This window comes from Hyperoodon ampullatus, assembly GCF_949752795.1.
Source record: "Hyperoodon ampullatus genome assembly, chromosome: 7".
In the NCBI taxonomy this organism is placed as follows: Eukaryota; Metazoa; Chordata; class Mammalia; order Artiodactyla; family Ziphiidae; genus Hyperoodon; species Hyperoodon ampullatus.
In genome coordinates this window covers 97,180,583-97,324,761 of record NC_136920.1, presented here as the reverse complement: position 1 = coordinate 97,324,761, position 144,179 = coordinate 97,180,583, and the positions used below count along the sequence as shown (strand labels likewise).

Here is a 144,179-nt window from a genome sequence, read left to right as displayed (position 1 = left end):
TCCACCCTCCTCTAGGAGCCCAGAGCCCTCTCTGTTTTACAGCAAATGGAAGAAGAGAGCAAGGATTACACAAGGGAGGTTCTAAGGGTCCATGTCTCAAAGTGCCCACATCATCCCTGATCATATACCATTGGCCAGGACTCAGTCACATGGCCACATCTAATCACAAGGGAGGCTGGGAAATGTAGTCCAGCCATGTGCAGCCCAGAAAGGAGTGGCCACGGACTCTGGTGAGCAATAGCAGCTTCTGCCTCTCCTCTGTCCCCACTTTCTAAGTGACCCTCTTGGGGGCATCCCAGCAATGCAGTCTCACACTCCAATGCCAGGTGGAGTTTCTCAGAAGCAGCTCCTTCCACCAGCCTCTTCAATTCCCTGGGACCCAGACACATGTCCCGCTGGGAAGGAGAGACCAAGGATGCAGCATAACACTGAGAACACAGTGGGCTCTCCAAACCACCTGTTGAGAATTGAATAAAATGTCCCCCTCAGTCCCCCCCGACCCAAATACTTAGAAACTGTAGGTCTCCAAGGACCACAAAATTGCCAGAAACAATGACTTTGCTTTAGACTTTCTCTGAGCCTTTCCTCCTCTCTTGGCTACAAAACCTTGTGCTCCCCTGGTTTTCCTTCTGCTCCTCTGACTTCACCTCCTCTGTCTCCTGTCAGGGCTCCTTTGCTTACTCCTGAAATGACAGTGTTTCCCAGGCAGCAACTTCTACCCTCTCTCCCTTCTTTGTCCTCTTTCCGCTCTCCTTCCCTGGTGGACTCACCTGCACCCCACCTCAGGCACTGCCTTTCACCAAGCCCTCATTTCTGGCCTGGATCTCTCTCCTAAAACCTGGACCTGTAACTGCCTGCTGGTCACCTGCTCCTCTGTGTTCCAACAGTGACCTGCCCAAAGGTGGGCTCACTGTCATCTTCCTGAAGTCTCCTGTCCTTCTTCTCTTGCTTAAGGAGTCCACCATGGACCCTGGCATCTGGGGAGAATCCTGGGAGCCCCCCAGAGTCCAGCTCTGTCTGGCCCCAGAGCCAGGTGGCAATGAGCCTGCCACGTCTGGCTCCAGCTGCCTCTGGGCACTGTTTCCTTCGGTACCTCTATCTCCAATCTGACCCAGAACACCCAAGAGGCTCTTGTCTGGTCTCCTCCCCACCAGTCTTCCCCCTCCAACCCACCTTCCTCAAAGAAGCCAAAGCACAGATTTCACCATGCCACTCCCTCCAAACACGCAAGACATGGGGACCTCCGGGAAAGGCCAAACTCTAGTTTGGTAGGAAACACGGTCACCATCTGGACGCCCTCCCCGCTTCGCACTCCACCCACCTCTGTCGGCTCCTCCCCCTCCTCTAACTGCATCCTCCACCACACCCTCTCCCAGGCTCACCATACCAAGACCTTTTTAGTCCTGAGCCTCACACCTCTGGGGGTCTGCATGTAAAATTGTCTCCTTTCCACCTGGAAAAATTCTATACAACTTCCCTGAGCAAACTCCCCCTCCAACACCCTAATAAACAAGGGCAAGTACTCCCAGCCCTGTGGTCCCCCAATACTGTTTTTTTCCTTGCAGTCACTGTCATCACATCTTGTTACACTTGACCATTTCTGGTCTAATTCTACTACTCGACAGCGAGTCCCTGGGGGCCTAGCACAGGGGCTGGCGCTTGAAAGGGCACATGAGGCTTTCGAAGGAAATTAGGTGCCGTCCTGAGGCCAGGGCACTGCTAAGAGCCATACACATAGTGGAAGGCTTTGGGCAGCCTGGATTTCTGCCTGGACCCTGTTCCCCAGCGGGGCCTGGTGAGGCCTAGCTAACACCCCTCTCTACTTCTCTGCCAAAGCCACCTTGGCCATAACCTTGAAGGCACAAAGCCAGCAAGGACCCTCTCTGCAGCAGCAGGCCCTGCATGTTGATGAGGCAGCCAAGGGGCAGGAGAGGCAGGCGACCTACACACTCCCCTCCTCCTCCTGGGAGGAGACAGCACGAGGGGATGGCAACAAACAAAAGAAATCCTTCCCTTCATCTCCTGCCCTCTCTCGGAACTGCTCATCGACATCTTGCAAAGATCACTGAGCCACCAATTTCCGGGACTATCGCTCCCGTGTATAGTGTGGCAGCCTGCACTCAGAAGCCAGACCCACCACCCACTGTGGGGTTGCCAGGCTGCATTCCCAGCCCAGGGGGTCCAGGACCTGCACTCAGCTGGGGGATGGAGAAGTAGAGGTACCCCTTTCCCAACCTGGGGGCAGGGAGGCTTAGGGATCCACCAGGGTGAAGCCACAGAGCCGAATAGGTGCACAACATCACACACACACACACACACACACACACACACACACATACACACTCCTCGTCCCAGATATGGGCACATACTGCCTCATGTATAGGCAACATGTCAGAGGCAGATACACACCCAGGAGGAACTGCCATCTGCCCACTCATCTAGAACAAAAGCCTTTCTGATCCTCAGTTTCTTTACCTAAAAAGTGGGGGTAATCATACCTCCCTTGACTCAGTAATGAAAGATATTTAGGAAATGAAAGTTAAGAAACTTCCTCTTCTCAGTTCCCCACCTAACTCTGGTCGCTGGCAGGGGTAAGTTAGGAGAGAGGGCAGGAACCCAGCGCAGGCACCTTGCCAAACATAATGGGTCCCTAGTGAAACAAGGGAGAAAGGTTAAAAAGGCCTAAGGTCATTGTGGAGACGAATAATGGCCCCACAGAGATGTCCACATCCTAATCTCCAAATATGTGAATATGTTACCTTACATGGCAAAAGGAACTTTGCACATTTAAGTTAAAGACCTTTAGATGGGGAGATCATTCTGGATTATTCAAGTGGGCCCAGATAATTATAATAAAAAGGATTTTTAAAAATAGAATAGGCAAATATGAAAATGGTAATAATAAAAGATCTTTATAAATAGAATAGGCAAATAAAAACAGAATGGAGAGTCCTCAAAAAATTAAGAATAAAACTATCATATGGGGGCTTCCCTGGTGGCGCAGTGGTTGAGAGTCCGCCTGCCGATGCAGGGGATACGGGTTCGTGCCCCGGTCTGGGAAGATCCCACATGCCACGGAGCGGCTGGGCCTGTGAGCCATGGCCGCTGAGCCTGTGCATCTGGAGCCTGTGCTCCACAACGGGAGAGGCCACAACAGTGAGAGGCCTGCGTACCACAAAAAAAAAAAAAAAAACAACTATCATATGATCCAGCTATTCCACTTCTGGGTATTTATCTGCAGAATACAAAAACACTAATTTGAAAAGATATCTGAACTTCTATGTTCATCACAGCACTATTTACAATAGCCAAGATATGGAAACACCTAAGTGTCCATCGATGGATGAATGGACAATGGACATTGTCCATGTGGTACAATACAATGGAATATGACTAGGCCATAAAAGGATGAAATCCTCCCATTTTCAGCAACATGGACAGACCTTGAGGGCACTGTGTCAAGTGAAACAAATCAGACAGAGAAAGACAATCACCATACGAATTCACTCATTTGTGGAATACAAAAATCAACAAAAAATAAACAAAAAAATGAACAAACCAAACCATACGAAAACAAACACAGAGATACAGAGAACAGAGTAGTGGTTACCTAACGGGAAGTGGTGGGGAGGGTGAAATGGATAAAGGGGATCAACTGTGTGGTGATGGATGGAAACTAAACTTTGGTATTGAGCACACTGTAGTGTACACAGAAGGTGAAATATAATGTACATATAAAACTAATACATTGTTCTAAGCCAATGTTACCTCAATAAATTTTTTAAAATTTTAATTCAAGTGGTATAATAGTATATAAGATAAAAACTAAAAGTCCCACACAAGACAAAAATGGAATAGGCAAACAAACAGAAGAAAAGGTCAGAGTGATGCAGTGTGAGAAGAACTCAACTTTCCTTTGCTGGCTTTGAAGACAGAGGAAAGGGCCACAAGACAAGGAATATGGGTGGCCTCTGGAAGCTGGAAAATGCAAGGAAACAGATCCTATCCAGAGCCAACAGAAGGGAATGCAGCCCTGCCAACACCTTGATTTTATCCAAAGAGACTTGTCAGATTTCTGATGTACAGAACTGTAAGATAATAAATTTGTTATGTGGGCTGCTGAGTTTGTAGTAATTTGTTACAGCAGCCACAGAAAACTAATACAGTCACTCAGTATATGGGGGAAGCAGGATCCAAACCCAAGTTGGAATGAGTTAACAAGAACTGCTGATGTATAGGATGAGTGGTGTGAGAAAAAGAAAGGATGACTTCAAGGGTTTTTCCTGGGAGCTACATTTAAGCAAAGAAGAAGACTGTGGGATGAGAAGGTTTGGGGGAGAAAATCAGAAGTTGAGTTTTGGACATGTCACATTTGCAATGCCTATTAAGTAACTAAGTGGAGATGTTGAGTAGGCAAGTAGATACAGGAACATGGAGATCAAAGGAGAGGTTCAGCTTGGAAATATAACATGGGAGTCATTGGCATGAAGAAGGTATTTAAAACCAGGAAATTGAATGAAATCACCCAGGAAGAAAAAGAAGTCCAAGGACTGAGTCCTAGAATTTGGGGAGATGAGGAAGAATCAGCAAAGGAGATGAAGAGGGGCACCAGAAGTCCGGAAGAGGTTCACTGGGGCCTGAAATCCCTCTTGGCAGCTCAGACAACAATCTCAAAATTTTAGAAGCTGAAAGCTGAAGGACAAGATAAGTGATGACTAACTTAGTGGGCCCAAGAGTGCTGAATCCCCAGCTAGCAACTCGGAAGATGAGAATCAATGTAATTTACACTACAAAGCCTCAGGAACCAAAAGGACCAGACATCTCTGGAACCAGAAGGTGGGGTTTGGGGGGAATACCTAGTATAAGAAAGATTAGATGAACACTGTTCTGAGAAGCACCTAGCTGTGAAGCCATGAGCACATTCACTTAAACCTCTCTGACACTTTGCTTCCTCTACTCCAAATCTCTAAAATGGGGACGACTACCTATCTCACAGGGTTGTTTTGAGAAGGAATATAATCAAATGGAAACAACTGTCCACACTCAAGCTCACCATTTGCTCTCCTACCATTCTCTCTAGAACTCATTCCAACCAGGCTCTTGTCCCCACGAGTCCAGGAGACATCTCTCATCAAGGTCACCAATGACATCTGCACTGCCAGGTCCAGTGGTTAGTTCTCTGTGCTCATCTTACTCATCAGACTATTTGACAGAAGTGATCACTCCCTCTTCCCTAAACCTCTTCTTCACTTGCTTCAGGGATACCACTCTCTCCTGGCTGTCCTTCAACTTCACTGGTCACTCCTTCTCAGAAGTCTCCTTTTCTGATTCTTCCCTCCCCCCCCCCCATGCTGCTGTGCTGCTGCTCCTCCCTCACCTGTGGCCAAAGACTGAAGGTTTATTCTCTAGAAAGGGGGTAAAAATAGAAGATTTCTGGACTAGGGGTCAACCAGCACAATTGAGGGGATGAGTACCAGACCATAAACAATGAAAATCACTTATTGTGTAATACGAAATATAGGGTCCTGAGACTTCCAGTCCTGATCATCCATGTGGTTCCAGAATGCTGGCAACCAAACCTTCATCCTTCAGGTAGCAGTTTGGTAGAGACTGTCTGGGGACCAGCCAGAGGACAGACTAAGACGCTGAAATTGTTCTCCAACAAACAATCCAATGAAGTTGACAAGCGATCCCCTCAAGCTCAAAGCTTCCAATCAGCTCTTTGATTTGCTACTGGAGCCTGAGCAGACAGTAAAGGATTATCAGATACTTGAGAGAGGAAAAAGCCTCTAATATGAAAGACAGAAGCCAAAGTAAAGAAACAGGAAAAGGTAACTTGGAGGAAACTACGCAAAGGAGGAAAAAAAAATGTTAAGCATTAATATCCTCAGAGAAGAGATTATACTGCATCCACGAAAGAAGAATAGAATGCTATAAGAAAGAATATTGAAAGGGAAAAAAAAAAGAGCTTTTGGAAATTTCTGATAGCAAAAATGAAAAATTCAACAGAAATATGGAAGATAAGTTTGAGGAAATATCCCAGAAAGTAGAGCAAAAAGGATGGAAAATAGGAAAAAAAAATTTTTTAATTAGAACACCGATTCAGGAGATTCAACATCAAATAAGAGAACAAGGAAAAAGAGAGAGAGAGAGAGAGAAATTATCAATAAAGTACTTCATGAAAATTTCCCCCAAAGAGCATGAATTTTCAGGTTGAAAGGGTGCACCATATGCTGAGCACAATTGATGAAAATAAATTCACACTAAGACACATCACTGAAATTTCAGAATACTAAGGAGGTTGAAGAGAAAATCCAAAAAGGAAAGAAAGGGGGGAGGTCACAATAAATGTATCAGGAATTAGAATGGTTTTAGACTTCAACAGCAATACTAAACTCAAGAAGGCAAAGGAGCAATGTGTTTAACATTCTAAAAGCAAACAATTTATAACTTAGAATTCTGCATCAGTTGGGATGGGCTTGGTTATGCTGTTGTAATAGAAAACTCCAAAATCTCAGATGCTGCATGTCCATCTCAGTTCAGCAGAACCTAGGCTGTTGTAGTCTCCCTACTTCCGCGGCAGAAAAGAAAACACGACAAATGGGTCACAGCTCTTTAAAAAATTCTGTCAGGAAGTGGTCCACATCACACTGCTCACATTTCCTTGGCCACAGTTAGTTACATGGATTTGCCTAATTTCAAAAAGAGTCAGAGAAGTGCAACCCTACTAAGTACCCAGAGAGAGAACTAGATATACATAATTACCAGTCTACTCTCTGGTCACTAAATATTTGGCTCATTCTCCTCACCAAGGAACATACACTGACCTTCTCCCCAAAGGGCAACAACCCAAAAGTTCCAGGTAGTCATAGCAACAAACACAAAGGTCAAGATCCCTGCGTGTTGTGTCATGGAGCATATAAGATATATACAAGATCCTCTTCTCTTAATCTGTAGGCCCATGAGCTAAAAATAAGTTTTATGCTCCACATACCCAATATACAGTGGTGGAACAGGGATAGGATAGCCAGTCCCTTTCAGAAAGGGGAAGAATGGAAATAGCCAGAAGACACTGGTCCATAAGCAATTCTGAAATCCTGCTGGGCAGATATTTTGAGGGCCTCATTCCTGGGAGCAGGGATGTTGCTGGATTAGGCTCCCACTATGCTCCCTGGGAGTAACTCCTTTGTCCATTATACTCCATTGTTCCTGGCTCTTTCCTCTAGGAAATTCTTTCTTTTCCATTATTTTCCTTGGCCATAGCTGAAGTGAATGTGGAAGAATATGGTCTCTTTGAGAGCTAAGCCTCTTTCTCAGATCACTTCCTACTGATAGGGTTATTTTAGGTTCTTAAATAGTCTTTCTCAGAAAGAAAATACTATATATCACTTATATGTGGAATCTAAAATACAATACAAATCAACATATCTATGAAACAAAACAGACTCACAGATGTAGAGAACAGACTTGTGGTTGCCAAGGGGGTGGGGGGATAGGGTAGGGAAGGAATGGTATTTTGGGATTAGCAGGGGCAAACTATTATACATAGGATAGATGGACAACAAGGTCCTACTGTATAGCACAGGGAACTGTATTCAATATCCTGTGATGAACCATGATGGAAAAGAATATGAAAATATAGATAGATACATATATATATGTAAAACTGAGTCACTTTGCTGTACAGAAGAAATTGACACAGCACTGTAAATCAACTATGTGTCAATAAAATTTTTTTTAAAATAGTCTTTCTCAGGCCACACTGGTGATTCTTTTGGCACTACAATTCTTTCAATATCTTGTCTTTTTATCTATTTGATTCTGTCAGCAATAGAATGCAGGAATGGTGCCCACATTTCTTTTAGAGACATAGTTCCCAGAGCTATATGTCTTTGATTTCTCATCTCCATATCTTCTCTCTTTTCCTAAAGATGAGTGTGCCTTGAGCCTATCAGGATTACATGGGAGATCTAAGGCTTCACTTTACCCTCTTTTCCTTGAGACATTTGTCCTGTTAAAGTAATAACTGGGTGGCACATCCTTGAAGGAGTTTTATCTTAAACATCTTAACCTACTCACTTGCTAACAGTGGGAGTGAGGACCATGCCCTTATTTTGGCCCTTTCCAAAACAATCAATTTTAAGCAGACTTTCTTATTCAAAACTTTTATCAATTTTATCTCCTACTATTTGGAGTCCAAAGTTAAGTGGCTTTTCCAAATATTTCAAGGCTCTGAATTTTTGGAAACTCTCTATTCACTTTTATTTCTGCTTGTATATTGGCCAGTTCTTTTCTGAGTATACACTTTCACACAACTTTGCCAAACACAGTCAATAATAAACAAACATATGCTAACATACTGTTTTCCCATATCTTCATCTTGAGTTTAAATTTCCCTAAGAATGTGACCTGACTCCCAGACAATTTTATTAAATATTTCCCACTGCATAATGTAAAGTGTCATCTTTATACCCTCTAATAAAGTTTTCTTATAGCTCACTGCACAGCCCCTAGGCCAGGTTACCTACTACATAGAGGCTTTTTGTTTTATAAGTACTCCACTTCTAAGAATCTATCTTGATCTCAGTCAAGATGAGCTAGATTATGATGTGGCAACAAACAACCCCTAAATCTCAATGGCTTAAAACAATGAAAGCTTTATTTCTTGCCCCACTATATGGTGGGGAGATATATATCCCAAGTCTTTCTTACTCAAGGACCGAGGCTGACAGCGCCTCCAGCATCTCAAATGTATCAGTCACAGTAGCAGAGACGAAACATAGTGAAGTACATACCATCTCTTAAAGTCTTCTGTCCAAAGACTACCTTCTACTTCTATTCACATTTTGTTATCAAAAGCAAATCACATTACAATGCCTAACTTCAAGAAGATGAGGGTATGCAATCCTGTCATGAGCCCAGAAAAGGAAGATCTAGAAGTATTGGCAAATGACATTAAAGGCTATTATAAATTCTATACCCGGCTAAGCTGTCATCTGATATGAAATAGAATAATTAGAATGTTCAATTTTGTAAAGTCTCAAAAAGTTTCTCTCTCTGCTATACTTTTTCATAACGCTACAGAGCAAAACAATAGAGTAAGCCAAAAAAGGGGAAGGCATAGACAAAGCAAAGGGAATCTCCTGGGTGAAGACAAAAAAGAGATCCTAGAATAACAAGTATTCACTACACATAGAGGATAACCAGTCCAGATTGGATCAGTATGAATCAAGAGATAGGAATGTCCTCACCATACCTTTGCATTTGCACCATCAATGTGATGTAATTACTGGAGGATGTACTTTATCAAAACAAAGAAGAAAAGCAAGACCGAAAAGACATGAGATTTGGAAACAATGAATCCAACCCAGGAAAGAGGCAAGTAAAACCAAGAATGGCAGCAAAAGAAACACCCAGGATGACTGGAGTGCAGCAAGCCTTGAGAGTCGTCAAACCAAGAAGAAGGAAAATAAAGGTCTTCAGAAGGGATGTTTCTAATTTTTTTAAATGGAAGTAGTAGATTGCCTGATGAGACTGGCTTTGTGGTAACCATACTGAGAGGGTAGAAGAATTAGCAATGAGTAAACATAAAACTAAGCAAATTAAAAATCAAGGCAACTTCAGGAGAAATGAAAAGAAAGGAAACAAAGTATACCACAATATATATTCAGTTGTGAATAGCTGCATAGGTATAACAATGTAAATATTAAACGTTGGTATATTTAAAATTGCAATATAGTGATATTGGGGAGTTAAGTAGACCCTTATCTATCATAAATAAAAGTCAATGGATATCTATATACACACACCATACACACACACGCACACACACACACACACACACTAGGAGAAAGAGGGGAAAGAGTTAAAATGGAGGTTGCCTCTGGGGAGGAAGACTGGAGAGAGTAGAGAGGGATTGGACAGGAAACCACTATATTTTATTATAAACCTTCTGGTATTATTTGACTTTGTAAACTATAGGCATATATTGCCTTCAAGAAAATTAAAATTAAAGCGAAAAAAGAATCCCACACCTCTAGGTAATTCTGATGCACAGGCAAATTTAGGAACCACTAGAGCAGCCTATGGTCCCATCGATTATTGAAAACTATGCAACATTCCCTGCTAAGTATTATAGTTGTCCAACTCCGATTTGAGTATCTCCACAATAAAAAACTCACTATATAAAATTGTACCTGTACTGCTTCACAGACCTAATTTTTATAATATATCAGTTATGGATATTGTATGGTAAAAATACAGAGATCCTACAAGACTGTACTGGCCCAGTCCACTTCCAGGGGTTAAAGTAGTTAGAAAAGTAACCAGTGTCTCTCAATTCTCCAGCAGTGAGTGATTATTCAAGAGGATGGGGATTTTCATTGTGCTAGGGCTCATTGCCTTGGCAATCACTGTGTAAGAGATCTGTCTCTCAGAATGCAGAGAAGGGTCCAGGAGTTCTAGGAATTTTACATTTAGGTCTCTTTCTCTGACTTTGATTGACGGCACAGTTTATGCTATCCTGAAGAGTCCCAGAAGCTGAGGTGGTGAGATGCCTGAGAAAAGAGGAAGCCGCAGGAAAGACCCTTATAAATTGTACAAGGATTTTGGATCTAGAAAGTAGTTACTTATCTCAAGATGTGAGACTTATTTTTAAGGCATTGTTTCCCACATCATATCCCCTACTCCATCCCCTGGAGCTCTGTTTGAAGGGTTTCATGAGAGAGGAGATAGTACAGTTATTTAAAGCAGTGGTTTTCAATAGTGCAGATTAAATGAATTATACTTTGTAAAACTCAATCCAAAAGAAGATAGGAAGGTAGTTAGGAAGGTAGTAACAAATAACAGATATGAAAAACAAAACAAATAGCAAGGAGGTAGATTTAAACCCAGCTGTGTTGATAATAACATTAAACGTAAATCATCTAAACACCCAAATTAAAATACAGAGATCATCAAGCTGGATTAAAAAGTAAAACCCAACACTTGAAACACAAAGACACAGCTAGATTAAAGTTAAAAAATGGAAAAAGGTATAGCATGTATACACTATTCAAAAGAAAGCTCAAGTGGCTCTATTAATATCAGACAGAGTCGTCTGTAGAGCAAGGACTATTACCAGGATACAGGGACATTTCATAACGATAAAGAAGTCAATTACTCAAGAGAACACAGCAATCCTAAATGTGTGGGCCCCTAATAATAGGACATCAAAATATATGAAACAAAAACTAATAGAGATCTATCAGTATAATTCACCATATTAATAAACCAACAACAAAAACAATACAGACAGTCCCCAACATATGATAATTCAACTTAAGATATTTCAAGTTCAGGATGGTATGTAAGTGATATGCATTCAGGAGAAACCATGCTTCAAATTTTTCAGTCTGATCTTTTCCTGGACTGGTGATATACAGTATGATACTCTCTTGTGATGCTGGGCAACAGCAGCAAGCCTCAGCTCCCAGTCAGCCATGCAATCATGAGGTAAACAACCAATACACTTACAACCATTCTGTACCCATACAACTAGTCTGTTTCTCACTTTCGGTACAGAATTCAATAAATTACAAGAAATATTCAACACTTTATCATAAAATAGGCTTTGTGTTAGACAGTGCCATGTTAGATTGATTGTGAGAGAGATTGTGAGAGAGAGTCTCAACACATATCTTATACCTTAAACAAAAGTTAACTTGAAATGAATCATGGACCTAAATGTAGACCTAAAAATATAAAGTTCTAGAAGAATATATTTATTACCTTGGGTTAGGCAAAGAGTTCTTAGGATACAAAATCTAACTCCTAGAGCTCGAGGACACGTTTAAAATTAGATCAAGGCATGTTTTAGGCAAATAAAAGAACTTCTTTATACAGGTGAATCCGACTACTTTCAGTCCCTCCATGCTGTCTCCTGTAATACCCTCTTCCATAATCCAAACTTTAGCATAACCAACTCTTACTTATTGTCCTGTCTCAGCTTCAGTGCCATTTCCTCCAGGAAGTCTTCCCTGACACCCTAAACTGGGTCGAGTACTCCTCCTTTGATTACCGTCACTTCCTGGACTTAGCACTTACCCCTCTCTATTGTATTGACCTGTATCACCCTCTAGATTGGAAGCCCCAAAAGGAACTCAAATGGTGTTTGTCTTGCTTACTTTCATTCTCAGTAGCTGAAAGATAGTAGATGCTCACTATATTTTATTGGATGAATTGTGTGATCGTATCCTTTTTTTTCAATGTTTTATTGTGATAAAATACACATAACCTAAAACTTACCATCTTAACCATTTTAAGTGTATAATTTAGTGATATTAAATACATTCATAATGTTGTGCAACCATCAGCACCATCCATCTCCAATATATACATGTGTGCATATATATATATATATATACACGCACACATATATATATATCTCACATTTTTCTTATCCATTCACCCATTGATAAACACTTACATTGTTTCTATATCTTGGTATTTCCAATAATCCTGCAATGAACATGGGAGTGCAGTTATTTCTTCAAGACTCTGCTTTCAATTCTTCTGGGTATACGCCCAGAAGTGGAAATGCTAGATCATACGGTAATTCTATTTTTAATTTGTTGAGGAACTTCTCTACTGTTTTCTATAGTAGCTGTACCAATTTACATTTCCACCAACAGTGCACAAGGATTCCCTTTACTCCATATCTTCGCCAACACTTGTTATATCTGGTCTTTTTGATGATACCTATTCTAACAGGTGCAAGGTGTTATCTCATTGTGGTTTTGATTTGCATTCCCTGATGATTGTTGAGCATCTTTTCATGCACCTATTGGCCATTTGTATATCTTCTTTGGAAAAATGTTTGTCCAGTTCCTCCATCCATTTTTTTAATTGGATTGTTTGTGCTTTTGCTATTGAGTTGTATCAGTTCTTTATATATTTTGGATATTAACCCTCTTATCTGATATATGATTTGCAAATATTCTCTCTCATTCCATAGATTGCCTTTTCATTTTGTTGACTGTTTATTTTGCTATGCAGAAACTTTTTAGTTTGATGCAGTCCCACTTATTAATTTTTGCTATTATTACTTGTGCCTTTGGTGTCATATCCAAAAAAATCATTGTCAAGACTAACGTCAAGGAGCTTTTTTCATTTTCTTATAGGAGTTTTATGATTTCAGGTCTTATGTTTAAGTCTTTAATCCATTTAGAGTTAATTTTTGTGAATGATGTAAGATAGGAGTCCAACTTTATTCTTCTGCATGTGGTTATCTAGTTTTGGCCCATGTTTCTAGCCTCCAAAGTTTCTTATGAGAAATCTGCTGATAATATTATTAAAGATCCCTTGTATGAAACAATTTGCTTCTCTCTTGCTGCTTTCTAGATTCCCTGTCTTTGGCTTTTTAAAGCTTGGCTTTTGATTATAATATGTCTCAGTGTTGGTCTTATTTGGGGTTTGTTGAGCTTCTTGGATGTTTATATTTATGTATTTTATCAAATTTGGGGACTTTTCAGCCATCATTTCTTCATTCTCTCTGTCCCTTTCCTTCTCTTTTCTCTTTCTGGGACTCCCACAGTGCTTACATTGGTCCACCTAATGATGTCCCACAGTTCCCTTAGGCTCTGTTCACTTTTCTTTACTCTTTTTTCTTTCTGTTTCTCAAATTTGTTAATTTCTATTGATCTCTCTTCAAGTTCACTGATTCCTTCTTCTTCCTGCTCAAATCTGCCTTTGAATTCCTCTAGTGAATTTTTCATTTCAATTATTGTACTTTTCAAATCAAGAATTTACTTTTGGTTTCTTCTTAAGTTTTTTACCTCTTTATTGGTATTTCCATTTTGTTCATACATTTTTTTCTCGACTTTCTCCACGTCTTCCTTTAGTTCCTTGAACATCTTTCAGACAGTTGTCTTAAACTCTTTGTCTAGTATATCTGCCATCAGGTCTTTTTCAGGGAAGCTTATTCTAATTTATTTTTTTCCTTTGGATGGGCCATACTTTCTTGTTTCTTTGTATGTCTTGTGAATTTTTTTGTTGTTAAAACACTGGACATTTAGATCTAATAATGTTGTAACTCTGGAAATCAGATTCTCCCCTTACCCCAGGGTTTGCTGCTTTTGTTATTGTTTTGTTTGATTGTTGTAGTTTGTCTCTATGTCAAGGATCACCTAAGATATAAACTTAAAGACTTCTCAGGTCTTCTCTGAGCCTTTACATAGGCAGGCACTATCACTTTCTAATTTTCCCCACATATGGAGTTATTTTTGAATGTTCTAGTTTTTAATATCCAGCTCCCAAAAGGGGAAAAAGAGTAAAATTAAAGGGAAAAAAAAGGTGGCAGCCCCTTAAATACCCTGTAAGTCACTTCAGCCAGAAGACTTGCAACAATAGGAGAGGTGCAACAAATATGGCCACCTGTCTTTTTGTCTGCACCTCTGTGATCACAAGCAGCAATCATAGCACAGATCCTCAGTATTTGGAGGACAGGGTCCTTCTTGCCCACCCTGGCTCCTGCAAGCCGTATGCAGGCTGCCCCAGGAATGTGTGCACAGCTGCCTGTCGAGCGGCTGAGAGAGGTGAGGTGACTCATCCAAGGCCACAAAGGCTATCCTGACTCCTCATCAGGTTCTTTCTCCTTGGTACATTGCACTACCTCTTGACTGTGGCACCCCAAGCTGCCCCCCCCTCAAGGTATATAAGGGTGCTGGGATGGACACCCAGCCTCTGTCACTCACTCTCTCACTTCTCACTCTCCTTGTCTCACTCACTCTGGGCTCCCTCTTCTTAACCAGAATGCCTGGTAGTCTGATAGGTAAGAATAGACATACGGGGTTTGATTCACAGTCATTGGCTATGTGACCTTGGGCAAGATACTTAATTTCCCTGAGCTTCAGTTTCCTCAACTCTCAGATGGGGATCAAATAGTATTTACCTCAGAGGGTTATTGTAAGGACTTAGCACAGTGCCTAGCACATATCTGCTCTGGTTATCTGCTTTTTACTGTTTCCCTAACACGTGGTATCTTCATGTCTTTCTTCCTTGGTGCCGTTCTTTCTTTTCCTCCCTCTGTTGGTCTGTCTGCCTGTCTTCCTATCTCCCAAACAAGCTGCAGTCCCCTTAAACATGCTGGGCCCAACCTGAGGGATACAGATGGGCATGGGACTGAGACTTCCTGGATCAAGAAGGGAACCTGTTCCAGGAAAGGAACCATGGTGAAACCACATACATGAACACCTTCTTCACCTGTGCCAGGCAAGGTCTTGGAAGAAAGGCCTGGGGAGGCTGTGTGGGGTGGAAAGGCTGAGGGGCTGGGGACATCCCTGAGAAGACCTGAGGTGAGGTGAGCTGGGGGTCCCAGTCCTGGGTGAAAAGAAACCAGGTGGGATGAGAGTGGCCAGCACCCAGGCATCAAGGGCACCACCTTTAGGGAGCAGCAGAGGGTAAAGGTAAGCCCCCTGGCCATTGCCCAAGGGTCAGCTCACCCAACAGCAGGCACTAATCGAGGGACCTCTGTGCTAGGCTGATATCAGGGTGGACAGCACAGGGGCTCTAGGCCTCCTGTAGGCGGAGGGTCGTCAGACCTCTGGAGAGGCGTCACGGCCTCAGCACCTTAGGGAGTAGGAAGAACTAGGACTGGTCTCAGAAGACCTAGGTGTGGGTGAATGCATGGCCACTTAGTAGTCACATGACCTAGAAATCATACAGTCACTCTCAGCCTCAGTTTCCTCATCTGTAAAATGTAATAACAATATATGCCGCCCCTGGATTGCCATGGAAATTAAATTTAAAGATAACAGGTAAGAAAGCACTTGGTAAACTACAAAGGGCCCTGTGATGTTAGGTGTTATTACTGGGACAGGCTGGGAAGCAGAGCTCCCACTGCTACCCCTCTGGATGGCCAGTCCACCCCTCACCTCCCTGCCCCACTGTCACAGAGGACCCATTCTCAATGGTGACACCAGGAAGACAGACACACTCCAACACAATGTGGCAACATAGTCCAGCTGAGCCCCTGATCAACATGCTACGTGACCTTGGGCTATTCCACCTCTGGGCCTCAGTTCCTTCTTCATACCAAGGGGGTTGGGCGATAATGTTAAATTTTCAGATTTGTGAGCCCATTTTGACTTCATTTTGGTAGCATGAAATCAGCCACAGTGGGAGTCTTTACACCACAGAAATTGACAAACACTTCAAATCAGGGTACCACTGTTCAGGCTGACATTCCAGAATCCCCTCCTTCCAGTGGCTGGCCACAAACGGAGCAGCTGGCTCAGACACCTTGCCCAGTGGTGTGCTCAGCATCTGGCTGCTTCCCAGGGACTCACCCCTGATAAATACGGATGCATACCGGGCAGCAGCAGGCTCACTCCCCACAGACCACATCCCCCCGCCCCACCCTCTGCCTGGTGGATTCCTGGGTGCAGACAGGGAGGGGAGGGAGGAAGGGAGGCAGCCCTGTGTTTGTCATTTGCAAGCTCTGGGCCCCGCCTGGCCTGAGTATTACACGAGGCCCTTTCTCCCCGCTACTCCTGATCTCCCCATCTCCCCAGCCAGTGTCAAGGTAGGAGGGGAGCTGGCTAAGCCTGCAGCATCCTGCCTGCTCTGTAACTGAAAGGTACCACAAAACAGACCCCTGTCCCCACCACCGCCACCCCGCTCAGGACCTCCACACTGGGTAAGAGCTGTGCTCAGGAAGCAGCTCCTGCATGGACTGCAGTGTGCCTGGTGGCCCCAGTGCTGCACCACATACACTTTGTCCCCCTTATATGTTGTCCCACACACCCATAACCTGGAAGGCAAACCAGCCCCAGGTGAAGCGGCAAAGGGAGGGAGCTGTGCAGAGGGCTGCCTGGGGGTGGAGGCTGAGCCTGGTCTCTGCCCCCTCTCTGTCCCCGTCCAGGGTTTTCGGGGTGTTGTTCTTGCTGCTATTTTCTGAATCAAGCCCTCGGGTACTTGCTCACTCCCTGTTATGTGTTGAACTGTGTCCCCTAAAAACGCTACATCGAAGTTCCAGCCCCCAGTACCTCAGAAGGTGACAGTATTTGGAGATAAGAGGTAAGTTAAAATGAGGTCATTAGGATGGGCCGTAACCCAATAGCACAGGTATCCATATAAAAAGGGGACATGGGACAGAGAGACAGACACACAGATTGAAGACGTTGTGAAGACAGGATGAGAGGGCATCGAAGCCAGTAGGCCTGGAACAGGTCCCCCCTACTCACAGCCCTCAGAGGAGCCAACCCCGCTGACACCTTGATATTGGACTACCAGCCTCCAGAACTGTGAGACAGCACATTTCTGTTGTTTAAGCCACCCGGTCTGTGTTCCCGCAGCCCTAGGAAACCAATACAGTCCCTTTCTCTGAAAGTGAAGTGAGAGAAACTGCATCTTGGTTTCACTCCTTCCAAGCGTGCTCGCTCTCATGTCTGTATCTAATCCTCCCATCACATGACTCCTTAGGCCCAACGGGTGCTACTCAGCCCATTTGACAGATGAGGAATCTGAGGCCCGGAGGCAGGGGGCTTACCAAAAAGCCCGCACAGAGTTAACCACCAAGCCAGGACTAGAACCCAGGCCTCCTCACTAACATCCAAAGGACTTGCCTACATCAAGCCAAATGTCTCTTTCTAAATTTGTACAGAATTCTGTGAGGCCATAGGGTTGGGGGGCTAGAGGCACCTTCTTCACCTGGTCCCCCCACCTGCATTCTCTGTGGCATCACCCAGGTAGCCTTTAATCACCCTGATGCCTGGGCCCCGCTCCAGACCAAGTGAATGAGAACCTCGGGGGTGGGGCTCAGGCAGTGGTAGCTTTTATAGCAAACTAATGTGATTCCCATGTGTGACTGGGGTGGAGAAGCACCAGCTAGAGGGTTCCAAGGTGGGTCCTTGACCAGGGACCACTGGCTTACAGAGCCAGCAACCAATTATGTGGCAAGGGGGCTGGGGGCCCAAGTGTCCACACTCCATCCCAGAGGGGGCCTGGGGGTGCCCAGCAGGCAATCACACCTCAGGAAATGTGAGATATAAATTAAGGTGCGAATCAGCACTCACTCATTCTGCACAAAGCCTAGAAATTGTCAGGGCTGGGAGAGGTTCTTCCAACTCTTTTACTTTACTGGGTAGTGGGGAGTTCTTTAAATATCAACGGAAAGAAAAATAGTGTTTTTGCTTTAAATTTGGGGCCTTTACTCTTCCATCTAAATCAAATGTAATTGCTTGTTATGAAAATGAAAGAGTTGAGCTTGCTTGAACACTTACTATATAATGAGCATGCACTAAGTGACCTTTGCAGTGTTTGTCTTTCCAATAATCCTACGAGGTAGGCACTATAATCCCCATTTTACAGAAGGCGTAACTGAGGCTTGGAGATGCTATTTAACCTGCCCAAGTTCACTCGGCAATTCGGTGGTGGAGCTGGGAGTCCCACCAGGAAGGCTAGCATCAAGGACCGTGCCATTGACCACCAGCTGCATGGTATTCTACAGTCTTTTAATGTTCATAACCCATTTTTGTAAAAGGTACTAAAATAAGTATCATATTAAAATATTTAAACAAAAGACCTTTTTCCCATTTCTTCAAAATTTCCAGAGATTTTTTTGTTCCCTAACTCAGCACTGGGGAGCTCAGGCAGTAGTAGGCCCTAACCCAGAGAGGCAGCAGAACAGGCGCCCTCATTCCCAGCACGAGGAACGCCAGCCTGGACACAAGCACTGGCACCCCGCCACCCCCAATTCCCATCCCTACCTGGGCCCTTAGCTTTCTGGAAAGAGGGAAACATGGGCTGGGACTTCCCTCTAGTGGATCTGAGACTAACTGCAACCAACACATCCACACTTTCCCAGGCCAGGTGCAGAGCCTTGAGCCCCAGTCAAAAGGGGAACCTGCAGGGCCTCCCTGGTGGTGCAGTGGTTGAGAGTCCGCCTGCCGATGCAGGGGATACGGGTTCGTGCCCCAGTCCGGGAGGATCCCATGTGCCGTGGAGCGGCTGGGCCTGTGAGCCATGGCCGCTGAGCCTGCGCATCCGGAGCCTGTGCTCAGCAACGGGAAATGCCACAGCAGTGAGAGGCCCGCGTACCGCAAAAAAAAAAAAGGGGAACCTGCACACCCAGTGTGGCAGAACTAGACCCCTGAGACTCTACCAGGTACTGAAGCTTGGAGGCCTAGACGATGCGGCCCCAAGAGGCCAAACCACATCAGACTCCCACTCACCCTCTTCAACTCACCTGCCACCCATCCCTCCCCAGCTGATGGGGGCATTAGAAGTCAGGAGGGGAGGATTCTGGCCCCGGGGCAATGACAGGGACCCACAGCACTCTCCCAAACAAGGCCTGTGCCCTCTCTCCAGTGCTCTCACCCACTCCTCTCCTTGCTCACCTAAATCCCACCCGTCCCAGCACTCCCCACTCCGGGAAGCCTGCTCTGAGCCCTCCCTCCCCCTACCCTCCCCTCCCCTTAGCTGCCAGTTACCCCCAGAGGGGGTACAAGGTACCTCTCAGCATCAGGCCCAGAATACTTATCGGGAAATCAGTCTTCCCTTCCCCCAGCCCTCCTCCACTAGACTGGGAGCCCCTGAGGGCAGACTTGAGCCATGTATGTCTCTGGTACAGAGACCCCTGGGCCACAGCCTGGGCACAGGAGCCTGCTCAGTCGGCTGCACCAAGCCCACGGGAGGACACAGCCGTGGGCACCCGCACGGGAGGCTCCACTCCCACCCGCTCCATGACCCAGTGCGCACTGAGGGGCTGGGCAGTGGCCCCAAAGGAGGCGAGGGGAGGGTCCCAGGAGTGCGCAGCGTGAGCTGGAGAAGCAGAGGGCACAGCAGAGGGCACAGCAGACACCTTCCGAGAGGGCACAGCAGAGGGCACAGCAGAGGGCACAGCAGACACCTTCCGAGAGGGCACAGCAGAGGGCACAGCAGACACCTTCCGAGAGGGTGAAGGGGAAGGGCTGGCCCTCAGGTCTCTGCTCCCTGCTGAGCCGGTGGAGGGCTGGGCCTTACAGCTCCCGGCAGCTGAGGGGAGGGTGCGCTGGGAGTCCCAGAGTCACCCCCAGCCCAGCAGGGACCCGCCCACCTCAGAAGCAGGCGGACTCCCCAGGTGCCAGCCCCCACCAGCCAGCCCGAGGGTACCTCCCACCCCACCCCAAGGCCTGAGTGCACCAGCGGCAATTCCAAAGGCCCCATTTAGATTCCCACGTAAAGGACTTGTTAAGATGGAGCCTGCCTCTAGGGAAATGGGAATGCTTGGGGTGAAAGATGACAAATCAGGGGCCCTGCGGCCAGGCTAAGAGCATACATTCACTTACATCTCATTCATCAGGGCTGCCCCTCCAGGCCTCCAGCCACTGGGCCTCAGCCACCTGCAGGGTGAGTCGGCCCTGAGGGGCCCCTTTGGGCTCCAAGAAGCCTTGGGATGAGAGGAGGTGGCTCAGCAGTCAGTCCTGCCTGCAGCCAGGGGCAGGTCCAGAAGCAGAGGGAAACGGGGGTGGGGGACAGGGTGGAGACCCACCCCCCGCAGCCCGACCACGCAGACATGGATGAGGCCCAAACCAGAACATTCCTCGGGACAAAACCCCTGCTCCTGGCTCCTGTGAGAGAACCAAAGAATGCCACCAGGTCCGTCTTGGGCCCAGCCCCTGCCTGGGGAAGGATGTCCAGTCAACTGGGCCTAAAGGGGGCCAGGATGGCTCCTGCTCAGGTCCCGGCCTGGAGGACGGGTCGGAGCTCTCCACACACACTCGCAGACACACACTCGCGCACACAGGCACACACCACAACCCAGACGCCAGGCAGGGCGCACGGCCGGGCGCTGCCGAGTTAGCAAGCTTGGCGCCAGGGCCCAGGCGGGCGGGGTTGCGGTGTGAGTAATGGCGGGTGCAGGATGCACCCGAATCCTGATAAGGGAGAATAATAACTTGTCAAAGATATATATGATATGTGCTTGCTTTCCCTACGGAATATCTATGGGGCTAATTCATCAAGCCGGCGGACTGGCTGGAGACCCACGGAGGGAAGAGAAGAGAAGCACGTGACCAGCAGGCCCCAAAGTGCCCGGTGGTGGGGAGGGGAAGTGGCCTGCCCCAGCTGGACTCCCGCCAGGGCCCTAAGAAGCACTGAAACTGGCCCGTCCATGGGTCCCCCGGGTCCCTAACGCTAACGCCCAGGTGCATTTTGGATCTGGAATCCAGAGCAGATGTCCCCCTACTTGGGAAGCCCACTGTTTCTCATGTGCTCCTTCTCTCCTCCCCTCCTTTCTTTCTCCCTGCTGTGCAGTCTGCAGAAAGCCCCTGGTTCGAGAAGTTGGAAGATGATCAGAAAACGTCTCCGCTTTTGGAGAGGAGACGACAAACAGAAACAGCTCTTGGGGAGAGCAAAGCTGAGAGGGCAGGCCCTACCTGGCTCTCCTTGCTTTCCTCACCGCTCTCCTCCAGCCGCTCCCGGCCCGACACCCCCCCACACCCCCCAACCTCCCTAAGCTCCCACAGAAGGAAGGAAAGGAAGCGGGGCCTGTTCCCCTTAGCCAGATCATTTCAAGGACGCCGATGCCAGAGAACCCCCCTGGAAACACGGTGCGCACCCCCGAGAGGCAGCTACGTCCTCACCAGAGAGAAGTCTGTCATCCATCGACACCTTCACGGTCCCCTGGCAGGTGGGGGGGTGGTGTTAGAGCTTCCTCTCTAATCCCCTCTCTTCCTTCCTCCTCTGTCTTTGTCATAATAATTTAAAAAAATGAATTAGCTTGCATCATCCCAGGCCTCCCCCAGGGCCTCTGGAGGGCTGCCCAGCCCCTGCCCTCACCCCTCCTCTGTCCTGCAGGCCCTCGTGGGGCATCTTCCCCCGCTGCCCCTCAGACTGTCACGGGGCGCCTGACTCACCGTCACCCAGGGCTGCGTTCTGCCACTTCCCGCTGAGGTCAGCTCCCTCCCCTGTCAGAGATTAGAGGAAACAGACCAAGAGGCTGTGGAGCTCATCATGTGAAAGTACTGAAACACCTCACTACCGACACCCTGCTCTTTCCCCTCCCCCGCCTCCCCAAGACCCAGCAACCAAAGGGTTAACTTCTGGCACAGCTCAGGGGCCTCCAGGACCCTGCCCAGCACCTGGCCCCGCATCCATCCTGGTTAGTAAGGGCTGGTGCCACACCGTTGTTGGTGCAACATTGTGATTCCCACCCCGGATGGTGCATCTGTAGCTCATCCTGTGGGAATTACATGAGTTTCTCTGTGCGAGAATCACCACTGGCCTCCTTCCTCCTCTCCCCACTCCTTCATTCCTTTCCTCCTTCCTTCCTTCTATTCCTTCCTTCCTCCCTGTTTGAGGTCTAAGGTCTCCCTCCCAGCACGCCCTCCTGGCCCTCAGCTCCGACACAGATCTGAGAGGCCACCCACCCGTGCTTATAGCCCCCCTCTCACTCTCCCTCCCAGGGCCACCCTGGCAGTGGCTGGCATCTCCCAGATCCCAAGGGCCAGGAAATATGGGGACCAGGCTCCAAGACTGCCCGCCCCGCCCCGTCTCCATTTCTCCCTAATGGACAGTGATAGCCCAGCCCCTTCTCTGCTCCTCTGCCGCTCTCCCCAACCCGCCCCACTGCCCTGTCCACAGAGGGCAGGCCCAGGGCTGGAGACCACTGGGGCATGTGGAAGGGGAGAAGAGAAGGGGGCCATGCCCCTGCCAGTGCAGCCTGAAGCTACAGAGCAATTAACTTGGCATTTTCAAACAAGGGCAGAGGAAGCGGGAGCCACAGGACTGAGTCAGCACATAAGAGAGGCTGGCTCAGCTCGTTAGCAGGACAGGGCTGAGCCAACAAGAAACAAGGTCAGGGAGGAGGGAGTGGGAGCCCCCAAATGGAGATGGGGTGGGGGGCAAGTGAGGAAGAGGGCTGCCGGCCCCTCCCCATCCCCTGGATAGGTCCTGGCTGCCAAGGCCATGGGACCAGCCCTCAGCTCTTTTTCCTCCAGGCAGCTCCTGCCCACCCTCCACAAGTCAGCAAACATTCTCCATGTATTGTAAGTGCTCCATGACTGGGAGTAAAGGTGACAAGACACTCCCCTCCCTCCTGCCCTAAAACATACAATAGAGTTGGCCTCCCAGATGACATCACCAAGGGCCTGGGGCCTAGGAGCAGCACAGGGCTAAAGACGATGTTTGGGGGGTGGCCTGGGAGACTTCATGGAGGAGGTGGACTTTTTAATAGCTACATTTAAAATAAGGTCGGCACATCCAGTCTTTTTCCAAAAAGGAAACAAAGCTTCTGAATCCAATCATCTGCTGAGTGCTTTGCCAGGTGCCAGGGGCGCTACCCACATCACCTATGATCCTTACATCCTCCTGCAAGATTCCTCTCACCTAGGAAGAACCAGAGGCCAGGGCTTACGTGACTCACCCAAGCTCATACAGAAAAGGGCAGAGCTGAGATGTGTACATGGATTCATCCACTGCAGAGACTGTGTTCTTTCTGACACAGTGCTTAAGCAGGTAGGACTCTGCTAAACTGAGAACAGGGGAAGGTACTGGAGCAAAGGCCCAGATGGAAGAGTGAATAAAGTGAGTTCTAGCAACTAGGCTGTCGGCCAGGTTGGAAGAGGGGCTGAGCATGCGTGATGGTTAATTTCATACATCAACTTGATGGGGCTAAGGGATGCCCAGATGGCAAAACATTGTTTCTGGTGTGTCTACTAGGGTGTCTCCGGAAGAGATTAGTGTTTGAATCAGTAGACTAAGTAAAGAAGGTCGCCCCCACCAATGTGGGTGGGCTTCAACCAATCTGTTGAGGGCCTGAACAGAACAAAGAGGTAGAGGAAGGGTGAAATTGCTCTCCTCTTGAGCTGGGACATCCACCAGAGCTCTTGGTTCTAGGGCTTTCAGACTCAGACTGGGATTTACACCATCAGCTTCCTAGTTCTCTGACCTCCTGACTTGGACTGAATTACAGCACTGGCCCTCCTGGTTCTCCAGCTTGCTTACAGCAGATCATGGGACTTCTTGGCCTCTATAACTGCACGAGCCAATAAATATAATAAATAAGTGGACAAATCTCCATATCCTATTGGTCTGTTTCTCTGGAAAACCCTGACTAATACAGCATCTCCAGGACGGGGTGTTGCTCTCAGGGTTACTGACAATGCCCAGTGGATGTGCCACAACTTGGGGGGATCTCCTAAGCCACTCAGCAAAGCATCCTTGTAGACAGGAACCAAGAATTTACCAGAACACCACACTGGACCATATCATCATAACTGCCAATTCTACTCGCCTTGATTAATCTTGATCCTTGAGAGAGGGGCTATTTCCAAGGGGCTGTGTGTGGTTCTTTCTGGTCCTGATGCTACTGCTCTTTTCGGGGCAAGGTAAGTTTAGGGGGAAGGCTCAGGAGCCATAGGCTGGGGGGAAGGCCAGTGATGGTCAAGAACTGGGTAAAATCTGGAGTCAGCCAGGCACAGCCATGTCAGCCATGAGATGCAGGGTCCCAGACAGCTGGAGCAGGAACGGGGAGGAGAGGGATCTGCTGCGCAGCTGAATTCCTGGCCTGAATTTCCCATCAGCATCAAGCTAGGAAACCCCCTCCCTCCAGACCTTCCAGTGGGGCTGGGCCACCTGCGATACCACTCCCCCCTTAGTCTCATGATGTGACCTGTCCCCACACCCCCATCTCTTCTGATCTAACCATGGACAGATGTTTCCCTTTTCTTCATAGTCTGCCCAGGTGAAGTTAGAACATTCTGAAAAAGACTAACTAGAAAGCACAAGGCAGATAAACACAAAATCATGCAATGGACAAATGCCCCAAACACGTTTGTTGAATGATAAAAGTATTCCACGGGATTTCACCAGAGTAAGTCCCTACGCTACTGCTGTATCCCTGGTGCCTAGAATCGTGCTCGGAACAACGTGGATGATTAGATGATTAGCGCACCTTCGCTGAGTAAATGAGTGCATGAAGGGATGAGCGGGCCAAGTGAACATCCTGCCTGATGCTAAGCATGCCTCTCCCCTTCACCCAAGCTTGTTTTTCTCACTCTCAGCTCCACACAGCGCTGACATGATGACCCCCCAGCTGCCCTCCACCTGACCGACAAACAAGCGTCGCCGAGAACACACCTGCCTTCCTGCCAGACTCCCCCCTCCGCCACTTCCACTCCGCACTGCACCCCTCTCACCCCAATGACCACACCGCACATGCCACCATCTACTGTGGACAGAGCAGTAACTGGCATTTGCTGAGCCCTCTACATGACTCATCTCATCTGATCCTCATGTGCTGTGCACAGGTACTAAAGGCACCCAGTTTGGAGATGAAGAAACTGAGGATTACAGAAGCCCAAGGTCAAACAGCAAGTAAATATAAGAGCCAGGACTCAGACCCTTAACTGTTTCCAAAACCCATGCTCTCTGCCACTAAGAGTAGTGATGATGGACCCCTGACACCACCAGGCTACCTCCTCCTATCTTCACCAATCATCCAATTCAAGAATTTCAGTGACACTGAATTTGCCCCAAAGACATTCGTTCAATAAATACTGAGCACCTACCACGTGTGCAGTGGATACATAAATGACGGGCATCAGACTCCCTCCCTAGGAGTTGTCATGGTCCACGCGGTGGACACCACCTTGCCTGGGGTGAGTGGTCCCTGAATGGGGACCTCCCATCTCCAACGCTGGATTCTCAGCAGCAAACAGTCAGGAGAAAACCCTCTTATTTGGTTTTCCTGGCCCCCACCTCCGGCGGCCTGCAGTTCCCAGCTTGCTCACAAAGCTCATCTGCCTACCAGGTGCTGTGCACCCAGAACAATCAAACACAAGTCACCTTGCTTCTCCAGGGAGCACTCCAATAAGGCATCCCCCAGGGAGAATGTGTTCTGGAGCCCTGACGCTATACTCTTGCAACATCAAAAACACTTTACTCACTTCAACAATGAAAGATACCATCTCCACCAAGACAAAGCAGCATGGTTTCCTGAAAATGATGCCCAGCTAGTGAGGGTCGGAGATGAGCAAGTCATTCCCCCCTGGAAGGGGCAAACTGTCCTACGTGGAAAGTTCCTGTGTGATTACTGGTCCCCTCCTCACTTTGGAGACAAGGACACCTCAGACCCGTCAGAGAAGGCTGGAGACTTGTCCCTCCGCCGAAGAGATGGAGCCAGGATGTGGAGCCAGCTTCTCTGGTCCCTAATCCAGGCCTCCTTCCCTTATTACCATGCACTCAAAATTACAGGGGGGCTTCCCTGGTGGCGCAGTGGTTGAGAGTCTGCCTGCCAATGCAGGGGACATGGGTTCGTGCCCCGGTCCGGGAAGATCCCACATGCCGCAGAGCGGCTGGGCCCGTGGGCCATGGCCGCTGAGCCTGCGCGTCCGGAGCCTGTGCTCCGCAATGGGAGAGGCCACAACAGTGAGAGGCCCGCGTACCACACACAAAAAAAAATTACAGGGAACAGGCCAGTGTGGGTGCTGGGCAGGGCAGGGTGAGGCCAACCTGATGGCTGTCCAAGACATCCTGGCCAGTGCTGTCCTGTCCCTGGGAACTTTCCAAAGAGTGTTGCTGCCACACACACCCATCCAGGCAGCTGGCTTGCATGAGGCTTGTCTGGATGTGTATGGGGTGTGGAGGCCTCATGAGCCCAGGGGCCAAAGGCTTTCATCTGAGGGAGGGGTCTTTTCTCACAGCCTGGCCAATGCAGAGGCCCGGGGGTGAGGGTGCCCAGATTGTCTCCAGGGGCCCACAGTCTTGAGCATCAGGGTCCTGGGGACCAAGTGGTCACCTGCACCCAGGACAGGGGGACTGGCAACAGCACTTGACCTTCCCTCTCCCTCTCCCCTACCCCTTCCCCCAGGTGGGCCAGTTGTCTTCCTCTCCAGCCCAATCAGGGGAGTTTCTCATTGTAAATACCATGCCACAGCCATCCTCCAAGTTCTGGCACTCCAGCCGCACAGGTCTGCGCTTTTCTCCAAGTACCTCTCCCCCTTGATAGCACTGAGCCTCCCCTTCCTCATTTCCTCCTTCCCTGTCTCAGCCACTTGAAATCTGGCCCATCATTTAAGACCCAATTCAAAACTCACCTCCTCCACTGCCGTCTCTCTCCCAGCTCTGTCCCCCCAGAGCCTCTCCCATCACCATCATCATCATCATCGCGGCCCTTCCAGTGCGCTCACCTCACTCCATCATGTGCTCCCGTGACATCTGTACGTGACTTTGTTTCCTAGCACAGTGCCCCACACAGAGAAAGCTCAAAACTAATTTTTACTTGAATAAGTCCAATGCATTCATCATTATGTTACAGACAAGGAAACTGCAGCTGGGAGAAGTTGAGAGGCTTCCTCGAGGTCACATACCGGCTGGTCAGTGCTAGAGGCAGCTCCACAGCCCATCCATAAAAGCGTGATTCCTACCCTGTCCTCCTCCCCTGACCCCATACTGCCTCTTGCCACCTGCTCGAATCAAGCCAGGGCCACAAGCTCAGCATGGGTGATTTGTTATTGCAGGCATCGCACATACAGAAGAGTATAAGTATGTATGTGCTGTGAAAAGAGTAACAATCACCTGAGCCTCCACTACCTGGGTTAAGACATACAGTGTTATTAGTGCCTTAGAAGCCCCCATTTCCCCAGCCCCCTCTCCTGTGAGCCTCCCCATTAACCACTGGCGTTAACCACTGTCTAACTCTCCTATTAATCATCCCCTAGCTTTGCGTTATGGCTGTGCCACTTTTACGCGTCTCCCTAACAATGCATTGCCCTTTGCTTACACAGCTAGGTTTGTGCTTGCTACTCAGTTTTTCAAAACTAAACAGGATCTGTGATCTCTTCAGTGCTGAACACTGTTATGCTCAAGTTCTCCCAATGCAGTGAACTCTGAGCAGATGCCTATTATAAAGTCAGGCCACAAAAGCATGTACAGAGTTCTCCTATCAGATAGCACCAGCTCTCTCCTAAAAGCCACTTTATTTTAGGCACTGAATTAATGGTATACAAACGACATGCATAGTAATGTGGAATTTTTTTTTTTTCAGGAAGGGATTTTGTATGTGTGTGAAAAAGTCAACTGCTCGGGCCCTTGTCTTACAGGGCTGTTTTGATCCCAGTTGTCTGACAGCAGGGACCTGTCCTTGTGTTTGGAGGCAGAAAAGAGGCTCCAAGAGGAGGTGAAGAGAAGCTGGCTCAGAGGGTCCCCCAGACCCCTCCTCACTTCCTCCCAGCCAGCCCTCACCACGGTGGCTTTGGCCCACAGCTGCCCTAGCCCAGGGACCTGGTGGCAGACAGAAACAGATCTACTTTGGTTTCCATGGCAACTGCACGCATTGGGAGACCAACCCGAGTGAGCCACAGCCAACGAGGCAGCTGGTTTGAAGGGTGTTGATCTCTCTGTGGACCAGCAAGGCAGAACCACAAGGGACCGGAGGCAGCAACCAAGCCAGGAGGAGCCACAGGAGCTGGGCATATGGAGTCTGTAGGAACCTGTTTGCAGAGCTACACATGAGCAGTGCACATGTGTCCACTCACCCACGACCCTCTCTCACCCACCCACTCAGGCAGAGGCATGTGCTGAGAAATGCACATCCACACTCCATTGTGAACACAGAGACCCATGCTCCCAAACTCAGACACTTGTTCACACCAAATACACCCAAGGTTTTACACCTTGCCCCATTTTCACACTCAAAAACACAGACCCCTGCATACAAATGCACATTCATCCATAATATATGATCTGTACCCCTAAAAAGATTCACAGTCATCCCAATACACATTCTCTATATACACCCACATGCACAGATGGTGCACACACTCACCTTAGACACACAGACCCAAATTTACAGGGAGAAACGCATGTCCATACTCACCTGTGTGCTGGCAGGGACACTCCCAGCACGTACACATGGACGGAGATCAGAGCCTCTGGATGCTAAGACTCAGAAGCTGAGGAGCCCCAACTGAAACAACTCAGAAATGGGATGTGGTTCACGGCTGCAGCAGCATCACAAAATCCCGGAAACAACTCTCCTGGCTTGCTGCCTCATAAACGGTGCCCCCCATAGAGGAAGGCCTTTAATCTTCTCTGTTTGTTTACTCAGCGTAATTCTTTTCTGCGTCCTCCAGAAACACCAAAAGGACAGAAATCCAACAATCCTCACGTCATGCAGACTTGAAATAAAATTTTTGATGACAGACTCAGAGATGCATGTTCCTCTTTAAGACACCTGTGTGTGTCTGACTCTATGAAGAGGCATGTCCCATCCTGGTTCACTGCCTTCTGGTCCCAAAAGGCAAGGAAAAGAGGCCTGCTGGTTCCGCTCCTAGGAAAAAGGGACAAATTCACAGCACGTTGAGTATCTTGCTAGGCCAGGGGTTAGCTCCTGACCTAGCAGGGAAACCTGACAACCACAGGCTGCATCCACCGAGGCCCTTGAGAGCCAGGGGTCACAGAAGCACTTGGCGGGGGGACATTTTTGTTGAGAATTTCTTGAAGCACATTTGAATATTTGTGACATTTATTTCAATATTGTCCTAATGATCATTTAATTAATGTGGAGAAACAGAAAGATTATGTACATGTGTATATATTCCTATTGCAATAATAATAATAGCTAATACCCACAGACACAAAAAGGTCACTAAATGTTAAGCTATTGAAGGGCTTCCCTGGTGGCGCAGCAGTTAAGAATCCGCCTGCCAATGCAGGGTACACGGGTTCGAGCCCTGGTCTGGGAAGATCCCACATGCCACGAAGCAACTAAGCCCGTGCACCACAACTACTGAGCCTGTGCTCTAGAGCCCGCACGCCACAGCTACTGAAGCCCGCTCATCTAGAGCACGTGCTCTGCAACAAGAGAAGCCACTGCAATGAGAAGCCTGCGCGCCACATGGAAGAGTAGCCCCCACTCACCGCAACTAGAGAGAAAGCCCGCGCACAGCAACGAAGACCCAATGCAGATATAAATAAATAAATAAATAAATTTTTAAAATGTTAAGCTATTGTTATTACTGTGATTTTAAATTGATAATGAAAATCATCTATAACTTAAAAATTGGGGGTTGTTGAGATGAACCTCCTTATTTCATAGGCTTTTAAACACTTTTCAGTTTTAGCAGCAGCAGGATTAGCACTGTGTGGTACTTTACAAAACAGTTTCACATACACCATCTCCTTTGTGTCCCTGAGCATCTTCTGTTGTCCAGGCATCAAGCTGGGGTGGGGGGTGTCATAAATTAATAAGACCCAGGCCCAGGCCTTGAGGAGCCCACAATCCAGCAGGTAAGGGGTGGGGGAGCCACGCTGGAACTGTGTACCATGCAGCCTCGTGTCATCACAAAGGCCAGTGCAAAGGGCGGGAAGCATAGGGAAAGGAATCATTTGTAGATGGGGAAGAATCAGGAAGGGGTGGAGAATGAAAGAGAGCTGCAGGGAGGAGGTCACACTTGAGCTGGGCCTGAACTCACCAGTAGGTTTTGACAAGCCAAGTTCCTGGCTGGAAAGGAGCATTGAGGTCCCAAGCACAGCTGTAGAACAGTGGGTGGTCCACCTGGGCAGCTAGACCCAGGGGTCCAGGAGGGTACAGGGAAGAATGGAGCCACAAAGGTAGACTGAGGCCAGATTCAGAAAGGCCTTGCACGGCAAACCAAGGAGTCTGGCCCAGCAAATCATCAGGTGTGAACCGGCCAGAACTGTGGTCCAGAAAAACACCTCAGGTACCTGGGTGTCTGACACTGGGTTGTGGGGTATGACTGGGAACCTCGGGGCCAAACCGGAGGGTTAAAATTGCACCCTCCATTAACAGAGCCAGAGCGCAGGTCAGCACCCCCGGCAGCCAGCTCACCCAGCTCGGCGCCTGACTCACACAAAGCTCTCCATAAATGTTTGCTGAACTGCACGGCGCAGCGGGTCACGCGAGGAAAATGGAATTAAGAGTCGAGTGACCTGGAGGGCTGGTTCAGGCCCACTACTGACTGGCTCCGGGACTCTGGACCGGCGATTTAACCTCTGGTTCTCGGTTTCCACGCTGGTACAGCGAATCCGATAATGCCCTGACCTCCCTGGCTTAGCTGCTCTGAGGCTCACACGCGGGAACCGGCTGAAGGCGCTGGAGGGCACAGAGCGCCGGCCCCGGCGGGGGACCAGGCGGACCGCTGCCGCCTCCCCGGGACCATATGCGGGGAGGGCTGGCTCAGCCGTCAACAATCACCTATCCCCCAAACTCACACCTGCGTTGCATTTCCGCTTAGGCAGATGGTGCGATTTGGCCGCGCGCCAGCGCGTAGGCCCCGCCCCGGACGCTCGCGCACGCGCCCTGCAACCCGCGGGACGCCGATGGGAGGTGGCTTTGCGGGCCTGGAGGGCACCGGGAAAGGAGCTGGCTCAGCGAGAGGGCGGGGTGCGTACGGAGCCCCTTCCCTTGCTGGAACAGCGCCCCTTTCCCAAGGCCAAGGCAGCAGCAAGGCCAGCTTCTCCCCAGTTCTCACACGGCCTCTGAAAGGTGAACAGGGAAGGAAGCTTTCAGAGTTTCCCATGTGGAGAAACTGAGGCTCAGAGAGATTAGGAGACTTTCAGCTGGACACACAGACATTAAAAGATGGAGCCAGATGGAAACCCAAGTCTGCCGAACTCCAAGCACACCGTTCTTTCGTTGGTTGGCACTACCCCGGCTCCTCAGACCACTTTGGCCAATATCTAGTGGGGGCAGGAATTCTTCCTTCACCCAAAGCTGGCTTTGCCTCCGTCCAGCGCAGCAGCCTTACGATTCCCGTACCACCCGGCCCACTCCTGAACCACCGTGCCACCTCGCATACCTGAAGATTAGTGGGGATCTGAGCCAAGCGTAAATCAGTAGAATTATATGATGAAATACACACAAAGAACTGTTTAAAATATATATATATACACCGCTTGGAAAGAACATTTAAAGAAATCTGGTCTAAATGCCAAGCCGGGGGCAGGCATATCTATTGGTACAGCATCACCACCAAGGGCTCGTCGCCTTAACCGGCACACCTCCCAGAATCCTGAGCTCATCGTTTCCTCTTTGCCCAACGCTGGTGTTAGAAAGTTCTTGCTTCTCTTTAGCTGAAATCCGTGAGTCTCCTTAAGGATCCAGTTGTCCCTCTTGGGGCCACATGGAACAAATCAAATCTCCCTTTCTTTTCACAATCCAGCCTACATTAGGAGGCCGCCTTCTCTCTTCCTGACTCAGTGGCCCCCAGTTCCTTCAACCATTCCTTAGAAGTCATGCTTTTGAGTTCCTTTCTCAGCCTCCAGACACACTCCTGACTGGTCCTATCCTTCAGAGCTCAGCACAAACATGTGTTCTCACCATGTGTCAGACACCGTGCTATAAGTGCCTTCCCTGAGTCATCTCATTTACTCCTGACGACAACCCCAGGAGGTGAATGCCATCATTATCCCCGTTTTGCAGATGAGGAAACGGGGAAGTGAAGGAACTTGCCAACAGTTACAGAGCAATTGACGGAGCAGTCTCTGCTGCCCTCTGCTGTCATTGCAGCTCCAGCAGAACAAGAGCACTGGGCTTGGGGTTGGGTGAGCTTTGCTTCCCACTTTCCCACTTATTATTGTGTGACCCGGGTAAGCCACACATCTGGTTCTCATGGTCTGTAAAATGGGGGTCGTTATAATGTCCACCTGCTAGGCTTTTTGGAGATTAAAACACATTTTGAGATGTGACCATAGGCCTGATACTCCCCACTAGCTTCCCCTCCCCCTCCAGGAGTCCTGTGCGAGGACTCACAGGGACTACAGCAAGTGACCAGATTCATGTCACATCCTATAGTGCTGGGGCCCTCTCCAGGAGGGAGCCAGGTTCAAATCTCCAGGTCTCCCACCCTTCCTGAAGTCACTCTCTAAAATGATTTGTCAAGTGACAAGCAAAAATATATTACCAATTTAAGAGTGTGATTTGCCTGGAACTTTTTAATCCTTGGGCTGTTGTTGAATAGATTAAAGTGTCTGCTTTGATCCATGCATTTAGATGGAAACATAAATATAGCCATCACTTATTCTCTCAGCCGCCAGGATGGGTGTCACGTTGCATCACTCCGGCTTCCCACCCAGCCAGGGTAATGCATGAGAATGACCTTTTTGCCATTCAAATCCCTCTTGACTTTTCTGCTCTGGCCGGAGCCCGACCTGCCGCTGCTGCCTAATGTGACCACAGCTCACGCTGGGAAACAGTCACTCGGGGGAAAGGGTGGAGCAGGGGACGCCCTATGCCGACAACTTCCCCCAGCTCGGCAGAGCCCAGCAAGAATAAATCTCCGGAGAAACAGATTTTGAAGAGGAATTTGGTACATAGATCTTCTGTCAGCGGAGCAGACTCCGGCTCAGCCGTTTTTCAGGCTCGCTGCTTATCCAGAAATACATCTATTTTTACATGGATATCTGGCGAGATTCCCTCTTCCCTCGTGGGGTGGGAAGCTGCGCTGGGATCCGGGCACGGGGTGGGGGGCGGATGGGGTGGGGGATGGGGGGCGGATGGGGTGGGGGGTGGATGGGGTGGGGGGTGGGGGGCGGGGCCTCGGGTCAGGGCAGGCCCAAGGTCTGGCTCCAGGACGCTGCGGCTTGGGAAGAGGGAAGCGGTGCCGAGCCCTGGGCCTTCCGAGCCTTCCTCCAGCCATCCGCCCGCATCCTGCCCCGGCCCTTCTCGGGACACGGCCCGGCCTCCCAGAGTCTCCATCACGGCCCCTGCCCCCCTGCGCCCTCTCCATCCAGCCAAAGCCCCGGCCACCTCCATGACCCCCTCAACCCTGAAGTCCGCTGAGGACTGAGTTGTGGACACCCCCAAGGCCCACAAGTCTGCACAGACGCGAGCGGACAGGCACACAACGAGGACCCCCATCGGGCGCCCACTAAGATGGGCTGCGCCCGCCCTTCGCTGCCAGTTTATTCCGGGCCTGCCTGTTGACACCCGGCCACCGCGAACAGTGGGAGCCGGTTCTGGGCAGCCCCGCGGACCAGCGGGTGGAATGGCTGACGGGGGCTCTGAGCAGTGTGCTGTGGCAGGCAGTTAGGCCTCAAACAATGGCCCGTGAAACGTCAGAAGTAGCGGGGAGGCTGGGATTGGCAGGGGCCTTGGGCATGTGGAGGGCCCTGGGGTTGACCACGCGCTGATGGAGCCAAGAGCCAGGGGGACAGTGCTCTCCTGATCCCATAGGACACTTTGGCAGGAGAGACACCATATGCCTCCTTTCCCCAAACCCCCTTGAATAAGTTAACTCGTTTCACCCCAGGAGCTTTTGTGCTGTGGAGAACCAGGCCCCCCAGGATAAGAAGATAGTTCCAAAAATAGGAATGACCCCACTGTGGCTATATCTGCTGCCCTACTTGGCCCTGGCCTCTGCCGCCTCCCCACAGTCCAGGCCTCTGCTCCCACATTCTGTTCTAAGAAGCCCACAGTCCATGCCCAGCCTGTCCTACCCAAAGGTCCTGCCTCTCCCCTCTCCAGGTCCTGGCTCTGGACTTCAGCCCCTGCTGCTTTGGGGACCTTGTTCGTGAATCATACCCCTCCCTCTCCTTCCAGCAGTGCCAGTCTCTTCCTCTGCTCTGTTTTCAGTCGGCCCTGGCCTTGCCCCATCCCTGCCCACATGCTGACACACAGTGCCTGTGGACCCTACTGAGCCTGGTGTGTGTCCCCACTCTCTCCCTCCACACCACCTCGTCTCTCCTCCTAGTCTCGCTCAGAAATGCCTGTCCCCCACAGAGAACAGACTTGTGGTTGCAAAGGCGGGGGGAGGGATGAATTGGGAGTTTGGGATTAGCAGATGCAAACTAGTATATATAGAATGGATAAACAACAGGGTCCTACTGTACAGCACAGAGAACTATATTCAGTGTCCTGTGATAAACCAGAATGGCAAAGAATGTATTCAATATATATGTACAACTGAATTACTTTGCTGTACAGTAGAAATTAACACAACATTGGAAATAAACTATACTTTGATAAAATAAATTTAAAAAAAGAAAAGAAGAAGACCTGTCCCCATCACCCACAGCCATCCCATCACCGACTCCTGGCCTTTGTCCCACTCTCCGGCCAGACCTCTGCCTTCCTAACCCTGAGCACCAGCGCTGCCTGGCCTCACAGATGGGACCTCTCCTAGCTTGCCTCCTTCCCTTCCAGCTGCCCAGCTGTGCCTGCTCTTTCACTCTCTCTAGCTCTTCTTCCTCCTCCTCCCACCTCTTCTTTGGTGGTCCCCCAGTGTTCTAGCCCAATTTCCTTTCTACCCTGTCTCCCTCCCTTGGACACGACGACGATCTACCCCCGCACCCCCCAAGCCTTCAATCATTGCTTTCATGTGAATAGGTCACAAATGAGTATCGCCTGGTCTGACATTTCTGATGAGTGTTCCCACCTGCTCATAGGACAGTTCCAGGTTGGCAGATGCTGTCACCCCTAAGTCACCCTGCCTGAAACAAATGCATCATCTGCCCTCCATAACCAGGACCTCCACCTAGAGTGACTGATGAGTTACCATCTTTCTCCTGTTTCCTAAGCTGGATCCAAGGATAACTTCTCCTTTCCCCTGCACTCCCTCCCGCCCACCCACACGCATGCAGCCAGTCATGGAGCAGCCTCTAGTGTCGCCCGCCCAGCCTTTCCATTCTCATTACACCCAGGTTCTAGCCCTCATTTCCATTCACCAGGACGATGTCAGGAATCACCTAATCTGTCTTGCCCCATGGGGTAGGTAGAATAATGCCTCTCCCAAAAAATGTCCATGCCCTGGTCCCTGGAACCTGGGAATATGTTACATTACATGACAAAAGGGACTTTGCAGATGCTTAAAATTAGCGTTTTGGACCTTAAAATAGAGATTATCCTGGATTATCTGGGTGAGCCTCATCTAGTCATATGATCCCTTAAAAGCAGTGAACTTTACCCAGCTGAGGTCAGAGAGATGCAACAAAAGAGAAAGTAGGAAAGTGGTGGAAGAGCTGCAGCAGAAGGGGAAGTCTGAGAGCTTCCAAGAACAGAAGGATTTGATACACTGTTGCTGACTCTGAAATACAGGGGCCCATGTGCAAGAACTGGGAGGGCTTCTAGGAGATAATGGTGGCCCCAACTTACAGACAGCAAGGGAATGGGGGCCTTCAGTCCTACAACCACAAAGAACAGGATTCTGCCCACCACCTGAATGATGCTAGAAATGGATTCTTCCCAGAGCCTCCCCACAGGAGCCCAGCCAGCCAACATCTTGATTTCTTGTACAACCCAGAGCAGAGAAACCATTCAAGCCAACCTGGACTTCTGGCCCGAAGAACTGTGAGATAATAAGTTTGTGTTATTTTAAGCTGCTAATTTTGTGGTATTTACTTTGTTACAGCAGCAATGTAAAACTAATACAACCCACCATTATCCATTTAGCAAACCACTGCTATAAGCTCACCCTCGCACTGCATTACCTTTCAGGACTCCCAACCAGATATCACACATGTCCCAAATCCTCAGCCTGATGTTCGACAGTCAGCCTCCAATTTTTATTTGTAGTTCATCTCCCCCACTAACTCCCACTAAAAATACACTAGCCACATTCACACCCTCCAAAGTTGCCTCAAGCATCCCTACCTCTGGGTCTCTGCTCACGGTATGCCCTCATCAGGAGTTCCCCCTCCTGTCCCCTCCCCTCTGTCATCCAAATCTGAGCCTCCCTCCTCTATGAAGTCTCCCGAACCTCCAGCCTGAGAAGCCTCACTACCCTGCTCTCTCTGCCTCACCCACTGGGCACTCAGTACACACTGCCTTGTGTTAGTGTCTGTCCCTCCTCGACACCCTTCCCAACCCGATGGCAAGACCCACACCTGTCTTTTCTCTAAGGGCCCCACTGTGCCTAGCACAGTTCTGGGTATAGAGTAGGGATCAACAGAAACCCATTGAGTTACAAATAAAATGGAAATATTTCCAGCTACTGCCCTATTGAGCACTAGATCCCAGACGTGAGGATCTGAGGGACTATCCAGCCTGGACCTAGCTGCCAGGGGCCAGGAGAGAGGGAAAGAAGCCCTCAGGCCAGGAGGCCACTCTGCTTGTGGTAAGGTGGTAAGGGGACAAAAACAATCGCAAACCACACAGAGCCAGGCCAGAAACGATCCTGTGTCAGGAGCAGATGAGCCAAGAAGAGGTCCCCAGGTCAGACCGGGGAGGTCCAGAGGGAAGCAGGAGGAAACATCCAATCTGAGCTCAGGGATCAGGAAAGATCAGCCAGGACCTGCAAGTTAGCCATTACCTACCTACCTGCCTGGCAGTGCAAGGGGACAGCATGGGCTGTCACCAAATGCCCGTCAGACACCCATGAAGACCAGCAAAAGGCTGAGGGAGGGAAAAGAGAAAAAAAGAGATTAAGAAGTCAGGGAGAGGGAGGGCTGGAGAGGGGAGTGGGAGAGAAGACAGAGAAAGGATGCAAGGAGGAGAAAGAGGGGAAGTGGGAGGAGAGACAAGGACTTCTCCCTCCATGGCCACTGTGGAAATACCACGGTCCCTAGAATACCCCGAGCCCACGGGGTTAAGATGAGGTGAGGAAATGGCAATACCCCACCCTCCTTGGTCACCACAACTAAGAAATTACGTAGAGTAATTAATCAAAAGCTAATGAGAAATGTGTTTTCTCTCCCAGCCTAGCCCCACATCATATTCTTATTAGCTGAGGTTATTACAATAGTAATCATGCATGCTCCAGGCACAAATTGGGTTTTTTGCTCCACTGCCACCAATTTAGAAAACCATTAGTGGCAAGATAAAGCCCGCATGGCTCACACCAGGCCGAGCCCGAGGAACCGGCTGCTGGTTCCTGCTCCCACTGCCACATACCCACTGTCCAGAGAGGGCACCCCCCTGCCAAGAGCAGCCATAGGAATCAGGAAGTCTGACCACAAGAAGGAGTCAAATACTGGTGGGGTGGGGCGGTGCTGTGCCTGGAGCGGGGGGACCTTGGACTTTCCACACATACACACACACACACACACACCCTCCAGTGCAATTGCTAGGGCAGGGACAGCCCTCACGAAACGAAACATAAAGGCGAGTTTGCCTCTGGGGTCCAAGTCATCCCAGTTCTCTCTTGAGCCCTTCGCCATTCAGAGCCTGTTCTCTAGAAAGGGTTGGCTACGTCAGTGGTTCTGAAACACAGGTATGCTGTCAGGTGCTGACTCTTGATGAGGTTTCCACTAGTAAAAAGAAGGGTAATGTTTTCATAAAGCTGAATGGACTCAATTTGAAAGATGTTCTTAATTCTGAAACTGTCCTTCCTATTTTCTTTGTGGTTTTACATACATACGTGTATGTGTGCCTGTGCCTGTGCGTGTGTGTGTGTGTAAAAGTTACATATATAACCTTACTTGGTAAATACGTTCAGTAGCAAGGGACGGATTTAAACTGATAGTGCACAAGTGGAGATGTACTGGCTGATGTAACTAGGAAGAACAGGGGTAAAACCAGACGTCAGATGGTATTGTTGGTCCCTCTCCCTTGCTCCATCTCTCTTTCATTGCTCTTGTGCTCTCTCACTAAATTTGAGCTTCTTCCCCAAGCTGAGATCGTGGGAGGGACGACTCCTGGGTTGGCATGGCCAAAGGCTGCTCTGGGCTTATGTTATCCATGCTTAGGGTCTCAGAGGAAAGAGACCTTGGTTCTCCCTCAGCACCGCCATGTGAAATCCAAGGCAGGACTCTTACTGTCCCGCCTTGGGCCCTCTATATGTATTCTTAGACCAATCACTATGGCCAGGGACACCAGGCCTGAGCTATGGGATTACTCCTGAGGCCCAGGTGACTGCAGCCTGCTGCCCCACTAGAAACAGGGCAAGAGTTGATGCCCTAAGGGAATATGGATAAGGTAACAGAAAAAGAAGGAAGAAGGGGTCCACACAGACAAAGACAATGGACACCACTATACCCGGCAAAATAAAGATAAGATGTCAGCCCTCCACCCCTATTGCAAAAGCTTCTTTATGAAAGTCTTGGGAACTGCTATGTCAGAATGAGTCACCAAAAAATGCCAAAGACCATTCTGCCATGTAAATCTCCCAAGATTTACACAGAAGAAAGTTACAGCAATGAGGTGTTAATGTAGACTCAGCAGCCTCACTGGTAAAGTAAACTGTTTAAGAATATCAGAGGGCCTGTATGTAACATCAGAACAGATGGTGGACTCCTCCAACCATTCCAGATATTCTGCACTGTAAGCCTAAAAGGTCCTCAGAGCCACATTGCTATGACGGTAAAGTCAGCAAGCAGAAATTTTTCTACAGAGGAAATTCCCCAGGGGCCCAAAGACCTCATGGAAACCCACTGAAGTCAGCCTGGACTCATTTCCAGAATGTCAGGCCCCTGAGCAAAATGGCTCTCCCTTAGCCCCCCAGTATCAGCACACCTATGGCTTGTCCAAGTAATGGATCAGAAGTATGGTCAAGACATTCTCCCGTAACTGGTGCTGGTTTGGCTATTTTTTATCATTTATTATTTAAATGTTTGAACCTGTTGTCTGCAGAAGTCCCCCAAAATAATAAACAGCCCTAAAACAGACCTGACTTTGAAGTCTATCTCTACTTCTCACTGGCTGTTTGGCTTTGAACAAAACTCTTTGACCTCTCTGATCCCCAGTTTCTTCATCTGTAACATGCACCTTCAAAGATATTCTTGCATCTTTTGGTGAACTTTGTCAAGCACTTACTAAGTGTCAGGAACTGTTGTGATGTGCTGTGGATGAAGGGGGTTTTCCTAAGAATGCTGGGGATAGAAGACACACACCCAACATGTGTTATCCAAAGGAGAATGGGACATGTGTCATAAGAGAAGTATGAACCAAGTACAGTGGGCATTGAGAGGAAGAAGGTACTACTTCCAACTAGGGTGAAGAGCAGATGTGGTGGAGGAGAAGATATCTGCTCTGGTTTGGAAGGACAGTTGGAACGTAGTGATGAAAAGGTAGGGCATTTCCTGCAGGGAGGATGGCCCAAGCAGAGGTCTGGACACAAGAATACTAAGAGTGAAAATAACACAATAGACCAGCTGGACTTAGCTGACAACTACAGGACATTACATCCCCCAACAACAGAATACACATTCTTTTCAAGTGCACATGGAATGTTCTCCAGGATAGATCACATACTAGGTCACAAAACAAGCCACAACAAATTTAAGAAGATAGAAAGAAATTATATCAAGCATTTTTTCCAACCACAACACTATGAAACTAGAATCAACTACAGAAAGAAAAATGGGAAAAGAACAAACACATGGAGACTAAACAATATGCTACTAAAAAACCAATGGGTCCCTGATGAAGTCAAAGAGGAAATCAGAAAATACCTTGAGAGAAATGAAAATGGAAATACAACTTTCCAAAATCTATAGGATGCAACAAAAGCAGTTCTAAGAGGGAAGTTCATAGCGATACAGGCCTTCCTCAAGAAATAAACAAACAAAAATCTCAAAAAACCTGACCTACCACCTAAAAGAATTAGAAAAAGAAGAAAAAATAAAACCCAAAGCCAGCAGAAGGAAGTAAATAAATAAGATCTGGGAGGAAATAAATAAAATAGAGATCAAAAAATAGGAAAGATCAGTGAAACAAAGAGGTGGTTTTTTGAAAAGATAAACAAAATTGATAAACCTTTAGCCAGGCTCACTGAGAAGAAAAGAGAGAGGACTCAAATAAACAAAATAAGAAATCAAAGAGCAATAACAAATGATACCACAGAGATACAAAAAATCATAAGAGAGTACTAAGAACAGTTATATGCCAACAAACTGGACAACCTAGAAGAAATGGACAAACTTCTAGAAACATACAGGCTGTCAAGACTAAGTCAAGAAGAAACAGACAATTTGAACAGACTGATCACTAAAAATGAAATTGAATTTGTAACAAAAAATCTCCCAGCAAACAAAAGTCCCAGGATTGGATAGCTTCACAAGGGAATTCCACCAAACATATAAAGAAGAACTAATACCTATCCTTCTCAGACTATTCCAAAAAATTGAAGAGGAGGGAACACACCCAAATTCACTCTATAAGTCCACCATTATCCTGATACCAAAACCAGACAAAGACACTACAAAAAAACAAAATTACAAGCCAGTATCTTTGATGAATATAGATGCAGAAATCCTGAACAAAATATTAGCAAACTGAATCCAACAATACATAAAAAGAATCATACACCATGTTCAAGCTAGATTTATTCCAGGGTTACAAGGATGGTTCAACATTCACAAATCAATCAATGTGATACACCACATTAACAAAAGGAAAGACAAAAATCAATGATTATCTCAATAGGTGCAGAAAAAGCATTTAACAAAATTCAACATCCATTCATGTTAAAAAAAAAAACTCTCATCAAAGTGAGTATAGAAGGAACATATCTCAACATAATAAGGGCCATTTATGACAAACCCACAGCCAACATAATACTCAATGGTGAAAAGCTGAAAGCCTTCCCGCTAAATTCAGGAACAAGAATGCCCACTCTCACCACTTCTATTTAACATAGTGTTGGAAGTCTTAGCCACAGAAATCAGACAAGAAAAAGAAATAAAATGTATCCAAGTTGGAAGGAAAGAGGTAAAACTGTCACTATTTGCAGATGACATGATAGTCTATATAGAGAACCTAAAAGTCTTCACACAAGAATTATTAGAACTAATCAATGAATTCATCAAGGTAGCAAGATACAAGATTAATATACAGAAATCTGTTGTGTTTCTTTACACTATTAAAGAAATATTAAAGAAAGAGAAAGTTAAAAAATCACATTTTGAATCACATCAAAAAGAATAAAATACCTAAGAATAAACTTCATCAAGGAGGTGAAAGACCTATATGCTGAAAACTATAAAACACTGACAAAGGAAACTGAAGATGATTCAAAGAAATGGAAAGATATTCTGTGCTCCTAGATTGGAAGAATTAATATTGTTTAAGTGGCCATATTACTCAAAGCAATCTACAGATTTAATGCAATCCCTATCAAAATACCCATGACATTTTTCATAGAACTAGAACAAGTAATCCTAAAATTTATATGGAACCACAAAAGACCCAGAATTGCAAAAGCAATCTGAGAAAATGAGAACAAAGCTGGAGGTATAACCCTCCCAGACTTCCGAATATGATACAAAGCTACAGTAATCAAAATAACATGGTATTGGCACAAAAACAGACACATAGATCAATGGAATAGAATAGACAGCCCAGAAATAAACCCATGCACCTATGGTCAATTAATCTATGACAAAGGAGGCAAGAATATGTAATGGAGAAAAGACAGTCTTGTCAACAAGTGGTGCTGAGAAAACTGGACAACCACATGTATAAAACAACGAAATTAGAACATTCCCTCACATCATATACAAAAATAAACTCAAATGGTTTAAAAACTTAAATGTAAACCCTAAAACCACAAAACTCCTAGACAAGAACATAGGCAAAACATTCTTTGACATAAATCACAGTAATATTTTCTTGCCTCAGTCTCCTTAGGCAAAAGAAATGAAAGCAAAAATAAACAAATGGGACCTAATTACACTTAAAAGCTTTTGCACAGCAAAGGAAACCATCAACAAAACAAAAAGACAACCTACAGAATGGGAGAAAATATTTGCAAATGATGAGACCAGCAAGGGGTTAATATCCAAACTATACAAACAGCTCATACAACTCAATTTCAAAAAAAAAAAAAAAAAACCCAATCAAAAACTGGGCAGAAGAACCGAATAGACATTTTTCCAAAGAAGACATACAGATGGCTAAAAGGCACATGAGAAGATGCTCAACATCCCTTATTATTAGAGAAATACAAATCAAAACCACAATGACGTATCACCTCACACCTGTCAGAATGGCTATCATCAAAAAGTTTACCAATAACAAATGTTGGAGAGGATGTGGAAAAAGGGAACCCTCCTACACTGCTGGTGGGAATGTAAATTGGTGCAGCCAGTGTGGAAAACAGTATGGAGCTTCCTTTAAAAACTAAAAATAGAGCTACCATATGATCCAGCAATTCCACTCCTGGGTATATATCCAGAAAAAAATAAAAACACTAATTCAAAAAGATACATGCACCCCAATGTTCACAGCAGCACTATTTCTATAGCCAAGACATGGAAGCAACCAAAGTACCCATCAACAGACAATTGGATTAAGAATATGTGGTATATATATATATATATATATATATATATATATACACACAACAGAGTATTACTCAGCCATAAAAAAGAACAAAATGCTGCCATTTGCAGCAACATGGATAGACCTATAGAATAGTATGCTTAGTGAAATAAGTCAGAGAAAGACAAATACTGTATGCTATCACTTTTATGTGGGATCTAAAAAGTAATACAAATGAATATATATGCAAAATAGAAATAGACTCACAGATATGGAAAACAAACTTGTGGTTACTGAAAGGAAGGGGGAAAAGGAAAGGGACAAATTAGGGGTATGGGATTAACACATACAAACTACTATATATAAAATAGATAAGCAACAAGGATATACTGTATAGCACAGGGAATTATACCCATTATTTTGTAATAACCTCTAATGGAGTATAATCTGCAAAATTACTGAATCACTATGCTGTACAAGTAAAACTAACACAATATTGTAAATCAACTGTAATTCAATTCTAAAAAATCCTAAAAGTGAGTAGTAGGCTTCCTGCCCTGAATCTGGAGAAGGTCACTGTTGGAAGGGTCTTCCCTTCTGGACCATCCTCTTTCTCTTCTACCATAGCTCTGCTCTCTCCACTGTGCATTCACAGGTGACATTGGCTGGACAGCCAAGGGTGGCATGGGAGAGGAGTTACCTCAGGACCAGTCCCTAAAGAATCTATGACACCCTCAGCAGAACCACCCGAGAACAGTCCCCACACACACGCATACCTCCCTTTATCTGCCTCTCCATCTTTGCCAAGGTTCAATGCTGCTAATTAGCATCAGTCAGCTCAGCTTTCCCCCAACTCCTGCCAGGGCTGGGGCACAGCTGATCACCAAGGCTTCCTTTCCCTCCTGCAGGGACAACACAGCTGAAGGCAGAGGCAGGGGGCAAAAGGGAGGGAGGAGTGGCTCCAGGGGTTGGGTGAGGTGGATAATAGGGAGGGATTGGAGGCATTTGGGACTAAACTTTGAATCATAGGCTCAATGAGCTGAAGGCCTCTCTAGCTCCTGCTTGGACTGAGCCTCTGTGATAATAAGAACTTCTACCAAGAAAGTGCTTCATAATACAAAGCCCTTTCCCACAGAGCCTCATTAGTTTAGTCTCCAAACAACCCTGGGAGACAGATATTTTTTTAATATCTTCCTTCTTTGGTCCACTCTAAGATCCACAAGGGAAGGGACCATGTCAGCCTTGTCATTGCTATGTATCCTCACTGCTACATACAGCACCCATTTTAGGGCTGGCATTCAATAAATGTTGCTGCCTGGATGGATGGATGGATGGATGGATGGATGGATGGATGGGATAATGGATGGGATAATGGATGGGATAATGGATGGATAGGTGGGTGGATGGATGGATGGATGGATGGATAGAAGGGATAATGGATGGACAAGCAGATGCATGGATGAATGGATGGATGGATGGATGGATGGATGGATGGACGAATTATCCCATTTACAGTTTAAGAAACTGAGGCCTTAGAGAGAACAAGTAACTTACCCAAGACCAACCACACAGCTAGCAGCAAACCAGCACCAAGCCCCAGTTCACCAGCTCCCCATCTGGCACACTTCCCAATACTCAGAACTGTCTCTCTTCTTCGGTTTCTTGAACATGCTCAGCCAAGAAATGCCATCCTTCTGAAGCTCTGATTTTAATCCTTCCTCTGGCAGTTTTTCAGAAACCAAGCTACTGCCAACTGGCCTCCCATAAAAAGAGCAGGATCCCCAAAACCCAGTGACCATGGACTAGAGACAGGGAGGCCCTCTGACCATCGTTCTGAAAACACCTGACTGCTGACTGTGGAGGAAGGTAGCAGTGACATCCAGAGCATGAGCCCCCATGGAAGAACTGAGTACAGATGGTATAGGGTGAACAGAGCAGGGCTTGGAGTCACATAGACTCAGCTTAAAATCCCAGCTCCTTCCCCTCCACAAGCATCTCCTCTCCATCTCAATGAACCTGGCTCCTAACCTCTCCAAGTCTGTCTCCCTGTCCATACTTATCACACATGTTTTTCTGAAGCATAAATCAGTGATGAGATGAAGTCATGGCTTTGTCTCAATTCCCTGGTTCTCTCTAGATTCCCAGCCTCCTCACTCCTCCAAATCCTAAAGTCCAGGCGTCAACAGACACCTTTCCAGGCCTTCCATGCCCCACTCTGCAGGCCTTCTCACCACAGCCTCACTGCTCTGCTTCAGGCCTCGCCCACTATCCCAAGGGCCGGGCATTCTTCCTTCATCTTGATTCCATCTCCGCCTCTGCCCCCAAGGGCCATGTCAGGGCCTTTTCTCCTTCAGCTCCTATGTTTCTGCTGCAGCAGCCTGCCCTCTGCTCCCACAGTCACTCCTTAGTCGCCAGATAAAACTTCTCTCTCTCCACAGTGAGTTCTGTCTCTTCCCAGGAGGCCACCTCAGATTCCCCACAGAGACCCTAGGCAGGCCATCTGACTCCCGCTGTCCCTGTTGTCCCCTCTGGTTTTCTAAAACCCCCAGATTTTTTTTGCCTAGACCAGACAGGGGTCCTTCACCAGGTCCAGGAGCCCCAAGAAGGCCCTCAATATATTTTTGGATTTATAGGAACACATTCACATTTTGTAGGAAAAGAGTCCATAGCTGCAGAGTTCCCTGATCCCAGAAAGCCTGAGATTCACTGTCTGGAGGCTCCAGATCCCCTTCCATCCCACCCATGACAGACAGCTCAGATTCAGTCCTTTGTAATTCAGTGTGAATTTTGCCCTTTCAAAGCCCAGTTGACAAGATTCCTCCTGCCTGGCCCGACATCTACATGAATTTCAGGGACACTACAGACTTTTGGTCCCTTCTCCCTAGACTTGGCCTCAGCACAAGGCATGGCCTCATTGCTCCACCAGGGGTTTAGTGCACAAGCCACAAGCAGCCACTAGCCTTCCCACCATATCTCCTCCAAAACAGAGCCTTCTGGTGTGTGGGTGCAAGGCCCTGGAGGGTCTCCTTGGTGAGGACAGGATTCTATACACAATGGATGCTGCATCAATGCTGTGACCATTAGAAGTTAAAGGGTCTTTGATTACAGCAGGTGGAACTGGGAAATCTGGCAAAAGTGGGGATCCCATAGATCCCTGGAGTAACATCTTAAAAGATACCAACAGACCATCTGATCCAGCCAATTATTCAAAAACCCACTTCAGTAGCACCTTCACTGTACCCAACACTGGAGATAGACAGACATGTGAGATATGGCCCACTGGGATGGTGTTAGTGTGATTCCCATTTCACAGAAAAGGCAACTAACACCCAAGGGGTTGATGGCTTGTCTAAGGCCAAACAGTTGGTAAGTAAAGGAGAGGAGCTAGGCAAGACCCAAGCACCCTGTCTTCTTAGGTTCAAGAGTTCACAGCACATAACCCCATCCAGCGGCCCCAAATGTGACCCCGCAGGCTAGCCTCTGCTTCCTGCTCTAGATGTGGGAATGATGGGAGGACTGCCTGAGAGTGGGCAGACACTGGAGTTACCAGGTCTCTCTTTTGCCTGAGACTCACAGAGGGCTCCTGGCAGAGGAGGGTGGGAGAGAAGCTGGGAAGCCACAGCCTGTGCACGCAAATAAGGCAGCTGCATAATTAATCAACATCAAACAGTTTCATTAAGAGATGGGGCTTTGCGGCTGTTTGTCTTGGAAAAAAAAAAAAACTGAAACAACAGGAAGGGGACAGGAGAAGGGAGGCTCAGATTGTTAAGCCTCTATTCAGAGGCTAATGTTTCTGCCCACTGGGGGCCAAGGGGTCTACAGATGGTGACAAGATCTGTTGGGAGAGGAGGCTAATGGCCCCCAGGACAGCTTTAGCCCCCAAATATTAGGCTTGGGCTCCCAAGAGGTCATTTTATCCCTCCTGGACAGGGATGGTGTCCCTCAGCTGTCAGCCCACTAAGAACCACACCAGCCACCTGAACCCAGGCCCCTTACAAGAGTAAAGGTTTGGGGGAGGAAGGTGGGCATTGCCAGACGGAGCTCAGAGACCCATCCCGGAACAGCAGACCCTCTAGAAACAGAGAGTCCCAGCTTCTGAGCAGGGGGTTCCCTAGGGAGGGAGCAGATGCCTTCATACACCCTGGGACTTGGTGCTCAAATTCCCCAAAATGATCGCAAAGCACTGTGGGACAGAGAAGAGCAAATTGCAGAAACCAAACCAGGGGACCTATTTATCCCTAAATCTCCAGTTGTCCCCTCACCCCATGCCCAGCACCTCTTCTTTTACTCTAAAATGAAAAGAGGAAAGCAGGGGAATGAGAGCTCCTTGCCAGGCCTTCTGGGAGCTAACGCCACAAGGCTGGAGTCTCCCTAGGCACCCAGCTGTGGGGTGTGGCCCCCAGCTGCCCTGGCTAAGTTCCCATGGGCCAGGGAGATCACCTCTCAGAAGAAATCCTTCCAACTCTTCATGACCTGGCTCTGATTCTCTTTCCAGCCACTTTCTCATCCCTCTGTTCGCTCTGTGTTCCATCCATATCAAAGCTCCATTCCCCCAGCAGCCATGGCCTCTCACATTCCATGCTATTCCTTCTGCAGGAATGGCCTTCCTATTCTCTGTGTTTCCTACCTAGCAAACTCTTCCTTATCTGTCAAGTCACAGTTCAAATACCCCTTCCTCTGTAGAGCCTTCCCTGAGTTCCATACCCTACAAGGTCAGGTACCTTCCTCACTGTGCTCAACGTAATTTGTGTTGTAATTATTTGTTGACGTGACAGACTCCGGCCATGAAACCACAAGCTCCTTGAGGACAGGGACCATATCTTTCTTCATCTTGTATCACTAAGACTTGGGTTGCACTCTGTAAGTTTATCAAATGAATAAATCTTTCGAACTGAAAAAGATCACAGATCCCTCATCCAGATGCCTGACTCTTGACGAATGTTTAAACCATTCAGAATGAGAAGTTTATTCTCTTCCTGAATAGATCTCAAATCCCTGAGATTGAGAAGAGGCGGAGGTGGGAGAAGTGACCCTCACTTAGCAGGTTGGGTCTCCAGGACTGAGCCCCCTGAGCTCTCTTCCTGAGCTGAGTGCTGCTGGGTGACATGGAGTGTCATCTGGGAATGCTGTGGGGCGGAAGTTGTTCCAGTGCCTCTGGAATCCCATGGCCACAGGGCCTGTCAGAGAGGCCTCTACCCATCAGGAGCCTCTCCTGCAGACCTGGAGCTCCAGAAAGAACCAGGGGGGACCAAACAGCCGCAGCTCTACATGCCCACCCAGGTCCTCTCACCCTCTCTTCTGCCCGCCCCCGTCCCCTTTCCTCCAAAATTGCTGACTCCTTGTGACTTAAGTCTTCCAGAGATGGCCAGAAGGGAGAGGATCCATTTTAAATTAACAAGGTTATTAGCAGTTAAATACCTGAGGTATCACTGTAATTGAAAAGAAAAAGAGAGGAGAGAGGCTCATAAACATTCCCAGGCGCCCGTTCTCTTCACTATCACTGAGGGGAGGATGAAGAGGGGAGGGGTGAACAGGGCCCTCTCCCCGACACGGGCCCTGCTCAAACCACTGGCTTTTCTTTCTCTCAGTGTTTCTGCACGTGCTCCCACCCATTTTCCAGAGATGTGTGGGTGTAGGGGAACCAGACGCAGGAAGAGTACGCTGCCTGCCCCACAGACACTTCAGAGAAATGCTCAGCAGAAGCTATAAAGATGAAGGGAGATTTATTTCATATTAGGGGTGTGGAAAGGAGGCACATATCTGAGGCCTCCAGTGAATATTTTTAGTGATTTTTATCTCAGATTGTCCTTAGTTATTCTACAATTAAGCATGGCTGGCATACGTCGGAATTATTGAACTTTGGTGCTGAATTCACTGCCACCAGAGATACCACTTATGGTCAGGGATCATCCCCCTCCTCCCCGACTGCTCCTGCCCCTGCCAGGGCTAAAGACCGCAGGGAGGGGTAGGGCCTGGAGAGGACACAGAAGGAGGCGCCCCTCCCTCAGGCTGGCCACCTAACCCCAGCTCCTGCTAATGAGATCCTGAGACGAGGATGCCACACCCCACAGCTTCTTAGCAGAGAGGCTTCTCCTGCAGAAGCTCACCAGAGGCCATCCAGTCCCTGACACCTCACAGAAGGAGCTGAGACCCGCAGTCTCCATCAATGCCTGCCTGTGGGAGATGCAACCATCACAACTGTCTCCCGTTCCCACCAAACTGTGCCCTGTTTAGGGTAAACCAGCAGGAACAGCTAACCTGAGAGAACCAAAACCCCCCCTACCAGTCCAAAAACTCTCCCGCAGAGGCAAGTGGCAGGTGCAAATGCCCGCACTCCCGGGCAAGGGCCCTGACACAGGCACTGCTGGGTCTCCTTCCTGTGAGGAGAGCAGGGGGTGGGTGCCGGCAGGATGGACAGGGGAGCCCAAGCGGGCTGTCCAACCACTTCAAGCCTCTGCTGCCCTGAGACGCCTGCCACAGCCCCCGGCCACCCTCCCTGTCCTCCTTCCTTCCCTCGCTACCCCCCACCCCAGCAATACCCAGGGTCCCCTGCCCTAGGCTAAGCCCCTTCGCCTCTGTACCTGACTCTCCTGAGCAGCATTCAGCCCCCTGAGGAGCCAGAGTGGTCAGGAGTAGACCCCTCACCACCCCCACCCAACCTTCTAGAGGCAACAACAAAGTGCAAAGCGGGGAAGGGCAGAGCACGTGGAAAGCCCACACAACCACATACATGTGCAAGTATGAGTGTAGGAAGTATAACAAACGTGCAGAAAAATGCACAGAGCATTAGTTTTCTTTTAATTGAGCATTTACTATGTGACAGGTAAGTGACATTACTAGCTGCATTTTATGAATGGAGAAGTTAGGGTTCAGAGATTCTAATATGTCCAAGGTGATGGAGGGAGATATGAACCCAGGCAGTCTGTCTCTAAACTGCCTAAACCCTAAATCCTCCATTACACACTTGGTAGGGGTGGGGTAGGGGGTGGATGGTTAGGGAGGCAAGGTGTATTAAAACGTTCCTCTCCCCACTCCACATGGGGAGGTTACTGCTCAACCGAGGACCAGAGTCCTTCTTCCCCACCCCAGGCAGGAGCAGGGGGGTCAGAGTCCTTGGTCAGGGGGAAACCAACCCACCCGCACAGACTCCCCCAGTCATGCCCTCAACCTCTGGCTCCCTGCCCTCCCTGCCCTTCCATCCACGCTCCTAAGGGCAGAGGGACCCAGCTGGGTCAGGGAGGAAAAGGCCCAGTCTGGTTCCCATTTCCCCACCTGCAGGGCTGCTCCATACACCCCTACCTCCCCGCCCCGCACTGAGTTTGCACTGTTCAAAGTCACCTTGTGAGTGCCTCCTGTGCCAGGGAAGGCAGCCAGTGGGAGAGAAGCAGATGGGCCGCTGACAGGGGCAGCATGGAAGGAGCATCTACAGCTAGCACGGGCGAGGGCACGGGGAGGCTGCTGCACAACCTGGAGCCTGGACTCGGGGCTCCCAGGGCTCGGGGCAGGCCCAGGGGTGAGCCCAGAACCCTAGGCTGACCCTGGAACCCGGTTCACCTGGACTGGCCTCTGAGTCTGGTGGGCCACTGACTGTAACATCTGGAACCGGAATGGGCTTGTGAAACTGGAGGGGGTGGATCTGACACCTGAGAGCCACGAAGCTCCCAGGAACCAGAGCTTCACTCCAAAGAAACCTTAAGCCCTGTCCTTTCTTTCCTGGGAACAGAGGAAGCAAAGTAGGGAGGGAAGGAAGCAGCCCAGGGCCTACCACTCCACCCTGCCCCCCTGCCCCATGCACCTCTGCCCACTGGGATTCACCTTCTCCCTGATCCTCTGAGGCTCCGGACAGGCAGGGGTGTAGTGGGAGCCCACAGAGCTGCCTTCAGATCTCTCCCTGCAACTTACTGACTCTGGGAAAAATCACTTCACTTCTCTGAGTAACAGTTTCTATAACATGGGGAAACCACCCACCTTGTGGCTTACTGCACAGACAAAATGCCTAAGACACAGCTGGCACTCAGTTAATGTTATATTCCACCCCCCTCCCTCCCCACCCCTTCCCACTGGAGAAGCTCTCTCCCCGCTGGTGGGCAGGCCTGGGGAGTGGAGGGACAGCAGAGACTCCTCGGGGCACCATCCCAAGCTAGCACTGGCACTTCGGGAATTGGCATCTACCAGAAATCCTGCAGGGACAGTGGGATGTTGGGGCCACGTGCTGGCGCATTCTTCAGAACATGGTGGAACCTTTGGGGGGGAACACCATGCACTCCCGGGCACAGGCTGAGATATCACGGGAGGCCCACTGTGGGGTGTCTGGAGCAACCTGGGCACACTGGGACCTTCCTGACGGTTACTAGAGTGCTCCTGGGATTCCCCACCCTGAGGGCTGGGGGCCTTACAGGGTCTCCACTGGAGAGATACCAGAGCACAGTAAGAATACAATAGGAGCTGCTGGGGACATACTGGAAGGCTACTGGGAAACTCTCTGGGGTGCCACTGGGAGCAGAAGCACACACCTGGGCATTCCAAGAGTACTCTGGGACGCAATGCCCACTGGGGCCCTTTGGGGACCACCAGGGGCTCCCTGCAGGGCACTCACGGCTTCCGCTAAGTGCTCACTCTCAGCTGCTCTTCTCTTGATGAGGAGCATGGGTGGCTGGGAGGGTAGCCTGCCTGGGAGCCAGACACAGGGCCGCATTGCCCCAGAAGAGGGAGTCAGCATCTGGACCTGGGACTGGGCAGCAACCACCAGTCTGTGCTTCCATGGTGTGGCGGCAGGCTCGGGGAATGTGCAGCCTGGTCTGGAAAACCGACCCTGAAGAGGGGGGCAGCTCTGCCTGACTGCTGGGAGCCCTGCCTGGCGTCAGTGCCCCCAAACTCGGGCCCTAGGCCCTACATCCACCCCCAGGTGAGAGAATACCCAGGGCTCCGGGAGGCAGGACCACTGGCTGCAAGGACCCTCTCAGGGCTGAAGCAGGGAGACCCAGTGGGGCTGGCAGGGGCCTCATCAACAACAAAGCTTCCTCTGTGTTCCCGGAGCTCGAGCACAGGGATCTAGAATGTACTCAGCAGAGAACAGCCTTCCTCCCCACAGTCGTGGCACTGGAGGGAGGCAACAACAACCCAAGCCATGCTCCAGGGTCATGTGTGGGTAGCTGCGATCTCACAGGAGCCTGCGGTGGAGGCGACGGGAATGCAGACACCACGGAGTGGCAGAGGGCTAACCTCACAGGGTCCTGCTACAGGCAGGCAGACAGTGCAGACACCCACCAACCAAAAAGCCGAAAGGGGAAGGTCGAGGTCAGTTTCCAGGAAAGGGCCCGGCTCCTTTTGAAGATCTAGATATGGTCAGAGGAAGAAAAAAAAGGCAAGACAGACAAAGCCGCAAACTTGAGCATGTTCACTATCAACTAGCAGGTATTCAACACCTCCTACGTCCCAAGTGACTCCATCAAGCGCGGTCCTCACCCCCAAGGTGTCCCCAGGCAACATCGCCATCTCTCCTTCTTCCCCATATGCCTCTTCCCCTCGGAGAACAGCACCCCCCCGCGCCAAAAACCTGGACCGCACTCTGCCCCTCACGGCCACTCAGGGGCCAGATCCTGCCTTTTCTGCCTCAAGACGTATCTCTCTCCTCCTCCTTGGGCCCCACACCGTGGCAGCACCTCTCAGGCAGATAGCCAGTGGGTTGGGACCCTGCCTCTGGCCTTGCCCATCTCCACGCAGCTGCGAGATGTTCTTTGTAAAACACCATTCCAGTCATCCCTACCTCCTGCACCAAGTCCTCTCTTGCCACCTCAGAGCCCATAAAGTGGTATCAGAATTCCAAGGAATAAAATGCCCTTCAGTCCCCAACACAATCTATCCTCCAGTCACCCTAAGCTCCTTGTCAATCTCTAAACTTTTATTCCTCTCGCTCCTCTGGGCCTCTGCGTGTGCTCTTCCCTCGTCTGTCTCCCATGAATCCTTGAGACTGCCTGCAGTTTTGTATCCCCAGCACGTGGAACATGGAAGTGATTGAATGAATGGGTGGATGCCCATGGGAAAGGATATATTAAAAATCTCATGAAAGGATAAATTAATCTCTCATGAGGTTGTAGTATTTTCCACATCATAACAACGAGGAAACAGATTCAGAGAAGTGAAGCAACTTGCCCGAGGTCACAAAGAGTCAGTACCTCATCAGAAGAGCCCTGGAAGGCCCAACACAAAAGAAAGAACAGAGTAAGAACCGAGGATGGGGTCAGGAGCGGCACAGGAGGAGTCAGGAGAGGTCAGGGAGAGGAGACGGGGAGCGAGGTTTGTAGAAGGTCGGGGCCTGCTGGTCATACAGCTCACGGTGAAGGAAGGAGGTTTCAGGCAGATATCACTGGGGTCCCAGGAGGAAAACGGTATCCTCCTCCAGGAATCAGAATGGGGCTAGAGTGAAGACAGGACACCAGGGTGGGGGACATTAGCTAGTGCTGGCCATGGTGACAAGGCTGTGTGCAGGTTACTAAGCCTGGGCTAGTGGTGGGAGTCTTGACATAGAAGTAACTCTTCCCCATTCCCAAAGCCCCATGGGGCGGGGTGGGGATATGTAGCCCAGTCTCAGGAAGAGAAATCTGGGGGCACACAGGCTGGACCTCTGGCCTGTGCAAAAGAAACCTCAGCTCCTTGGCCCTGGGTGGTAATGGCTGCTAGGGAATCTGGGACCCTTGGGGAAAGATAAAGACTTGGATAACCCTATTGTCCCTATTCCCCAACTCCTATCCTCTTTTCTGTGCCCTCCCCACCCTAGCCCTTCTTAGAAACGTTCCCTGTTTCCAGCATGCATTGCCCCTTCAAATAACAAGAGCTCCTCACCAGGCCCCTGACCTCCCGGCTTGTTCTGTGGTCTTCTCCGGACATGGAAGATCATCTCCCTAAGGGCCACGGTGACTGGGGGAGAGCAGTGGGACGGAACCGCCACCTGCCCTAGGCCTGGCCCCAGCCCCATCCACACCTGCTCAGGGCTCAGGGCTCCAGGGCCTGGTGGGAGGCGGCTGTGCTCCAGCTAGCAGGCATGTTTTGTTAAAGAGAATACAGCTGCCGCTCTACTTCAGTGGATGGGACCCAAGATAGCTGCATGCCCTGGAAAGCACCAGTGGTGCTGCTGGGCCAGAGGAGCTTGGCCACCTCTGCCCCCAGCCTTGGACAACCAAGGCAGCCCACACCAAAGCAGCTCCTATGCACGCCTGTCTGGGGAAGTATGGACTTGGAGAAGAGTGAGTCACTCGGCTCAGGACACTGACTTAGTTCCTCTACGCCCTGCCGCCCCAGCATCAAGGAACCTTGGATCCAAGGTACCCACGAGGCCCCAAGCAACATCATGCACCTGTCCACCCCCACTTGAACTTCCAGGACTGCTCTGCACGTCCGTTCACTAGGCCTGAGGACCTGCGTGGCTGAACCAGGATATGCCCACAAGTCCACCACCCAGAGGCCTCCTCTCCATCATCCCTGGCCTGGTGTGAGCTAGCAGCTGGTGTAGGCCAGTGGAAAGCAGCAGAGAAGCTGTCAGCACCCACCCCTTCAGGGTGCCTGGGCTGCCTCCCCACCCCCAGCCCCTGCTCGGCCCATTCCAGCCTGGCCACCGGACAATGAGGAGAAACAGGAGAGGGGCTGAGATCAGCACAGCCAGCCCCGGGCCTGGCCACCCACTCCTCCACTCCTGGCAGCACTGAGCCCCATCATCAGGCACTAATTAAATCCCCCTAATGAGGAAATAAGGATGCAGGAGGCAGCTCCACCATGGCCTCCCCGGCCCACCGCCCTCGCCTCTCCATTGGACTTATCGCTCGTCACAGGATGTTTACAATAATTTTTAATTTGTGCAATTATTAATCACTTTTCTATCTGCCTAATTTGCATAATAATTAGTCATCTCACTGTTTGGCATGCCTGTGAATGACAGTGTTTTAAATTGAATTAAGATTTTAATATTCTATTTTCCTGCTTTCTTCCCCCTCCACCCGCTAATCAAAGTCAGATTTGGCAGCCAGAGGGAGGGCGGGGAGGAGGCTGGCAGGCACTGGACTTGGCCCACTCTGTGCTCCTGAGAGCTGTCTCTCGGAGGAGGGCCTGTCTGGAGAAGGCAACAGCAACCACCCCTCACCCCAAACGCGGCACTTGAAGGGTTAACCCAGGCTTGCCTAACCAGCAGAGGTAATGAGTGAGGAGTGGGCAAAGGCACCGCAGAGGGAGGGGTCATACTGCCCCAGAGGCGCCAGAGATCAAAAAAGCACTTTCACTTTCTTTTTTTTCCCCCCCCCAGACAGGCTGCTTTTTGCAAGGGGACGTCAGGAAGCACATCACAGGCCAGTAATTGATCCCCGGTTACTAGTCTAGGTTACCTTTGATGGCTCAGGGTCCCCCAGGTAGAAAAGCAGGCTGCAGCAGTCTAAAGCCCATTGCCATTCTTCAGATGGACGGAGAAAACACAGCTCTGCAGCTGAGCTTGGTCCCCCCACTCCCCGCTAGGGCCACCGCTGCTCCACAAGCCGGCAGACCCTCTGCCCAGGCTCAGCAGGGCACTTTGCAGACTGTGCCAGGGAGTGTTGGGTTTTGACTGACCAGAGGCAACAAGCAGGGGCACACTGTCCTCTGTCAGGAGGCTTTGGGGGGTTTCTTTCTCTCCTTCTTACCCTCTAGCCCCTCTGACCACCCCAGGAATTCAGCTCCAACCCCGCCTCCCCACCACTATCTGCTTGTTGCCATGGTAATCCCGAGGCTGCCCTGGATACCCACTGCTGCTCCAGAATTCTCTGCTTAGGCAGGCAGCGCACCCCGCAGCCTGCTAAGAACACCTCCCCTTTGCCATCGCTGCAGACAAAGGGTGAGGAGCCGGGCATGATCACCTACACATGGTCTGCAAAGTCAGACCCTGGCCTCTCCCTCCAGATGGGTAGGGAGAGAAGACGGGGTGGGGCGGGGGACAAACTTCACACAGCAACTGAGGCCTCCCCCAGGCCAGAATAGGAGGAAGGGCCCCGTCCTACCACGGAAATCCCTTCCTCCCACAAGGAGCAGGGCCTCCCAACTCTGCCCTTAGGGGCCAAGGGAGGGAAGTCCCCTGGGTGGGAAAGAGGGAAGTGGGGTCTTGCTGCCAGATTTAGAGCTGGGTGAGAGCAGGGAGGGCTACCAGTTTCCAGGGGAGCCCTTCTCCTTCACAGGACTCCACGGCTGGTCTGCATTCCCCACCTGCAGGTCAGTCAGCACGGTCCGGCAGAGAAGTTCCAGGCATCCCTGGGGCCCCCTCTGGCACAGGGTATCTGTGGGCCCTCCAGTCAAGTGCTAATCCACCTACGAAGGCACCAGCCTCCGGGGCTGGTAGTACCAGGAACCACTTGCCTAGTCTTTGCCTGAAGGGGCAGGATAAAAGTTGCCAGGATTCAGGGGAGGTGCAGTCCAACCCAGGAATTACAGGGAGAAACCGGGCCTCAGGGCTTTGGGCCGTGTCCTCAACCCCAGCTAGAGGGTGCACACAGCCCCCTTAGCATGTTGTAAAGCAGGCTCTGACGAGCCAGACTTGACACTCTGCTCCACTGTCACTCAGGGGACCCCAGCCCTTACCACACCCAGCTTTACCCACCACAGCCAGTTCTCTGCTTCCCCACAGCCCCTGAACGGCCAAGGGAGCCCCGAAGACAGTGAGGTCCGCACATATAGCCAGTGCCACAGCAGCCTCTGCTGGCCACCCTCGCCTCCCACACCCGACCTCGGGATGAAAAGAAGGCAGCAGCCCCTGAGATCCAGGCCCACTGTGCGTTCCAGTCATGGACCTGGGAGAGACCTGGTTTACCCCTGCTGTCTCGGCATAATTATCAAGAGCACACACACCATTCACTCAAAAAGTGTCCTGGTTTGGAGGATAAACTAATCACAACCAACTTCGAGGTCCCAGAGAGCCCGGGGAGAAGGTGGGAAAACTCCAGGCACGGAGACAAGCAATCTTCTCTCCACCCCCACCCAGAGTTACTCTCTTCTAGGCAACATAGGAGGAAGCTCAGAGCCCCTGCCCTGGGCCAGAGCAGACGTGTCTTGACAGTCCTGCCCGGGGAGAGAGGGAAAGTAGCTCCTTCCCACTGGAGGAAATACTAGACAGGAACCCAAAGGAACCCAAAGAAGACAGAAGAAAACTCAGCAAAATGGTAGGAAGCCCGAGGGAGTAAAGTGCTATCTCTACACGTGTCCAGCAGGTGGCAACACAGAGCAAGCAGTCTGCATCCACCCATCCCCGTGGCAGCAGGGCAGCCCTATCCAGCTGGTTGCCTTGTCTGGCTCTGGGGTGCGGCCTCTGCCCTTCTGCAAAGCCTCTCTCTCCCCTTCACTAGACTCTACACCCGCTTTTCCCCAGCTGACTCCGTAGCCTGAACCGCAAAAATCAACAAATTAACACACTACGCGTGCACACACACACACACCCCATCCTTAACCTAAGAGAGGAAGAAGAGAATTCAGAGCCCATACTAGGGGCTGCGGGACTCCTGGATCCCTTCGTCTCGTGCTGCTGCCTGGTTGATGCAAGGCTCTTAAGGGACCCCTTCTACCAAATGGGTAGAGATACCTGAAAACAGAGGTATAGAGACCACTGTGTTTCTTTGTGGGATGGGAATGGAGTCATAGAAATCGGGGAATTTCTATACGTTCTGTCATTTGGAGAAGTTAATGCAAATTGGCTGCAAAGTAATACATAAATGCACAGGATCTACATCAGGAACCAACAGTGGTGGCATTATGGGGGCTCAGACAGCAGTAACTACTCCACAGAGCCTTGTGAGACTAGTGGGAAGAGAAACCGACTGGTGCACAGGGGTTTTCCTGCACTGCCTTCCCACTCCTGGGCAACCCCCACCATCCCCCGCCATGAAGCACATGGCCAGACCCTGGTGGAGGCAGAGGAAGGTGTGTCCTGCACTGAAGTGGCTCATGGTCTGGTTGGTTGGCCCTTGGGCCTCAGTCCCACACCTCCACCATTTTGCCTCCAGCCTAAGACTCTCCCAGCATGTAGCTGAGGCCAAACTGGGATTTTTATCCCCCTTGTCCCCATGCAGGAGAGGATTATTGTGAAAAGAAAAAATAAGAATCACAAAATCCTTACAAAGGTTTCAAAAAATGCCCTACCTCCACTTGCACATCGCTTGCTGAGTTCTGGAAGTTCACATTTGCCTGGGTCTTACCTGCAGTGGAACCTCAACCTAGCATTTAGTTGAATTCAGCAAATATTTACTGTGTCTCCTATAGGCCAGGCTTCGTGTTGGATGCTGGAGACTGTGGTCTCCGCCTTTAGTAAGCTCTAAGTCAGGCCAGGGGAGCAAAACCACATTCACTGTAACATAAAGAGATTTATACTACAGTCAGGTATGAACAAGTACTATGGGAGCGAGCCCAAAGAGGAGGCCTTTCATTCTGCCAACCTGACCGCAGCGAGGAAGCCAGGGAAAACTCCACAAAGGAAATGACATCTGAGCTGGGCCCTGAAGGTTCTGCTCTGCTAGGGGAAGGAAGAAGAGGGCAGAAGCAGCAGCTTGGAAAAGCAGAGAGGCCTGAACCAGTGGCGTCTGACCAGGGGGAGTGAGAAGTCCAGAGAGTACAGGGAAGGGGCCCACAGGTCAGGTCGCAAGGGACCTTGACAGAACGCTGAGGATACTGGACACATCCTGCAGGCAAGGGTTTCATCCTGTCGGCCTCCCACGTGGCCCTGGAGGACGTTCCTGTCCTCGGTCTCCCCTGCCGACACTGGGATAATCATGCTTCCCACACCCTGTTCCCACAAAAGCCGCGGACTCTCTGTCGCTGGGCCTGGGTTGGCTGGCAGAACCACTCCGTGAATATCTGACAGGATGTCCATGTGCTAATTAGGCATTTACCTCATGCTGCAGACATGACAATCAGTTAGCCCAGCCCAGAGCACCCACTGTGGCCCATTCTTACCCAGAGCAACCCCTCAAGACTCATTCATTCATTCATTCATTCATTTGGACAGAGAGCACAGGCTTTGGTAGCTCTGTGGTCTTTAGCCTTAGTTTCCTCATCTGCAAAATGGAAATATTAGCATCAAATTTGTTGGGTTTTTATGAGATTAATGTATGGAAAGGCCTGGCCCATAGTAGCCTAAATAAATGAAAGCTATTAGTTCTGAGGTGTAACGCCTCGGCCTACAAGCTGGAGATTTGAAAGTGAGTAAGAGACCTGAATAAGAAAATAATAAATAATAATCAGAAAATGAGTAAGAGTCCTGGCCATAGGAGCTTACAACCCACAAAACAGCATGATGAATGCTGCGTACAAAGTGCCATGGAAACTCAGAGAAAGGCTGAATAGGCGAGCGGACTCTACCCTGGGAGAAGTAGAACGAGTCTGCATTCTGAGTTCCGAAGCAGAACTGGGAAGACAGGCCCTTCCAGCCCTTGCCCCATAACCTGGGGGTCCCCCAGCACCTCGGGTGGTTGCTTGAGTTTGCCTTTGTCAACACTTTCTCTTTAGTCCACATCAAAAGACTCCCCAAAAGACTCAGAAGTTAACTCCTCTCCAGCATGAGGCCATGTTGGCTGGGCTAGTCTGAGTGTCAGGACAAGTAATGGGCCCCAATAACCCTCATTCCAGCCTCCTTTCCTGCACCAAGCAAAACCAGGACAAGGACCACCATCCTACCACTTTGCATGCTGAGAAAGCGTAGCAGAACAAGAAAGTGGGATTTCTCTTGGAGACTGAAGGTAATCACATTGAGTGCAAACAGCAACGGCATACGTGGAGATGGGAGCAACATGGCCCCATCCCCTCTCTCATAATAGGCGTAAAGGAGCTGTGGGAACTTCCGACCGTAGTGAGCTCAGTGGTAATCAATGGTGGGATGTGGTCACCGTGAAAGCTAATTCGGTCTTAAACACACTGATTGCAATGTAACCCTGATGGCATTGATTATCAAATAACATTGATTACAGTATAACCCGATCTATATGGAGGGAAGTGACAGTCCTACTGTACTCTGATCAGAATATCCTGAGCCTCAGGACTCACACCAGCTGCTGTACTTTAAAACAGATGGCAACAAACTGGAGTGAGTTCAGAGAAGAAAATATGGGACTCAAAATCATCCATTATAAGGATGGTTGAAGGAACTGGAAAAGAGTCAGACAGGCTCAGCAGCTTTCTTCTAATGTCAACATAACTGTGACATTACTTCCTAATCACACAGGAGGTGCCACATTAAGGGGGAAAGAGTCTTACTGTCAGCCACTCCAGCACGATGAATCCCAGAGATTGTTCCCTGGGTCCCTGCCTCACACTCATGTGGTACAGCCCAACCCACACAGTGCCTGCAGGACGACAGCGCTCAGGAATAGTTCCTCTAACCCATTCGGTTTCCCCTGATCTTTATTTATGACTCTGGGACCCACCTTGAGACCACCCTTCAAGGTTAACTTGAACAGGCCTCCAGACCCCTTCAGCTGACCCCCTTGATCCTCTCCTACAGTCCTTCTTCCTTTTCCTCCCACCTCTTCCTCTCCTGTCAGCCTCTAGCTGGGTTGTCATGCTTGGTTCTGCTGCTGGATTGGGTGTGGAGGGGAGGGAAGAGGCCCTATGTGAAGTATCTATAAACTCTCTATGTGTGAAGATTAATTTCCTGCTACCTGACTACACACAGACCGTCTTGCTTCCTTTCTTATACAAGTTTCAATACATAGCTCTCCCCCTATTACCTTAACCTTATGGCTCCTGGGAGGGAAGCAGGTAGGGCGTGGGAAGAAAAATGTGTCCCAACACATCTGACGTGCTGTCAGGTAGAGAAGGGGTTATCAGTCTGTTTTTGTAAGCCCCAAGATGAATAACTCAAATGGTGAAGCCACAGGAAACACAACTGAAAGGAGCTGGAGTTGCCCAAGAATGGAATACATTCTGTTCCAGGAGGTGGTGACAGGACAGAAAGTGTTTAAACATGGGTGTGAGTGGCTCTTCCCAGAGATACGATTTGCCTTTGAACTCCAGCACTGGAGTGGGTGTGAGGATTAGATTTCTTTATGACACGTTCTAACTCTGATTCTAGGATTAAGATAATTAGCACTGCATCTCCATGGGACCAGAAGTTGGGACAGCAGTTGAGCTAATAAGTTGATGGAAAATACTTTTAAATTAATTGGTGTGGGGAAAGTGTAGTGTAGAGAAGTCCTTTAAGGTATCTTCCAACTCTGAGATTCCTATTTTGTGATTACAGGTTTTGAAAGAGTGTCAGCCACTGGCACATCTATACAGCTGACAAGATGCCAGTCAACCTTCTGTCTCAAGATGACAGCTGGTATGTGGGTGGGTGTGTGTGTGCACGTGCACACTGGGTGGAGATGGGGGCAGGAAAGGACAGGCATCTAAAGGGCCAGAGCTTCGGCTCACACAGCTCACACACACAGCGGAGATCCAGAGCTGGACTTGAGGCTGGCAGCAGACACAAGGCCTGAGAAGGCCCATGCCTACCTCCTCCCAAGCTGCAGCCGCAGCATCTGTTGTTAGGGACACAGCGGCCTCTGCCTCCTCTAAGTCACAGCACTCTAAGCCATCAGAGCTCAGAACCAACGCCAATATGCCAAAGGACAGGCACTCAGGAGCGGGGGACAGAGGAGAGGGCTGGGCAGGGAAGCTAGTGCCAACGTGGCCCGGAAAGCCAATGCGCTGAAGTGCCCAACTGCAGCCTCTCTGTGGGCTCTGTGACTGTGGTTGAGTATCCAGTCACCCCTCTCCCACGACTGCCACCCACTCCCCTACCTGTCCTCAAAGCTCCTGCTCTCTGCTCTGTCCTCCAATGCAGGGTTGACAAGAAGAGGACACAGGACACTTCCTGTCTTGGGTACTACCCTGGCTCAGGGCTCACCCGGACCTCGATGGTTCGCGGGCAGTCCTCCCACAGAGTTCTCATTACCTGCTCCCTACTGTAACTGCAGCCTCTCAGCATCAACCAGAGGTTAAACGGCCCTTTGGCAGCTCTTTCCTCCATCCTAAGGACACCACGTGCCATACCCTGCCTTGTCCACCTTACACTGGCCGGTCAAAAATGTTCATTAGTCACCAGTCAAAAAGGTGCTTCTAAAAGGGCAGCAGCATCCCCTCTCCCAATCTACCACCCTTGAAACTCAAATGCTGCGTCTGTGTGGCCAATGCAGAGACCACCTTCCTCCTTCTCTCTGAGGAACTGGAGGAGCTTCCACAGGTCCTGAGGGGTGTGGCTTCATAAGTAGGGAGGGAACAAAATCCCCGACTCTAATCCCCCTGCGCTACTAGACAACTCTTTCCTCGGCCCCTTAGGAAACACAGACACCACAGCAACTGCGCCAAGCCCTGGAGCAGGGCAGCCGCCTATCTGGAGCTCCGCCCACCTTTCAGTGAGTCCACCACTACCCATCCTCCTTGTAAGCCACCCCTCGGCCAGCCAGCACTACTCTCAAAGCCAAAAAATACCCAAAGAACAAAAACAAAAGAGAGCTGAAATACTCATTGAGAAGAACTGCTTTTGAAATGCCATATGGCCTTACCTACAGAGAAAGCCCCCCACCAGTTCTGACTGATCCAACCACAAATAAACTAAACCTGGGTCCTGTCTGGACATACCATCAGCAGCAGTGGCCCACTTCTCCCCTTAGTCAGGTAATGGGTGAGGGAAGGCTTCCTGGAGGTAGATGGGGAAGAATCACTGGACTAGGCCAATCACGACTCCTCCTCCTGCTCTAGACACCCCCTCTCCTGGGGACAGAAGACCCCACCCACTTCAATACTCTTCTTCAAATGGCACAGCCCTCAATCCCACCCAGCAAGAGATGCTGGCTCACCAAACCCAGCCAAGGAAAAGCCATCCTGCTGTTCAGGTAAAGTCAACAGTGCAGTAAGAGTGGAGTCAACAGGGGCACATGCCACTGATGCAGCAGGCACCTCTCGAAATATCTTAATAATACCATTTTAAGAGAACATACTAATATTTTATTAAGCACCTACTACATGCCAGGCATTATGCTAGATACTTTATTTCAAATCCTCTCAAATAAGGAAATTATGGCTCAGAGAATTTAAGTAACTTGCTAGATGGTAGCACCTGCTTAGTTTGTTGACCTCTCTAGGAGGCTGGTTCCCACCAACTTCCACTATTAATGAGGGGAAGATAAGAAGGACCCCTCTGAGCAAAGAGGTGGAAGTGAACTTCCCGTGATGGGCAAGCAGCAGCAGGGGATTGCCTTGCAGGAGTCAGAAGCCCAGGAGACAGTAAATACCGCCTGGAGCCCCTTCCCAAGTCTCCTCTCCAGATACAACATCTAGGCTACTTCAGCCAGCCCAGCAAGTCTCCATGGATTCACTTCAGTACAACCTATGAAGAATGTTACAAGTCCTGGACTTACCAAGGAGAGAAACCCTCCCATTCAGGTGAGACTTAGCCTGGAGGGGTGCAGGGTAATAGGGGATAGAGGAGTGCCACTCTGCATAAAGCAGAAACTGACCCCTCTGTTCCCAACCTACCCAATTCCCCCTACCCAAGGGCACTCCTGTCCCCCAGGTGGATCCCAGGCTAGGGAACCACCAACCCAGGAGAATACAATTAAGCAGCAAGTGCCCCAGCCCTCTCCCTTCAAGAGCCTTGCAAGCAATATTTGGCTCCATGGTTAGCCAGGACCCCTCTGGGAGGGCACCACACCCACTACCCCATCCCAGCCTATGCTCCTCCTTCCTGTTTGGGCTGGACAAGCAGTCCAGGCTTTCAAAGCTCAGGTGATCCAAAAGGGGCTGGGAGGATTCTGCACTAATGACTCTCTATTTCTGGTCTTGGGGAGACAACTCTGAAGGTCAGAGGTGTAGAGGAGGCAATGCGGATATATTTGGGACCTGCTATTCCCGTTATAAAAGGCTCAGTCGAGTTGAGCCGGCTGCGCAGGAGGTCCAGCCTGCTGGGGTCCAGATACCCACCTTTAATCTCTTGCCTCTCCCACACAGAGGATGCACACTTTCTCACTCCCCTTAGGTGACTACTACATGACCACCACTCACCAGATTTCCTTCCAGAACCCTCCTCTTGGTCAGTCGATGTTCCCAGTTCACATTCAGGGCAGAAAAATTGCACTAATAATGCATCCAGACTACATGGAATATATCAACCAGTATCAGAGTGACTACCAAGCCCCAGGATGGAATCAAGTCCTCAAACTTGACCCAGACAAGAGCAGCCAGGGGATCAAGAGAGTAACTATGGGCAACCTACTGTAAGTTTGCTGTGGGGGGAGGGGCCAGAGGAGGGCTCTATTTCCCAAGACAAAGGTAATAACTTCAGAACTGTCCTCTGTCCAACTGAGAGACAATGCTGGAGAAGGCAATAGAGCAAAGGACTGTTTGACAATCTTGGATCTCCATCTAGTTCAGACTAACTTAGTCCTCTCACCTCACGTAAGTTTTGAGCAAGGACAAACTGCATGCTGTTCATAACGGGGGGTCAGCTCTTGCCCTACGCAACCTGGGAGACGTGAACTCTAACTGCAAGCCAGGAGGTAGAGTAGCCAGGCTTACCCAGTACCCATGAAACTATAGAGAATCAGACATCCCACTTGCCCAACCTTGTCTTAGCTTCTCCCCTATTTAAGCCTGCTTCCCTTGGGGCTCAGAATGGCCCTCTACATACCTCTGACTCATCCGTGAACGTTAGACGGCCCAGCTCCAACCCAAAGTCGGTAATATGTGCACAATGTTACACAAGTGTTACAGAAACAGCCATCCTATTCCAAGGTGGTAGAAGAAAAGATAATCTTCACCTCGAAGTGACCAGGAACACTAACCTAGCAATAGAACAGTTCCCCTCCCTGTCCCTCGGCAAACACACGTCCAAGCTCCCGTTTCCCAAGACCACATTTTCTAAGCTGTAGCCTCAAGCTGCCTAACAGGGTGATTTAGAAAGCTCTCTCAGTGGCAGGTGTCACATCCTCTCTGCCAGGTCTTAGTGTGATAACCGGGGAGTGTGAAAAGAAACAGAGATAAAATAAATTAAATTTTTGTTTTCAGAGAAGAAATAAATTTTCATTTGAAATTACCTGAAAATACACTGTACGGTTTAGGCAGGCACACCAATGACAGGCAAAGAAAGCATGCAGAGGCCTGGTGCCCTTCTATTTGGCATCCCTGGACTGGTTCATAGATGTGGATTCTGACCTACAGAAATACTTTTACCCCACGCAGCAACTATATCCAGACCGTGTGGAAGGTCACCACTCCTGGCTGGCAGACCACTACGCATCAACATCAGAAGCCAAGCTGGCCGAAGCAGGAGATGCCATCCTGGGCGGGAAGAGTGCTGCCAAGTCTGATAGAGACACAGTGACCAGGGTGAAGTGCCTGAGCTCTCTGTCAAAGGGGGTCACATAAAGATCCTAGCTACCCCTCATCCCAAGAGGGGGCGCAGAGAACAAGAAAGAGTTTACCCGGCCAGGATACCCCAATGCCACTTTTCTTGGGAAAACCAGAAATTTGGCCCTCCCAAATCTGCAGCCACTTACAGGCTCTGATCTCTCCCTGACCACAGAGGTGAGGTATGTATGCAGTTAACACATGCTTGACACGTGGTAAGTACTTAACAAAAGATAGCCATTAAAATCATCATTATTTTATTATTATTATTATTATTTCCCCAGACATGCATTCCTCTCTTCCCAGATGTCTTATCTACTACCTCCCCAATCCCTGGAAGAAAGGGTCAAGGCTAAGTACACCTCTAGTACATTCAGGGTCTTCACAGCCAAGCTCCAAGCTGAAACTGCCAGCAAGCAATTCTTCCAGGACTGTGGAACTCAGCCCCGAGTAGGCCGTGGAGACCCTCATCACATAGGCTATGAGAAGGCCCTGGTAAGAACTCCTTCCTGTGGGTAGGGGACCCCCTGGACTCTCCCTTCGCCTCTTACCTGGCTATTAGGGTGAGGATGGATGGGGGGAGAACTGCAGAGAGAGGAGTCTGATGTTTAAATCCTGGCTCTTTTCTCTTGCACAGAGCGATTCTGAGCAAGTTACCCTCTCTTGCCAAAAGAAAAAGAAAACAGGCCCTGCTTACTAAGCACTAGACATTGTTTTACCTGTGACTCCTTGTAATTCCTTAGCTGACAGAGGGTGCTGAACGTAACATGCAGGAAGAGGAAGACTGATTCCTTTTTCAGCTGACTGCTCTCTGCCCCCTCCCAAGGGTAAGGGTTCACAGGCACCAACTGAGAATCAAACTACCACCAGGACCTCCTACATGCCCTTGTTTTCTGAAAGGGTGAACCTGTGTAAGCCCAAGGTCAACAGCATCAAATGTGAGGCAAACACACTTTCTCTACTGAGCAGAGGAAAATATTCAGGTACAAAGGAGAGACTGAGTCATTACCAGATACAGTAATGTTGTCTGCATATGGCAAAAAAGGCCAGCATCCTGGGGGAGACATGACTCGGCTCCAGCCTGGCCCTATAATCTCTCTACCTACTTTTACAGGCCAGTCCAGCTGCCTGAAAGCCGGTTCCAGAAGTATTTATGCCAAAAACAGGACTCAAAACTAAAAAAAAAAAAAAAAACGAAACCGGAAGAAAGAAACTGCCCAAATAACCTATGCAAAAATGCACAGTTCAGGACACACATTTCTTAACAAACTCAAACTTAAAACTCAGGCCTCAAGATAGCTACCTCATAGCCTAGACTCTGCCTTCTCACTGGGATTCCCAGGCACACCCTAACCCTAGTCCAGCTCTTTGACTAGGGTGAGTAACCTCTTTAGAAAGGAATGACGCTCTCTGTGTCCTAGGTCAGTGTGTTCCAAGAAACCTGAGGAAAAAAGAGATCAGAGTATTGCCCTCTTGCTAATGAACCAATGGCAAAGCATTAAGGTTTCTCAAATCAGTAAAATTAATTAATTACATTCTATTTGAGCTACAGTGTCTGCTCACTGCTGTTTTTTGCCCTTTATATTTTTTGAGATATAATTCACATACCATAAAGTGTTCTCTTTTAAAGTGTACAATTCAGTAGTTTTTAGTATTGCTCACTGCTCCTTAAGTCTAAACTTCAGGCTGAAGAAGGCATAGGAAAGGAAGGAGAACAAGAGGGTCTGAATATGATTTAAAAATTAAAAAAAAAAAAAAAAGTCTTCCATGTAGAGAAAGGTTTCCAAAGCCCAAGTAAGGGAGATTCTGGTCAAAACCTAAATACTAGGTTTCTCTCTTGAAAATCTTTACCATATTGAAAATAGGATTATGTTTCTGGATCTAAGGTAGGGATAAGAAGTGGAAGAATATGCAACTGAATTTAGCCACCTATATATTTGAAAGATTCTAGGTCTTATTATTTTGAAAAATGTGCATGGACCCAGAGCCCTGCTTCCCCAGTCCAGAAAAGATGTATCACACTGCCCTCTAGTAGCCAGCCTAGGAAATGACAGTCAGCTTCCAGCTGAACAGGCTTGGAGGTTTCTGCCCTAAAGGTGTGCTGTGCTCATACATGTAAAGGCAGAGAAATCAGACAGAGGAGGAATTTATAAATTTTCACCATTGCCCACTAAACACAAAGCTTGCCCGGAATAGAATCTATCTGCTTCCCCTCCACCTCAAGTCTCTGCTTGAATACAGGTGATACATTCTTCTGTTAAGAAAAAAAAAATTGGTGGTTTAAGATTTTCAAAGTATCTGAGCCTCTTAGTCCATTCAGGCTGCTATAACAAAAATACTATAGACAGGATGGCTTAAATAACAAATATTTATTTATTATAGTTCTAGAAGCTAGGAAGTCCAAGATCAAGGTACCAACAGACTTGGTGTCTGGTGAGGGCCAGCTTCCTGGTTCACAGAGAGCCAGCTTCTGGCTGTGCTCTCACATGACCAAAAAAGCAAGAGATCTCTCTGGGTCTCTTTTGTAAGGGCACTAATCCCATTCATGAGGGCTCCACCTTCATGACCTAATCCTCTCCCAAAGGCCCCACCTCCTAATACCATCAACTTGGGAGCTAGTATTTCAACCAATAAATTTTGAGGGGATATAACATTCAGTCCATAACAGCCTCTTAAGGCGAGTTCTTCCTAAGAAACAGTGTAGGGCCCCACAAAAATGAAGTTAAAACCTGAACCCATGTGGAAATAAAAGCCAGCTGTGTACAAGAGATGTGACAATAGGCTAAAAGTTTCACGTACTCACCGCCACTCACAGGAAAGGGACTGGCTTTAACATAACTTACGAAAGTATAAACTCAAAAGTAGTAACTTAGAGTAGGATCCAGTGTCCAGAGCCTATATTCCCTGGGGATTTTTTTAAAAATAAGCTTTTTGGAAAAATTTTAGACTTACAGAAAGTTGTAAAGACAATACAGAGTCTCATTACTCTTCACCCAAATTTCTTGACTGTTAACTTACCTAACTACGTTCATTTTTCAAAACTGAGAGATTAACAATGGCATAATTCTATGAACTAAATTCCAGACTTTATTTGGATTTTACCAGTTTCACCACAACGTTCTAACCTTGGGCCTTTTAAAAATATGTTTGGGACTTCCCTGATGACTCACTGGTTAAGACTCCACGCTCCCAATGCAGGGGGCCCAGGTGCGATCCCTAGTCAGGGAACTCGATCACACATGCCGCAACTAAGAGTTCGCATGCCACAACTAAGGAGCTGGCAAGCTGCAACTAAGACCCGGCGCAACCAAATAAATAAATAAAATATTTTTTTTTTAAATGTTTACAGCAAGGCACCAAAGGACCGTATAGGCACTATAGAGCCCAGGAGAACACTGGGTTCTAGTCCCAACTCTGCCACATGTTAACTATAGAACCTTCAAGTTTATTTTGAGCTGTTTCCTCTCTAAAACTACCTTCCTCTCACAAATGCTGATTCTAGACACAATTTAAGTTTACCCTTCATCTCTCTGCCCAAGCTCTCTTCTGACAGCCACTGACCAATTAGGAAAGAGATATTCCTAACTTGGTAGTGACTTCAGCTGAGACTCTCCAGGTAGAGAATGGAGTCCCTCTGGGATTTTCAGATCTCAAAATTATTTTAAAATCCACAAAAGTCTCAAATGGCGGGGGGGGCAGACAGCCTTTCTTCAGGATTGCAGCAGAGAGGATTGCTGTCCCTACAACATCCACTTTTCCCCTCTTCCTGGGTATGCATCACATTTCTCAAGCTCCTTTGCGTTAAGGGGCAGCCATGCAACTAAGTTCTAGCTAACAGGATGTGAATGGCTGTGTGCCACTTCTAGAGCTGGCCCACAATATCTATCAAGCAACCCTCCAAGCTCTGCTTGGCTCACCAGAATGGCAATGCCCAAAGCAACCCTGGAAGCCATGTTAATGTTGGCATCAGCCTGGTCTCTAAATGACTGCATGGAGTAGAGAATCCTCCTCCCTCTCACCCAATGTGAAACTACCCTGGACATGAGTGAGGGAGGAAAAAAACTTCTATTGTGGTAAGCCAGTCCATTTGGAGACTGTCATAGAAGTTTAGCCTACCCCAACTAATACAGGTACTAAATGTCAATTCCATTTGAGTAAGACCTTGCTTCTGGATGTGTGCTTAGAGCCCCAGGCGCGAAGAATTGAGTGGATCACATGCCTGAGGTCAGGACACACTATCTCACTCATCCATGCAAGGCCCCTCTTGTTTCCCTTTCCCTCCTTCATTCCGCATTCTAGTCCCATTCTGTTCCCTCCCTCAGACACTATTCTAGTAAGTTAAGGTGTAAATTCTCCTTAAAAAATGCTTTGTGTTTGTGTTCAATTTACTTAGCTAATTTTTGCTATAAATGTCATTATGCCTTATTTTCCTCACCTGGAGTCTATCATGTCCTAACAGCTTGCATCTGACTTTTTTATAATATTCCATCATATGCATATACCACATTTTACTTATCAATTCCTTTAGAAACAGGCTTCTAAGCTGTTTTCAGATTCTCGCTACCCAAGATACATACAGATAAACATCCATATACGTAACTCCTTGTGGATCTGTGCAAGTTTCTCTGAAGGATAAAGCCAGGAGTGGAACTGCTTTGAGGTAGGGTATGTACAAACTTAATATATCAGTTATCTATTGCTGCATAACAAATTACTTAAAAACTTAGCAGCTTAGGGCTTCCCTGGTGGCGCAGTGGTTGAGAGTCCGCCTGCCGATGCAGGGGACACGGGTTCGTGTCCCGGTCTGGGAAGATCCCACGTGCCGCAGAGCGGCTGGGCCCATGAGCCATGGCCGCTGAGCCTGCGCGTCCAGAGCCTGCGCTCCGCAATGGGAGAGGCCACAGCAGTGAGAGGCCCGTGTACCTCAAAAAAAAAAAAAACCTTAGCAGCTTAAAACAATAACACCCACAGAATGAAAGGAAATACTTGCAAATCATATATCTGATAAGAGACTTGTGATCAGAATATATAAAGAATTCTACATAACAGTGTGTATGTGTGTATATGTGTGTATGTGTATGACAAATAACCCAACTGAAAAATCAAAGGATTTGAATAAACATTTCTCCAAAGAAGATAAATAAAGATATTCAACAACATTAGGCATTAGAGAAATGCAAATCAAAACCACAATGACATACCACTTCACACCACTAGGACAGCCATAATCAAGAAGACAGATAATAACAAGTATTAGCGGGAGTTCCCTGGTGGTCCAGTGGTTAGGACTCAGCGCTTTCACTGCCGTGGCCCGGGTTCACTCCCTGGTCGAGGAACCAAGATCCCACAAGCCACGTGGCACGGCCAAAAACAACAAAAACAAGTATCGGCAAGGATGTGGAGAAACTGGAACTCTCATACACTGCTTTGGAAGTTTGGTAGTTCCTCAAAAAGCAAAACATGGAGTTAACCATATGAGTCAGCAATTCTACTCCAAGAAAAATGAAAACGTAAGTCCATACAAAAACTTGTACATGAATGTTCATAGCAGCATTAGTCACAATAGCCAAAAAGTGGAAACAACTCAAATATCAACAGATGCATGGATAGATAAAATGTGGTATATCCATACAAGGGAATATTATTCAGCCATTAAAGAGAATGTGGTACTGATACATACTACAACACAGATCAACGCTGAAAACACTACACTAAGTGAAAAGAGCTAGATACAAAAAGCCATGTATTATATGATAGTCCCATTCACATATTATATGAAATGTCTAGAACAGACAAATCTATAGCAACAGAAGGATTAGCGGTTGCCTAGGGCTAGGGGAGCTGGGGACAAGTGAAGAGTGGCTGCTGATGGATACAAAGCTCCCCGTATCCAAAATGTTTTTAAATGAATTGTGGTGAAGGTTATACAACTCTGTGATACGCTAAAAACTACTGAACTGTACACGTTAAATGGGTAAACAGTATAGTATGTGAATTATATCTCAAGCTGTTAAAAAATAATAAACACCTCCTCTTATCTCAATTTCTTTGTGTCAAGAATTTGGAGCTGGGTGATTCTGGCTCAGGATCTCTCATGAGGTTGCAGCCATGTTGTTGATCAGGGCTGCACACATCTAAAGGCTTGAATGGAGCTAAAAGGATCCACTTCCAAGGTAGCTCACTCACAGGGCTGATAAATTGGTGTGTCTACCGGTGAGAGGCCTCAGTCCCTCTCCGCATGGGCCTCTCCAGAGGACCACTTGAGTGTCCTCATGACATAGTAGCGGGCTTCTTTCACAGCAAGTGATTCAAGAGAATACAAGGAAGATGCTTCAATGTCTTTTATGACTCAGCCTCAGAAGTCACACATTTCCAGTACATCCTACCCGTTACACAGGTCAGCTCTATTCACTGTAGGAGGGGACTACACGAGGGCTTAAATACCAGGAGTCAGGGATCATTGGGGCCATATTGGAAGCTGGCTATCAACACTTGATGATTAGGAAGACAATGATAACAACAGCTAATAATTTTGTGACATGTACTATGTGCCTGGCACTGTTCTAGGCTCACAATAAACCTATGAGGTGGGTAATATTATCTCCATTTCAAAAATGAAGAAACTAAAACACAGAGAAGTTAAGTGGCTTATCAAGGTCACACAGTAAAAGACATACCTGAGATTCAAACTCAGACAATATTCTCTCAAAAATTCTGCAATACTGCATCCCAGATATTACTTATTTTCAATTAAGTTTTGCCCATTCGTCCTCCAGAATGGATGCAATAGTTGAAACTTCCCATGAGTTTTCATTCCCTATGAGAATTCAGTCTCTTCCTTATTTTTGCTAATAGATACAAAGTAGAAACTCATTAATGTTTTGATCTCTATTTCTCTAATTACTAGTAGTAATAAACTTATTAGCCATTCTGGTTTTCCTTTAGATTTTACATATTCATATTCTTTGCCTGTTTTTATTTTGTGTTTTGTATTTCTTTCCAATTTGCAGTAGTTCCTTCTATATTCAATCTCTTATAAATGTAATCCTTTGTCAGTTTTAGACATTGGAAATATTTTCTCCTAGTCTATACCCATTTTTAACTTTGACTATGGGGTGCTTTGTTGACTAGAAATCTTTAATTATGATGTAGGCAAAGCTATCAAACCTTACGGATTGTGATTTGGAGATCTAATTTAACAAATTTATCCTCACCCCAAGGTCACAAAGACAGTCCCCATTTTTTCTTATTGGCTGTAGCATTTTACCTTTCATTTAGGTAAAATCACTTTGGGATTTGTCTTTGCTTTATGTGGTTTAAGGCAGGGATCCAACTTTATTTCTGTCCATATAATAAGCCAATTTTCCGAGCACCATTATCTATCTCTTCCCCACTAATTTGTGACACTACCTTTACCAGACACCATGTCTCCAAACTGCCATGTCTATTCCTAAGTCTAGTTTAGCAATAATTCTTATTTTCTAAGAGGAAGGAGCTATCACTGTGAAAGTTTTTACTCATCCTGCTTCCTAGATGAATGAAAAATCCAACTATCGCCCTCCAAGATCCCTGGGGGTTCAATATTAGCTTGTATTCTTCCCCAAAACAGAATATCCATTTAAGAAAATTATTTAAAAAAAATAAATGTGTGTTTATTAAAAAGGGAAAACCCTAACCAAGAACAAACCCTGGGACACAGAGAAGTCAACGCTTCCTCTGAAAGCCAGCAACAGGCAGTGTCGGCACACCTGAGAAGTACAGGTTCTTCAGTCCAAACATTACGTCTCAAATATTCTTCTGTAGTCAAAACTGGCATCCGACAAGTCGCTGGTCTGTGTGGGCCCTGATTATGAGCACAGATGACTGCTGCAGCTGGACGTCTGTCCACCCTGTGTCCACCACCACAACACACAGCCACCCCCAATGCCTCAGAAAAGTTACATATCCTCAACACTCCACTTGTAGGCAAGTTCCTCCACCGCCTTCTTGCTGGCAAGCCTGGCAAAGCGCTTCTGTTCAAATCCATTGGATCTGTAATCAAGAAATACTAATCAGCCAGAATCCTGAACTGAACATTTATTTTTGAAAAAAGAGTTCACAATCTAATGAGCAAAAAGGAAAGTAAAGGCAATCATGTGAAAATATTTAAGACATAAGCAACAGAATCAGAAAGACAGAATACATAATCCACCCTCTTATTAGTCCTTGTTCAGTTCTTTCTCAAACTCTTTTCACAACTGTTTCAAACATTTACCACTCTCTAAAGGCCCAACTCACTCTCAACTGATGTCTACGTATTATACTTTATCCATTCATTACACAAACAATTAGTGAATTCTTATTATATACTAGGCACTGTGTCATGAAAATGAGTATAACATAGCACCTATCCTGATAAACTCACAGACTAGTAGAGGAGATTGACATTTAAACAAATAATTAAAACAAAAAGCATAGATTATGGTAGAAATATGCATTGGGTATCCTGGAAGCAGAGTGGGGATCTTACTCAGCTTGGGAGGGGGATAGACAAGAATGGTCAGCAAAGGCTTCGTGAAGGGGGCCCCTATGCTAAGTCTGAAAAGAAAGAGTTAACCAGAGGGCCAGAAGGGTCAGGAGGGCATTTCAGCACAGAGCATAGCACAAGCAACAACAGCAAAGGCACAAAAGTAAGAAATAGTATGGCACATGCAGGTAACCAAAGGCAAACTGGTATGGCTGGAGCCTCAAATATGAAAAGAGAGTAGCACGAGGCAAAGTTAGAAAGGTAGGTAGAGGGCAAATCATAATGAGCTCTGTAAGCCATAGTATAAAGCTCAGATTTCACCTAGTAAGGATAAATTTATTTTTTTTAATTTTTATTGGAGTACAGTTGATTTACAATGTTGTGTTAGTTTCAGGTGTACAGAAAAGTGAATCAGTTATACATATATATATATATTCACTTGTTTTTTTTACATTCTTTTCCCATGTAGGCCATTACAGAGTATTGAGTAGAGTTCCTTGTGAAGGATAAATTTAAAGTGGGAGCATAAACTGCATTTCAAAGAGATCACTCTGGAGGAGACTGAAGGCAGGAAAGTTACTGCAATGGTCCAGGCAACAGATGATGAAAGTGATGATAAAGAAGAGGGACAGAAAGAGAGAAAACATAGTAGAACTTAGTGATTGATTAGTTATATAAGAGCAAAAGAGGAAGAGGTAAGTTTGACTCATGGGTTAATAATTTTAATGACTAGATGAATGAGGCTGCCATTAACCAGGACAGAACACAAGAGTAGGAGCACGCTTAGAGTAAGGAAAGCTGATGAGTTCAGTTTTGAATATGTTTGCATTTAAGATGCCTCAAGTACATATCAACAGAGAAACCCAATGCACAGCCAGATACTCCAGACTGAGGTGCAAATACAGATTTGGGAATCATGTACATACAGCTGGTAAGTGAAGGTGTACTAGACTAGATTCAGCCAAGAGAGCACATGGAGTGAGAACAGCTAAGGGTTACAGATGGAGCCCTGAGAAACATTAAAGCAGGGGGCACAGAGGAACAGAAGTTCATAAAGATGGCCGAGATGAAATGATAAGAGAAAATAACCAGAAGTAGGGTGTCATGGAAGTCACTACAGGGGTGAATTTCAAGGAGTGGCCCCCAACTCCCTTCTAATACCATGTACTTCGTCTTCTTATATAAACTTCTTGAAAGAGCCTGTACTCACTGTCTACTTCCTTATTTTTCATTCACTCCTTGACACATTAGACCCTGGCTTTGGTTTCACTATGCTATGGAGTTAATACTCTCTCAAGTCATTAATGACCTTCCTTATTGCCAAACCCAGTGCTTTCTCCCTCTCACCTAATCAGTCACTAGGTCCTGCCATCTTGTCACTTAACCAATTTCCCACTTCCTCCTCTCTCCATTCGTTACTACCACTGTCATGGTTCAGACCTCCATCATCTTTAGCCTAATCTACTGCAACAACCTTGTATCTTGTCTCTCTACTTCCAAATGTGTGCCTTGCAAATGCTTCGTACAACTGCTACAATGCATCACCTATATAGAATGGAGAGCTACAGTTAATCCACCAGTGGCTCCCCTCTGCCTCTAAGGTGAACACCAAGCTCCTCAGAAATGTTTCCAAGTCCTTCAGTGACCAGGCCCCTGCTTACCTTTCCAGCCCATCTCACACAACTCCATTTCACACTTACTGCTATCCAACATCAAACTGCTTATAACAGGCCCCCACCCCACCAAACACTAGGATGTTCCATATCCTTATGACCTTGCAATACAGGATGCTCTTCCTTAAATATCCTTCCTTTCCTTCTTATCTTGGTTAATGACATCCCTTAAGACTTAGCTCATGTATCACCTCCTCTAGGAAGCATGCATTCCCTGACCACAGTCTCCCAAGGCTGAATCTAGCTACTCCTCCTTTGTCCTCCCAAGGCACCTTGAAAATCCTCTATAGTAATATTTAGCAAGTAGCACTGAAATTATTTACTTGTCTGTCTTCTCCTCTAGATGGTAAGTGAGTTGCTGTGCTCAAGGACCGTCTCTCACTAATTGTGAGACCCTAGCACCTAGTACATAGCTGCTTAAAATTATAATACATATATGCTAAGTGCTACTGAACTGATTGGGATGACAGGCTTCCCTCTTTCCTAAGGCCTTCCCTAAGGGATCAGTTGGGTGAGTAGTGAAAGGGTGAGGAAGAAGGGAAGCTTATTATGAATGGCAACATCTCCAACCTTAGAAGCATGCATGGTGTTCTAGAGCACAAGGAAACTACTGCTTCTTGTCTTGGGGAATAAGTACTTAAGAGAATCAACACTAATATGATCAAACAGACAAAAAGTCCTATGAATAACAAACCAAACCCTAAACAGAATCAAAAAAACAAACTGCAAGAGAACACACAGTGGAAAGAGCTTCAGACCAAAGAATCAGATGCCCAAGGTCTAATTCCAGCTTTATCAGGTGAGCTGAAAGACTACAAGCTGTTAAATTTATCGGGGCCTCCGTTTCTCTTTTAAATAATGTAAGTTAGTTTAACTGACCTTATGGGTTTTTCTAACTGTAACATACTACAGATCTGTTTTAGAAATATTCACTTGCCAAAAACAGACAAAAGCAGAAAAGGCAATGAAAGAATAAATAATCAGAAATAAATAAATAATGAGAAAGGGAACTAAAAGGAAAAATCTAGGAAAAAATAAGAATGAGAAGTGTAGGAAAACTACTGGGAGAGATGCAGACAAATTATACCAGTTAAAAACCAGGTCAGAAGAGTTCTGTTTTGGGTCCAGAAATTTGAAAAAAAATAGAAAAAAGAAAAAAAGAATGAACTCAGTGTAGTAGGAGTATCTTTAGGGTTGTGGCTATAAAAAGATCTACTTCTGGCTATACAGCAAATTAGTATTCTGAAAAATCCTCCTGTTACCAAAAAGCCGATATACAGTGCGCTGCAAACGAAAGCAGGAAAGGAGCCTGAAACCACATCCACCCTGAGGATACCTGCCAGTATCAGGAACTAGAGCTCTGGATTTAGATGGCAGCTTAAAGGACAGAAGATAATGCCTTAGGCCCATATAAAGCAGAGTGGTAGATTCCAGTCATGGCAGAGAACTCGTGCAAACTAACCTACACAGAAAACAATTATAAAATCTGGACAAAATATAAAGATACAAGTATCTGAAAGTATTTGAAGGCATGAGAGAGTGACCAAAAGCAGACAAAACTTGGGTGGGAGTCTAGGTGTCAGAAGAGATTTGTGAGGCTTTTTGCCAGAGGGCACTTCCCAAACTGCACAGCTCATGGAGGCAGAAAGCCACAGGCTTACTGGCTTGAGGTGTCAGTGCAGAGTGAGCAGAGCAGCTGGAAAATCAGGGAAGAAATACTGAAAGGGAGGGAGCTTCAAAAGGGATGAACCCCAAAATCTACATACAAACTGCACCCAAATCTTTGGCTAACTGCTAAACTGTGCTTGTGCAGCGGAAACCCCCTTGGGCCCCATGAAAAAGCAGCAGCTAGAAACTGAAAAAACTGAGCAGAAATTTTAGCTGCTGCCCACTGCAAAGAAGTTAGAGCTTGGAGTTAAAATACAGCCAAGTTAACTGTCTGCTGGAATAAAAATCAACACACTTCAAGGACTTCCCTGATGGTGCAGTGGTTAAGAATCCACCTGCCGATGCAGGGGACACAGGTTTCAAACCCTGGTCCGGGAAGATCCCACATGGCGTGGAGCAACTGAGCCCATGTGCCACAACTACTAAGCCTGCGCTCTAGAGCCCGCAAGCCACAAGTACTGACCCTGTGTGCCACTATTGAAGCCCGCGCACCTAGAGCCTGTGCTCCGCAACGAGAGAAGCCACCACAATGAGAAGCCCGCGCACCACAACGAAGAGTAGTCCCGCTCACCGCAACTAGAGAAAGCCCATGCGAGGCAACGAAGACCCAGCACAGCCCCAAATAAATTAAATAAATAATTAAAATTAATTAATTAATTAATAACATTAAAAATAAGATGGTTACACCATCTTATTAAAAAAAATCAACACACTTCAAAGGAATATAAGAGAATTCAAAGTCTCTGCAATGTACCATTCATAATGTCCAGTATAACATTTTTAAGTGACCAGACATGTAAAGAAACAGTAAAATGTGATGAAACTCAAGAAAAAACTATGAATAGAAACCAATCCTGAGATAACCCAAATGTTGCAATGAGCAGACAGGACTTCAAAGCACCAATTATAAATATTCTCAAGGAAAAAAAAATGACGCATAATGAATGAATAGGTAGGAAATCTCAACAGAGAAATATGTCAAATGGAAATTCTAGAGTTGAAAAATATAATAAACTAACTGAGGGACTTCCTTGGTGGCACAGTGGTTATATTATAAAAATATAATAAACTAGCTGAGGGACTTCACTGATGGCACAGTGGTGCCTGCCAATGCAGGGGACACGGGTTCGAGCCCTGATCCAGGAGGATCCCATGTGCCGCAGAGCAACCAAGCCCATGTGCCACAACTACTGAGCTTGCACTCTAGAACCTGTGAGCCACAACTACTGAGCCCACGTGCCACAACTACTGAAGCCCACGTGCCTAGAGCCTGTGTTCCGCTACAAGAGAAGCCACTGCAATGAGAAGCCCATGCACTGCAATAAAGAGTAGCCCCTGCTCACCACAACTAGAGAAAGCCCACGTGCAGCAACAAAGACCCAATGCAGCTAAAAATAATAAATAAATTTAAACTAGCTGAAACAAAAAATTCAGTGTATGAGTCTAATAGGCTAGAGATGGCAGAAGAGTCAATGAACTTGAAATCAGATCAAAAGAAATTATCCCACCTTAAGAACAGAGAGAAAAATAATGATAGAAAAATGAACAGGACTTCAGAGGTCTGTGGGATAATATCAAGTAGTGGAAATAGTGTAACTGGAGAAGGAAAAGTGGTTTAAAAAAAAGAAGAGGAATTGAACAAAAAACAGCCAAATACCTCCCAAATGTGAAAAACATGAACTCATAAATCCAAAAAGCTCAACAAACTCAAAAAAGGATAAATACAAAGAAAACCACACCTAGGTACATCATAGTCAAACTGCTGAAAACCAAAGACCAGAAGGAAATCTTGAAAGCTGCCAGAGAATATATTATAATGTGTATATGTTGGGGTTAGGGGGTGAGACAACGAAACAAATGAAATCTGAGGGTTGACTTCTAATTGGAAACAATGGAGGCCAGAAAGTGATGAAAAGTCTTTAAAGGGCTGACAGAGCTGTCATAGAAGTCTGGTACTGTCAATCCTGAGTTCTCTGTGTTGGTTTGAAACCTCAGGAGTTCCCTGGGTAAAATCTGAAATTGGCCCTCATACATGGAGGACAACGAGAGACCAAAGAAAGAGGCAGATCACTCCAGATTGGCAGGTGGCAGGTTTAATAAGCAAGGGAACTTACATACAAGGTTTGTCTTGGGCGCAGCACAAGTGGTTCTCCACACCTGCCTGCCAGAACCTTAAAAGTTTATACAGAGGCCTTATATATAAGGGTTCAGTCACATATTCAGTCCAGATGGTCTCAACAACACCCTACTCTCTCAAGGCTATGTCGTTGAAATGGCTGCCAGTATGGGAAGAGTAGGCAGGATGTACATTCCAAGGACAGGGGAGAGGTAAGGGCCTCCAGTTGCCTGGGTCCAGCTCATAGGTCAACCAGTGGTCACATCCCCTCGATAATCTCCCCCAACACTATGCCAGTGAAACAATCCTTCAGAAATGAAGGTGAGAAAAAATTCTCTAATTTAATTAATAGAACTGTGCCAATGCCAATTCCTGACTCTGATAATGTACTATGGTTATATAAGATATTATCATTGGGGGAAGCTGGGTGAATGGTACACTAATACACTGTACTATTTTTTCAAGTTCTTGTGAGCCTAACATTACTTCAAAATTAAAGCTGTTAAGAAACAAAGGTGAAATAAAGACATTTTCATATCAACAAAAACTGAATTTTTTGCCAACAGACCTGCACTGAAGGAATATTAAAATTTCCTAATTTCTTTAGGAAAGAAGGAAGAATACCAGAAATTGTAACTATCTGAGTAAGTATTAACAACTATATATTTTTTTCTTTTGTTTTCTTAGTTTCTTAAAAAATATATATAACTGCAAAGTACAAATTTTAACACTGTATTGTGGGGTCTATACCATTTTTTATGTAATATTTATGAAAACAATAGCACTAAAAACAGAGGTTAAGTAGAACTGTAGTGTTGCAAGGTTCTTATATTTTATGTGAAATAGTACAATTATAACTCTCAGTAGGCTGTAATAAATTAAAGATACGTACTGTGATCCTTATAACAAACACTGAAAAAAAAACTGCAGAGAGGTATAACTAAAAAGAAAACAGAGCAATTAAAATTCACTACTAAATTCACACACCTAAAATCCAAAACACTGACAATACCAAATGCTGGCGAGGATATGGAACAAGAGAAATCCTCACTCTCTGTGGTAATGTAAAATGATACAGCCTCTTTGGAAGACAATTGGCAGTTTCTTATAAAATTAAACATAATCTCAACAATACAATATAGCAATCATTGGGTATTTACCCAAGTAAACTGAAAACTATATCCACATAAAAACCCATACACAAATGTTTATTTCAGCTTTATTCACAACTGCTAAAAACTGGGAGCAACCAAGATGTCCTTCAACTGGGGAATAAACAGACTGTGGTATACCCATCCAATGCAATACTACTCAGTGATAAACAAGGAATACAGTACTGATTCATGCAAGAACATGGATGAATCTTAAAATGCATTTTGCTAAGTGCAAAAGGTCAGACTCAAAAGGTTACACATGATTCCATTCATGTAACACTCTGGAAAAGACAAAACTATAGGGACAGAAAACAGCAGCAGTAATTACAAGGGGTTGGTGGAGGAGGTAAAAATGACTAAAGGGAGACTTACACAGGAAATTTTAGAATGATGGAACTATTCCATACAGTACTAGGGTGGTGAATGAATGACTCTACTCATTTGTTAAATCCCATAGAACTATATACCATAATGAGTAAACACTAATATAAGTAAACTATAAAATTAAAAAATTACCCAGGATGTTTGGGTGGGGGGGCGGTACAGGGGCTGAGTCTTTAAGTTATGTTGAAAAATGGTATTTTGATTAGAAATTATAAGGGTAAGAACAAAATGAACTGCACATAAATGCTACACTCTAGATGGTAAATTAGTTTCTCATTTCTGAATTTCTCAATTTTGAAACTGTTTTACATGTGTCCTGGGAATGAGCAAAATGGATGGTGGATGGTGGGTGCCAGGTTTCTTTATGTTGGGGAGGTAAGCAAAAAGGAAAGGTAATACTTGGTTAGAGTCAGTTACATCAACATGAACTCATATTTATATATATATGTAAATATATGTGTATATATAACATACTTGCAGGTGGATAGACACAGAAACAATTATAGATATGTGTGTATACACAGACTACTATACACGCATTAACTAGCTCTGTCTGCTGAGAGGGTCTAGAAACAATGACACCTCAGTAACAACAAGCACTCTAGCAGTCGGATCTTGGTTTCTAAATATCTTTCTCCATTAAAAGCAGCCAGGATTTCTTAGAGAAATGGCTATATTAGGGCCGGGGCAGAGAAAATACAATATGAGCCTGAAGCACCTTACAGTAACAGAAAGTCAAAGAATGCTCAAAAAATAAAAGGATGGGCATATAAAAGGGACACCTGAGAGAACTCCCAATGGCCAAAGAACAGAACAATTTAAGCAACAAAATAAATAACATATTATTAGATTACTATACAAAGTATAAAATATACATGAGTCCGTACTGATATAAACAAATGATTGAGCAAATAAATGGGGAGATGAAACAGATCTTCCTTACAGAAAAAGTCTAAATAATATATGTAGATATCCTTCTGTAGGTCTCCTTTTGAGTGTAAGCTGAACTCAGTCGACTCACTTCCAGAGAAGAGAGTATGAAAGAAGAAAAACAGTAATTTTAAAGCAGAGAAACCCGGCAAACACTCACTACCTCAACCCAGTGATCCAGGTTAACATTACTAGTGATGTCATGTGGATATCATGTAACCCCTAAAATGATGTGATGAGAAGGACACTCCACCACTGTGGAATTCTTTCCAAAAACCCATAACCTCAAGCTAATCATGAGAAAAACATCAAACAAACTCAATTTGAGGAACATTCAACAAAAATACCTGACCATACCCCCCCCAAAAGTATTAAGGTTACAAAGAACAAAGAAAGACTGAGAAACTGACACAGATCAGAAGAGACTGAGGAGACATGACAACTAAGTACAATGTGGTATCCTGAATTGCATCCCTAAACAGAAAAAGAACATTAATAGAAAACTGGTGAAAACCAAATAAAATCTGATGCATTAATAACATACTAATGTTGGTTTCTTAGATTTGATTAATGTACCATGATAATATAACAAATGGTAACAAAACTGGATAAGGAGTTTACAAGAATTCTTTATACTATCTCTGTAAATTTTCTATAAATCTAAAATTATTCCAAAACAAAAAAGTTTGCTTAAAAAAAGAATACAAAAAAAATTTTTCAAAACACTACCCCAAGCAACTGCAAAATAAACATTATCTTCAAGTGCAAAGGGTTACTCACCAAGGTAAACCATATACTGGGCCATAAAACATGCTTAATAAATTTCAAAAGATCAAAATATTACATAGTGTATTCTCTGACCTCAATGGAATTAAATTGGAAATCAATAACAATGAGATATCTAGAAAAGTCTAAATGTTTGGAATTCTAAAATACACTCATAAGTAAATCATGGATCAAAGAATGAACCAAAAGGAAAATTAGAAAATATTTTGAACAAAATCCAACATACATTCCTGAAAAAAGACATTCCTTAGCAAACTAGGAATAGAAATTTCTCAACTCAATAAAGGAAATCTAAAAAAAAAATTCTACAGTTTACAAGATATTTCATGGTGAAAAGGCTGAATGTTTTCCTCCTAAGGTTAGCAACAAGGTAAAATATGTCTGCTCTTACTGCTTCTACTCATCATTTGCACTGGAAGTTGTAGCTAGTGCAATAAGGCAAGAAAAAGAAACAAAAGGCATCTGGATTAGAAAGGAAGAAGTAACACTGTTTATATTCACAGAGGACATGATCCTCTAGGTTCAAAATCTGATGGATCCTACAAAAAAAGTCACTATACGAAGTGACCTTTACTTCAAGGAAAGTGGCTGATAATATTTGTGGCCAATGATAAAATAGGAGCTTTCAAGCATAAATTAGAATTTTGAAAAACTTGTACCCACTGCCATGAACTCCTTTAGCTTCTAGTTATTTAAAGATTTTTGTGATGAGATCAAAGTTAATATTAATATGTATATATCATTATCTGATATTATATATGAAAGATGTCAACATTTGGAAGGTCTGAAAAACTCAGCAAACCAATGAACAGTACATGATGTTATAAAATCATGCATGAGTAAAAGATCCATCCAAAATAGGAAAAAGACCAATGGATTTTGATCTAACAGTATGAAAAGCTTTTTGATATGGCTTCTGATTCCATATTACAAATAACCTTTAAGAAACTACCACTTATTGAGTTTTTGTGTAGTATTAAAAAAAAATCTAGGGCTTCCCTGGTGGCACAGTGGTTGAGAGTCTGCCTGCCGATGCAGGGGACATGGGTTCGTGCCCCAGTCTGGGAAGATTCCACATGCCGCAGAGCAGCTGGGCCCGTGAGCCATGGCCACTGAGCCTGCGCGTCTGGAGCCTGTGCTCCACAATGGGAGAGGCCACAACGGTGAGAGGCCCGCGTACTGCAAAAAAAAAAAAAAAAAAAAAATCTAATACACCTTCCTTTTCTAACTACCTATGTATAAGGTTGAATTTTCTTCCTATATTTCAGCTAAACATACTGCAACAGACTAAATCCTGATGTGTTCTTGTACACACTGCTATATTTAAAATGGATAACCAACAAGGGCCTACTGTATAGCACAGGGAACCCTGATCAATATTCTGTAACAACCTAATTGGGAAAAGAATTGGAAAAAGAATAGATACATGTATATTTATAACTGAATCACTTTGTTGTACACCTGAAACTAATACAACATTGTTAACTATATACCAATATAAAATAAAAAGTTAAAAAATAAAATACAAAAAAAAAAAGAGTCCTGATGTTTTCTATCAGCCCAGACATTAATGAGATTTGCAAGAATGTAAATCAAAGCTATCCTGAATCTCACTTTTTTTTTGTTTGAAAAATATAGTTATTTCTCTTTAAAAACAGTGTAACCATGTTAACATAATGGCTTTTTTTAAAGAATTAATAAATACTTTTAAAACTTCTTAGTTTAATTTCTAATATGGTAAATATTAACAGCTATAACCCACATAAACAAAACTTTTTAGAGTCCTCAATAATTATTAAGAGTGTAAAGGGGTCTTGAGAGGACAAATTTTGAGAGTCACTGTGCTAGATGATAGAACAATGTCCTTTAGCAGGCAAGAGATGGGATCTAACATGAAGTAGAGGGACTGACTTTGGATAGGGGCATATATAGTTCATCCATGATAGCAGAAAGGAATTTAGTGCATGTGGGTACAGATATGGGTAGGTGAAAAGACAAGGTGGTAGGGGCAGTGCAACATTACAAGTAACACACTCCTAAGGCAGTGAAGAAAAGATTCAAGGGCTACATTTTAAAGATACAACGTACAAAAGACTTCAGACTAGCACCTATCATTCATCCCCTCCAAACCTTAGAAAATATCATTAGAAGTGATCAGTGTCAAAAACAAAAGGTATCCTAGCTGGACCACCTGAGTTATTTGCCCAGAGCTATGAAAAGGAAAAAAGGAAGGAGTATTCTAAGCATGGGAAATGAGATTAGAGAAATAGAAGCAACCAAACTGCATATTATTAACCTTGTGATTAGAGCAGAAAATGAGGTAGAGTGTAGAATGATTTGAGAACAGTCAGGGAAGGTTCGGGTTAGATGGAAGAGAAAACAAAACTGTAGAAAATATTCAGGTTTACCTGTCTACTCCATCCCAGCGATATCCAGGCCAGATATTGAACCGGTTGGGAGGAGGTGCTGGGCCACTGTAGCGAGGTCTCACTAATGACGGGAGAGGGAGAAAAGTTAGTTACCTACATAATTCAAATCAAAGCTGGATGGCAGTGGGAAAAAATTTTTTTGTACAGAAGTCTCTTGAGTTAAATCTAAATTCCCCAATACAAGAAATCTGAAATTGTATGGGAAAGCCTTCTTTGCACATAGCTATGTATCATCACCCTACTGATTTTCTCTCTTCACGTAAGTCACCTCATTCTCTGAAGATTCCCAGAAGGCTCACCTTTCTTATTCTTGTCCTCCTTGGCCTTATTCTTCTTGATAAAGTTGGCCATGGGGTCCCCCTCTCTTTCTTTTTCTCTCAGCATCCGATCTAGATCTTCATCATCAATATAGCGGGCCAGAGGCTTTTGCATTTCCTTCATTGCATCCTCCACATTTTGTTGCTGCTGCCGGCTCTGTGCAAGCCTGGACAAAAAGAACCAGGAGTGTCTGCTATCCTGTTTAACATTTCCACTCTTACACTGAGATGTACTGCTACACTTGGAGAACCTCCTCTTTCCAGCAGCCTAGGCCAAATACTGAAAAAGGTAAAATTCTTGAATACCAACTGGAAGTGTGGAATATATCAGTATCTTAGGAAGGAGACTGAGCACACTCAATTTCCCATTCCTGAAAACAGCTTTGAAGGCAGAAGAATAGAGAAATGACTTCCTCCGGTCACTGTAGTCTTGTTTTCCTTTCAGTGGTTCTCTTACCCTTTTCCCCACTGAGCATACAGCTCATCTCTCTCCGAGTCCTTCTGCGCTTTTCTCCTCTGCTCTAAACGTTCCAGTTTCAAATTCCTCTTACGACCAGACTTATCTCGAAATACGGTTTCAGCATGCTGGGATTCAGCTGCAAAGGAAAATTATACTTTTAAAGATAAACACCAGGTATCAAAATCAGAAATAATATTCTAACAGCTGAAATCAACCACTTGGGGTTCTGATGCTAGATAAGAACTTTCACAGCCAGACTACTAGTAGTCCCTACCAACATCTAAGTGCATATTGGTAATGATCCTGAAAATTAACATTTTTCAAGAAGGAAAAGAACCACTTGGACCCAATGAGAAGTTAAAATAATGCACAAAACCAGAGCTGAAATTTGACAGCAATTAAAACTTTTAAATATCAGGTATAGTAAGCTACATTAAAAAAAAAAAAAGCTACAAGGGCCTCAACTGGTCTCTGCACTTTCACATTTTTACCTTCAAATGCCATGGTCTCTTGGTCCCGTCTCTTGAGCTCCTGCAGCTCTCGCTGTATGTCAGTTAACACCAACCCAGTTTTAGCCCCAGAATACATGTGTGCAGCCTATGCAATGGAAAAGGGAGCATCCAACATTAATAAGATAATGCAGCAATAGACTCCATGGGTATACACAGTTAGGTGTATTTTTGTCTGATAATCAGCAATAACCAAACCAAAAACTCTAGCTTTATATTATTACCAGCCACAGGATTCACAAAATAGAAAAGAAGAAATAAAACTGAATGTCATGGAAACTTAACAGTAGTATCAAGTTTAAGAGTAAACAGAAACACAAACCAACGATATGCTAAAGGGAAGGCTAAGCATCTGTATTTCTGACTTTTCAGCATATAAAATGCACACATGAAGACTCTCATGTCACCTGATCAGAAACCTCTATCAAGCTCTAAGTCCTCTGGTAGAGATCAACACTGATAAAATATTTCATTTAAATCACAAAGTCAAGCAAACCTAAGATCCTGAAATCGTGGCTATATTTCAGGATAATGACAAGATATAACCAAATCAAAACTTCTTACTAAACTCCACTCTGTATCAAGATAACAAACCAACCCACAATCAATGTATATACTTATATCCCGATATCCTTAAACAATGTGCTAAATTAAATTTGATTAATAGTAAATTGCCCACGGACTAAGCAGATACATAAAAATGTCAAGGAGTCCAGCTGAAACACAGACCTCACTCTGTTCCCCAAAAGAGAAGAACCCTACTTCCTGGGCTAGGGACAGGCTGGTCTACCCTACCAGGACCACATGGGCTACAGAGAAACTTACCTGAAAAGTCTGTGTTAGAGGAAACGTGCACACCACAGGCTCTATCATTCTCTTTCTTAACCAACTCACTGGAATAACACTTTTTTTTTTAAATTTATTTTTGGCTGCATTGAGTCTTTGTTGCTGTGTGCAGGCTTTCTCTAATTGCGGCAAGTGGGGGCTACTCTTTGTTGCGGTGCCCGGGCTTCTCATTGCAGTGGCTTCTCTTGTTGCGGAGCATGGGCTCTAGGCACACGGCCTTCAGTAATTGTAGCACGTGGGCTCAGGAGTTGTGGCACACAGGCTTAGTTGCTCCGCAGCATGTGGGATCCTCCCAGACCAGGGCCTGAACCCGTGTCCCCTGCATTGGCAGGCGGATTCTTAACCACTGCGCCACCAGGGAAGCTCTGGAATAACACTTCTTTACTAGTACTGGTGTTCTTTACAACACAATTACTCAGGGTTCATGCGGATTTGTTTTGCTAATTCAGGCTTCATCACAGATTTAAAATAATACAAAACACTTACTTCCCAGGCGATATGATTTCTAAAAGTCGTTTTATATTTTAAGTGACTCTCTTTAAGCTCTGGAGACCTACAGTCCAATTTATAATAGTAAACTGCTTACACTAAATGCTTACTTTGTCCCAGGCACTGTGCTAAGAGCTTTACTTACTGACTCATTTCATTCCCACAAGAACCTTATGAAGTACGTACTACTATTATCCATATTTTAAAGATGAAGAAGCTGAGGCTTAGAGATATTATGTATCTTGCTCAAATCTCACAGATAGTACATATAAGTACGATCCCAATATGTGATCTGTTTGACACAAGGTTCATGCTCAACTCCACTCTGTAAACTACATTCTCAGTTTATTCGTGAGAAAATAGGAAGTTTCTGTGGACCTATTAAAATGAGATTCATGGAACTGAGAGGATATAAAGGCAGAAGCTATTTAGGGAATCTGCTATTTGCAAGTTCACCTGGGCTGGGTTAGGCAGTCCTGACTTCAGAGAGAAGAAAAGAGCCCTAGAGGTCCTGTGAGCTAGATTTACTATGCTACTAAGAGTTACCTCTTCCTGCTTTGGCTTGGATCTCTGGGACTTGTACAGAGCTAGAAGACAGGAGTTATCTCTCTCTAAGAGAAGATATGGCTCCTGAAAATTCTTACCTTCTTTCCCAGAGGCTGACTCCTTCGAGGTGGAGACAGGTCAGAATCAGATGATTTGGCCCTCTGTTTCCTCCTTGGTGGAGAGAGGTCAGAATCAGAGTTCCAGTGCCTAGGTCTATTCCATGGAGGTGACAGATCTGAATCAGAATCCCGGGGCCCTGAACTTTGTTTATGCCGTGGAGGAGAAAGATCTGAGTCAGAGGCTTTCCTACTGTCACTTGGGTAGGAAGAAGCGTCCAACATGTGACTCTGATGTCTCCTGGGTGAAGAGCTCGTATGATATTTCCTATGGCTGGGGGAAGAGCCTGGAAATTAAACAGTAAAGTCTTTAATCCCCTTGGCAGAATCTAAAAAAAACAATCTGTCAGGCTAATGTTCAATATTCATTTAGTCCTCTTGTGAGGAACTGTCACTAACCTAAACACAATTACGAATGACATGGGAGAAGAGCAAAGTGAAAGACAACTTTTAAAACCAACAGGCAGGATGTGGGGTTCTATTCCCAAGTTACTAGTAACTGACTAGCATGTTGAGATCTCAACATACTCATCTGTGCCATATATATATATTTTTTTTAGGTTATTAATCTGTTTTGAGTTTATTTTTGTTTATGGTGTGAGGGAGTGTTCTAATTTCTTTCTTTTACATGTAGCTGTCCAGTTTTCCCAGCACCACTTATTGAAGACTTTTTCTCCATTGTGTATCCTTGCCTCCTTTGTCATAGATTAGCTGACCACAGGTGCGTGGGTTTATCTCTGGGCTTTTTATCCTGTTCCATTGATCTATATTTGTTTTTGTGCCAGTACCATATTGTCTTGATTACTGTAGCTTTGCAGTATAGTCTGAAGTCAGGGAGTCTGATTCTTCCAGCTCCGTTTTTTTCCCTCAAGATTGCTTTGGCTATTCAGGGTCTTTTGTGTCTCCATACAAATCTTAAGATTTTTTGTTCTAGTTCTGTAAAAACTGCCATTGGTAATTTGATAGGGATTGCACTGAATCTGTAGATTGCTTTGGGTAGTATAGTCATTTTCAAAATATTGATTCTACCAATCCAAGAACATGGTATATCTCTCCATCTGTTTGTGTCACCTTTGATTTCTTTCATTAGTGTCTTACAGTTTTCTGAGTACAGGTCTTTGACCTACTTAGATAGGTTTATTCCTAGGTATTTTATTCTTTTTGTTGCAATGGTGAATGGGACTGTATACGTAATTTCTCTTCCTGATCTTTCATTGCTAGTGTATAGGAATGCAAGAGATTTCTGTGCATTAATTTTGTATCCTGCAACTTTACCAAGTTCATTGATTAGCTCTAGTAGCTTTCTGGTGGCATGTTTAGGATTCTCTCTGTATAGTATCAAGTCATCTGCAAACAGTGACAGTTTTACCTCTGCTTTTCCAATTTGTATTCCTTTTATTTCTTTTTCTTCTCTGATTGCCATGGCTAGGACTTCCAAAACTATGTTGAATAATAGCAGCAAGAGTGGACATCCTTGTCTTCTTCCTGATCTTAGAGGAAATGCTTTCAGTTTTTGACCATTGAGAATGATGTTTGCTGTAGGTCTGTCGTATATGGCCTTTATTATGTTGAGGTAGGTTCCCTCTATGCCCACTTTCTGGAGAGTTTTTATCATAAATGGGTGTGGAATTTTGTCAAAAGCTTTTCCTTCATCTATTGAGATGATCATACGGTTTTTCTCCTTCAATTTGTTAATATGGTGTATCACATTGATTTATTTGCGTAAATTGAAGAATCTTGCATCCCTGGGATAAATCCCACTTGATTGTGGTGTATCTTCCTTTTAATGTGCTGCTGGATTCTGTCTGCTAGTATTCTGTTGAGGATTTTTGCATCTATGTTCATCAGTGATATTGGCCTGTAGTTTTCTTTTTTTTGTGACATCTTTGTCTGGTTTTGCTATCAAGGTGATGGTGGCCTCATAGAATGAGTTTGGGAGTGTTCCTTCTCTGCAATTTTTTGGAAGAGTTTGAGAAGGATGGGTGTTAGCTCTCTCTAAATGTTTGATAGAATTCACCTGTGAAGCCATCTGGTGCTGGACTTCTGTTGGAAGATTTTTAATCACAGTTTCAATTTCATTACTTGTGACTGGTCTGTTCATATTTTCTAATTCTTCCTGGTTAGGTATTAGAACAAATTCTAAGAATTTGTCCACTTCTTCCAGGTTATCCATTTTATTGGCATCCATTTTATTGGCATAGATTTGCTTGTAGTAGTCTCTTATGATGCTCTGAATTTCTGCGGTGTCCACTGTAACTTCTTTTTCATTTCTAATTATATTGATTTGAGTCCTCTCCCTCTTTTTCTTGATGAGTGTGGCTAAAGGTTTATCAATTTTATCTTCTCAAAGAACCAGCTTTTAGTTTTATTGATTTTTGCTATTGTTTTCTTTGTTTCTATTTCATTTATTTTTGCTCTGATCTTTATGATTTCTTTCCCTCTACTAACTTTGGGTTTTGCTTGTTCTTCTTTCTCTAGTTCCTTTAGGTGTAAGGTTAGATTGTTTATTTGAGATTTTTCTTGTTTCCTGAGGTAGGATTGTATTGCTATAAACTTCCCTCTTAGAACTGCTTTTGCTGCATCCCATAGGTTTTGATCGTCGTGTTTTTGTTGTCACTTGTCTCTAGGTATTTTTTGATTTCCTCTTTGACTTCTTCAGTGATCTATTGGTTATTTAGTAATGTATTGTTTAGCCTCCATGTGTTTGTGTTTTTTACATTTTTCCCCTGGAATTTATTGCTAATCTCATAGCATCGTGGTCGGAAAAATGCTTGATATGATTTCAATTTTCTTACATTTACTGAGGTTTGATTTGTGACCCAAGATGTGATCTATCCTGGAGACTGTTCCGTGTGCACTTGAGAAGAGAGTGTAATCTGCTGTTTTCAGATGGAATGTCCTATAAATATCAATTAAATCTCTCCGGTCTGTTGTGTTATTTAAAGCTTGTTATTTCCTTATTAATTTTCTCTCTGGATGATCTGTCCATTGGTGTAAGTGAGGTGTTAAAGTCCCCCACTATTACTGTGTTACGGTCGATTTCCTCTTTTATAACTGTTAGCGTTTGCCTATGTATTGAGGTGCTCCTATGCTGGCTGCATACATATTTATAATTGTTATATCTTTTTCTTGGATTGATCCCTTGATCATTATGTACTGTCCTTCCTTGTCTCTTGTAACATTCTTTATTTTAAAGTCTATTTTATCTGATATGAGTACTGCTACTCCAGCTTTCTTTTGATTTCCATTTGCATGGAGTATCTTTTTCCATCCCCTCACTTTCAGTCTGTATGTGTCCCTAGGTCTGAAGTGGGTCTCTTGTAGATGGCATATATATGGGTCTTGTTTTTGTATCTATTCAGTGAGCCTGTGTATTTTGGTGCAAGCATTTAGTCCATTCACATTTAAGGTAATTATCGATATGTATGTTCCTATTACCATTTTCTTAATTGTTTTGGGTTAGTTTTTGTAGGTCCTTTTCTTCTCTTGTGTTTCCCACTTACTGAATGAGATCCTTGCCAGGTAGAGTAATCTTCGTTGTAGGTTCTTCCCTTTCATCACTTCAAATATACTGTGCCACTCCCTTCTGGCTTGTAGAGTTTCTGCTGAGAAATCAGCTGTTAACCTTATGGGAGTTCCCTTGTATGTTATTTGTCGTTTTTCCCTTGTTGCTTTCAATAATTTTTCTTTGCCTTCAATTTTTGTTAATTTGATTATTCTGTGTCTCGGCATGTTTCTCCTTGGGTTTACCTTGCCTGGGACTCTCTGCACGTCCTGGACTTGGGTGGCTATTTCCTTTCCCATGTTAGGGAATTTTTCGACTATAATCTCTTCAAATATTTTCTCGGGTCCTTTCTCTCTTCTCCTTCTGTGACCCATATAATGCAAATGTTGTTGCCTTGAATGTTGTTCCAGAGGTCTCACAGGCTGTCTTCATTTCTTTTCATTCTTTTTTCTTTATTCTGTTCTGCGGCAGTGAATTCCACCATTCTGTCTTCCAGGACACTTATCCATTCTTCTGCCTCAGTTATTCTGCTATTGATTCCTTCTAGTGTATTTTTCATTTCAGTTATTGTATTGTTCATCTCTGTCTGTGTGTTCTGTAATTCTTCTAGGTGTTTGTTCCTTAATTCTTCTAGGTCTTTGTTAAACATTTCTTCCATCTCCTTGATCTTTGCCGCCATTCTTTTTCCAAGGTCCTGGATCATCTTCACTATCATTATTCTGAATTCTTTTTCTGGAAGGTTGCCTATCTCCATTTCACTTAGTTGTTTTTCTGGTGTTTTATCTTGTTGCTTCATCTGGTACATAGTCCTCTGCCTTTTCATTTTGTCTGTCTTTCTGTGAACGTGCTTTTCATTCCACAGGCTGCAGAACTGTAGTTCTTCTTGCTTCTGCTGTCTGCCCTCTGGTGGATGAGGCTATCATCTGTGTCATATTTATCCATACATAAAGTGGGCAAAAAACAAACTGCACTCAGGTCTCAGTGGTGTGGTGAAACTTAAAACTACCTGGATCAGGGGCTTCCCTGGTGGCGCAGTGGTTGAGAGTCCACTTGCCGATGCAGGGGACACAGGTTTGTGCCCCAGTCCGGGAAGATCCCACATTCCGTGGAGCGGCTGGGCCAGTGAGCCATGGCCGCTGAGCCTGCGTGTCCAGAGCCTGTACTCCGCAACGGGAGAGGCCACAACAGTGAGAGGCCCACATACCAAAAAAAAAAACTACCCGTATTATATTCTCATGTCCTCAGACTAAAGTATAAAAATGTATTTGAATTTAAAAATTAAAATAGTACCTAGGGACAAAAGATGGTGTAAACAAATTTCACCACACAGCTGTGAATCGTAGACATAAGCATCACAAATCACCTTCCCCAAAAGCAATCTGCAATACATATCAACAGTCCTAAAAGCACAGAACCCTCTGACCCAATAAATCCATTTCTATTGTACTTAGTTTCCTAGGAAACATATCTAGAAGTACTTCAATGCCCCAGAAATCTATCTAGAAGTAGATAAGGAAATAATTCAGAACAGGGTAACAGTTTATGTATAAGGATGTTCATTATAGAATTATAGAAGAAAAGGTTTAGAAATAACCTAAAATATGCAATATTAGGGAAATGGTTAAACACCAACAAAAATTATATTAACAAAGAGATGTTTTACGACATGGAGAAGATAATGTTAAGTGTAAAACAACAGGCAAGATTACACATGCAATATGTATTTACTGCCTAGACAAGTCTCAACTACAACAGAAATCAATAGAAAAAAAAAAAGACTAAAAGGACATTGGTTACAACACTAGCAGGGGCTGCCTCTGAATGACAGAATTTTGTATGACCTTTTTCTACATTTCTATGCATTCTATACATGCAACAAACATGTATATAATATCTTTATATGAGGTGGGGAGAATAAACAAAAGGATATATAAAAATTTCCTCCCTGGGGCTTCCCTGATGGCGCAGCAGTTGAGAGTCCGCCTGCCGATGCAGGGGACATGGGTTCGTGCCCCGGTCCGGGAGGATCCCACATGCCGCAGAGCGGCTGGGCCCGTGAGCCATGGCTGCTGAGCCTGTGTTCCGCAACAGGAGAGACCACAACAGTGAGAGGCCCGCGTACCGCAAAAAAAAAAAAAAAAAAAAAAAATTTCCTCCCTGCTTCTGTAAATTTTTAACTCTCCTCAGCCCAACCTGTCACCACTTCCCTCCAGTTTTTAAAACTTCTCCAAAGCTCCATTCTCATTTCTGAAGATCACAAATACCTAATAAAGCAACGAAAATGTCCAAAAGAAAGTGCCTCGGGAACAAGTCTCTCTCATGGACAATCAAATGCTCACCTTTAGAATCATGCTGCTTACTTCCAAAATGGGATTTTGCTTGCTTTTTCCGTGGAGGAGAGAGTTCCGAGTCATATTCATACTTGCTGTTCTTTGGGAGTGATAGATGAGAAGGTCCGGGTCCCTTCTGATGTGGAGAAGTTTTGCTAGAACTTTCTGGGGCTTTACTGCTTTTGGTTCTGGGCAGCGAATGAGGGACATTAGAAGCCAAGTCAGGGGAATTATGATGGGCCCTCCTGAGCTGTGGTGTGTCCACAGAGTCAAGAGTCCTTCTAGGCTGAGCTGTGTCAGGGGAGCTGTTATGGGCCCTTCTGTGAGGAGAGATATCTGAGGAATTGTGGTGGGCTCTCCTAGGTGGAGATGGATCTGGTGTGTCATGACGGGCCCTCCTAGGAGATACACCTGAAGAATGACGATAAGGCTTCCTGATGGGAAGAGGATCCGGTGAATCATGACAGGCCCTCCTTGGGGGAGATGGGTCTGAGTCATGATGGGCCCTCCTGGGGGGAGATGGATCTGGGGAATCATGACAGACCCTCCTAGGAGGAGATGAATCCGGGGTATCATGACGGACCCTCCTAGGAGATGAATCCGGGGTATCATGACGGACCCTCCTAGGACGCAATGAATCCAGGGTGTCATGACAGACTGTCCTAGAAGGAGATGAATCCAGGGGGTCATGACGGACCCTCCTGGGAGGAGATGAATCCAGGGTGTCATAACAGACCCTTCTAGGAGGAGATGAATCCAGGGTGTCATGACGGACCCTCCTAGGAGGAAATGAATCCAGGGTATCGTGACGGACCTGCCTAGGAGGAGATGAATCCGGGGTATCATGACGGGAATGTCTATGTGAGGGTAGATCTTCATTGTGGCCTAAACACAAATAGCAAAGAGTCAGATTCCTACAAATGCTCTGTTCACCCCTGTAACCAAAGTTTCAAAAGATGCCCCAGCAGGATATATCTCAAAACTACTCAGAAAGCCCAAAAGAAGGAAATGCACAACTCTTACTTAGGAGTAGTAAACCAGCACTCATGTATATCCTAAGAATAATCTCTCATGTTTGCCTAACAAGTCATAAATCTGCCAAGCATTTTAAATGTATTTTTCATGTTACATCTTGTTAGGTAAGCAGGGCAGGTATCCTTGCTTTACAGACATGAAAACACAGACTCCAAGGAACTAAGTGATTTCTTACCTAGGGGTCATAGCTACTAAGATGAAGAGATAGGCTAGAACTCTGGCCTTCTAACCCCCAATCCAGTGTTCTTCCCAAAACCTTATTTGTACAGAGTTCCCCATCAGAAGCTCCTACTGATATTTAGCCTAGATAATTCATAGTTTGTATCCACTCTTCTTTCAAAAGGCAAATTGACTAAATCTGTGCCACATCAAAATGAAATGCTGTTAACTATTTAATCCATGCCATCGTGCTCTTTATTAGAGTTGGGGAGAGCACGAGAAAGAAAGGATCAGCATTTACTGATCACCTACTGCATGCCCATTATTTATATAGATTATCTCATTTAATTCTCATAACAAGCCTAGGAGATAAACACTGTTATCCCTATTTTATAGATGAAGAAGTTGGTACTCAGCAAGATTAAGTAGTTTGCCAAAGTCATCCTGCTAGTAAGTGGTGGAATGAATATCCAAATCCAGATTTGTTTGACTCCAGAGTCCATGTGCAATCTTTGAAAAGGAAAGCATTTGAGACTTTCAGTATTCAAAGGTATAACAGAATGAAATGTTTATAGCAAATCAGGACAGTTCCAAAATCCAGTTTCTCTTCCCCCTCTATTTCTCATCACTGAGCTCCCTAAACAAATAAAATACAAACACAAATAAAAGTTGGGTAGGACCCAATGAATACTTGTTAAATGGATGAATGAAACGAAGTCAACTCCTTTACTTTGGAGAATAGGATCCTCTGACTGGAATCTACCCCTCAGAGAAAAGTACTGATATCTGTGGGGTACCTGACAGTAAATCTAATCCACGAGGTTGATAAATTCCATGATATTTATAAAAAGGAAGTAAGGGTCAGAGATCAGTCAGGATATTTCCAGTAACAAATGGGCCAGTGAGGGTGAGGCAAATGAAAAACAACTATGCACGTTTATGATTGTGTGTGTGTGTGTCTCTGTGTGTCACTTCCTAGACCTACAGATATGGAAATCAGAAGATTCTCTCTGAAAAAAAGATTGTGAAGAAGACTGGAAACACAACCACAGGATAAGGCAGAAAATAATAGATATGAGTGAACAGGATTCTGATGAAATAATACTGATAATAAAGTTTTCATTCATAAAACATAATAATAAGGTACTAAAAATTGAGGCAAAGGTGGTCATTAACCAATAGCCAACTGTCACTTTTGTTATGCATTTTTTTCTAATCAGAATTTTAGGATAATTAACCGAAAGCCACAAAGTATAACACACAAAGAATAAATCCTGTTTAGGAGTTAATTCTTCTACCCTCCATATGTGAAAGGGAACAAGCATCAAGGGTAAACAGGAGTTAACTATCAAGAAGCAAGATCCTTCCTTATGTGAGAATGGAACAGAGAGGGTAAAAATCAGCACTCTTCCACTGGCCACCCAGAGCCCAAATGACTGCTGGGACCAGGGCTGTGACTCACTGGGACCAAGTATTTCTTAGTCTGTGTCCCTTAGTAAGCAGACCTACCACCAAGTTTTTGGAAAAGGGGAAATGACTGCTAAGCCCCAAGTGATGATTTACCAAAGAGCAGTAGGCTGTAAGAATCAAATACCTATTAGAAATTCAAGAAATATGTCTTAATGGCAACTCTTTGTGCTGGGCAGAGGGAATACTAGGGCACATAAGACTAGGTCTCATTTCTGCTCAGACATAACAAATGTCCTTTATCAAACTCTCAAGAACTCAAAAAATGTTTTAAATAGAAAGTTAAATTACTAGCCTAGGGAGAGGGTGTAGAGTGGCAAATGGAGGATAATGTGCTGCAAAATACCAATAATTAAGGGAAGAACAAAGAAAGATTTATTAATACAAAAAAGAAGATAGAAAACATTGATCCTTGGCCCATACATGTGTCACTTCAACCTAATAGAGGACAGAGGTTGCTTCAGTCTCCAAATTCTGTTCCTCAGATTCTCATAAACTCCTCCAAATATACACTAAGTGCTCTCCTATTCTGGGCCAGAAAGGGGTGGGTGCTGAAAGACACCCAAATGAGTCACTTCCTGACCTCAGTAACCCTAACACCAAATATAAGAAAAAGTGGAATACCTGGTCTCTCAGTTCTCATATCTTACTACCTCTGAATAAGTTCCGAATTCTTTTTCACTATATTTTTCAGGATCAGTGACACACTAAAATAAACTATGCATTCCTCTAAAAAGAAAAGTGTAGGACAGGAAAAAAAGGCTTCCCTCAAATCCAACAATACATAAAAAGGATCATACACCATGATCAAGCATGATCAAGTTGGATGCAATACAAGGTCACAAAGGATGGTTCAACATACACAAATCAAATCAATCAGTGTGATACACCACATTAACAAAAGGAAAGACAAAAACACATGATCATTTCAGTAGACAAAGAAAACGCATTTGACAAAATCCAACACCCATTCATGACAAAAACTCTCACCAAAGTGGGTAGAGAGGGGACACATCTCAACATAATAAAAGCCATTTATGACAAACCCACAGCCAATTGTCACTTTTGTTATGCATTTTTTCCTAATCAGAATTTTAGGATAATTAACCTAAAGGCACAAAGTATAACACTTTTTTTTCCTACTATATATCACAGGGAACTATATTCAATATGCTGTAATAAACCATAATGGAAAAGAATATAAAAAAGAATGTATATATAACTGAATCACTCTGCTGTACAGCAGAAATTAACACAGCACTGTAAATCAACTATACTTCAATTAAAAAAAAAAAAGACACTTCTGAGTAAGAGATAAGTAACCCTCAGGAAAAACAATTCACAAGTTTTACACAGAGATAATACTTTAAGTAAGAATTATAAAAGTGTCTACAAAGGGCCCCCAGGCTATGTAGTTCAAATGTCAAAAGATCTAAAGCCATCTCCATTCAGTGGGCCTGATGTGTATGAAAAAGCAAATGTGCCGTTTTTATGTAAAGAAATAAACATATTATGTCTTGATGTGAACCAAGTAGCAATGCTATTTTGCAGTTCACATTTTCTAGCTCAGCAAATCATTTACACACAGGATTATATTCATATTGAAAAAAATCTTTTGTCTAGGTGATGTGATTACCTTTGATAACTGGTGCTTACTTCATGGCCAATGGAGCTATAATACTCAACAGTGAAAAACTGAAAGCTTTCCCCCTAAATTCAGGAATAAGACAAGAATGCTCACTCTCACCACTTCTATTCAACATAGTATTAGAAGTCCTAGCCACAGCAATCAGACAAGAAAAAGAAATAAAACCTATCCAAACTGGAAAGAGGTAAAACTGTCACTATTTGCAGATGACATGATACTCTACATAGACAACCCTAAAGCCACCACACAAAAATGATTAGAACTAATAAATGAATTCAGCAAGATAGGAGGATATAAGATTAATATACAGATATCTGTTGCATTTCTTTACACTAACAATGAAACATCAGAAAGAGAAGGTAAAAAAAAAATCCTGTTTAAAATAGCGTTAAAAAAAAATTACCTGGGAATAAACTTAACCAAGGAGGTGAAAGACCTATATGCTGAAAACTATAAAACACTGACAAAGGAAACTGAAGATGATTCAAAGAAATGGAAAGATATTCTGTGCTCTTAGATTGGAAGAATTAATATTGTTAAAATGGCCATACTACCCAAAGCAATCTACAGATTTAATGCAATCCCTATCAAAGTACCCATGACATTTTTTGTAGAACTAGAACAAATAATCTTAAAATTTATATCAAACCACAAAAGACCCAGAATTGTGAAAGCAATACTGAGAAAAGAATAACCAAGCTGGAGGTATAACCCTCCCAGACTTCAGACTATGCTACAAAGCTACAGTAATCAAAACAGCATGGTACTGGCACAAAAACAGATACACAGATCAATGGAACAGAATAGAGAGCTAGAAATAAACCCACACACCTATGGTCCATTAATCTATGACAAAGGAGGCAAGAATATATAATGGAGAAAAGACAGTCTCTTCAACAAGTGGTGCTGGGAAAACAAGACAGCCAAATGTAAAACAATGAAATTAGAACATTCCCTCACACCATATACAAAGATAAACTCAAATGGTTTAAAGACCTAAATGCAAGACCTAAAACCACAAAACTCCTAGAAGAGAACATAAGTGAAACATTCTTTGACTAAATTGTAGCAATATTTTCTCAGCTCAGTCTCCTTAGGCAAAAGAAATAAAAGCAAAAATAAACAAATGGGACCTAATTACACTTAAAAGGTTTTGCACAAGAAAGGAAACCATTAACAAAACGAAAAGACAACCTACGGAATGGGAGAAAATATTTGCAAATGATGCGACCAATAAGGCATTAATATCCAAAATACACAAACAGCTCATACAACTCAATATCAAAAAAACAACCCAATCAAAAAATGGGAAGACCTGAATAGACATTTTTCCAAAGAAGACATACAGATGGCTAAAAGGTACATGAAAAGATGCTCAACATCACTAATTATTAGAGAAATACAAACCAAAACCACAATGACGTATCACCTCACACCTGTCAGAATGGCTATCATCAAAAAGTCTACCAATAACAAATGTTAGAGAGCATGTGGATAAAAGGGAACCCTCCTCGACTGTTGGTGGGAATGTAAATTGGTACAGCCACTGTGGAAAACAGTATGGAGGCTCCTTAAAAAACTAAAAATCGGGTTTCCCTGGTGGCGCAGTGGTTGAGAGTCTGCCTGCCGAAGCAGGGGACACGGGTTCATGCCCCGGTCTGGGAAGATCCCACATGCCGCGGAGCAGCTGGGTCCGTGAGCCATGGCCGCTGAGCCTGTGCATCTGGAGCCTGTGCTCCGCAACGGGAGAGGCCACAACAGTGAGAGGCCCGCGTACCGCAAAAAAAAAAAAAAAAAACTAAAAATAGGACTACCATATGATCCAGCAATTCCACTCCTGGGTATATATCTGGAAACAATAAAAACACTAATTCAAAAAGATACATGCATCCCAATGTTCACAGCAGCACTATTTCTATAGCCAAGACATGGAAACAACCCAAGTGTCCATCAAGAGACTACTGGTTTAAGAAGCTGCAGAACACACACACACACACACACACAACTAAATATTACTCAGGCATAAAAAAGAATGAAATACTGCCACTTGTAGCAACATGGATGGACCTAGAGAATATCATACTAAGTAAGTCAGAAAAAGACAAATATTATATGATATAATTTATATGTGGAATCTAAAAAATAATACAAATGAATCTATATACAAAACAGAAACAGACTCACAGACATAGAAAACAAACTTATGGTTACCAAAGGGGAAGGGGGGAAGGGATAACTTAGGAGTATGGAATTAACAGATACAAACAACTGTACTAAAATAGATAAGCAACAAGGATTTAGTGCACAGCACAGGGAACTATATTCAATATCTTGGAATAACCTATAATGGAAAATAATCTGAAAAAAGGTATATATATATATCTGAATCACCTTGCTGTACACCTAGAACTAACACAATCTTGTAAACTATACTTCAATTAAAAAAGAAAAAAAGAAAAAGCCTTCTCCTATAAATGGGAAATTCAGACTTACCTATTGTTGGAACTCCCAGAAGCTTCCATTTGGCACTGGAACGAAAGGCTTCCATCTGCTTTACCTCTTCTGGCCGCTCGTCCACAAACTCAGCCACCTGTGGGAGTGAGAACAATACGTTAAGGAAATCCACAGGATCCAGCCAAGTAACAATGTTGCTGTCTCAAGAACCTGAAGCTATGACTATTCCATTCCTAATAATACACGGCACACGAAGACCCAAAACGGCCATGAAGAAGCAGGTACTGGTCCTCAGTTACATTTGCTCCATAAACATGTGATTGTCACTGGATAGTTTAATTATAGATCTTTCTCTGACTAATCAATTTCCCTCCAGAGGTTAATTTCTTTCATTACAAACCTTCTTATTAAGGTGCCAGGTATACAACTGCCACTTGTAAGCTAAAAGCTAAACTCCTTTTACCCTTTTACTTTTACATTCAGAGTGAAAACACAGGCAGGTTTCCTGTCATCCCTATCATTCATTAAGGGCTTTGGACTCCTTATGAAAACTTTCCTATTGTAGGTAGTCACAATGACAGTTTTTCTAGTATCCAACCAAAAGAAGTCACTAAAATGTACACAGACTCATAGAATCTTTAAGGGATAAGACCATATTTCATATCATCCAAATTCCCAAACAAATCTGGAATCTTCTCTACAGTATACTTGATAAATGATCACTCACATAGTCCCTCCCTGACAGGGAACTAATTCACTGACATGGAACTCATGTTACAAGGCAGTCCACTGCATTTTGGGGCTAGAAAGTTCTTAGTTTCATCGGACCCATATCTACCTTCCTATAACTTCTTTCCATCCACCCTAGTCCTACCTCTGATGCAACTGATTCCCTTTCCACATGACAGACCTTCAAAGATAGCTGGCATAATAAATTCTAATTACACAGTAGCAACTATGAGCAAGGCACTGTGTTTTGTGCTTTACTTATATTATCTCACTTTATCCTCATAAGAGCCCTGGAAAGAAAGGCTCCACACTACTAAGAGCAAACTATGGCTCAGAGAAGTTAAGTAACTTTCTCAACCTAGCAAGTGGCAGAACTGAAACTCAAACCCAGGTTTGAATTCCCCTCTACTTCTTCTCTTCTCCCAAGATCCTACCATCATTCTTCATATAACCTAGTTTTGAGATCTCTCACTGAGCATTAAAAACACAGGCTTTCAAACAAAATGGGGCTTCCCTGGTGGCGCAGTGGTTAAGAATCCGCCGGCCAATGCAGGAGACATGGGTTCGAGCCCTGGTCCGGGAACATCCCACATGCTGCGGAGCAACTAAGCCCGTGCGCCACAACTACTGAGCCTGCGCTCTAGAGACCACAAGCCACAACTACTGAGCCTGCATGCCACAACTACTGAAGCCCGTGCGCCTAGAGCCCCTGCTCCACAACAAGAGAAGCCACCGCAATGAGAAACCCGTGCACCACAACAAAGAGTAGCCCCCGCTCGCCACAACTAGAGAAAAGCCCGCGTGCAGCAATAAAGACCCAATGCAGCCCAAAATAAATAAATAAATTTATTTAAAAAAACAAGATGAATTGAGATCTAAATTCCCAGCTTTGCCCCTTAATATTTGTATAACCTTTGGCAAATTATTCTCTCTAAGCCTTAATTTCCTAATTTGTAAAAGCAGGATCAAAGGATTGCTATGAGGATTCAACAGATAATTCATGAAAGCTTAGCAGTGCTTGGTACATGGTAAATTACACCTATTAATCTTGTGCTGCCACTATTGCTGTGGTTGTCCTAATTATTGGTTGTGATAATCTTGGAGTAACAAAAATGAATTCAATAATCAAGGTCTGTTGTAACAAGCACAGAGTCTAGCAGTGGGGCTAAAGCTTCCCTTACTTAGGTTTTGGGACAATCATAAGAGCAAAAGACAACATTATGAAGGAAAATTAACAGACCTGACTACAAAAAATCAAAATTTTTAAATGTCAAAAACTATTATAAATGAAGAGGCAAATGACAAAATATACTTATGGCGTGTAAAACAGATAATATATTCCTATTATACAAATATCAAATAAATCAATTAAAAAAATTAAAACTCCAATTTTCTAAAAAAATGGACAAGTACATGAAATTCATTAAATACAAAAGCCCAATAAATGTATGAAAAATCATTCATTTTACTATTTTTCAAAGAATCTGGATACCACTGTTCACCTGCCAAATTGACATAGGTTTGCAGTTGCTTTGTTGATGTGAATAATACTCCAATATTGATGAAGAAATGGGGAAACTGACATTCCCATACACCTCTAGTGGGAGTGTAAATTCATACTACCTTTTGGAAATCAATATGGGAAACACCTCAAAATGACCATACTCTCTAACCTATTGATTTCATTTCATAGGAATAAAGAAATAAATGGATTCTTACAATGATTTATGTCCAAAATGTTTATTAAATCATTATGATATTTTAAAACAGGAAACAACCCATACAGCCAGTAATAAGACAGATTAAATTAATATGTATATTGAACTACTATGCAACCATTAAAAGTCACATTCTCAAAGAATATTTTTAAAGTCTTACTAAAGTATCGACAACATACTATTAAGTGAAAGAGCAGGCTCCAAAACCATATGTATAGTATAATCCCAATTATATTTGAAAAAATAAATAAAATACAAGTATTACAATCTATGAATTAAAGCATCTAAACCTTAGCAGTTGTTATCTCTGGATGGTCACAGTAAAAGTGATTATATATTCTTTTTAAAACTTAAATGTTATTACAATTCCAAAATATTCTATAATAAACATGTATTGCTTTCACAAAATAAAAAAACAGGGCTTCCTGGTGGCACAGTGGTTGAGAGTCCGCCTGCCAATGCAAGGGACACGGGTTTGAGCCCTGGTCCGAGAGGATCCCACATGCCGCGGAGCAACTGAGCCTGTGCGCCACAACTACTGAGCCTGTGCTCTAGAGCCCGTGAGCCACAACTACTGAAGCCCGCGCGCCTAGAGCCCATGCTCTGCAACAAGAGAAGCCACCGCCATGAGAAGCCTGCACACCGCAATGAAGAGTAGCCCCCGCTCGCCTCAACTAGAGAAAGCCTGTGCGCAGCAACGAAAACCCAACAAGGCCAAAAAAAAAAAAGAATAAATAAAATAAATAAATTAATTAAAAATAAATAAATAAAAATTTAAAATAACAACAAATGTTATAAACATTAACTAGGTTTCAGTAATTCATTCTGACTGAAACTAAATTGGCTCCTTATGATCACTATTTCCCTTCTAATTATTAACAAACCTTCTTTTAAATAATCTATCAATATTATAGAATATGCTGGGGATTAACATTAAACACACTCATCTAGAATTCACCTTTACAACCTTTTAGTATAACACAGCCTATCAACAGCTCTCCTTTTCACCTTGTTTCTCAGCAATTCTGAGCAAGGTTCCATGACCATACCAATGCTAACTTATTTGCCTATGCTTTTACCCACCTGGCTCTTACTCATCCTTTAAAATTCAATTCAGATATTTCCATCCTTCATGGAATTTCCCAGTGGGATAAAAAGTATGCTATCTCCCTTGTGTTCTAATGGCACTTGGTACATATGTGAACTCTATCTCCAACATTCATATTGTCATTTGAAATTCAGTCTCCCATTGTAGAGTATGACCTGTAAAGTACAGACACTAAGTTCTCTTAATCTACATATCACCTGTACTTAGGCAAGAGCATATAATTTAAAGCTTAGTTGAATCAGGGAATAAAATGAGCAATTAAAAAGGTTCCTATGATTGAACCTGAACGTTATTTTTAAGGTAGGTTCCAACAAATTGAACCATGGCGAATTCTAATCATGGCTCTATCACTGACACTGAGGAACCCTGCCTCTGTGTGATCAGTTCCCGTTTCCAGGCAGACGGAGCCCTCCATATACAAAGACAGTGTATAGGCATCAGCAAAGAACACTACTTTAAAATAGCTCCTGGAAAGTGTCACCTCTTCTCTGCCCTCAACTTTCCCCCTTATTAATCTACCCTGCACTGGGAGTCGAGATTGAAAGGCTTGCATTTCAAAGTCCTCACAGCCTCAAAAGATACACACCACAGGCAAATCTCCATCATCTTCCTCTTCCTCCTTTTCTGTTTTAGTGGTTGACATAGATGTCCAGCTCACGTCATCATCCACAATCCGCATTCTAAATGTGAAAAATTAAAAGATCAAAAGAGAAGAAACATTTTTGGATAACAGCCTACAAACACTTATCTTTGGTTTTAGGCTAAAACTCAAAACCCTACAAGATCTATGGTCCATTCTTTGCCAATACGGCGAACTTCATCTTGTACCACTGTCTCTTCAGTTCACTACTCACTAGTCATCTTCTGGTGCCTAGAATGAGCCAAATTCCTTTCCATATCAGTTTCACGTCTCGGTTCCTTCCCTCTACCTGACCTACTCTTCTCATTCTTTACTGGGAAACTCTTACGTATTCTTAAAATCCTAGCATATATATAACTTCCTTCACAGACCTTCCAATACTATTTCACTTACCTCCCCCAACTAAGAACCCCCGTTACTCATTCTTGGAATACTTTATCACAAAGGAAGTAAATCAACCAGTTGTGTAATTAGTTGTTTAAAGGCTGTATCCCCATTAAACTATAAGCTCCATCAGAGTAGGGACTATGCCTCTCTCACTCACAGTGATATCCTCAACACCCTGCAGAAATTGGCATAGGAAGTACTCAATAAATGTTTGTTACATGGATAAACTATGGATGAGTCCAAATAATAACAATGCCATTATATAAACAGTTATTATTAAGTTATTATTTGAAAAGGCAAGATCACTTATCACAACAACCATTTAATATAAGTGATATTCAGTATTACTCTCATTTTTAAAGATGAAAAAACTGAGGCTTAGACAGATGAAATATCTTGCCCAAGGCCACACAGCCCATAAAGTGGCACAGCTAGGACTCAAAGCCTAATCAGTGTTACTCCAAAGCTCAAGTTAATTTCACTACATGGCACTGCCTCCGAGGAATCCACACAAGTCAAAGGCGACAGAAAGCAAGAATAACACAACAACCAAACCAGGAGAGGAAATGGATTAGTTCTTCGGAACTACTTGACCTTATTGGGTATATTAGTTTCCTAGGGCTGCCTAACAAAGTACCACAAACTGGGTGGCTTAAAACTAACAGAAATGTATTCTCTCACAGTTCTGGAGGCTTCAAGTCTGGAATCAGGTGTCTGCAAGGCAATGCCCGCCAGTAAGGCTCTAGGGAAAGATCTTTCCTTGACTCTTCGCACTTCTGGTAGCCCCTACTGTCAGCATAAATCCAGTCCAGTCTCAGCCTCCATCTTCACGTGGCAGTTTTCCCTCTAAGTCTGTTTCTGTATCCAAATTCCCCTTTTCTTAAAAGGACACCAGTCATGTTGGATTTAGCGTCCATCCTAACCCACTATGACTTCATCTTAACTAATTACAACAGCAAAGACCCTATTTCTAAACAATGTCACATTCTGAGGTTCTGGGTGGACATGCCTTGGAGGGAAGGGGCACTACTCAACCCAGTACCCTGGGCCACATAAGTTTTCTCGTTTGAAAAGTGGGGGTAACAAAAATATCTACTTCATGGTACTGTTATGAAGCTTAAATAAATTCGTTTAGGTCTAAAGTACTTAGAACGGTGCCTGGCACATGACAAGAACAGTATAAGCGTTAGTTGTTATTGTTAGTAGTAGTAGGAAGAGTAACAGGAAGTGAGCATAGGTCTCCGACTCAGGACCGGAGTCCTTGGCATTGGAGAATCCCCACCGACATGTTCCGGGCCCTTAATATCCACGCACAGAACCTCTGAATTTGCTTCACCACTTTAGTCTCAGGACACAATATTCATTCTCTGCGGACGGAATTCTACAAAGGCGGGAAAAGAGTAATGAAAGTTACAGCCGGGCCTGAATACGTCGAAGATACTGCCCAGGGGCGCGAGGAGCGGTCTGAGAGGACTCTGCGCTCAGGCAGCGCCGGGCGAGCAGTCAAGGGCGCTGGGCCCCTCGGTGCCGCCGGCGAGGAGCCCAGGAAGACCCGGGCCGAGGGCGGAGCTGGGAAGGTGAGAGGCGGCAAGCCGCGCGGACCCCGCCCCGCCAGGGCCAACTCACCCCTTGCCGCCAGCCCCGCCAGTCTTCGGCCGCTTTTTGCGACGCTTGCGGCCGGACTCAGGGCCTCCGTCGACGCCGGCATCTGCCCCAGACAAGTAACGCTTCAGGTATTCAGCCTTGGAGAGCGGCGGAGCTGCCGCCATGGCAGCGGCGAAGGCGGGGAGACGGATCGACGCTGCGGACAAAATTCTTGAACGCGAAACGGACAGCGCGGATTCTGGGAGGCGGGGCCAGGACCGGACGTGACGGAGGGTGTTTGGAATCGCCAGGGTGTTTCTTGTGAGCTTTTGTGGGCTTACGAGTGACACGCGCACCCTCTGACGGGGCAATTGTGTTTCTTATCTTTGTCCATTCTGTCATTCAACAGACCGTGCAGCAAGCGCTGTTGTAGCCGCGAGGCTACAGCCACGACCCCAACAAGATCTCTGCCCCCAGCAGCTTCAGAAGCACCGGAGAGCAGAAGTTAGGAACGTGGGCTCTGGAGCTGCAGTGCATCTAAGTTTGAGTTCTGCTTCCATAACTTCCTAACTGTACGACCTTGGGCAACGTACTTAACAAAATGGGGATAATAATGACACCGAACCCAATGGTTGCAAGGACTAGGATAATACTACTGTGTAAAGTGCTTTGAACAGCATCTGGCATAGTGTGTCAGTTATTTTTATTAGTATGTTTAGGTGGAGAAAAATCTGCTTTAATAGGCTTTCAAGAACTATGCAACAGAGGAAGTCAGGAATTCCAAACCCAATATAATTACTATGAAAAATATGGAGTTTTCTAACCTATGTATCTTACCCACATTTTATATTGGCTGCCCCTAGCTATCTCTTGCGTATATTTCCAATGAAAATGACCTGGATCTATTTTCAGCATGGCAAGAGAGAAGCTAGAGAGATTGAATTTTTTTTTTATTTTTGTCATTCAGTCTTTTATTTTTTAAAACTCAGGTAATTTATTTTTTGGCCAGGTGGCATGCGGGATTTAGTTCACTGACCAGAGATGGAACCCGTGCCCCTGCAGTGGAAGCGGAGTCTTAACCACTGGACCGCCAGGGAAGTCCCTAGAGAGACTGAATTCTAATACTCAAGTTTAGGGAGAAGACTTTTCTTCTTGTGGGCATTAAGAGCTTTACTTGAATTATCTCATTTAACCCTCACATTTCTCAGATGCTTTTATTATCCTTACCTTACAGATGAGAAAACTAAAGCTTGGAGAGGTTAAGTTGCCCAACTTCACACAGCCAGAACATATGACCCTTGGGAGCAGAGGCTAACAAAGTGGGGTGCAAGAGGTAATCCAAATTTCTTGAAAAAGAATTAGATTGCGTATTTTACTTATCTCACCATGTTAAATTTTTGTCACGTTTTAAGGTTTATTAGTCAATAAAGTATTTATACTTTATAAATAAATATGCATATCTTGGAACACATGTTCAGAAAATATATATAACTGAACAGGTTTGGAGGTCACTGCCCTGAAGCGTGAACTTTTAACCACTGGGCTACACTGAGTGGTCACAGCACAGGCCCAGGAAGAAGAGCAGGCTGGGTCTCTCAGGGCCTATGAGAAGGGAGCACTGGACTGATAGGGCTTCACTAGCTGCAGGGCCCCACAGGTCTCCCATCCACAACCCTGCCTTGGCTTCTAGTCCACTTTAGTGTATCTCAAGCTGAACTCCAAAGCCCTGCCTCCACCCTGGTGTCAGCAGACATCGGGAAAGTCTCATATTTCCACTCCAGTGAACATTACCAGTATAGTCCTCTCCACCCCATCACCTCCTGCCCATTTCTGTCTTCAGTTCCACCTCTACCCATTCTACTCAGTACCAAACCTTAGCCTGACAAGACTAAGCTCAGGTCTTAACCCTGCCTCACAGGGCAGTTAAGCAGGATCAGATGCATTCACGACCAGTGGCATGGTCTACGTTTTGCCCTGTCTCTGCAGTTCCATCTAATAAAGCTAATGCCCCCACCTTCCCAGGCACTACCCAGACCCCTTCCCTGCTTGACATTCCTCCATAACATGGTGACTAATCTGACACTGTTCTACTTGTTGGTTTCTTGTCAACCCCCCACCCGCTCTGTTTGCCAATTTTCCCCGCTACACTTGAAGCTCCATGAAAGCAGAGCTTTATTTTGTTCAGTTCTATGATGTGCCGGGCACAAAGCAAGCACTCAAACATCTATTGAAGGAATGATTGAAATGCCAGCTCCAGCCCCCAAATTACAGTAGCCACACTGGAGAAAATGTTCTTCAGGAGGTTGAATTCTACCAGCATAACAAACAAGGACAGAGTGCAAAAAATAAAAATAAAAATAAAATAATAATAAATAATAATAATAATTTAAAAAAAACAAGGACAGAGTGATTTCAGAGGCCAGTGCTGTTTGAAAGCCACCATTTTAATGAGAACTTCTTCACCTGTCCTAGACTCCCTCCCCTCAGAAGACTCTCTTCCTGTTGAAAGTCAGTATTTTATATACCCAAACCAACTTCCAAACTCCAGACGTAGCTGTCTTCCACCTTCTCCAGCTCTTCAGAGTTCCAACTCGACATGAGAGAGCATTGTGTGGAGGGAGGGTAAAGACTTGATAGGAAAAAAGTGACAATGACATGCCCAATGGTTCATTTCTGGGTTTCTTCCCAGGCCAATTCAAATCCTCCAAAACAAGGTCAAGTAACCCAAGAGGCTTGCACTTCCGTCACAAACTGTTCAGAAAGTGTGCTCAGATCTCCGACTCAGACCAGGTGTCCTCCCCACATGGGCAAGGCCTGGTGGGGAGGCCACTCCAGCCTTTTCCAATAGCAATAAATAACCCCGCGGTCTGAGCAGCGCTGGAGGCTGGCCGGGAACCGCCCACTGCTACCGCTCAGAAGCCAGACCTGTCTCATAGCCCTCCGTCTTCATGTCATTGAGCCCCAGTTCCTCGTTTTGGTCAAATGTGCGCTTATAGTGCTCCACCTTCATCTCAGGATCGTCTTCAGGTGCATACACGTTCTGCAAGGCCAAGGACAGACCATCAGTGCCTGTGCCATCCTGCCACACCCCCTCCCCCAGACAGCTTCCAATTCCCACTTTCCCAAGACCTTAATGAGGTGTTTATTCCTTTTTGTTTTGTTTTGTTTTGGGCCACACGCCATGCGGGATCTTAATTCCCTGACCGGGGATTGAACGTGCACCCCCTGCAGTGGAAGCACAGAGTCCTGACCACTGGACCACCAGGGAAGTCCCTTTATTCTCTTTTTAAGGGCCTCCAACACCCCACAGCTAGGCTCAACTCGTGGGCAGCAACAGAACCCACATGGGCTAGAAGTGCGACTGCAGGGAGAAAAACTTTCTATCTGCACCTTCTTACGAAGAGAGTAGCATAGTCTTAACAGTGGAGAGACCTTAGAACAGTTTTGCCTGACCCATAATAACTGCTCAATAAATGTTAAAGTTACTGTTAATCACCAGAGTATCTCCCTAGTCAGCTTAAAGCCTTTTCCCATCTTGGCCTCTGAACAAGGCACCGTTTCTCCTCAATCCACGGTCAGATTTGCAAAATGAAAACGCCATTGCTGGACTTAGAGCTGGGACTCGAGCTAGACTAGAGGAAGAAGGAACCTGGGAGTCTCCTTTTTCCCCCTCTTGACACACACTTACAGTCCCATACACCTTCCCCCTTCCTCTCTTATGTTCCAATTTCTGCTAAAAGGTTCCTTGATAAAAAGAAGTTCATTTAGAATTAAGTCTCTCAGTTTCTGGAGAAATGATACATATTTAAGGAAGGTCAGAAAAGATATCTCTGTGAAATACCAGGGAAGGTCTACAGTACCTGCAAGTAGCTGTTTCCTGCTGGATCATCCATAACAAAGTGGGCCTTCATGTTACCCTCAAGGATCTAAAGGAGACAGAATACAGCATGAGCATGTAAATCTTACATAGCTGCTGGCAGGAAGGGACTATGTCTGCCACACAGAAACCAACCCGATTTACACTGCAGAATCCCCCAAAGTTTTAAGAATTGGTGAAATGAAGGTACCTCTAGAGGTGGAGTGGAGAGAATCTAAAATAAAGACTGCTGGACAGCTATTTAAGAAGCAATCTGGCATCCCTAATCTCCTCTCCCATTCCAAACAGACCAACGATTGCCCTTCCCCCCACCCCAATAAAAGAGAATTCTGTGGAGAAGTTACCACAGCACACTATGGACAGGGGGACACTCGCCCAGTTGAGGGTAGAGGGAAAGAAATCAAGAACAGAAGTGAATGTACCCTTATTGGAAACAGACATACACACACCCCAGCCCTCTTCCCACACTCAGCTCTCAGAACACTGCCGGCCAAGCCTTCACCCTCAAGACAGGAAACAGAACACCCACTGATGGGAATCTGACCAGCCCAAGAGGAAATACCTAACAACTCTGGCACTGGGAGTTACCTCAACAAAATGGCTAAGCTAAATCCCCCTCCAACGAGCCCAACGTCAACAAGACTCACCCCACTCAGGTGTTTTAGTCCTCTACTTTTAAATAGACAACCAATGATTACCAGACATCTGAGCAAAGCCCCTAACATTGAAAGACAGAAATCAAATGGGAAAAAAAAACTTAAGAGGAAATGGAAACTATGCGAGGAAAATAAAACGTCAAAAAAAAAACCCAACATTAATATTCTCAAAGAGAAGAAAATACTACATCCTTGAAACAACAGGATGCTATTTTTTTTAAAGGAGGAGAAGGTATTGAAAGACCAAAAACCACTTGGAAAATAAAAATGTCGGTGGAAATGAAAAACTCAATTGAAGGGTTGGAAAATTAAGATCATCTCCAAGAGTAGAGCAAACACAAAGAAACTGAAAACAGGACAAAAAAATAAGTAAATTACAGAAGACCAGACAAGTCAGTCTAACATCCAAAACATAGGGACTTCAGAAAGAGAGAACAGAGGGGAAGCAATAGAATACTTTTTAAAAGCTTCCTAGAACTGAGCCACATGAGTTTCCAGATTCAAAGAACCCACCAAGTGCTTAGCAACAATGGCTGAAAATTGACCCACATACACCAAGTCACATCCTGAAATTTTACATCACAGCGGACACAGAAGTATCACAAGAATAGGTCACAAACAAAAGACAGGGAATCAGAATGCCTTCAAACTTCTCAACAGCCAAACTGGGAAACTGAAAGACATTAGTGGGAAACTGGAAGACCTTAGAAATTCTGATAAAAAATTATTTCCATCCTAGAATTCTATTCCCAGCCATTAATCTAATATAAGAGTAGAATAAGGACTTCCCTGGTGGTGCACTGGATAAGAATCCGCCTGCCAATGCAAGGGACACAGGTTCGAGCCCTGGTCCGGGAAGATCCCACATGCCGCGGAGCAACTAAGCCCGTGTGCCACAACTACTGAGTCTGCACTCTAGAGCCCGTGAACCACAACTACTGAGCCCACGTGCCACAACTACTGAAGCCCGTGCGCCTGGACCCCATGTTCCACAAGAGAAGCCACCACAATGAGAAGCCCGCGCACCACAAGGAAGAGTAGCCCCCGCTCGCCGCAGCTAGAGAAAGCCCGTGTGCGGCAACGAAGCCTCAGTGCAGCCAAAATTAAAATATTAATTAATTAATTAATTTTTTTAAGTGGAATAAAAAAATTTTCAGACATGCAAAGTCCCAGAAATTTTACTTCCCATGCATTTTCTTAAGAAGCTACTGGAGAATATGCTCCAACAAAAAAAAGGGAGAAAACCAAGAAAGGAGGTGGCATGGGATATCAGAAACCAAGAGAATCCCCAACATGTCGGTTAGATGTTTACATGTGGCAAGAAAGGGTATGCAGCTTCTTGTTCACTGGAGCCCCAGGACCACAAGCACTGACCGGCCAGAGTCCTCTCACCTGGTCCAACTTCTGGCTAAACTCCTGCAGTTTCTCTGTCTGGCCAGGACTGGAACTGTCGCCCAGTGTGAAAGGGTTCTTGGTCACCTGCAATAAATGGCATCCAAATTGCTAGAATACTGGCTCCATGTTTGATAGGCTTAACCATAAACCTGGTGCGGGGTGACAGGGGTGCCTGTCAGGGAAGCTTGGTCTCCATTTATGGCGCACCGCCTTTCTGACCTAGGCGGCCACCCCTAAAACCGTGTGAATTAATCTGCCAAGATGATAACGGGCAACGTGAAACAAAAACTATAGAAATGTTCTTAAATATGATCTCTAGTCCTCATTGGAAGAAGTGCAAAATAAAGTATAATTTACAAAGACAAAATGCCCGACGACTGATTATCAGTTAAGCAAAATGATTCATTAAGAGGATAAACATATGGGTTAAGTCAATACACACATATATATGTATGTATGTTCGGGACTTTTTTAGGTGCTGGAAGGACCCTCATGACCCCATTTTACAGTGAAATAAATGACTTATCCAAAACCGCAAAATATCTACATCAGCCCAGAATTAGGCCTGAGAATTTCCATTCTGAATTTCCAACAAACTTATCATCACAATCCAAAATAATATTTAAGCCTCTCAAATCAGCTTTAAAGCAAAGAAACCTCAGTTATCAGCTCCAAAAACTGGGACCTTTGCAGCCTTCTAGCCCTCTCCCCACAGCTGCACTGCGGAAGATGCCATGCGCTATACTCAGGGGACTCACCAGTTCCCGGATGTCTTTCAGTATCCCCTCCAGTGTGGTGAACTTGCCCCCGAGGATAGCCATTCCCAGTTCAAATTCCAGCTCTGGGATTTCCATACTACATGTCTCGGACTGTGAGATGAAAGATCAAATTAGGCTTTAAATCAGGAGCTGCTAGAGAAAGCTAACCAGAGTCCTCCTGCCAAATTAGTACCACCAGTGATAATCTGGGGACAAAGTCAGCTGTCCCAGTTTTCTCTGAATCTCCAATTAAAGCTAGACTCACTCCTGGAACCAACCTTAAAAGGGGTCACTCTTGAGTCATGGCTCCAAGCTGGCAGGCATCCTGTCATTAGAGATCAGAAACAAGGGCCCTCACAGACACTAGAGGCAAAAGGCTGCCAAGTCATCAGAAAGAGCTTAGGGGTCGCCTTCTGAATCTGCACTTCCTACCATGGATTAACTCTGCTCAGGGATCCTCAAACCCAAGGAAGTAAGGAGGTACCTCACAACGCCAGGACATGGTTGAGAAAAGACAAATTCCCCCTCGACAGAGACAGCCATGTGCAGAGGAGAGTCACTTCCCCAAGCAGGTTGTTACCTTGAGCAGGTCTCTAGTCATATCTGAGGGATCAGTGATGTAGAAGGTGATCCTGGTGCCCAAGGGCTCTACTGCTCCTCCAGATTTCACCTGCAACAGACAGCAGTGCCAGGAGCAGCAGCAGAGGAGACACCCCTCCTCACCTGGTGCGGGGAGACCCGGGCGGGCTGGGGGAGTAGGCTCGGACCTCCAATCAGGCCCACTAATGGCTACCAAGGACAGTGCCTTCTTAACCAACAGTGGCAGCAGTCACCCAAACCAAAATCACTGAAAGCTGGCCAGGAGGAGAGTGCCCAGCACCGGCAGCCTGCCAGAGATGTACCCCAGGTTGCCAAGAAACTGAATTCACGGTTAAAAAAATGACTCTTGGGGCTGAAAGGGACTTCCAACTGCAACTAGTGTGTAGATTCCCTTTATAATTTTCTGGTTTAAGAATTGAAACAGCTTATGCTTGAATACACTCAGGGAAAGGGAATTTACAACCCTCCAAGGCAGCCCACTCTATATTCAGATAGACCTAGAACGTTTTTTATTATTGAGTAAAATCTGCCTCCCTGCTCTTCCATCCCTCTGAGCTGTAGGTCAAAAAGTGGGTCTCTCTCTTCCATATAACCAACTTTGAATGTCTTCAACAAGTTATGCTATCTCTAACTTTTCTTCTCTAAGCTAATTTCTAGTTCAAGAGCTCCTGATCCTAAGCAGCTTCAGAAAGGATGAAAGCTACTCTTCCCAAACCAGGAAGCCCACCCACCTCATTGGTCCGATGGCCGCAGTTCTCGCAGTTGGTAGCCATGATGATAACCTCCTTAAAGTGGGGAATTTCTGGAAGATGGAATTAAGGAAATCTGCTTCCAGGACAGTAAGACCACCCTCTGGGGAAGAACAAATCCGAACCCCACAAACACACAGTTGCTGGTCCCAGGACTGCAGGAAACAGATCACAAGAAGCAGCCTAACTCAGACAGCCCCCCAGAAGAGGGCAAGGTCACCACCCATGGCGATCGCTGTTCATCAGTGTTTGATGACATGGCTCAGGCCACACGCAGGAGCCTAGAGACCATGGCCTAATTCTCTCTTTGAACCCAAAAGCCAAGGTGCACAGTCTCATCAAGGGCAACATCCCTCTCATCACTCGGAATAAAGCCTTGTGCTCTCCCTGAAGGGAGTACTCTCCAGCTTGAATATAATCTTCATGCCTGAGTCAGACGAAGAGCAACCCAACTGCCCGACAAAAGATACGAACTAGCTTCATGTTGGTCTGGGCCGGAGCATTGCATTCTGGGCAGTTGGTGTTGAACTGGAGCACCTGGAACACAACAGGGAGACGTAGAGTGAGCCCTCCCAAGCGGGTGAAACCTGCTCAGGCTGAAGACATTCAGCTGGTACACTGGCGGCCGCCCGTGAACAGCGTCAGTCTCAGCCCACCACTCTGCTCCTTCCTCCACAGTTGCCAAAGTGACTCACTTCGTTTCTGAGATCTTCCTCTTCTGGTTTCTCTTCTGGTTCCTCTGCCTAAAGTAGCAGAGATGCAAATCATATGTTGGCACACAGACCTCAGCCTCCCCAACACCCTGCCCCAGAGTGAGAGAAAATGTTCTGGCTTGCTTACGTCAGCTGCCACCTCGTGGGTTTAACAGAGAAGTTGGAAAGAAAAGTCCCAGGTAAGGGAAGAACAGAGCTTAGGATAGGATCACAGCCACTGCTGTCCTGTGTTGTAAAGTTTACCCAAAGTCCTTAAGTGAGCTAGAGGGGAGGCACACACATGCTGAGATAGTGTACACAGGGCAGCAGCAGCAAAATAAGGTCCCACTGACTCCAAGCAATCGGAGTGCAAGATAATTCCAGAGCATTACTTCTGGCTCCTTCAGTGCACTTACCTGGAGCCCCAGCATCTCTTCCTGCTGTAGAGTCCGATTATAGTGTGTGATCACCAGGGCATCATCTTTCCGGGGAGCATGTGGGTTTTCCACAAAGCTGTTCCCTGAGGGATCATCAATGATCTAACAGATGGGTAAAGAGAGAGCAGTTATAACAAGAAATCATGTAAGATCCTCCACCTACCATCAGACCACTGAGGCACCACAGAAAAATCTCAGACTGTCTTAATGGTCTCGCCTACCCTAAATCTAGGGCACCTGGAGTCCCTCAGTACTCACCAGGGTGAAAGGAGAGGCCACTTGCTTTAGCTCCTTCAGTTTGACAATGAACTCACCAATTCTTTCAGCCATGCCTTCTTCATTCGCCTGACAGGAACAAAGAGTAAAAGATCAGCCCTGGTGACAGAACTTATGCCCCCATCACTTCCAACAGAAGTCACCACCTGTCTTAGTGTGACTGGGAACAGAGACTCAGGCTTCACAATAAGAGGTAGCAAATAAGTTTGAAGTTTATGGGTGGTGCCAGGTGAGCCTCATTTTCTCACTCATTCAGCCATTTAGTCCAGGCACTTGTGCCAGGTTATAGATAACAGTAAATAAACCAGAGCCCTCTCATGGGGCTCCACAGCCAGTTAAGAAGACAGGTGACTAAATTTGCAATTATATTATTTTATACATATATATATATATGTATATATGAAACGTCATAATAAACATAAGATACAATGGAACACTCAGGAAGCACAGATAAGCCCAAGAGTATCAGGAAAGGCTCTTCGGAGGTAATGTTGCAGTGTCTGTCTGAGAAAAGGCCTCAATGTAACATCCAGGCAGCTATAACATCACTGTGTGCTTCCCTGCAAAGTTCTCCAACATTCAATCAGAGACAGTTCAGCCACGTGGGAAGGTGAACAAGTGTACATAAATAATTTTTCCTTGAGCTGCTGCCATCAGAAAACCCCAGCTCACCCTTCGTGTGGGCTGATCCTGCTCCAGGCCAGAGACAGCACGGCTGATCAATCCTTCAACAGTAGTCAGAGCTGGTGAGTAAGAACAAAAGACTAGTCAGTCTTCACTTTGCTATCAAGTGCCTGTATGCCCCTGGGCAGTTCACTTGAACTCTCTGGGCCTTGATTTCACCTGTAAAATAAGGAGGCAGGGAAGAAGGTTCCATTCACCTCCAATTCATTCTGGTTTTTCTGTAAGATGTTGTGGAAAAACCCGTACGAAGCTTTTGGCCAACCCAATACTATCTTAAGCTGCTTTACCTAAGCTTTCTGCTTATGTTAAACCAATGAAGATCACAATGATGTGGCCAAACCCACACATAAGCCACTAGACCTGGCACCAGGTGTTTTGCAAGAAAGTAAGATTTGAGCTAGGCATGAACCGTGCAAACACTCTGACCTTAAACTTACCTCCTTTCTGGCTGAAGGCAGGAATTTCAAAATCCAGCTCTGGGATCCTTGTGGTGGCAGAGTCAGTCTTCACTACTTCTCTGTTCATGTCCTGGGCAGAAAGAAAAACCTTCAGTCCACAGAGGTCTCAACAATACAGGTTCTTCGCAGGAAATAACAGAGTGCCCCACCACCACCACCACCATCAGAGGCCCCAGCCCAGCTGTCTCTTCCTCTCTCCACTAGGGGGAGTCCGGACTACTCCTGCGGAATAGTACTTTGATGTGAAAACCAGCTACCCAAACAATGAGAGTCCTATTCATAACAACTACTGCTCATTTGTTACTTTTTGACAAAGTTTCCAAAGCGCTTTCACAAGTCTTACCTCACCGGAGAAGATGACAGCACCTACGCCATTTTACAAAGGAGGAAACTGAGGCTTGAACACTTAAGTGGATTTATTTGAGGTCCGACCACGTGGACCAGAGCTCTGACTCCAGTCCCCAAGCTTTCTCTAGGACACTAGGGTAACTGTTCTGGGCTCTTCTCACCTCCTGGGCCCTGACGGTCAAAGTATAGCGCACTCCCTGGTCCTGTATCCTGCCTGCCGACTGGATCTCCGTGTTGTTCCAGCCACAGTGCTCGCAGGAAAAGGAGCTCACGATTATTTCTCTAAAGAAGGGGATCTCGGTGAGCAGGAGGCGCGTCATGCCCTAGGGAAGCAGAAGACGGTTAGGGAAAGAACCAATGAAACCGCCATTCCCCATCTGCTGACCCCCCCGGGCGTGCCTCTCCTCCGGGTCCCCAAATGGACCAGCCTGGCCAGGTCGCCGACCCCCGCTCCTCCCCTCCTCAGCCCAACCCTCCAGCCGCCCGCGGCCGCGCCCCCGCCTCACATTGCGGTAGCAGTTCATGCACAGCGACTCGATCTCGGTAGGCTGCTGCTCCTCATCATCAGCGCTAATAGGCCGGAACAAGTGCCCCGTCCCGGGCTGTCGGGCCTGGACGGGCGAGGGGGCGGCAGCAGCCCCCGGGAGCCCGGGATCCACTGCCCCACTGGCCAACATCACCACGCGCTGCTCAGGCCCCAACTTCGGTCTTCTGCGCCTCTCTTGGCCCCACCCCTTCCTCCGGCACTTCCGCCAGCTACCGCCCCGCCCATCCTTAAAGAGGCCGAGGACTCTCCTCGGGGAACAGTACCTGACACGGTTTCCCGGTTGCCGGGATTATTCGGTCCAGACTTCCAAAGCCAGCCGGATCCAGGCTTTGCCTCCACCTCAATTCAGGCGTCACTGCCCCCAGGGCGTCCTCCCAGACCCAGGGCAGTTTTTTGCTCCTTTGCAATAGGTCCGCCGTACTGGGTTCTAACTATTAGTCCACAAGTCTAACTACGAGAGGCTTGACGTCAAGGGGCCGGGCCGTCCATCGGTATCCCCGAGGAGGTGCGCTCCTCCCTGGGTTTGCTTGGATCCGCCGTTGGGCCAGATGCTGCCTAGGCTCTAGATCACCCTCCCTTAGTCCCTCGATCTCTCTCCCTTTCTGTTCTTCTCACTCCCTATTTCTGTCCTCATAAACACCTGCCCAAATTCCAGCCTCAAATACACGGCCCTCACTTTTACCCCTATTGGCTCATCCCCACCACATCCAACCCCAGCTGACTCACCCCTCCTGATCTCCTAACCACCACCAACAAAAACACCTCTTTGGGGGGTAAACTTTCCTTTCCAGCATCTCCTCTCCCTGGGCACCTTTCTCCCACTTCTGGTGCTAAATCTAGGGTGTCATGGAAGAGATCCAATCTGCAGGCATGATGAGGCCAGATTCAGATGGGGTCTGTGCTATGAGGGAGTGTGGCAGTGAGGACTCTGTGCAGGGTGGGCTGAGCCGGGAGGAAAGGGTGCTGCCCTGGACGTTCTAAGGGTACTGGACTGGGTGTGTCCACCCTTTCCTCTCTCCTCTTCCCTCCACTTCAGCCACCCCCAATTTCAGACTTCCCAGGGAGCTATGAGGAGCTTGGTTGCCCCCAAGTGAATCTGTACATGGGAAATGGGGGTGGGGGTATGAGTTTGAGGGTCCAAGAAGAGGGTCAGTCTTAAAAAGAGGGACAGTCAAAAAAGAGGCCATTCAAAATCTGGAACAGGGCTTCCCTGGTGGCGCAGTGGTTGAGAGTCCGCCTGCCGATGCAGGGGACACGGGTTCGTGCCCCGGTCCGGGAGGATCCCACATGCCGCAGAGCGGCTGGGCCCGTGAGCCATGGCCGCTGAGCCTGCGTGTCCGGAGCCTGTGCTCCTCAATGGGAGAGGCCACAACAGTGAGAGGCCCGCGTACCACACACACACACACAAAAATCTGGAACAGCCAGGACTAAGAAGACAGGCCACCTCAGGGGCCTATACCTCATGCACACCGTCCTGTGGTAAGCAGGCTGGTGAACAGTGCAGGTGCAGAGGAAGGGTCTCTAACCCAGGCACACCACAGGTGTGACAAACAGCTCAGCCCAGCCAGAGCAACACCCCTCCGATACAACTGGATTAGGAAGAGGTCCATGAGAAAGAGTAGCGAGGGATTGAAGGCGGGTGATGGGATGGATGTGCTTTGGGGATAGTGGTGAGGCCACTGCTTTCAGACATAGTCCAAATGAGAGTCACACCAGGCAAACAAGCTTCCATCATAAGCATCTATTTCATTTGTGTCAGAAATCTAGACTTCCGCCTGCGAGTCGGGAGGGAGGGGCCAGAGATGGGGAGGGCACACAGTAGGCTCCCCAGAGCGTTTAAGTAGCCCTCACAGACTGGAGGGCTCAGTCAGCTGTTTAGATGTAGTGTTATGTAAGGACATCCAGGCTCTGCTCCTGCCCATCACGACCCACACCATTTGTCCCCACCAGCATCAGCCAGCAGGGATATATACACACACACCATCACATGTTCTCGTCATCATATTTTCTGCTCTTTCTCCCTTCTCTTCCCCCAACAGAAGCTGTCATGGTAGCCCTGGGGAGAAAAGAGCTCCTCTCTGTGGACCAGCTCTAGCAGTGGCCACCAGGTGGCCAGAAGTGATCAGAGCCTGGCCCTGGGAAGAAGAGGCACAGGCTTCCAGCACCATGGCAACAGGCTTGCACATAATGACCCTGCACATACAGTGCATCCTTCCCGCCCTCTCCCGCCACCCCAGAATGGAGCAACTCAGGAGGATTCCCAAATGAGCACGGGAAGACGGGTTTGCAAAGCCTGGTGAATGTAATGCATCCGGACGGGGGAATTGCAGGCGGCTGGATGGCCTAGGACAACAGCCCTTTGGGTGACCTCAGCCATCCTGTGCAGGGCCCTCCACCCTCTGATCAACAGGCCACTGTCAAGGACATAGCTATGTTAGAGGCTCAGATCATGGGCTACCCAGACAAGAATCTGGGACGTGGACAAGTAGACCCTCATGGCTCCCCCAGATGGCCAGGACTATGGTCGCGAAGGCTGTAGTTGATGTCTTCCCACAGGTCGTCGAGGCGGGCCTGCAGCTCGCTCCGGGCCTTGCCTCGGTCCCCTTGTAGGAATTCTGGAGAGAAGGTGCTGTGGCCTGGCGGTGGCGGCGCCAGCTGCTGCTGGACCTGCTTGGTCTCTTGGTCAATGGCGCGGGTGAAGGCGGCGATCTGCAGGAAGGTGTCGTGGCGGAAAGCCTGGAGTCGTTGGCGCACCTCCTGAGACAGCACCTGGGGGTCCGGCTGGGCCTCTTCCTCCGCACCGTCAGCACCGGCGCCAACAAAGGCGCTGAGCTCTTCGCGCAGCTGGTCGAGGTTCTGCTGGATGCGCGTGTGCAGGGCCTTGGCCTTGAGCGTGAGCTTGTGCGAGAGCACCTGCACGCAGCGGCTGAGGCGCGCCGGGCTGGCGGCCGCGTGCGGCGCCACGCTGCGGTGCAGCTCCTGCATGTGGTGCCCGATGCCGGTCACCAGGCGCTCCGCGTACGGGTGGAAGAGCGCCTTGACGCGGCCAGTGTGGTGTGCCACGCGGTCCTGCAGCTCCTGCAGCAGGCTCCGTGCCTCTTCCACGCCCCCCAGCAGCTGGGCCTTGGTGCCCTCTCCGACCACGCGCAGCTGCTCCTGCAGCTCCTGCACGCGCAGGGCCACCTGCTCCATCAGCTCCACCGTGTAGGGCTGCAGCTGCCGCCGCAACCCCTCCAGGTTCCAGCCCACGCGCTCGTGCACCTCCGCCATGTAGGGCTCCAGACGCTCCCTCACTTCCTCCAGCTCCTCCTGCAGCTGCTGCCGCATGCCCACCGGGTCGCCTGGGAGCCGGGGAGGCTCCCTCCCCTGCCCGGTCAGAGGACCCAGCTTTTCCAGGAAGTTGTCCATATTGCTGAGGTCTGGCTCAAGTCTGTCTTTCAGGCTCCTGGGGAAGGAGACAGACAATCAGGCCATCAGACTGCTAGCGCCCTCATCTCCTTTGCCCCAAAGACGTCATTCACTGATCCTATGGAGAAACCAAGGAGGCAGGGCGGTGGCCCCAGAGGCGGGTCTCCAGTACTAACCCAAGCCAACCATGACTCCTCCCACAGGAAGCACAAACACATGGCACACGCATATCCAGGTCAACACTTCCCAATTCCTTGTGCACGGAGGCACCCGGACTCTCACATAATCCTTTTGTTCTGGAGGCTACAATGGGGGGTCTTCTCCCCCGCTCCCTGGTCCCACGCCTCAGCGGGCATGGAGGCAGCAGCTAAAGACAGATCAAAGGCGGAGGCTGCCGGCAGAGGTTGCTGAACAGCCCAGGAAGACCAGGATAGACGGCAGAGCTAGCACCGCTCTGTTCTCTTCCCAGGGAGGACCACAGGTTGAGGAATCAGGCAGTGCATCATCCCACCCTCTGGGTGTCTTCTCCCTTTGCCTGCACCCCTTGCCCTAGCCACTCACGCGGGCTCCCGTGCCAGCTTCTGCTGCTGGATCTGCTCCACCCTGCCTTTCTCCCTGCTGCTCTGGCTGAAGTAGTCCCAGAAGTCTTTCCGTGCCTGGCTGGTTGAAAGCACTGTGGAGAGGGAGCGGGTGAACAGGGGCTGGGTCTCCTCCCCCAGGGTGGACGGACCCCTCAGTCCAGCCTCCACCCACACCTCCACAGTGAAGTCAGGGTTGGAGACCCACCTGAGAGGAGGGCCAGAGCCCAGGTCAGAACTGCAGCCACACTTGCCATGATGTTCTCTGAGAAGAAAGGTGAATGGAGGCCTGGTGAGAGTGAAGAAGCAAAGAAGGGACACCTCCCATGGGACTTGCCCCAGGGGACCCTGCCTCAAATCTGTTAACCCTCCCCTGGGTGTAGGGAGCACAGAGCTATCAGGGCTTAAGAGGACTGACCTAGTTGAATGTGGCTGGGGGGGAGAGGGTGTCTTCCTGGGATGAGTTGGGGGGCTCCTTTTTCACCTCATCACATCATATGGAGTTTGTGGAGCTCAAACTGCTTTGTAAAGGTTCCCCCCCACCCCACCCCGCCCAGGAGACCCCAGGAGCAGCTCCCTAGGCCACTTCTGCCACCACTCCCCTGCTCACCTATTCCTGCCCCCATTTCATGGCTGGGAAAACTGAGGTATCCCGGGGGTGGGGGAAGAAGCTACTCTGCCAAAGTGCTCCAAGAGGAGGTCCTTAATTCTTAGTTCCCACCCACAGCTCTCCGCTCATTCCCCTCCCTTAGGACTCCAACCCACATCCCTCTGCCCTGGCTGCTCACCTGCTCGGTTCTGGGCACAGAGAGCAGACATTCCGCTTTATAGTCCAGGGCCTGGGCCTCTGGCAACAATTGCTCTGAGTAAATACCACGTGGAGGTTCAAAGAAGGGTGACCTCAGCTGCCTTCCAGTGCTTACCTCCTGCCCTTTCCTGGTACCCAGGGGGTTAATGAGTACCCTAGTATCTGGATGCTGCCCCAGTAGAAAAGTGCTTCCTGGAAAGTTTTACAAGGAGTGGGCCTGAACTCCTCACCCAGTTCCCCCAAACCCCTTGGCTTCCAACCTTCCTGTGGACCTACTGGCTGACCCACCAATAGAGACAAGCCTGTTTGTCTGCTGAGGGCTCCGCTCTTACTCAGCTGCCCAGAAGCACTGTGCCCCAGCCAGACAGGGACAGTGTCCAGCTGCCTGAACCTGAGCAGCCCTTGACACCTCCACCACGGGCTACTCAGGCAGCCTGGGAAGAGCCAGCATTTATAGGGTTGAAGACCCACCCACCTTCCACTTTATGAAATAATCCTGGAACAAGCTGGGGAAGTTTGATGGGGTGAAGATGACATCATGAGAGGCATCTGGGCCAGGGACATTGGACCCAAAGAATGGGAGCAAGAGGAGGATTCTCCCCATGGGGAAAGGCTGAACTCCACCCACAAGGCCTCTGAGGAGGAGAAGCCAAAAAGCCCAGACTTCCTCTGATGATATGCCCACTCCATATACTTAAACACACACATTCATAGACTCCTGATTTTTGCTTCTAAATGTACCTTGAATCGATCTCCTCCCCCTCCATTTCCACCACTGGTCATTTCACCACACCACTGTCTCTCACCTTGATCACATTTGTAGCCCCCAGCAGGTCTCCCTGCCATGGTCCTCCCTATTCAGTCCGTGCTCTGCTGTGGCTATCCCAACCCGCTTCTGGCCTCATCTCCTGCCACACAAACCCCTGGCATTCCCTGAGCATACCGCCTCTTTCAGGACCCTAAGCCTTTGTACCTGCCATTCCCTCTGTTTGAAATATTCCTTGGTGAACTTATATTCATTTTTTTCAGACTTAGTTTGTATTAGTTAAGATTCAGCTTAGCTGCAAATGATGAAAAAAAAGGAGAAAGAGAATAGCTTAAACAAAATGGAATTCTGTATCTCTCTTATGTAAACATAGGTCAATCAAGGCTCCTTCTGTCTTGTTGCACTGTCAACCTCAGCAAAAGGCTCATGTCCAAGTTTCAGCTGCTTCAGCTCCAGCCATCAATTCTACCTCCCAGCCAGCAGAAAGAAGGACATGTACACTTCCTTTAAAGACACATCCCAGAAATGGTTCTTACCACTTTTACTGACGTCCCATTGGTCAGAACATAGTCACATGGCTACACTTAGCTGAAAAGGAGAACGGGAAATGTAGTCTTTATTCTGGATGGCTGTATTCCCAGCTGGGAAAGAGCTATATTACTCAGGAAGAAGAGAAGAATGGATTCGGGAGGACATGAGTAGGCTCTGCTGCACAACTCCAATATCACTCTAAATGCCCTCTTCTGCCCTCACACTTCTCTGGAGACAGACGATTCCATATTAACCATGGAACATTTTGTATACTCCTGGAGTATCGCACTTATTATCCTGCAGTGCAATGATTCATTGACGTATGTGAGAGCTCTCTGAGTGCAGGGACTTTGTCTCATTCATCTCCATGTCCCCCTATTATGTTTGGCACAGCACATATTAAATGACTTGTCCATCATTACACAGTAAGAGGTGCAGCCAGAATTGGAACCCAGGTAGCTAAGGCCAGCATGGGATGGGGCAGAAAGGGTAAAGAGACCACAACCAGGTCATGAAGAGCCTTGTGCAAGCAGTCACTGAAGGGTATATGATGGAAAGGTCACTCTGGAGGGCAGCAAGACAGAAGGTGAGGAGGCTGCTTAGAGGCTGTTTGAGTAACCTGAGAGAGGATGAAGACTCTGAACTAAGGCATAACAGTGAGGATTGGTAGGAGATAATATATTTGAAGGATACTGAAGTGGTGAACTGATAGTACCTGCTGACTGGTTGGATGAAGGAGGTGAAGGAGAGGAAGGAAACTAGATGTTTCCCAGGTTCCTGGGCAAGTATGTAGATGATTGCATAACTTGTGTCCATCAACAGATGAATGGATAAACAAAATATGGTATACACATATATACAATAGAATATTTTTTAGTCTTAAAATGAATCGGGACTTCCCTGGTGGCACAGTGGATAAGACTCTGTGCTCTCATCGCAGGGGGCCCAGGTTCGATCCCTGGTCAGGGAACTAGATCCCACATGCATGCTGCAACTAAGAGTTCACATGCCACAACTAAGGAGCCCTCCTGCTGCAGCTAAGACCCAGCGCAACCAAATAAATAAATAGATATTTTTTAAAAAGGAATGAATTCTGATACATACTACAAAAATGGGTGAATCTTGATGACATTATGCTAAGTGAAATAAGCCAGACACAAAAGGACATATCTTGTATGATTCCACTTACATGTGGTACCTAGAATAGCCAAATTCAGAGACAGAAAGTAGATTAGAGGTTACCAGGGGCTGGGGGAGGGAGGGATGAAGAGATAAATTGTTTAATAATACAGAGTATCTGTCTGGGAAGAAGAAAAAGGTCTAGAGATGGATAGAGGTGATGGCTGTATAACAATGTGAAAGTATTTAATGCCACTGAACAGTGCACTTAAAAATGATAATTTTATGTTATGCATATTTTACCACAATATTTTTTTTTTTGAGCTACGCGGGCTTCTCACTGCTGTGGCCTCTCCCGTTGCAGAGCACAGGCTCCGGACGCACAGGCTCAGTGGCCATGGCTCACGGGCCCAGCCGCTCCGCGGCATGTAGGATCTTCCCAGACCGGGGCACGAACCCATGTCCCCTGCATCGGCAGGCGGACTCTCAACCACTGCCCCACCAGGGAAGCCCTACCACAATATTTTTAAATAGCATTTCTGGTACCCTAATGGTTTTCTGCTGAGGCTATGCTATAAAATATAGCTGCACTGGATTTTCTGTGAATCATCATCATCACCACTCCTTCTAACGTCTTTTCTGGGATGCAGAGGAGACACCTGTGACCATATTTCCCAGAATCCCCTTCTCTCTATGGGCCTAGGTTAGAGTCACCAGGGTGAGATGGAAGAGGAGAGACCATTATTCTTCATTGGTTGTTGCCGGCATATGCATAGCCTGACTTGGGGTTTAAAGCAGCTTCTGGGTGACTTTCTTAAGAATCACACTCATTGGTTTTGCAAACTAAGATAATTAGGTGAGCTTCCCATTTGTAGCCACTTACAAGTGAACTTTTGAGAATCACTCCTTCAATTGCAAGCTGAGATGGTCATTCCTCAAGCCCTTCCAACAGTTTACAAAACCGTAATTTTCTACATTACAACTTTTCACACTTGAAAAATATAGAGTGGCTTCTGTTTTTCTGACTGAACTTAGATTAATACAATAGGCCGATGCAATACACACTCATTCTTCCCTATTTGATGATACAGTTTTAGTTTTTAAAATGTTTGGGTTGGTTGGAGGTATTTGTATATGTGTATGTGTTAAGTGCTTTGTGTGTGGAATCATTTTAAATCATTGTAGGCAGAGTGACACTTCACCCTAAATACTTCAACATACATCTCCTAAGAATAAGAACACTTTGACATAAACAGAATACCACTATCACACCTATGAATATTAACATAATTGTTTACTATCATCTAATATATACCATATATTCAAATTTTCCCAATTCTCCCAAAATGCCTTTAATAGCTGTTTTCTCTCTCTTTTTTCCTTTTTAAATTCAGGATCCAACACATTTCATGGGGTTGTTATGCCTCTGTTGTCTCTTTACATTTAGAACAGTATTCCCCAACCCTTGACATTGACTTTTTTTGAAGAGTCCAGATAAGATGTATTGGAAAGTGATCTGAATTGGACTAGTCGTTTCCTCACCATTAGATTCAGGTTAAACATTTTTGTTCAAGTCTTTGGATTCAAAAACCAGTCCCCTGAAAGCTATTACTTACAGAAGAAATCAGCTAATACATGTAAATGGAATGATGTAATTTTTAAAAATCACTATTTTGCAACCCTCAGGGAATATTTGATTCAGGCAAGGTTCATCAATGAATGCTAAAACCATTAAATGAAAAATTATTGAGGAAAGGGATGCTCGCATGCCTTCAAACTATCTCCCCACAAATTACTTATCAAATCACTAAACTTTACTTTTGCAATGGAGAAATCTGGTGGTTCATTTTAACCAAGTGATCAAACTTAACATCACCAAACAGTGGAACAACCTGATATTTTGTACTTCCAGATACAATGCAATAAGAAGTGTCACATCTGAAGTGTCTTGAACCAGATTATTTCCACAGAACTTGTTTAAGCTTCCCTGTCTTCACTGTCTCCCTGTTGTGTAGAATCATGGTATTCACAGACAGCTAAATTTTTAGAAGAGAGTTAACCATCTGTTTTTTGTTTTTGTTGTTGTTTTTTCATCCAAGAATGACCAACATAATCTGACTGTAGAGTAAAAAGAATTTTAAAATGTATATTTATAAAGATTAAAAGGTACCTTGCTCTTTAATGCTCTGTAGCAGCAGTTTTACTGTAAACACATGAATTAAACAAGTATACGGATCTCAAATAAAAACTCAGTGTGAACCAAATGGGAAGACCTCCTAGACAGTCTTTCTCTTGTGACCTGTTCTTCAGAGGAACAATAGTGTCTCCTCATTGTATGTAGTGTATAAAATGTGCTGCAGGTTGCCCTCCTTCAGTGTACTCTGCCAAGATCTCAACTGTAAGCTGTGATGCAGCAGTCTCTGCTCAGTGTGGCACCAGCTCCTGGATTCCCTTTCAGAACACACCAGGGACATAGAATATAACCATAATATAATAACTGCTCTTTATGGATCCATTCTACATTGCTTATATTTCTATCACCAAGTCTTAATGGAAGTCCATTTCTTAAAAAAAATTTACATCTCAAATACAATTCATAAAGAAAGGTATTTATGCTTAACACAGCATTAAAATAGCCAGACAAGTTAAGCACTGACCTGTGCGATCGTTTTTTCGTTTGTCTTGAACGACAATCTATTTGTATTATTCTTCAAAAAGAAAAAGAATTAACTAGGACATCTAGAAGTGAAATATATTGTCATTAAATTTTTTTAAAAATCAGCTACAATTGGAAAGAGAATTAGTAAACTGGAAGGTTGATCTGAGAAAATCACCCAGAAAGAATCATAGAAATAAAGAGAAAGAAAATATGAAATGGAAGTTAACAGACACGAACAGAATAGGAAAGTCCAATATATTCCTACCAGGATTTCTGCAAAGAGAATAGAGACACTTCAGGCAATATTCAAAAGATGTTGGCTGAGAAATTTTGAAAACTGAATAAAGATGTGACATGAATTGTCAGTTATAGGAAGCATCCTGAGTCTTGAGTAGGATTAAAATTAAATTAAAATAAATGCAAATCAAGACACATTATAGTGAATCTGCAGAACATTGAAGACAGAGTATCTTAAAATCAACCAAAGAGAAAAGACTAATGATCTACAAATAAAAATTATTAAACTGACACCTGGCTTATCAGCAATATATCTTCAAAAGACTGAAGGTAAATTAATGGCCAACCAAGAATCATACTCAGGTTAACTATTATTCAAGAGTAACAAGTTAATTTCAGAGAAGGACTGAGAGAGTTTATCACTTACAGATCCTCATTGAAAGACTACTAAGGATCTGAAATGGAAACAAACCCAGAGAGGAGTGGGATACAAATAACATGGAAGCAACAAACAATGAAATTAGTAAATGTTTAGGTAAATTAAAACAGCAGGGACTTCCCTGGGGGCGCAGTGGTTGAGAATCCACCTGCCAGTGCGGGGGACATATGTTTGATCCCTGGTCCGGGAAGATCTCACATGTGGCGGAGCAACTGGGCCCGTGCACCACAACTACTGAGCCTGCGCTCTAGAGCCCACGAGCCACAACTACTGAGCCCACTCACCACAACTACTGAAGCCCACGCGCCTAGAGCTCGTGCTCCAAAACAAGAGAAACCACCACAATGAGAAGCCTACACACCACAAAGAAGAGTATCCCCTGCTCACTGCAGCTAGAGAAAGCCCGTGCACAGCAACAAAGACCCAATGCAGCCAAAAAAAAGCATTGGTGATTTTACATGTATTTATGTAAATGTGTGTATATATATTTAAATATACATATATTTAACCCATATGAGATTAGTTTTTTATAACTAAAATGGGTCAAATATTGGCAATTTCATATAGTTCAACCTAAAATGAAACATTTTTACATGTAGTTTAGTCTGTCTTAGTCACTGCTGTATTTCCGACACTCAGAATGCTGCTTGTCACATGGCAGGGGCCTCAGGGAATATTACTGATGAAGGGATTGCTTTAGAGAAGGTGTAAACAACGAGGAAGGAAAATATTATTGACTAGACCAAAATCACGTGGAGAATGGGAAAGGAGAGGTCAAAGTGAAAGCATGCTGCAGTCTTTGCATTACTCAGGAATAAGATAAGAATATTGATTATCTTTAGACTTTAAGTCAAGTGGGAGGATTAAAATTTCAGGGGTAACCCATTAAAGATACAAAGAATACATAACTTTCAAACCAGCAAATGGGAAAAAGAGACTAAAGAACATCAGATTGACTTCTAGTAAAGGCTGGTGGATTGACTGTGTGCATTAGCCTCTGCTCTTTTCTGAAATCCCAATAAAATGACATTAAAGTGCACTTTAAAAAAATGCATAAACCCACAATGAGAATAGGAGACAAAAGAAATTTTGGAAGCTGGAAAGCTTCTAGATAGTCAAACAATAGTAACTAAACACACCTGAGAAGATGAATTTTGAAGCAGCAGTGGAGAAAGGCAAGAAACACCCTAATTGATATTACTGAACTCCCGAAACCTCAGACATTAGCAGCAACAGATTCTTCTGGAAACATGGGTGGCAGTGGGGCTGAAAATGTGGCAAATGGTTGAGAGTCTGTTTGAGAAGCAGATTCCTCTCCAGTTCCACTCTGCTGGGTTTCTGTCCTTCCCCCAAAGCAGCAGGAAGCCAGAGGTTTATTCTCTGGAGAGAGTAAAAGAACAGATCTCTGGCCTGGGAAAAACAAGATATTGTTGGGGCCAGGGTTCCTGTACTCAGAAATACAGGATTTAAGTAAAATTTTATATATTAAGTTATGAGACTCCTCTTTCCACACACCATCCTTCCTTTTGGCCAAAATGTTGGCCTGTTTGACTTTACCCTCCAGAAAGGAGACTGGAATATTCTCCCTGTGAAATTAGACTAAGCCAAGAAAATAGACCTAAAGAAACACTTTTGGGAGTTTTTGTGGTCAAGATGGTCCATTGTAAAGTGACCCATGGACTCAAGGCTTCACATCAGCTTCGTTTTTTCTTCTAATTTGCTATGAAATTTTCAAACATACAGAAAAGTTGAAGGAACAGTACAATGGTCACCCTAATACTCACCATCTAGGTTCAGTAATTGTTAATATTTTGCCATGTTTGCTTTCTCTATATATATATATGGATTTTATACGTGTGCCTAACCATTTGAAGTTGCAGAGAGCATGCACTTTTCCTCTAACAACTTTAGCTTGTATGTTCTAAAACATAAGGACACTCTTCCACAAAAACACAGTACTCTTATCATACTTAGGAAAATTAATAAGAATTCCATAATATCATTGGATATACAGTCCATGCTCAAATTTCCCCATTCATCATTTAACAAACTTTTTATTAGTGCTTTATTATTTTCTCAATCAAGATCCAATCAAGGTGGGGGGAGGGATAAATTAGGTGTCTGAGATAAACATATATACACTACTATATATGCAATAGATAATCAACAAGGACCTACCGTATAGCACAGGGAACTGTACTCAATATTCTGTAATAACCTATAAGGGAAAAGAATCTGAAAAACAATGGATATATGTATATGTATAACTGAATCAGTTTGTTGTACACCTGAAACTAACACAACATTGTAATAAGTCAACTATACTCTAATATAAAATAAAAATTAAATTTAAGAAAAAGGTCCAGTCAACATTTATGCATTGTCCCTTGTTGTTACTAAAGTACTCTTTAGTCTTTACTAAGTTGTTCCTACTTTTTTTAAAATGACGCTATTTGAAAAGACCAAGCCAATTGTCTTGTAGAATGTGCCATATCCTTAATTTGTCTGATTGTTTCTTTGTAATGTCATTAACCTTGTTTCTCTATCGTCTGTATTTCCCATAAACTGGAATCTAAGTCTAAAGGCTCAGTTATGTTCAGGCTATGTTCCTTTAAAGAGGAAGCAGGAACTTCATATTACATCACATCAGGAGAAATGCAGTGTCCAGTTGTCCTGCTGTTAATGATCCTAAGTTTCATCAGTCGGCAAGGCAGAGACAAGGAGATCTCTTAGTTGTAAAGACATGCTATTTCCCTTTGTAATTAGCAGGTGATCCCTTGGCTCTCTGTCCTTGGGAACCTGATGAATTTACCACACATTCAAGAACTTTGCCTGAAATTATTATTTCATTGGAGATTTTCTAATTCTATCATTCCTTCTACATGGTTTAGCTGACATTATTCTGCAAAGAAAAGCTCTCCCTTATCAATGGGGATGAACTACAGTTCTTCCTGAAGCAGCAGCAGGGTAAATGCTTAATTCTTTTCTTTGACCAATTTACAGAAGAAGGAGGTGGTAAAATATTCTCCTCAATGGTGGCAAATTAAATTTTATATTTTTCTTTTGGTTGTCACTATGGACTCGGGGAATTACTCTTTTTCAATTTTTATGATAATGCACAGTTATTACAATGCAATATAGCCATGTTTGATGCTCAGACTCTTCCTAATTTGGCCAGTGGGAGCTCCTTCGAGCTGCTCCTGTGTGTTGTTTTGTTTTTTAAGATTTTAAATTTTATTTATATTTTTTGCCTGCGTTGGGTTTTCATTGCTGTGCGTGGGCTTTTCTCTAGTTGCGGCAAGCAGGGACAACTCTTCGTTGCGGTGCACGGGCTTCTCCTTGTGGTGGCTTCTCTTATTGCAGAGCACAGGCTCTACGTGTGGGCTCCAGGAGTTGTGGCACGAGGGCTCAGAAGTTGTGACATGCGGACTCTAGAGCACAGGCTCAGTAGTTGTGGCACATGGGCTTAGTCGCTCCGTGGCATGTGGGGTCTTCCGGGACCAGGGCTCAAACCTGTGTCCCCTGCATTGGCAGGCGGATTCTTAACCACTGGGCCACTAGGGAAGTCCCTCCTATGTTCTTTTAACACATCCCACTTATGAATCAGGGTTCTTTAGAGAAACAGGACCAATAGGATATATATAGATATATAAAGAGATTTATTATGAAGGAGACTCACACAATTATGGAGACTGAGAAGTCCCACAACCTGCCACCTGCAAGCTGGAAGCCCAGGAAAGCTGGTTCTAGTTCAAATGCCTGAAAACCAGGGGAGTCAATGGTGTAAGTCTCAGTACAAACCCAAGAGCTCAAGTATTGGGGGCTGATAGTGTTAACTCCCAGTCAGAGTCCAAAGGCCTGAGAACAAGAGCTCCAACATACAAGAGCTGGAGAAGATGAATGTTGCAGCTCAAGTAGAGAGACCAAATTTGCCCTTCCTCTGCCTTTTTGTTTTATTCATGCCCTCAAATGATTGGATGATGCCCACCCACATTGGGGAGGGCAATCTTCTTTACTCAATCCACTGCTAATCTCTTCCAGAGACACTCTCACAGACACACCCAGAAATAATATTTACCAGTTATCTGGGCATTCCTTAGCCATCAAGTTGACACTTTGAGTGCTTCCTTGATTTCTGATACAACTAGATTTCCCAAGCTCACCTTGTACTTTGTTTGCCCCAGACCTGGATCTCCAAGGGGCCCTGGTTTGTTTTAGTGGAGAATGGTATTACCAAACCAGGTTCCAGGGCTTGGCATTGCTGTTGGGTTGTCTTTGCTTGTAGGCCCCTGCAGTTAACTAAAGGTATGAAATATATGGGGAAAAAAACATGATTTCATATAGATATTTCTAATTCAAATTTTAAACTGCAGGATTTTTCTTTAAAAATTTTTTTTATTCCTTTTCTCTTATGTATTAATTTGCTTTAACCTACAATACACATAAAATAGTTTCTTTTAGTCTATCATTTGTCTTTTGACTTTGCTCAGAGTGATTTGATCTTTTGCCTGCAAAATATTTTTATTTTTGTATAGTCAAATTATAAAGTAATTCACCTATTTTTTCTTAAGTACATGTATGGTTTCATCTTTTCATTTAGATCTCTCATGCATTTGGAGTTTATTCGTCTCTCATTTATCTCTTGTGCATTTGGAGTGTACGGCATGAGGTATGAATCCAACTTTATCTTTTCCCAAATAGCTATTCAGTTGTTTCAATACTATCTCCCCATTATTCAAGATCTGCTGCTTCTCACATACTAAATTTCCATTTGTTCTTTGGCCTATTTCTGGACTCATCATTCTGTTCTATCGGTTTGTCTCTTCATATGCCACTACCACACTGTTTTACTTTAGAACTTTATAGTACGTGTATCAGCTCCCTAAGGGTTTCCCCCTTATAAACATAAGCAGACAATCAAGACTCATAGCATAACCAAGGGGGGAAAGTGGTGGGGTAGGGGTGGTGATATGATGAATTGGGAGATTGGGATTGACATATATACACTAATATGAATAAAATGGATAACTATAAGAACCTGCTGTATAAAAAAATAAATAAAATTAAATTAAAAAATTAAAAAAAAAGAATCATAGCATATCTAAGGAGAGTCTCTCATATGAAAAAATGTGGGCCAAAATAAAAAATAGAAAACAGCAATGTAGAGAAAGAGTCTTTGCAGGGAGAAGAAAAGAAAAAAAGAAAAATACAGAGAGATGTAAGAAAAGATATTTTAGGACTTCCCTGGTGGTCCAGTGGTTAAGACTCTGTGCTTCCAGTGCAGGGAGTATGGGTTCCATCCCTGGTTGGGGAAGTTCCACATGCCATACAGTGTGGTAAAAAAAAAAAAAAAAAGAAGAAGAAGAAGATATTTTAACCATAAAACAACAATAGGATTTTTCTTTAAATGTCAATATGGATGACCAGAAAAAAAGCTCTTGGAAATTAAAAAATATAACAGAAATGAAACTAATCAAAATAAACAAACCAAAACTCAATAGAAGGGTTACAAGATAAAGAAAGTTGGTAAAGAGAAGAGAAAATTTAGAAAGTGAGAGAAACAATCCAGGAGGTCTAACATTCAGACAATAAGAGTTCCACCAAAAGACAGAATAAGGGAAACCATCAAAGAAATTGTTCAGGAAATGAATTTCCAGATTGAAAGGGCCTATCAAGTACTCTCATGCCTAAGGAAGTGGTTGCAAATAGACCCACACAAAAGCACTTCATCGTGACTTTTCATGACCACAAATGAAACCGTGTACCTCAGATTGGGACTTGAACCCACATGCTGGGACTCAAACCCAGCCAAAACCCGCAGTCTTCCAACTGAGATCAAACACCTGGTTTCAGGATTTAATGAAACTCAGATTCTTGATGTCTCATCACAGAAAGAATTCAGTGAGAGAAAAAGCGATAGGTAACAAGTGGATTTATTTAGAGAGAAACACACTCCACACACAGAGTGTGGGCCATCTCAGAAGGTGAGAAAGACACCAGGGTATGGGGTTGTCAGTTTTTATAGAAGGGGTTAATTTCATAGGCTAATGAGTGGGAGGAGTATTCCAGCTATTTTAGGAAGGGGTTGGGATTTCCAGGAACTGGGTCACTGCCCACTTTTTGATCCTTATGGTCAGTCTTGGAACTGTCATGGCACCTGTGGGCGTGTCATTTAGCTTGCTGATGTGAGCCTATACTGAGGCTCAAGATCTAGTGGAAGTCGACTTGTCCACCATCTTGGACCCATTTGGTTTTAATCACTTTATGTCATGTCCTTGGGTTATGTCATTCTTTCAAAAGTTGTGCCCTGCCTCCTTCCCTCCTGTTTCACAAAGAGAAAAAGAAGACATTATGGAACGCAAGTTCGTGTGCCTGACATACAGGGAGTCCAAACAAACAGAAACATCGGAGTTTGGAGCAGAGAAAGGTTTATTGCAAGGGCCAAGCAAGGAGAATGTGTAGCTCATGCTCAGAAACCTTGAAATCCCCAATGGTTTGAGGGTACAAGTTTTTAAAGGCAAAATTTGGGGTGAGGGATTCAGGGTGTATGACTTTCTTCTGATTGGTTGGTTGTGGGGTAACAAGGCTGTGTTCCAGGAATCTTGTGCTCAGCCTGAAGTTACCATCTTCCACCTGGGTGGGAACCCCATTTCTGCAGAAGAACTGAACGATATGTATGTATATGTATATTGCTTGAGGACAACCAGGACACTGCTTTATCACTGCACCATTGTTTCTTGTCTGATCCTCCTTTGTTTCAGCAATACCTCCCCTCCCTAATTAGTAACTGTTTAAGTCTAAACTTTGGAACTCAGGGAAGGTCTAGGAGGCTGAAGCCTTTTTCCTTCAAACAAGAAATGGGGGACACGGAAAGGATTTGAAGCCAGGAGAGCCCCAGAGGGTCCTGCTTCGTTTCAGAAAGACAGGGGATAGAATGTATATGTGTGTGTGTGTGTGTGTGTGTGTGTTATGTGTACAAATTGTGTATATGTGGAAGAGAACCCAATTTTCATTGACCATTAGTGGATAATCATAAGCCTGAAGGTAAGATAAAGCTAAAATTGAAACATCAGAGTAATAAGATTTTCTAAGAGCCAAAAGTTGTTTTTGCAGAGTGGAAAATGGGGATGAGCTTGAGGGACTTCTGTTTTTTTATACTAACTTGTAGACTTGTTGGACTTTTAAAGCTGTGTGCTTTGATGAAATAAAAGCAGAATTTAAAAGTACAAAAAACTATTTTTTAAAAGAATACAATAAAACAAATAGAAGTACAAGCAGGAAGATAAAAGAAGCAAAGAAATACCATGGTAAATAGAAAATATAAAATAATATGATAGAGATAAATCAACAATCACAATAAAAGGAAACAGATTAAACCAGCCCATGGTGCATCAAATCTGGAGCTAGACTGCCTGGGTTAAAAGGCTAACATGGATTAGCTCTTTGACCTTGGTCAAGTTATTTAACTTCTCTGTGCATCAGTTTCCTTATTAGTAAAATGGAGAGAATTATAGCATATAGTATGGTCTAATTCATAGGTTCTTTGGGAAATAAATGATTTAATATATTTAAAAATAAAATAAAAACACTCAGAGCAATGCTTGGCACATAGTAAGTGCTGTGTAAGAAGTTATTATTGTTATTATTATTATTTTCACATCAGACTTTACAAAAATTCCAGACATTTCTGTTTAAAGAGGCACACCTGTAATATAATGTCAGAGAAAGTAACCTTTAACAAAGTGTCGGGGGAGAGTGGAAGGCTTTAAAAAGACATACCAGACAAAAATTAATCAAAAGAAAGCAGGTATGACAATATAATATCAGAACACATAAGCTTTGGGGCAAAAAGGATTAATAGAAAGAAAAATTCACCAGGAAAAGATAAAACCTAACAGTAGGGACTTCCCAGGTGGGGAAGGGACTTCCCAGGTGGCGCAATGGTTAAGAATCCGCCTGCCAATGCAGGGGACATGGGTTCGGGCCCTGGTCCAGGAAGATCCCACATACCGCAGAGCAACTAAGCCCCTGCACCACAACTACTGAGCCTGCACTCTAGAGCCCATGAGCCACAACTACTGAAGCCCATGGACCTAGAGCCTGTGCTCTGCAACAAGAGAAGCCCGTGCACTACAACGAAGAGCAGCCCCCGCTCTCCTCAACTAGAGAAAGCCCATGTGCAGCAACAAAGACCCAACGCAGCCAAAAAAATAAATAAATAAATAGCTTTATTAAAAAAAAAAAAAACCTGGGCTTCCCTGGTGGCGCAGTGGTTGAGAGTCCACCTGCCGATGCAGGGGACACGGGTTCGTGCCCCGGTCTGGGAAGATCCCACATGCTGCGGAGCGGCTGGGCCCGTGAGCCATGGCTGCTGGGCCTGCGCGTCCGGAGCCTGTGCTCCGCAATGGGAGAGGCCACAACGGTGAGAGGCCCGCGTACCGCAAAAAAAAAAAAAAACAAAAAACAAACAACAACAAAAAAAAACCTAACCATATAGTCTCAAAAGACATAAACAAAAAACTGCTGAGTCTCAAAGAGAACTTGACAAATTTGATAGGTGATTTTAGTGCCATCTTCTCAAAACTGATAGAATCACAGAAAAAAGATGCGAATAATAGTCAACAAACTTGATATATAAAGAACTCTGTACACCCCAGGAAGCAGAGAATCTTTACCATCACAAGTACATACCTCAAGGGAAATCCAAACTTTATTTGTAATAGCAAAAAAAGAAAAAGAAAGAAAGAAAGGAAGCAAGGAAGGAAAGAAAAAGAAAGGGAAACAACCTAAATGTCATAAGTAGATGGACAAATAAATGATGGTAAATTCACAGAATGGAGTATTAACATTAGCTGGTAAAAATAAACATGTTTGATATGTATGTATTAACATGGATATGTCTCCCAAACATAATGTAAAGTGGAAGAAAGCAATGTGCAGGAGGATACAAACAATTTTATATTAATCACTTAAAATTTTATAGCATGTGAAACAATACTGCATATCATTTTGGCTACATAGATATATATAAAAGAATAAACCATGGATGGAAAGGAGACTCACCAACTTCAGGCTAGTGATAGACTTTGGGGAGAGAAAGGAAATGGGGAGGGACTTTCACTATATCTGTCAGATTCTATTCCTTTAAAAAAAGATTCTAAGACATGAACATTAATATTTGTTGAATCTTGGAAAGGAGTACATGGATGTTAATAACTCTGTCACATGTACTTGTATGTATGTTTGAAATATTTCAGTGTAAAATTTTAAAAATAAAAAGGAAGAGATTAAATTGATGGAGAGATAAAGGAAATAAAGGCTGAAGAGTATCGCTGGTTTTGTACACAAGAGGCTCCTGGTTAGCCCAATAGAGGCAGATGCAGTGGCTCCATGGATGTAGAAGCCAGATAGAGGGAAGTGAGGAGAAATGAAGGAAGGAAGGGGCTTGAATGGACCTTTGGTGTAGCTGCTTTGGGGGAACACTAAAAGCTGGAGGTTTGAATTTACAGTGGTATAAATCATAGCACAGTCTTCTCTAACAGGGTTCCGTAAGGTGAAGTTGAAAAAGCAGAAGCCAGCTTTTTTTTTAATATATATAAATGTATTTATTTTATGTATTTTTATTTTTGGCTGCGTTGGGTCTTCTTTGTTGTGTGCGGGCTTTCTCTAGTTGCGGCGAGCAGGGGCTATTCTTTGTTGCAGTGCACGGGCTTCTCATTGCAGTGGCTTCTCTTATTGTAGAGCACAGGCTATAGGCGTGTGGGCTTCAGTAGTTGCGGCACACGGGCTCAGTAGTTGTGGCACACAGGCTTAGTTGCTCCGTGGCATGTGGGATCTTCCCAGGCCAGGGCTCGAACCCATGTCTCCTGCATTAGCAGGTGGATTCTCAACCACTGCGCCAGGGAAGCCCAGAAGCCAGCTTTTTGTGAGGAAAATGAAAGAGAAAGACAAGGGGACAAAGGGTCCAGGGAATTGCAAAAGAGTTGTTGAAGTAATGCACTGGATGGGAATGATGGAAGCAGGAGCCGTGAATATGAGAGAGAGAATGAGAGATCAGAAGGATGGGCACTGTGGCTGAAATGAAACAGAGGAAAAGGATGCTGAAATTGAGGAGGTCAAGGAGTTGAGAGGGAAGGTGTTTGGATGGGTTTTCCACATACATGATGCCACAGGCAGGAAGGTAAGCTCTGAGGAGAAGAGATAGATGGTCAACTAAGAGCCAGATGCTGAAGTCTGTAGTGAATGTGGAGGTCAAGAATGAGGACCAGTGAGGGAGCATGGCCAGGTGGAGCCAGCCTCCAGGAGTCAGTGGCCTGGAAACAGCAACCGGGCTGCAAATCGTCTGCCTCTGTGAAGGAGGGTTGCAGGAGAAACCAGGGAGCAGGCATCCTGCACGAAGGCCAAGTTCCCACAAAGGCCAGGAAGTAGAGAGAGTTCTAGGCAAGGCTGAAGATGCAGAGGCATCTGATCCATGGGGCAGTGGGAAAATTGGGAGGGAAAAGAACTTTGGGGTGTTGGGTAGAGAGAATAAACAAAGAAGGATGCAGGAGAGAGTAGGAGTGCTCATCTTGCCAGAGAGCCTTACTTTGGGGGCTGTGACCAGGAATGAAAGGGATGCGAGGCACAGTGGGTTTAGAAGAGAGGCTAATGTTGCATCCAACATGTCCAAAGCCTTGATGAAGGCAGCCGTTGACACTGAGACCGACATGGTTGGGACCTCAAGGGTGGGACCACTTACTGTGTTCCAGACACCCCGCCGGGTCTGGAGGTGAACTTGGTACCAAGTAACACCCAACTAGATTACACTGTGAGCCCAGGGATGTTCCAAGTGCTACACAGCAAAGGACGAGTTCTCCATGTGATGAAGAGAAGAAGCAGGATGCCCAGCAAGAGAAAAGACATGGAGGCCAGAAGCTATGCAATCCATAGTATGGATGAAGGGCTCAGTATGGCTAGAGTGTGGTGGTAGGAAGGTAGCCTGAGCACATCTGCACATCCCTCTGCCTCTCAGAGTCTGGCCCAGTAGGATTTGAAAATACTTGATAACTATAACCCCTCTACTGAGCAACTCCCATGTGCCTGGTATTTACCCTTTATCATCTGTAATGCTCAAATCAATACTCCGAGGTAGGTATTGTTATCCTCATTTTACTTACTGAGAAACTGAGGCTCAGAGGGATTCGGGAACTTGCTCAGGGTCTTGCCCTGGGCCAATCCCGGGTCTGTCTAACTCTGAAGTCCATGCTTAGTACGCCAACTCATGCTCAGGATGAGAGAGAACCCTGCTCGTGGGGCTGGTACCACACAAAACATCTACACACCTTACTGGGGGACCCAGGGACCCACGTGCTCAGTAGAAAGCCAGGTGCCAGGAATTAATGATTCAGTAGAAAGAGGGCTGTTGAAACACAGGGGAGCCAGGGTCCATGTGTAAGCTGATCTGGGGACAGGAACAATAGCTCAGGGCCAGCCAGGGAAAGGACAGCCAAGCTCGGGACAGCTGCCAAGTCATCACAGGGAGTGGAGTCCACCCCTCCTTCCTTGTCCCATCCCATACTTAAATATGCCCCCCTCAGTGCCCCTTCTCTCCTGTCCCCTATGGAGGTAGAAGCAGCTCTAGTTATAGCCAGAACACCAGGTCCTTAGGTCTTTAGCCTTGTCAACCGTGGCCTCCACAGGTCATGATCCATTGTGCCTCAGAGCTGCCCCCAACGAGATGTTTGTGTCAGAAACACCTACTGGTGGTGCAATAGCTAGATGGGACCTAGCTATTGACATGGACTCTGACACCACAAAATGTACTGAGCACATTCTGAGTCAACACAGTGATGGGGGCCAACAAAGATAAGGATTTTAGTTGTTTGGGTTTTGCTTATGTAAACCCTCCTTCATCACCAAAGGTTCGAGGCTCCTGACAGTGAAAACTGAAATGATGATTATGGTTATGATGATGATGATGGTGATGGTGGTGATGATGATGATGATGATGAGAGAGAGAAAGAGAGAAGACCCTCGGGACCAGTGAAAATAAAAATTGTAGAAGAAAATCATGACCTGAGAAAGCACAAGACCTGAAGAACACAAGCACAAGCAATAACGGATGACAAAGTTGCAATAGTTGACTTTCGCATTGGTTTTGGGTTTCCTGGAAATCCATGAGGAGAGAAATTCAGTTAGTTACATAATTGTCGTAAGCAGAAGAAAGAAACAGACCAGAATCAAAAAGAAAATAAAGCTTTTCCAAACATGAGTTGCAAAATAAACATCTCGATGGGACTTTGTATACAAGGACTTTTGAATCGTATTAAAAGTCACTGAGAGATGGCAATAAGATCAAGGTGAGGAAGCCCAAATATCTACGTTTCTGGTGATAAGATCTGTGGATAGGATTAAGAGTGCCTGATATTTTTTAGTAGGAAGTCCTGTCTATTAAAATATTAACTAACATTAATAAACAGCTTTTTATTTCATTAATACTTAAAAGAATACAATATAGAAAAAGCATACATTGCAGATAAGCAAAATATATATGTAATCACCTATATTCCCACCATCAGCACTTGCATATTCTCCAATTTTTTTTTAATCTAGGCATATGTTTAGATTTTTTTTTACAAATTTATTTTTATGCACTCAGACTGTTTAGTAGCCTGATTTATTGTTTAGAATATGCCATACTTACAATCCATGTCAATTAATGTTCATTCACAATATAATTTTTAATAGAAATTAATGCAGACATATCAAAATTTAACAATCCCCTCTTGTACATTGTGTTTTCTTAATTTTAAAAATTATAAACAGCAATGTAATGAACACTTTCATAGCTAAATGCATGCATTCTGTGGTTATTCCCTTACCATTAATTTTTAAATGGAAGAACATTTTCTAAACAGGTATATCCCTATTCACAAACCCTTTGCAGTAATACTGAGACTCCCCAGTGTTAGGACCAGTTAACCTCCCAGGTGGGAACCAGTGGCTTAGACTCTAAAGGAAAGGTGCACCACAAAGCCTTCAGGCATTTTCTGTCTCTGTTACTTTCATGGATTTTCAGATACAAATTGAGTGCATGTATCTAATTTCACTTTTCTCTGAAACCTCCCTCAAAATATAGTGAAGAGGGCTTCCCTGGTGGTGCAGTGGTTGAGAGTCCGCCTGCCAATGCAGGGGACACGGGTTCATGCCCCAGTCTGGGAAGATCCCACATGCCGTGGAGCGGCTGGGCCCGTGAGCCATGGCCGCTGAGCCTGCCCGTCCGGAGCCTGTGCTCCGCAACAGGAGAGGCCACAACAGTGAGAGGCCCGTGTACTGCAAAAAAAAAAAAAAAAAAAAAAAAAAAAAAAATATATATATATATATATATATATATATATAGTGAAGAAATTGGTTTTTTTAGAAAAGATGTAGACCCATAGAGACAAAAAGAATGGAAAAAAAAGACCACAGCAAAATTTTGAAAGCTAGAAAGCAGACAGACCAGTTGCAACTAATTTAGCAGGCCTGAGCAAACAGATCTGAAGTTGGCAGTGGGGAAAGATGAGTGCCAACCTGATTTATTGCACTGAATTCTCAAAATGTTAAGGAATTGTAGTAAATCTTCTGCTAGCCAATGTTACACCCGTGTATGAATTAGTAATACCCTCCCTTTTCTCAAGACACTCTACTGCCATCTACCAGAAGTTTGTCATAATAAATATACAATTCCATGATGTCTACAGTGCGGGAAAGGTGCACTCGGAATTGTGCCCTGCACAGCTTGCACAGCCATACATACCAGCCCTGACCTGGAGCACCAGGAACCACTGAAAATAGACGTGAATGAAGAAGCTGTTGTAAAATATGAAAGATTGGTTAAAACTATTTAAAAAGCTGGAAAAGCTTTAGCTTTTCTCTCTCACCTTAGCGAAAGATTGGAGGTTTATTCTCTGAAAAGGGGAAGACCGACTATCTGTGGAAAGAGAATGCCTGGCAGAGTTGAGGACAGGCAGAGAATGCCTGGCAGAGTTCTGAGTACCAGAAATAGAGGGATTAAATCAAAGTGTGCCCTCTGAATGCTGAGTCCCATCCTGCTTCTTCCACTTGGCCCCAGGAGCACTGGTATCCAGGCCTTTACCCTCCAGGCAGGAGAGTAGGAGAAACTTCCTAGGGAAACATGACCTGCTCAAAGGAAAATATCTAACTATTTTTACTTTGGGGGTTCCCGAACTAAACTTTCCAGTGGATCACCCAACAGTGAAGCTCATAGTCAACAATACTATGTACTCATGTACATGGAGCTTCTAATCAGCTTTAAAATCCCCACTCTGCAGTTTAAGCAGATAAGCAAAGTTTACCAGGCATTTGAGGAAAGATCTCAACATGAAAGATAGAGACCAAAGCAAACAGACATTTAAAAAGGAACTTGAAGAAAACTGAGACTATGCAGACAGAAGAACACTTAAAAATACCATTAATATCATCAGAGGGTTAAAAGAATATATTACAATGATGAAACAAGAACAGGATACTACAAAAGAACATTCACAGAATTTTTTTTTAAAAAGCCCTTGCAAATTAAAAACACAATTGTAGAAACAGAAAACTGAATAAAGTGTGAGGAAATCTCCCAGAAAGGAGAGCATGCAGAGATGGAAAAAATGAGTGAAAAGAAAATTAGAAGACTTGTCCAGGAAGGTCTTATTATTGGAAGCGACTGAGAAAAAGTGGTACAATCATCTTAGAAAACAATTTAGCATTACCTGGTAAAGATGAACATACATATACTGTACCACTGGGCAAGAGAATAAAGATTTATTAAATTCATTCATTTATCCAATAAATATTTATTGAGCACCTGCTAAGTCATTGTGCTGGGCATTGACTATACAAGAATAATAAACAAGAAAGACAAGACCTCTGCCCTCACAGAAACCAACCAAAATTCTTCATCCCAAGGCAGCTGTGAAGTATGGCACATTTCAGGCT

The 144,179-nt window shown here is 45.4% G+C and overlaps 3 protein-coding genes across 4 annotated transcripts; all 3 read right to left on the bottom strand.

Moving 5' to 3' along the window:
• Nucleotides 1–73,144: 73,144 nt before the first annotated feature.
• On the bottom strand, nt 73,145–107,375 carry BUD13 (BUD13 homolog; the record flags this gene model as incomplete). Of its 2 annotated transcripts, XM_079708716.1 has the most annotated exons (11): nt 73,145–73,528; nt 85,123–85,204; nt 85,443–85,627; nt 85,918–86,056; nt 86,412–86,517; nt 88,409–88,625; nt 94,597–94,884; nt 95,080–95,146; nt 101,064–101,160; nt 105,166–105,259; nt 107,233–107,375. In XM_079708716.1, the coding sequence occupies 11 exons, from the start codon at nt 107,373–107,375 to the stop codon at nt 73,435–73,437; spliced, it is 1,512 nt and encodes a 503-aa protein (XP_079564842.1). In that variant the 3' UTR covers nt 73,145–73,434. The 2 variants fall into 2 exon arrangements, with proteins under 2 accessions (XP_079564842.1, XP_079564841.1); XM_079708715.1 differs by having other exon boundaries at nt 88,409–88,619; nt 94,240–95,146.
• Nucleotides 107,376–109,613: 2,238 nt separating this feature from the next.
• Nucleotides 109,614–118,830, bottom strand: ZPR1 (ZPR1 zinc finger). Its single transcript, XM_079709271.1, has 14 exons — nt 118,627–118,830; nt 118,282–118,443; nt 117,752–117,842; nt 117,303–117,373; nt 116,613–116,699; nt 116,334–116,456; nt 115,921–115,968; nt 115,696–115,762; nt 115,208–115,278; nt 114,457–114,546; nt 113,877–113,987; nt 113,116–113,202; nt 111,051–111,116; nt 109,614–110,230 (listed from the first exon to the last, which is right to left on the bottom strand). Exons 1-14 carry the CDS (start codon nt 118,795–118,797, stop codon nt 110,096–110,098), a joined length of 1,380 nt encoding a protein of 459 aa, XP_079565397.1. The 5' UTR covers nt 118,798–118,830; the 3' UTR covers nt 109,614–110,095.
• Nucleotides 118,831–121,160: 2,330 nt separating this feature from the next.
• Nucleotides 121,161–122,910, bottom strand: APOA5 (apolipoprotein A5; the record flags this gene model as incomplete). The annotated part of the gene is made up of 3 exons (XM_079707677.1): nt 121,161–122,112; nt 122,637–122,748; nt 122,862–122,910. 3 exons carry the CDS (start codon nt 122,908–122,910, stop codon nt 121,161–121,163), a joined length of 1,113 nt encoding a protein of 370 aa, XP_079563803.1.
• Nucleotides 122,911–144,179: the final 21,269 nt, after the last annotated feature.

Bases quoted from the DNA above. Each gene is read 5' to 3' on its own strand.
- ZPR1 (XM_079709271.1), bottom strand. From the start codon at position 118,797: ATGTTGGCCAGTGGGGCAGTGGATCCCGGGCTCCCGGGGGCTGCTGCC. The intron at 115,763-115,920 runs GTGAGTCACTTT...GTTGTGTTCCAG, and splicing joins AGGAAGATCTCAGAAACGAA to GTGCTCCAGTTCAACACCAA. The intron at 111,117-113,115 runs GTGAGAGGACTC...TGTCTCCTTTAG, and splicing joins TTAGCCAGAAGTTGGACCAG to ATCCTTGAGGGTAACATGAA.